The 111057-nt window shown below is 41.6% G+C and overlaps 7 protein-coding genes across 10 annotated transcripts; 2 read left to right on the forward strand and 5 right to left on the reverse strand.

Moving 5' to 3' along the window:
• Positions 1–8294: 8294 nt before the first annotated feature.
• On the reverse strand, positions 8295–15378 carry cpz (carboxypeptidase Z). Its single transcript, XM_034537569.1, has 13 exons — positions 15328–15378; positions 14716–14748; positions 14157–14208; positions 13670–14014; positions 13378–13568; positions 12588–12784; positions 11173–11334; positions 10908–11066; positions 10587–10722; positions 10339–10478; positions 9914–10013; positions 9354–9499; positions 8295–9125 (listed from the first exon to the last, which is right to left on the reverse strand). Exons 3-13 carry the CDS (start codon positions 14168–14170, stop codon positions 8922–8924), a joined length of 1794 nt encoding a protein of 597 aa, XP_034393460.1. The 5' UTR covers positions 14171–14208; positions 14716–14748; positions 15328–15378; the 3' UTR covers positions 8295–8921.
• Positions 15379–17429: 2051 nt separating this feature from the next.
• gpr78a (G protein-coupled receptor 78a) lies at positions 17430–19237 on the reverse strand. Its single transcript, XM_034541244.1, has 3 exons — positions 18564–19237; positions 18253–18366; positions 17430–17673 (listed from the first exon to the last, which is right to left on the reverse strand). Exons 1-3 carry the CDS (start codon positions 19235–19237, stop codon positions 17430–17432), a joined length of 1032 nt encoding a protein of 343 aa, XP_034397135.1.
• Positions 19238–27826: 8589 nt separating this feature from the next.
• htra3a (HtrA serine peptidase 3a) lies at positions 27827–29534 on the reverse strand. Its single transcript, XM_034536403.1, is given in 5 exon segments — positions 27827–28082; positions 28405–28510; positions 29114–29239; positions 29242–29269; positions 29271–29534. Coding segments are annotated over 5 exon segments (780 nt in total).
• Positions 29535–32436: 2902 nt separating this feature from the next.
• Positions 32437–43464, reverse strand: pi4k2b (phosphatidylinositol 4-kinase type 2 beta). Of its 4 annotated transcripts, XM_034531476.1 has the most exons (12): positions 42900–43464; positions 39152–39303; positions 38955–39029; positions 38561–38641; positions 38318–38437; positions 37388–37519; positions 36480–36633; positions 36120–36184; positions 35645–35747; positions 34562–34695; positions 34358–34417; positions 32437–33756 (listed from the first exon to the last, which is right to left on the reverse strand). In XM_034531476.1, the coding sequence occupies exons 1-12, from the start codon at positions 43252–43254 to the stop codon at positions 33583–33585; spliced, it is 1605 nt and encodes a 534-aa protein (XP_034387367.1). In that variant the 5' UTR covers positions 43255–43464; the 3' UTR covers positions 32437–33582. The 4 variants fall into 4 exon arrangements, with proteins under 4 accessions (XP_034387367.1, XP_034387376.1, XP_034387384.1 ...); XM_034531485.1 differs by lacking the exon at positions 38955–39029; XM_034531493.1 differs by lacking the exon at positions 38318–38437.
• A 1856-nt stretch (positions 43465–45320) lies between these two features.
• On the reverse strand, positions 45321–47733 carry zgc:195282 (uncharacterized protein LOC100192223 homolog). The gene is made up of 4 exons (XM_034531517.1): positions 47516–47733; positions 45933–46027; positions 45799–45853; positions 45321–45640 (listed from the first exon to the last, which is right to left on the reverse strand). The coding sequence occupies exons 1-4, from the start codon at positions 47556–47558 to the stop codon at positions 45630–45632; spliced, it is 204 nt and encodes a 67-aa protein (XP_034387408.1). The 5' UTR covers positions 47559–47733; the 3' UTR covers positions 45321–45629.
• Positions 47734–55934: 8201 nt separating this feature from the next.
• On the forward strand, positions 55935–77913 carry rnf38 (ring finger protein 38). Its single transcript, XM_034537706.1, has 13 exons — positions 55935–56052; positions 57012–57711; positions 67298–67359; positions 71921–72120; positions 72208–72598; positions 72905–73069; positions 73349–73519; positions 73776–73961; positions 74075–74178; positions 74310–74394; positions 74533–74654; positions 74783–74882; positions 75402–77913. Exons 2-13 carry the CDS (start codon positions 57087–57089, stop codon positions 75462–75464), a joined length of 2274 nt encoding a protein of 757 aa, XP_034393597.1. The 5' UTR covers positions 55935–56052; positions 57012–57086; the 3' UTR covers positions 75465–77913.
• Positions 77914–86225: 8312 nt separating this feature from the next.
• On the forward strand, positions 86226–102237 carry chrnb5a (cholinergic receptor, nicotinic, beta 5a). Its single transcript, XM_034533897.1, has 8 exons — positions 86226–87113; positions 91918–92063; positions 93481–93525; positions 93629–93738; positions 94308–94834; positions 99238–99728; positions 100909–101054; positions 101627–102237. Exons 1-8 carry the CDS (start codon positions 87068–87070, stop codon positions 101640–101642), a joined length of 1527 nt encoding a protein of 508 aa, XP_034389788.1. The 5' UTR covers positions 86226–87067; the 3' UTR covers positions 101643–102237.
• Positions 102238–111057: the final 8820 nt, after the last annotated feature.

The following is a 111057-nucleotide window of genomic DNA, read 5'->3' on the forward strand; positions in this document are numbered from 1 at the left end:
AATGTTTCTAAGCCCTTGGATGTTTCAATTCACGCTGTTATAACATTTCACTCTTAGACATAGTTTTGTCTTGCCATCCTATTTTGCATGTCATCTCAGGATATAGCAACCAAAACAGTCAAATGGGAAAAACATGGGGGAAAACTAAATGCCTGTTTATGCAATACTGGTAGTTTTAGCGAATGACAACTAATCAGTTCACAGATGAGTTTCCAGCTGCATACTAAACGGTTACTTAACAGTTTCAAACTTTGGGATAGTTTATGTTCACAGTACCGTTGACCGGCTAAATAGGAATATCTGCTCAATTCTTAAATTGAGCCCAGTCTAAAGTCTGCATTGCCCTCTCGAGTGTCCTCACACACACAGAGAAGCATACATACACCTCATTCAGTTACTCATGCACCCCTTAACCGACCGCCCACACACACACATACACACAGTGTACTGTTCCTCTGCCCTTACTGTGTACACGTCCAGGGGAAGGCCTGAGTCTGTAATTGCTGCCTCTGTGGCATGGACAGACAGGCGGACAGGGGATTGGAGATGACACGCACCCATTATTAGTGCAGCAAGTGCTGTTTTTGCAATTACAGAGGGTTTGGCTGAGCACACTGAATCAGACTTTGGGATTCTCTATTCAGGAGCCATTTAAACTCCAAATGGCTGAACAGCTTCTGTTGGCTCTGGCCTAAACAGAGCTGGGCTGGGCCCCGCCCTCAGCCTGAAAATCAGTTCTGATGGGGTTCCAAAAGATAAGTGAATCAGGTCTTCACTGTTTGAAATGTCGGGATCAAGAGTCCTACAATCCAAATGTTTTTTAATGTGTTTTTGCAGAGGCAGCACACAGGTGGCCAAGGCAGGCAGGTTAAACATGGCTGCCGGAGGAGGGCTGAACAGCCTGGAGGCCGAGCAGGAAGGAAAAAGAGAGCTAAACTGAACATCTTCACCATCTATCACAACTCTTAAAAGGTGCAACACAGAGAGCATCGTCAAAACAGACTGATTTAACAGGCAGGACATAAAGACCGTGCTGAAACAGGAGTCTATTACACCAGGAATATGACCCGGGACTATTGTGATATTAATATGTGCTCAGATAATTGATTGATATTTAATGTATAGCCATGCATTGTGAATTGTACAATCCTATATATCTGGCAACGGTAATAAGGGTAACAAAGCAGGTAGACCAATTGTGGTGTTTTTTTTAATAGGCAAGAAATGAACTTAATGCTGTTAGAAGAAGATTAGCGTTTGATTTTCAAGACGCATATAAGGCACTAGTTAAAAAATGTTGGGAAACACTATTTTTGCTTTCTTGTTAATAGTTAGATGAGAAGAGCAATACCAGTCTTGTCTCCTTTATCTATTATATGTAAAGCTACAGTCGGGAGATGGTTAGCTTAGCATAAAGACAGAAACCAGGAAGAAAAGAGCTAGCCTAGCTCCCAGATTCACTGCTAACCTTGTATTGATGACAAAACTGTCCACTTCCAGCCAAGAAATCAGTCTGCTTCCAGTTTTTATGTCAAGCTATGCCAACTGTCTCCTGGCCTAGTTTCACAATTATTTTCCTCAAGTATTCTCTTAAAAGAATACAAAAGTTTCCGCACTTATTTAGAATATCAGATTCAGATTATTTGATTTGATAACAACAGCGTGCAGACTGCCTGTCTGGTAATATGCACAAATATACTTCACCTTGAGGCTCTTTCTTATTTTTCTTTCAGAGCAATGGCCATGTTTTCTGAATGCAGTAAATGGGCTAAAAAAGTCAACAGAAGAACTTTTTGAAGGTGTGACAAAAAATATTCGAGCCGCAGTACAGTACAACATATACCTGTTGGTAGCTGAACCATCCTCACACATACTGTGCAGCTGTGTATTCTCAGGTAAAGGAGTTCCCAGGAAGTCTAGACATACATATTAGTTCTGCCCAGCAGGTCAGTAAGAGAGGGGGCTGACTCGGAGCCAGCCAGCCGCTCAGGCATGAGGAGGGTTTGAACGTCTATAGGCTCCGGTGCTGGGGCTGATGTTGTGGTTGTTGTGCTGGCAGCCAGTGGCTGCTGCGTACCTGCAATCTCCATGATGGTAATGCAACATGGCAGCCCCGAGGGCAGAGCCCATACAACTTTCTCAGCCCGCTCTGAGTAATTGGTGACCCCTGAACCTGCCCTTCGCATAAAGGGAGGGAGGGAGGAGAGGGGAAAGGGGAGGCATAGGGAGGAGGGGGAGATAGGACAAGGGATAGTCAACAGAGACACTGGAAAGGGGGAGATGGGGTCATAAAGAGGAAAGGAAGACAGAAGGCAGGGGAAGGAAGAATCAAGGAGACGCGAGCTGGGAGGAAAAGGTTAATCTCTTTTACTGTGGATAGTTGGAAAGTTCAACAGAGACAGAAAAAATCTGCAGCCCAGTTGTGTCCATCACACATTGGGGGCAAATGGAGAGACCCTTCACCTCCATTCTGCCCTCTAACTACATGTTCCATCAGCCCATCAAACTTTGTTTGAGAAATTGCACGTGGTACTCACTATCGTTTATTAGTACGATCAAAAGAAACATTTATTGTTTTCTCCGCCGGGACATTATGTAGTCGCGTGTATTATTGTGCCCGTGTGTGTGTGTGTGTGCATCTCTGTGTCTGTCCGTCTGTGCATGGCTCAGATACTGCTGAATCCAACAGCTTAATATGTTTTGCGCTCATTTATGACAGTGGGCTCAAGGAACACTTGTGGTTGCAGTGATTCACACTTTTTGAAAACACATTTCATTGACAGTTTTATACAGACATTGACTGCTCCCTCCTCTTAAATGGCCAGCAGGGATGCATGTGATCAACACCTGCTTCAGTTTGGACTTGTTTCCACATTGTTCCTCTCTTGATTTGCAGACATTTGAATATATGTGTGCGTGTTTAGCTCAGCAAAATGACAAACTGAACCGAGTGCAGACTACAACAGAGAACATCTTCTCATGTTGGTGGGATGAGAGTTTGTTAACTTAGTCATGTCGTGTGTTTAGGCTAACAGCTAAACAGGAACTGACCTGACAGTTTCTGTTCAGAGGAAGTGTTAAACAGACAACGTGAAGAGTTACACAGTGAACTTCAGATGTTAGTGCAGACAGCTGCATAGATTAAAATGAGGGCGGATATTTAGCCTGAGACGCGGTTGAGTGAAAAATGCGTCTGATATAATTGCAGTCTATATACGGGAGAAAACCTAAAGCTGGCGGAGATCTGGCTTCAGGAAGGACGTTAGCACTGTAGACAGGAATTATGAGTAGGTTTCGGCTACTAAAACACGCTGGTTAGGGTTAGGGAAAGATCGTGGTTTAGGGTAAAACCATAAAAGTAAACATTGTCCCCTAAGTCAGCATTGTATTTTTCAGTATTTAATCCAGATCATAAAGTTTAACCTTAACTAAGTGCTTTGAGTCACCGAATTCTGCAATTATGTCAGAGACTAAAGTTACCATAATTTCCAGTTTCCGACTTGCAAATAGTGTTTACATTGGCATCCATTTTATTATGTCTGGGCAATTCCCATTAAAAAAAGAAAAGGCTTAGATACTTTTTTCGCAGTCTTAGAGGTTGCCGCTTGGTCATTATTCATGAAGAGTATACCACTCTGATTTGATTGAGAGCAGTCTGGCAATATCCGGACACACCCACCACCGTCATCATACTTAAAATTGTCCAGTTCCTGAAAAAGTTAACTAATATGGCCTCTTCACATAAGCCAAAGTCTCCATTCAAGGTAACTGAACCTAAATGTATTGGATATTGTGTTGTATTGTCTTAGCACAGTATGTTTAACCCTCACGGAAACAGCTCTGATATTATACGACCATCCTGAGTGGTCCGGATGGCCAACTCTTGCAAGTCATGAACATGAGAATCTATCTGATATGATGTTAAAGAGGCATGTTCATTAAATAAATAATTATTTAGTTGTCACGAGTGGATACTTTCATATAGAGAAAACAATACATATATTATCATTATAATACTCATTATGTTGATAAAAAGATAACCAGGCAGCATTCAATTAATGGAAATGTGTTGTTATGTTGTGTATTAGTAGCATTATAATTAGATTTTAGGAGAGTTATATGGAACACAAGGTCTACTGTTACTGAGATGCTCTTTGATCTTTGAGCTTTTCACAAAGCTATCTATTCGTTACCCAAGGTGCTCCATGTTCTCTATATTTGTTTTTGCACAGTACATATTAGTCTGTTCCACTGCATTCATCGCTACGGCTCTGTCTGTGTTGGTTTATCTATGCAGTATGAATCCATTTGTCTCCACTGACGGAAAATAATTGCAAAGCAAACAAATCATCTCTGCCACATTGAGCAGGCCTCTACTCCTGGGGCATAGCAAGCTAGATAGCTACAGGAATGAAAGACAGAGCGACACACAGAGAGAAAAACAGAAGGATGGAGGAAGTTCAGAGCAAAGTGGTTTGACATTTGCATTTCATGTGCGCAGTGTTAAATGGATTATGTTAGAGAAACTGATGCAGTCAGATTGAAAGTGACTACACCGTGCACTGGGGAGGACAGAGAGACAAAGAGAGAGAGAAACACAAAGAGCAAGAGAGAGAGCAAGAGAGAGAGAGAGAGATTGAAAGAAAAAGGCAGAAACCTCAGTAGAAGTCTGCCACATGGAAACTCACTCCAGGAACATAAGGAGGAGACATCTGGGAACTCACTGCCTTGGAAAGAAGATAATTATAGCATGATTCAAAAATGGCCTTTTCAAAAAGAAAACCTACTAATGCATCATAACTGTTCATGTTGTTCTGACTATAATATTAGTAGCAGAGGAGATCATTGACAAGGCAAGAAGAACCCTTTTAAGATAGAGACGCTGCTAAAGTTTTATGAGACAATATAACAATTTAAATCTTATTTATTTTGAATGTCTTATTGAGATCAACCATTCAATCTTATTATTATATTATCATTAGTCAGATATTTTCATGACAAATTCTCAAAAAAGCAACAAAAACATGGTCACCTGGTTCAATTCTGTAACTCCAATTAGCTGAGCGGAAACCTAGCGGCTGGGTCGGCACCCACCTGGTACCTGAAGCTGCTACTTAAAACTGTAAGCCTTAATATAATTTATGTTTATGTTTTAAACTAATATGTGATATAAACATTCACACCTTGTACGGTAATCATGAAAGCAAAAATTAACTATAGGGACCAAAACAGTTTTTAGTACCAGGCTGTAAACATGCCTATTTTTGCTGTAAACTTTGAGGTCTATGGGGACGACTCGCTTTCGGAGCTAGACTCAAGTGGCCATTTAGGGAACTGTGGTTTTATGGCAGTCTTAGAGGTTGCCGCTTGGTTATTATTAGAAGTATACCACTCTGATTTGATTTAGAGCAGCCTGGCAATATCCGGACACACCCACCACCGTCATCATATTTTTATTAAAATGTTTCTCAATCCTTATTGTTGCATGGAAGTATGTGACATTATAGTTACCTACTTAGCCCTACCCACTTCAAACCAGTACAAAATAGCTCAGTTAAAAACTCAAACAGTAAAATCTCTCGAATGAAATAACCAAATCCGTTCTAACTTAGGCACAAAGGTGTGCCTTCATGGAGCATACCATCGCTTCTAGTAACAAGCTGATCGAGTTTCAGAGCCTTTGAGCTAGTCACTCTGTGTGCTCGATAAGTAGTTTTTCGAAAACAGAAAATGTGTTTGCTGATTATCACTCTGTTTTGTGTTGGTGTGATACCTTGTTCTGGAGTTTAACGGTGAACAGGACGTACATATCCGTAACCGCATGTATCCGGTCTTCAACTCTCTGTAACAAAGGGTAACAAGGTTCAAAGAAAATGTGAATATTTATCAAACGATTTATGAGGTTGTTCCACTTAAAACTTTTATTACTTCCAGCATGGCTTTCAAAATCCTTGAGGTTCACACCTTGGCTTTAATAATATGGGAACACATCTGCTGTTAATGTAGGCTTTCAAATATCCATTACTATGGCTTATGTATACACTAGTTAACCTTTCAATTTAGTGGGACTGTCTTTGACCGAAGACATTCTTAGTCGACTAATTAATTAGTTGATTTAATAGACCGATCTATAAAACGGAGTTTCTCAATGAAGAATCACACAAAAGCACCACTTTAAGTCATGTATGAAAAAGCATTAAAAAATGACTAAACAACTAAAGAAATCTTGTAACCTGAACAACATATACGGTTTACATCCAGCTTCTTTGTGACTTGTATTAACACAAATTAAATGTCTAACAGTTACTGGTGCAGCCCACATTATCTGTGTTGGATTCAATTTAATGGATGGTCTCAAAATGAGCATGTTTCTCCACCAACAGCAGACATGCATTAAGCTCATAATCATAACCTGCACTATATATATATATATATATATATATATATATATATCCATCCATCCATCCATCCATTTTCAATACCGCTTATCCTCATTAGGGTCGCGGGGGCGCTGGAGCCTATCCCAGCTGACATAGGGCGAAGGCAGGGGACACCCTGGACAGGCCGCCAGTCCATCGAGGGCACATATATATATATATATATATATATATATATATATATATATATATATATATATATATATATATGACCAGTCTAGAGAGTCAATAACTACTTTAGCTTCCTGGTTAACTGCATGCATTGCATAATATAGACTGTACTATGCAGGCCTCCATATATTGCAGCTAATTAAGGGATAGATTATGGATATGAATCCTCCTCTGGCTTAATACAGTTAGATGCATTAGTTCAAGCACAGATCAGTGTGCTTTAGAAACAGATAGCAGATGGACTGTGAGGTTAGGAGAGGTTGCACGCAACTCAGTCCCCAGCAGATATTATTGATAGACCGCTGTGGATACTGTGCTCCGGCTGTTACAATGTAGGTAAGCTGTAGGATGCAGGAGGTGATGCAGATGGATTAAGCTGGATAGACCTCATTAAACAGAATCGACAGTGGATTCATTGTATGCGTGTGTGTCAGTATCATTATGCTACTTGTAGTCATGGGACACATGACCACACAATGTCTCTTATTATGCTTATGTAGGTGTTTTACACGCAGGGCTTGAGGCTCAGGTCGTTCGAGCTGATTGGTCGGTGCAGGTAGGTACATGAAAGGATGTGAAAGTATAGACTGGACTGTCTGCATCCTTAATGCTCGTTTGGACTGCTCACGCTTCTTGTTGTTGTTTTTTTTTGGAGTGTAAATATCACGGTGGTTTATGTGTGGAGGGGGAAAGCCATGCAGCCCGACCTCCAGAATAAAGACCCATAGTCCTGCTGGTTTTCATGCTAGCCAGGTAAAATATGCAGGTTATTTTACACAGGTGAATACATCAACTAGTAGGCCTACGGGAGAGACATAACGTGTAATGCTGACGAACGTGCCTTTTTTTAATAAATGAAGTTAGCTCTTGAGTGGCATACCTTTGGTTTGACTGCTGAAGGAAAGACCTGTGATAGTTGTTATCTGGCAAATTAAAAACCGAACATGCAGCGTTTTCTCGCACGAAACCTGAATTCGGTAACTTGTCCTCCTGTTCCACGTTAGACAGGTCGACTATAGTCACATGACCTTCAGTTACACGTTTGGCCTGCAGAGTCTGTTAGCACAAAGCTAACTAGACACTGGCGTCAATCACAGCAACGTAAACGAACCTGGAGGCGCAAGGATACAGCCCGCAACTGGGCTCCATGGCCCTATATGTCATTCTATTAAAAAAATAAAGTGTACTTCCGCGAACGTAGGAGCGAAAACGAGGCGAGCAGTAGCAGCTTGACCCCCACAGATCATTTGTCTTTTCTGGTGACTTTTGAGAACTTACCTACACTTCGATCTTTCACCTGAGACTTAAATTCTGCACAGACTTCTCAGATTAACAAATCAAACCAATTCATCCTGATGGCGTGTGTAAAGAAAAAAGACTCAATGCGTGTGTGAAGTAATGCATAACTTCATAATGAATAAAGAGTAAAAACGTCCGTTACCATATACCATATATTAACTAACCTTAGCCTACTCATCATTGACTTGAAAAAAGTTGGCACAATCTGTCATTACATGTTCTCTGGTGCCCTCTGGTGATGAAATCCAACAACGGCCTCTTAAATAGGTTAGAGCTGAGAGGTGTAAAAACAAGCTTGTTTTGAACTTAATCATTTAATGTAATAATATTCCAAATAAAATGAAGAATATATGCCACAAATATGTATTGTGTATTTTTAATGCGTGTGAAGAACAAAGCAAGAAGTTATACTATTCACAATTGGCACAGTATTGCTGCTCATCCAAGTTTAAATGTAGTGCTCAATATTTGGTGCAGTTTAAGGTCCAGAAAATGTTGACTGTTACACTCATGCCCCATATAATGTATTAACTGTAGCTAAAACATAAATGTAATAATAATAAAAATGGCATGAAATGTGTATCCAACTCAAACTAAAAATGTTTTGCACAAGACACTTTTTGCAGCTGCCATCTCATATGATAGTATCACTATATTCAAACTAGTTCATAGACCCACACTTATTTTGGACTCTAAACATTTTAAAAAGTTGCATAATTGAGGCATCAATAAATCCTTTATTTCCCAGTGGTTACATATTTACTAAAACAAATTAAATGCAACTGCAAAGCCATATTGGCCAAATCTGTCTGACAGATCAGAGTGAAATCTATTGCTTAGTGTAAAGAAATGCATATTCACATCCAGAAAGCACTGAAACCTATTTAGGTAGGCCTACTACGGATTTTAGTGTGACTGCTCCAGCTTATGAAAGCACCAGTGGGATTGGATGTGGGACCGTCCATCGCCAGTCTCGCAGCGGTATGCTCAGATCTTTATTGTCCTGTAATGTGTTTAGACACTTCGCAGCAGCCAGTGTGGAGGTGAGATGCCAGACTGGGAGAAGTAGGTCCACCACCATGGTTTTTCCTGCCGCTCTAGCCCTCCCTCACTTACGTCTGGCTCGCTGTAGCGCTCAAACTGGTTGTATGGGTCGAATCGATCCCATGTGTCTACTGTGGGGAAGAGATGGTCGTCGATATCCGGCTCTATGGGAATCTGTATGCAGGGTAAGGAAAATGGTTAGGATGGAGAGCAGAGACAATGGATATTGTATTTTGAACGTATATGTGTTAGTTATATTACTGCAGATGGAAATGAGCTAGTAGCTAAATCTGGTACAATAAATCTCAACTAAAACAAAGCCATGCATGGGCAGAAAGAAATGTAAAAAAGGATATTTGAATGGAATTGTTTGAACAAGATAATGAAGACAAAAATTCCAACCTTCTCCAAGACAAAGTCGACACGTCCAGCCTTATCCATGTTGTGAGGCAGATACACCCTCTTACTGACCCTGGAGTAACCCTTAGCTGTGGCTGTCAGGATGTGAGTGCCGGGATTCAGCAGCCTCCAGTAGTCTCCATCTTCAGCTGGAGGGCAATACAGACAATATGTCGGAGAGGGGTCAAACGAAAGAAAGAAGAGCACAGCACAAAGTGTGAGAAACAAAAGGGCAGCTTGTGCACATAAACAAGTCTACGAGCAGGCTGCGTGAGGCTTAACTTGGCCACAGCGGTGCATTACGCTGTGTGCTTAGCATGCAAACAAAATGAGCTAATTAGCACTAAACACAGTGTACAGCTGTACAATATGTCATGGCGATCTATCCAACAGTTGTTAAGATAATAAAAAAATTAAAACAGTTAAATATCGAAGGTAAACTTTTCAAAATGTGCCTCACATCATCACCACCAACTTCCTGAAGGCTACAATAAACAGAAAAACAACAAATGATCATCAAAGTTATACCAACTGGGAAAGGTGTATTCATGTTGCATGTTTACCTGTGGTGACATCTTTTCTTATCCCCCTGACGGAGATAGTTGCACCTTTTATTCCATTTCCACCAACATCCTGAACGACTCCCTTTATCCCTCGATGGACCTGTAAGGGACAATGGAAAGCCATATTATTTTCCTTGTACGTTTGTCCTGTGTCAAGTGCTTATGTGGCCTTCATGCACTGCCTGTGTAGTTTTTTTCTGATTAAACGATATACTTATTATTGATAATGTCTTTGTCTTTTCTGGTCTTACCTGATTGCTACAAGTGTTCCAGCTAATTTTACTTGACGAGTGTGTTTCATTTCACATTTTGATTGTTAAATATTCATCCAACCAATACCAATTGAATTAAATAATGCATTGTAAGAAAGAAATATGCACATTTTAATAAATGTTGCTCATCAAGCCAGTTTAACAGACACTTACAGACTCTATAAAACTGAGCAGAGGTTCCTTGTTCCTCTTCCATTCTGGGTAAAGCTCGGCCTCCGATGGGAACTTGTCACAGCCGAGCTCCACGGTGATCTCCAGACAATTAGTGTGCAAATAGTTGAAGTCTGACATACCTGCAAGGGAGACGTGTGATAATGAGCACCCCAGAAGCAATGAGAAGGAGACGAAGAAAACAACAAATGTATATATGTTCTCTATTTAGTCTGAAAAGGGTATCTCACCACCAGCGAAACTGTACCACAATGCCCCATTGATGATGCCCCTAGTTCGGTAAAAGGAGGCTCCACACCTCTCTGTGTCATTGTTTGACATGGTGGCGTGGGCGTCTGCATAGGTACGAGCCAGCTGCTTGAGGATCTGAGCATAGTGTGTGTGTGTGTGTGTGTGTGTGTGTGTGTGTGTGTGTGTTTGTGTGTGTATGTGTGTGTGTGTGTGGGTGTGTGTGTGGGTGTGTGTGTGTAATGAGAGAATACATTTGACAATCGAGCTGCACAACACTTTTTAAGCAACCATCAAGTGAGACATCCATCCTCTCTCTCTACCTGTTCATCAGGTGTGGGGGAGAACATCCTCTCCTCCTGTGGGTGTCTAGAGAAGTCAAAGGGATAGGAGACCACCAGATCCCCTCCGTGAAGGCTGGCGGACTGAACGAAGGGCAGTGACCTGATCCACTTCATCACGGCATAGGTCTCTGGTGCCACCTACAGCCCAAAGATAGGACTGATTGGTTTTGGGACCCAGGCTGAAATACTGTATCTTCTGATGAAAGATCTCTATAATTGTGATTAATATAAACAATCCCCTTACCTTGCCAAACCAGTAGGCGTCAGGTATTGCCACGTGGTCAATGCGGTAGTGCCTGCTGCGGCGGTTCCGGTAGAAAATGGAAGTTAGGTCCGGAAAATTGCGGTTGAGGTCAATATTCTGAGCGTTGGTCCGTCCGTTGGTCCAACCGTTCAACAAGTGACCCTGAAACATTCAGGTTCAAACAGTATTACGAGGTGTCAGAGAGTGTAACACTATTTAGGGTGATGATGTGTAGACGTTATTGGGAGCAGTAATTGTATGAGGAAAATATTGAGAAAATGATATGAATACCAGTCAGAAGAACAGGAAGGAACCTGTTAGACTATCATCGTTAAATTTGTTGTTAACATGTAGACAAGACCATTTATCCGTCATGAGAAGAAGTAGCAAAGAAGCAAGAGGAAACCATTATTCATACATTTTAGAGATGAACAGAACATGCATTTAACTCATGCTGTATACAGAATATGAATACATTCAAAGTAGTTTGGCCGACGTAATCCATCCAAAATGTGATCATATTAATAAAAGGTACAATATGCTGCCCCGTGCATATTGTGAATCGTTAAGACCCATGCATATAAAAGGCCTATCTTGGAGTAAAGCTGTGCGTAGTATGCCTACCATGAAGGTATCCGGCTATGCAGTGCATCTTAGATTGCATATTGCATACGTGGACAATTGATGATGATTATCAATTGCAACACACATTTGAGTATACACAAGTTCAGTATACATATGCCGACTATATAAGCATGCAGACCTGGTTAGAGGCTCAGTGACACGGCCCGGCACATTAGTGTATAAATACACAACACTTTGAGCAAAAGGATCAGTCTGTATTGCCATGCAGAGTATTAAAATGCTCCAGAGATAACAATGTAGAAGTCCCACTTTCTCAGGCTTCTCAAACTGTCAGTTTTTTGGACAATAAAGAGGGACTTCTACAATAGCTAAAGTCAGTGTTGAATTCTCTGGTTAGTGGAAAACCGCATGATTGGTGGAAGTTGGGAGGCTTGAGTACTCTACATCCAATCTTAATACCAACATTAAGAAATTACCAATGCTGTAGCCTAACGAATCTTAACAATTCATCTTTATCAATCTTAGAGAGGAACAAAGTCTGTTATTTATCCTTCAGCATACCATGATAAAGCAACATGTCTTCTTTTTCAAGATATTTTTAAATTGACAGCCTCTATGTTCACAAAAAGAACAACAAACATTGTCATAGTGCTAACAACGTTGTGAAAACCCTCTGCAGAGTTCCTCATTCCTCCACTTCCACACCTCAATCCGAACAGACAGAACAGACAATGAGATAGAAAGCGGATAATGGCAGTTTGTCTTTAGTTTTTTCTGCTAACAATATTTACTTCCTGGTTGGCGAGCTCCGGGTCACTGTTATCCTCTACCTCTGAGGCAGCCAGCTCATAGCCATCTGGATTCATGGAGGCCAGAATATGAATCCGGGTGGTGTTGATGATGGTCTGAATTCGTTGGTTCCCCAGAATGTACTCTGAACACAAGTACTGGGCCATGTAGATCACCAGCTGGCGGCCCAGCACCTCGTTGCCATGCATGTTAGCTACCAACTTGATCTCTGGCTCCACTATGTTTTACAGACAAAGCACAGACAGAAACGTCACGGTTAAAGCAACAGTAATTCATGTGTCCACAGTGGGGCAGCAGAACAAGGTGTAAACACAATATTTACATATTATCCCGTTTGAAAGTGTTAGCAAACAGTTGCCCATTTGCACATTCAGCAGACACATAGCTACATTAGCATTAATTTGGAGTTGTGTTTGTGTCCATCTGATGAACATTCATCAGTACTCAGTGGCTCTGTTTTGGTCTCCATCAACTCCTGAGGGAAATACCAGCAGCTAAATGCTCCACTATGTTCACCAGTTAACCACTATCTTTGTCTGCTGTTTGGTGTTGGGGAGGTAGTGAAGCATTTATCAGAGCTTTGTAGATGAATTGCTGCAACAGGAAACAAAGTTGATGTGAGCCGTTAAGTATCAGGCTGTAAAACCAAAACATTGAGCTGAACAATGTTAAAACTGTTACAGAGTGACCAAAAATCAGGTAACGGCGGAGTCAGCAATTCTGGAGAATGTTTATAATTGAACTCTATGATTCACATATATTGTATGAACGTTATAACACAATTAATTTACACTGCTCATCCGTACTCACATAGCTCGTGCTGTCCTGGGTTGTTGCTGAACTCAATAACCAGTAGATCCCTGCCTTCTGTGCTGCGCCCAATGCTATAGACACGAGAGATTTGGGCGCACTTGGCTGCTGTTCTCTTCAGCAAGCTGTACATCTGGGTGTTGGAGGTGTATGTGAACTGAATGATGGTGCTGGGTTCTTCAGGTGAAAGGCTGGACATTTCTAGCTCCTGTCTGGCTGGAGGAGGGATACCAGGAGAAGGAGAGAAGGATGCTTTGTTTGTTTCACAGGATGGAATTGGTCCAAACAGTACACAACAACAGTGTGACTTTTACCTTTCAGCCCTGCCAGCGGGTCAAAGCAGCCCTCCTCATTACTGGCAAAGAAACGATCACAATCTAGGAAGTAGGGCCAGGCCATTTCGATGGCTTCAAAGGCATGGGCACAGTCCCTCCTCAGTGCATCGCATGTGCTGCGGCAGGGTTTGATCATCTTGTCATCCTGGCAGGGCGAGGCAAGAACCGAGCAGCCGAGGAGGCGAATCTCAGGGGAGCATTCCCCGTTGAGCAGGCCATGGATGACGCTCAGCAAGAGGTACTCTGCCCCTGACTCTGCGTCCAGGCGACTCCGGTGGCCAAGGATGTTGGGAAATATGGTTCTGCAGGTGTTACACGTGGTACCAACGATCAGCTTGGATAGACATCAAAAGAACGACAGCAATTGCTTAAAATGTATGTATTGTTGGTTTTTAGGTTTCACAAATTGGCTTCCCTACATTAGCACCAACCTCAACCACCCACCTAGAGTACTCCATGTCATTACAGTAGCCCAGGTTCAGCTCTGTACAGGAAGCTGTGGGACAGAGGAGGCAGAGAAAGCCGGTAACTACATTTGTGAAAATAATGTGTAAGTAAAGCAAAGCTTTTCTTTAATTGTTGTTGGCTTTAAATTAGACCAAATAATTTTAGGGCTTGTGCTGAAAGATCTGCGTCTCTCACATCTTTAAGAATAGTAAAGAAACACTATGATTTAAAACAGGCATTTTCAAAATGGTTTTGAAGCTCCATAAATCCCTCCCTACAGGTCGAGCTCTTGCAAGTTGCATCTCGCAGTGAAACTTGGTATTTCAAACACTTTGGTTTTCCAGCCCTGGAGGTAGTCATGGCCAGGAAATCCATCTAAGGCCACATGGCCCAATTTCTATGTGGATGAACCCTGATATTATATTGTACACACTTTATCACTTTCTGCACCTGCGAATCTGATCTTTACAATACAATCTGATCTTTACAATACAATCTGATCTTTCAAAATAGATTGTTTATCAGGCACTACATGTGAAATGAATCAGCCACCTACGTTTATCTCCAAACACGCTGTTGCTGCATCTTCCTGTGAGAGAACACACGCCAAACAACACACAAGAGGAAGCATGAAAGTATGAGTGGGTCACGAATAAAACGCTAGGAGGCGACATCTTCAAAAGCAAGACACGAGCCAAAGCAAGACTTCTGCGTATCACTGTTTATTACCAGGCTGATGGCTACAAAACAAACAAACAGGTGACATATGTGTCTACAGTATGAAGTCATGGACACATCTGCCTGGCAGCGGCACCATTAAGGCCTACACTACTGTGACTGTTTAAGGAACGAAGCTGCGAAAGACTGGAGAATACACTTTAAAAATGGATTACTTAGCAGCTACAGCATTTAATTGTTAATACATAAACCATGGTGTTGTGAAGTTAGGGGGTCGCATCTCATCTCTATCAGCTGTTTTCATTTATTGGTTAGGAGCATCGCAAGTCGTCTTAAATCGTCCATCAGAAGTTATGTGTCCCATGCTCACCGCGTATCGTGTAACGCGTATCACAATGGACTATATTGTTTTAAGCTAAAGTAACTTGTTTTAAACTGAAGTAACTTGTTTTAAGCTGAATTAACTTGTTTTAAGCTGAAGTAACCTTACCTAGAAATTCGTCTCCTGGTTGACAAGTCTGCTGCGGGGCGCTCCAACAACTCCTCGTCAAGGAGAGAAACAGCACCAAAAGTCCCAAATGCATGTTGGAGTGCAGCAACGCGGCGCAGTGTGATGTGGCAGAGTCTGTTTGAGGCCGCAACCTCTGCGTTCTCTGGGCCGGAGGATGATTACCACCACGAACAGCACGGAGACCTCCTTCCTTTGTCTCAGCCGAGGAGCATCCCCGACTCGAGAAACGTGCTGCGAGTCGGGATTATGGCTCACAGTGCGTTACGAGCGATCATATTACACCGCACAGAGAGAGAGAGAGAGAGAGAGAGAGAGAGAGAGAGAGAGAGAGAGAGAGAGAGAGAGAGAGAGAGTGTGTGCGTGTGTGCATGTGTGTGTGTGTGTGTGTGTGTGTGTGTGTGTGTTCGGGGCGGGGGGACGGGAGACATGAAAGAGAAACGTGTCTTGTGGGGGTGGGTGTGTGGAAAGTTCATGCCTGTTTGTTTGACATATAGAGCTGCCTATTCACCAATTCAATGCAATAATAGATCTCTGTTTCATTAGTCTGTGAAACCTCGTCAAACGTCATGTCCTCACTGCTTTATTCTTGTATTTTTTTAAATCTTTTATTATGATTATTAAAGGAATATTTATATTAAAGAAATATTTCAGTAGTTCGGTTCCCAACATAGGGGTTAGGGTCCACGGGGTCAATATGAGGAATCATCACTCTTAACACCACAGCCACAGTGAAAAAAAGCCCAGAAAAGGCTTTATTTCATCAGGCTGCTCAGGAAAGACGGTCTGAACCGTCGCCCTCTCACCCAGGCCTTGTGTTGTCACCCTGCTATCCTCAGTTGAAATGCTGTCCCTGAGCATGGTCTGGTATGGCACCACCACACAGGCAGAGAGCAAGGCTCTGCAAAGAGTCATAAAGACTACGGAGAAGATCATAGGGACACAACTTCCTTCCATGGACTGCGCTGTCGGAAAAGAGCAGAGGGAATCATCAGAGACTCACTCCACCCAGCTCACAATGCTCGTACAACCTGAGACACAGCAGAGCGGACAGCATCATCACCCAGAACACGCTTCTTCAACAGCTTCTTCCCTACGCTGACTCACACGCTGACTCACACGGACTGATGGCAACGCAAAACCATTGAAATATGTCTAAGAACCCAACACTACCTCACTACACTTATCATGTGCAATATGTGACACATATTATTACTTAAAACTATATCATTTAAAACTGTATCTGTACATATTAGCAGCTCTCTTGTCCTTGTACATAGTACCACCCTTCTGTATAGTGTTTTCTTTTATATTTTGTATTTTTCTTATTAGTGTTATTTCTGAACTGTTGACTCTGAGAGCCCTGCACAAGATTTCCAATGTGTCTGGACTGTTGGACACAAGTGCAAATAAAAACCTTGAATCCTTGAATCCACCAGATGATTAAAAGGATAACAAAGAGGCCAACACTTGTCCTTTGACTTTTGTTTATTTTGTTGCTTCTCGTGCATTTTCTCGTCAGACATCCTTGAAATGACTCAATCTCTCTTTGCTCACAGCTCATGTGATTAAGGGTCGCAAGCCAAAACAGTTGTGAAGAACTGCAACAACACAACTATAATTTGAATGACCTACAACATCTTAATGTATTTAGTGGATCTGTGTTTTTGCAGAGACATAACATCCTCACACCTTTTTTTACACTTTACATGTCACACAAGTCCCTTATTAACAACAACTTTAACATTAACTTCAACACAGTCACCAGAATGAATATGTCTTCAAGTTCTTTCACTGAAATAAGAAGACCACTTCCAACAAATGTAGGGTTTCTTCAACCATACATGTGCATTGATGACATTGATGAACATAGTGTTGTGGGCTTCATGTGGTGTGTTCTTGGCAATGCCTCAGCAGCAGGCGAACTAACAAGCCCTAGGAGCAGCAGTAGAGGCTGAGGAGGCCTTTGGCACACATCAGAGGCCAGTGTGCACTGACTCCCTTCCATCTGGAGGGATGCTGCTTTTCAGAGACCCTGAGGAGTGATGCAGATATTGAATCATTGAAATGTGTGCACATCAAGCTCAGGTGATTCTGGCAATGCAGTTATCATCCGTTGTTTCAAGTGTGCTGCTCGCGTTGTGGACAGCCAGTGTGTAGTGATTCTTTCTCAGAACCCGACTGATGATACTAACTAGCACCGTCCTGTACTGATGCCGCAGCAGACAGTAGACAAACGGGTCGCTGGAGGTTTTGGCATAGGATAGACATTTGGCGGTCATGCCCCAGTAGCGGGGGATGTGCACAGAGGGCAACAACTCCACTAACCTGCAGCAGGAATACAAGAAGAACAAGTAAGTTATGTTTCTGTCATGCACTATCAAGAAAAAGAGAAAAGATACAATACAATGAATATTAGATGAAATGTCATAATTATGTGATCATATTTATTATTATATCATTGCCTATTTTTCTCAAATGAAAAAAAAAAGCATTTGGGTTGAATCTGTGAGGTGTTGATTGAACTTCACTTGAGGCTGTAGTGAGGCACTCCTATTGTAAAATAACAACATATAATACATAAAAACTTATTCTCAACACAGATTCAACCAAATGAATGTTGGAAACTTCACTTAGGTCAAATGCCAGGGCCCCAGAATGTAAATACTGGTGTTCCAGGATATTGTGTGAGCTAGTCTCTGTGGATCAGATGTTTTACTGAAGTAAAACTGTAAGGACGATCAATATAAATTGTAGAACATTAGATATACAGGAAATATAGTTCAGAATATAGAATTTATTTCAGCCATTATCGTATAAGCATCTTAAGACAGATGAGTCATGTAGGAAATTAACCAACCAACATAAAACCTGTGACAAAAAAAAAGAGACAGAACAAGCCGTTACCTTGTTATAACATAGGGTGAAAAGCAGAGGATGAAGGTGCCAATGAAGATGCTAATTTTGTTTGTGGCGCGCTGCCTCCTCTTCTTCTGCTCAGCTAGACACCTCTCCTTCACACTGACAGACAGATATGGAGAGATTAATTCACATAACTAATAATGAAACACTAATTACAAAATGGGTTCTGTGCAGCATTATAAAACAAGTTACGTCCTCATTAAAACAAGTAAAACAGGTAGACACATCTCAGACTGTTGAGCTTTTAAAACAATAATACCTGAAGGGCTTACTCAAAATTGCATCTCCAGTTTTACCTGGGGGGGATATCAACCAGCAAGAGCAGAGCCTGCACTGTAATGACATCTATCCTCTTGCAGTGGGACTTGGCCACTCTCAAAACCTTCAGGTAGGCGAAACACAAGACGAGGAGGCAGAGTGCAAAGCTGCTGCAGTGGAACAGCACCGTGAAGGTCGCATAGGCGGCCAGCTGCGTCCTCTTCTCCCAGTCCAGGTGAATGGTGCACGAGGCGTAAGTGTGGCTGTAACCTCCCCAGTCCATGAGCAGCTGGGTCAGAGAGAAGGTCAGAGAGTGCATCCAGGAGCACGCCACGATTAGAAAAGCGTCCCTGTAGCGCATCTTGCTGGCGTAACTCAGGGGGAACACCACCGCGACCCACCTGTCCAGGCTCAGCGCGGCCATGCTCAACATCGCATTAGCGGTGAGAAAAGTCTCAGCAAAACTGGCGGCTTGGCAGAACAGGTCCCCGAAGGGCTTTGCGCTTTCGGCCACTCCAACAAAAGTGGCTGGCATGTTGATGAGGGTGAGAAGGATGTTGGAGAAGGAGAGGTTTAGGATGAAGATGCCCGGCACGTGCGATCTTAACTCTGCGCTCTGGGTGAAACATAGCAACACTGACAGGTTTGTCAACAGCGAGACAACAGCAGTCACCAAAATGGACATTTGCAGTAGGAACTCCGGTATGCTCATCTCTCGAGGCTCGGCGTTAGCAGCAGTCGTGGTGGTCAGGATTCCGTGGGGAGTCCGACATGCTCTCTGCTTGTGCCCCCCCACCAGCTGTGAGCTCGAGACACGAGGAGAGAGCTGTCCAGTGCTGAAATGTGCCCAAACAAGGCTTCCTGAAGTTGGTCAGTGGCACGAGCTACTTTTAAATACACTATATGTTGCTTTAAATATCGAATGATTAAATTAGTGTTGATGGTCTTTTAATTCCTCCAGTAATGACTCTCCCGTCATTTCGTGAAATTCTGTGGAAATTCTGACTTTAAGTTACCAAGTGCTCAGTGTTTGCTCTCGATCATGCGCACTACTCGCTGCCTCCTCTCTCGCTGACAATGCCGTGCGCTCTGCACGTGCAGTCGCTAGCTGGCTCATGTGATGCTTGAACAATATTCATGCAAGCAGGAGTTAATGTCAGAGATGGAGATGCCATGGACTGTGCAAAATCCACGTGACCCTCACAAAATAGATGACAATGTGATTTTGCACACAAGGCCCATATATCTATATCTATATCTATAGATAGAGAGAGAGAGAGAGAGAGAGAGAGAGGGAGAGAGAGAGAGAGAGAGAGAGTTAATCTTGACATCCTCTCCTTGACAGTAATTTTCCTTATATTCTAATATTCCTTTTCAACACCTTCCAGTGGATCAACATTAGCACATATACCCTGTTGAGTTGTGACCACGGTGACAGATTTAGACCACCCACCTCCAAAACATCAGGTAAAGCACACACATACACACAAACACACAGAGACTAACTAATCTCCATAGCAACACTAAATCCCTCGTGGTTTCATCACTCTCTGAACTTCATCTTCTTCAGCACTGATTCGTGATGAATAGGAAGAATCCATTCGCACGCTCATTTAAATATGGCTTGTGACCAATCTCAGAGATTGTGTTAGGCAGGATCTGCATTGCAAATGCAGTTTGAGTTGGGGAAAGTGCAGGAGAAGTATGAGAGGAAAGATGGAACTCCAGGCTGGACAAAACAAGGGCAATGTTTCTGCCAGCTGTGTTTGTAATTACCCCTACGGTATTGTGTAATTGAATGTAATTGAATGTAAGACAATTTAAAACACATTACCCTCAAACTAACGAAAAACAAGCAGCAATGAATGCAGGCCCATATCATTTTGCCAAAAACTAAATTAAACTCATTAAGCTGTCAGGCTATGTATACAGCAGCTGCTGAGTTATGGAGAGGTAGAGCGGTGGAGGATCTGGGATGCACTCAACTGTGTCATCACCAATGGTCCCTACTACCCGGTTAAGAGTGAGTGAGGAGTCTGCAGGCAGTCGATGTATAAAACAGGCTTTAAAAGTTTTGTTGAGAAAGTGTAAGTCACCACAAACACGAGAGGTCCTTGAGCAGGCATGCCATAACTGGCTAAATATTATGCAGTTTGCTGCAGCACAATGCCAGATTAACCGTGGTCAGACACATATGTGCACACTTACTCACTCACAGGACGAGTGTACATATGAGACTGATCCTCCTGGCGGAGATATACCAAAAGACACTCAGACAGTTCCTTACTATTAAACATAACATTATTAATTGTTCTTTTAATACATGTTTTTCATTTCATTATGTCACAGTCAATGCATAGATAACAAGGAAAATAGCCTAAGAATGTGTATTTTATTTATTTGTTTATTTTGTTTTTATTTAGGCATTGTAAATCTTCAATACTTTCACCTCTGCAAGCATGAGTGTGTGCAGCTGAATGTGTGGGCAGCTGTTTCCTGTACACATTATATACAGTGTTGTCTATGGGCATGAAGGTAGGCTGCGTAGCTTCTCTTTCCAGCAGCTCCCCAGATGTTGTTTATCCCTCCTTCTTAGAGGATCGCAGATACAGTATCAAATACACCCTTGTGTTGTCACCCTGCTATCCTCAGTTGAAATGCTGTCCCTGAGCATGTTTGTATTTTTCTTATTAGTGTTATTTCTGAACTGTTGACTCTGAGAGCCCTGCACAAGATTTCCAATGTGTCTGGACTGTTGGACACAAGTGCAAATAAAAACCTTGAATCCTTGAATCCACCAGATGATTAAAAGGATAACAAAGAGGCCAACACTTGTCCTTTGACTTTTGTTTATTTTGTTGCTTCTCGTGCATTTTCTCGTCAGACATCCTTGAAATGACTCAATCTCTCTTTGCTCACAGCTCATGTGATTAAGGGTCGCAAGCCAAAACAGTTGTGAAGAACTGCAACAACACAACTATAATTTGAATGACCTACAACATCTTAATGTATTTAGTGGATCTGTGTTTTTGCAGAGACATAACATCCTCACACCTTTTTTTTTATCTCCACAGCTCTTTTTCTGTGAAACACCTTTGTTAATAAGAAGGAGAAAGACAGAGAGAGAGAAAAAGTAGGACAAAAAAAGAGGAGAGGGAATGAGAAATCACCCTTCAGCCAGAAGGAACCTTCTGAGTGGTCACGTGTATCCTCTGGGTTCCCAGGCTGGAGCGGCTGTTACGCAAGCAACACACTGATGATGGCAGAAGCACTTAAGAAGTCCTGCTAGCAGGCGAGGGGTCCATCCGACTTCCCCCACTGCCCCTGGTTCTGTGACTTTGTGGATATGCCATTACATAACATCAAAATTCCCACGGTCACGGGCAACACAGTATAGAGCTTCCTCATCACCTTTTAACTTTGCTGTCCATACATCCTCTATCCTCACTGCTGCACACATAACCTCAGTCCTCCTGTGGTTTGGTTCCCTGTGGGTGAATTTTGTTTTGAAGGTGTCTATTGTAAACTGAAATTCACAACAGTTGCCACACCTGCAGGCGCAGCTCTTTACTCCTACTAATGTCTCCTAGTGACTGAGAGATGAGAAGCACTCCTTTTTGGCAGCGGTGACCCTGATCTGTCTCCTCTTTTCAATTATATTCAACACTCAAAAGACCTGAGAGCATGGCACCTTTTAGTGGTAGCACACCCCTGTACAGGGATGATGGTGATGATGGTGGTGATGAGAGAGGCGTAAGAGATGTGGGATGAGACGATAATATGAGGAAGATAATATGAGGAAGAAACAGAAAGGAAACAAATGTCATGGGTGAGTGTTTCTGGAGCGCGGGAGTGTGTGTGTGTGTGTGTAAAAATAGGTCTTGGCCCGTGAGCTACAGAGCAAACGCTCCGCAAAAACGCTGACTCACACGGACACTCACATGTCCGGACAAAAAACGACCCTCATTTTCAACCATGCGCCCTGTCCCTCTCTCTCGTGTGTTTGGCTCCGTTTGCACTTTCTGGCATATGCCAACGCGGGAAAGACACCACAGACAACAATAACTCCGGTATACTGCGAAATACAGAGTGGTTCTGGTTCTCCCGTGGACCAGCAATACCACCAAGATCTCCAGCAGCATGGTGTCGATGTTGGCTCCCAGGCAGCAGTGAAGCTGCATCTGAGTCTGTCACTGTCGAAGGCCCAGCTGGAGTCCTCATTGGTGGAGCTGCATGATTTCATCTGATTTTCCGTGTAATCGGACCGATGACGAGCATTAAGAATAACCTTTTAGAAATAGCCAATATTCTCGTCGATGGTCTTATGTCGGTCATACAGAGGCATCAGTATTACATTGATACTGTTTCATAGCATGTTAAAAGTTACTTTAAGTTTATGCCATTAGGAATGCATTTTAGACTGCCTTTATAACAACCAGAAGGAAGGAAGTTTGGTTTTATCCCAGAAGCTAATCAGACTTGTGAACAGTAACAGTACAAGAAGTGGTCAGTTTACCCTTTTTGATAAATGCACTTTTCAGAATTGTCAAACTCCAGCATTTTCCTCTTGTTCACTGTCCTTTGGGCTCATTTTTGGTTTTGTATTGTCTTTGCAATTCAGCGAATACCTTTTAGTTTCTAGCTGTAACAATTATGGCACTCAGTCAGGCTAATAAAGAACATGTGGTTTTTATCCCAGTTTTCCAAGATTACAGTATATGCTTTCCTTGGCTGGCTTGTTGTTTATTCTCACAAATTCTCACAGACTTACTCTGTTATACTGATGCTGTATCCCCAAAAGGCTTTCAGAAAACAGCATTTCTTTGCATGTATTTCATCACTGGCAAAATAAAATGTAACTAGTACAATGCTAGTTTCCATGTGAGTGCCAACTTTCCACACAGAATACTGGGCCTCTGGCTTTGGGCACAGCAAGCATTACTCTCATTAAGAGACTTAGTCGGCTTCAGTAGGAGGCAATTACGCTGTTTCTTCAAACACTAAATAAACTGCACAGACAGGAGGGGTCTGCTTACACACATCACAGTCACCCACACACACAATCCATGAGCTTAAACAACACATACACTTATGATCATATCACCTATGCGTGTGCACACTAACGCAAGGTCTCAGCAAGATGAGGACATGCAGCTGAATTATTTATTTCATAAATCCCAAGAAATGCATATGTAAGAAAGAAGAGGAGCTGAGAGAGAGAGAGAGAGAGAGAGAGAGAGAGAGAGAGAGAGAGAGAGAGAGAGAGAGAGAGTGAGAGTGAGGGGGAGAAGGAGGAGGAGGAGGAGAAAGCATGAGTCTGAAGTCTGCCAGAAAGAGAGAGTTGAGAGACAGAGGACGGGCTCACAGGATTTAGCTATCACTGGAGCCCTGACAAAAGAACGTCTGGGCTCACTTTACTGTGTGTGTGTGTGTGTGTGTGTGTGTGTGTGTGTGTGTGTGTGTGTGTCATTTCCTCCCCTGTGTACATGAGGCCATCAGTTCTGAGGAATGTGTGTAAAACCACAGCAAAGCATTGGGTTCTATTTCTGTTTTGAAAGAGATTTGCTAAAGAGTTTTGCTCAGAGCATGACATAAATATTTGAATCTCAAAGGAATACTTCAACATTTTGGGAAATATGCTTGTTCGCTTTCTTGTCATGCATGAAAATATACCACTCTTATGTCTCTTAGTATTGAGCCACAGCTAGCAGGCAGGTAGCCCAGCCTAACATGGACACAGGAGGAAACACTATAAAATACCTACTAACACTTCTCAAATCTCACTCTCTAACATGTTTACCTGTACGCAGAAATGTACATTTTCTTTATCTATTTACATACTTTTAACTGCAGAAAGTCACTGCTTCTGGCAGCTGGTCACAAATAAATAGTAACAGTGTGTAACTTATTATAAAAGAACAAATTGTAATGTTTACCTAATTACACAAATGAGATTCCCTTGGCCAGCTGTTTGCCAGTCCTTACACGAGGCAATGCGAACTGTCTTCCGGCTTTAGCTGCTTTGTTAGCAATCTTTTATTTTAATACTCAGCGAGAAAGAAAATATGTGTATTTTTTTATTATTCCCCAAAAAGGGAACAGTTACTTTAAACTTTCAAAACCTGATTTGTTTTTTACTCTTGAGCTGAACACTTCAGATGTGCTGCCTTACAAGAGGATTTATATTCACACCCAGAACAAAATGGGCACAGTGTCCTCTGCTGATTGTATGATGCACCTTTAGCACAGCGGAGACTTTTCTTCCTTTTGAGAAAGAAAAGCAGAAGAAGACGAGTGACAGAGGGAAAAAAAGACATGGCGCGGAATTAAGAAACTAAAAGTAAACAAAGAGAGGCTAAACTCTCAAGACTGTATCCATGGCGTCATCCTGGAGTCAACTTATTTTCAGCACACCTGATTCTAATAAGAGCTTCGAGATGCGAGGTCAGGTGACCCTGTGCATTTGGTTTGCCACTAGGTACTGCCAAACTATTTACATTGAAGGGATTAAAAAAAACGAAATCAATGAGAACATTATAACACTTTGCCCAGAAGTGGCTGTAACATTATGTGTGAGCCAAAGAAAGTGTTTTAAAAAGCTAACCCCTTTTTGTATAATCAACCCTTCCTCTCTTTGTGGACAGAAAGTTGGACCAAAAAGACAAACAAGAGAGGAGTCCTTTGTCTCACTTCAGTACAATAAGACGTTTTAAATGAATGTGGATAGAGGAAGTATCTCCAAAGAAAAACACATCCCACTTTGCCAGGAATGCCAGGATTTCCAGTCTTAATGAAATACTATGTGGCCTTTGTAAAATAAAGATATTCTGAGTAAGGACAAACACTGTCCTTGCAGGTATAGATTTTCATGAATGGATCATTTGTGGAGGTGGAAGCACAGTTTAAATACTCAACACAACAACACATGGATCTACTTTGTCCAATAATAACTGTCCAGTTATGGAGTCTGTGCGAGATGTTGCCTTTAGCTCTATTATACTGTGTGTTTACGTGGGTGGTGGGTTGAACTTTCCTTTTTTCTCTCCATATGTCTGCTCAAAAGTTCTCTTCTCCTCTCTTTTCCTGTTAAGAGGTACATTGCCCACAGTGGTTTTGGTCAGCGAAGAGCTGAGTCACAGTGAGAGTTAGACTACAAGACAGATGGAAGTAGTTAGGCCTCTACTACTGTAAGGGCACCGTGTAACAGGATTTTATTACATCGAGTCCAATCTGTCTGTAGCTCTGCTGCCATGACAGATGCCCCAGTCTGCCAATCTGTGCCTCCAAAGTTCCTCAACTCACGACTTCACTGTGAACGTCGTCTCTGGAGATTCAATGAAACTACTTACTGTAAATGTACTGTTCCCGATCTTACTCACAAAAATGTCATCAGATTCTGAGGTCATGACGCACAGTTTGACATATGCATTATGATGTATCTCTTTCTCTATCTGAATGATAAACAAGGCATCATGAGAACATGTGAATGAGCTGATGGTCCATTATTTTGTGTGGATGTCTTTCCAGGAGGGAGATAAACATTGACGCGCACAAAGAAATACTGAAGTCCATATAGCAGACCATAGATGCTCCTGTAAGTTGACACAAATGCAAACTCAAAACAGGCCAAGATATATAAAGGATTCCAATAGAGTACATCAGTGAAATAGTTTTGAACTTCTTTTAAATTGGGGCTTGCGGATTAAAAGACAGTTCAAAATGACAGCCTCAGTGGCCGAGATATCCAGATTCTTAGTCCCTATTACAGTCCAAAAATGCTGGATCCCAGTTTTTGTCAGACCCTTCCTGATTGGTAACTGCTAAAGTCTTTAAAGCTACAAACCTACCATTATATAATGCAGGCTCTCTGTTATTATGGGTTGTCTCCAAGCCCAAGCCGAGATAACCCTGATGACATCATCAGAACACAAATAGGTGGTACAAATGTCCCAAAGTCACCGGAAATTCATATACAAATCTCTAATGATATTACTGTAAATCAATTTTTACCTGAAAGTGTACAGCTGATTAACATTTTAGTTTGGTGAATATGGTCATCACTTCAGCACTGAATGTGTTAGTGGTAATAACAGTGCTTCATCCAGTGACCTCTACTTTAGCTTCATCATTACCCAGTTAGAAACTAGAGCTGTATGTGGACCGCTTCAGACACGAAACTTCACATATCCAGTAGGCTTTTAATCAGAGGATCAGTTGCCACGTCAGGAGCAAATTATTATACCCAACACGCCATCTAATGGCCTATTTAGGAATAATCATTTTTGCTTTATTTTAACCAGACTATAATCCATTTGGCCTCTAGATGGTAATACATTCATTGATCAACTGCTTCAACAGGGCCTTATGGGAAATATATGGTATATCGTGTCATACTTTTTTTGTATTTGATGCACGCATATTGTTAAATCAAGCATAAAACAGGCAGTGTGAGATGTTTTGGTGTGAGCTCAGTGATGCCATCTTAACTTCTTATGTGTCCATTGAAGGAAAAACAGCTGTGTCCCCTGTCTGCCTGACTGAAGTAGTCTGGCTCTCTGCTGTGACAATATGTCTTGACAAGTTCACTAAAAAACACCACATACCCTCTCAAACAACTGGGTCAGCGAGACACACACACACACACACACACACACACACACACACACACACACACACACACACACACACACACACACTCAGGGAAGACTCATAGGAGTACATGTTAAAGGAAGACTCCTGCTGGGTGTTATGGTAGTAGTTTGTCCATTGTCTCTTATTATTCTCTCGGCCCATTTCCCCCTCTTGCTCTTGCTCTCTTTTCTTATTTTTTTTTCATGGTGGGAGACATCTGTACTAAACAAAAGTAGCGTTGTGTCATGTCAAGCCCACGAAGAGCATTTGTATACTATACATCATTTCATTTTATCATATTTTGAAGCAAATGCTGCCAAGCTGGGTTTTCTCATTGGTTTCAGGCTGAATTTCATCTGCAGCCCCAGATGGAATTTCTGTCTTTAACTTCACGGTTCAGAAATCTTTATGCATGAGGATTTCCATCACCAAAAGGAGAGGATACAAGTGAGTTTTCCAGTAACAGCCACACGTTTCTCAACGTGTATAATAATAATAATACATTTTATTTGTATTGCACTTTATATTTTAACAATCTCAAAGTGCTACAGAGCAGAAAAAATAAAACAAGAACATTTTTAAGATAAATTTAAAATAAATTTAAAAGCAGAGCCTATAAAGGATATTTTAGCAGTAAGCTTTCTTAAAAAGGTGAGTTTTCAGGTCACGTTTAAAAGCCTCTGCAGTCTGTGGGGCCCTCAGATGGTCGGGGAGGGTGTTCCACAGCCTCGGAGCTGCAGAGGAAAAGGCCTGATCGCCCATAGTGTGGAGCTTGGTTCTGGGGACTTGGAGGGTGTTTTTTACCCTCACAATAATTATGTTGACGCATATGCAAACGACCAAAATATATAAGCACAATCACCCCCGAGTTGGTCACAATGACACCAGAGCCACTGGAGAGACGCATGCGACCAAACAGGGGATGTCTGGAGACAGAGAGAGGAAGGACACAGGGAATGAGAAAGAAAGGACAAAAATATTAAAATTTTATTTTGGATCCAGGTTGTATTCGCATTTCAAAGTTGTCCCACAAGTGTGGTCCAGATAATGACACATGGATATTTACAATGTAAAGGTTAAAGGGATGAACCTTATTATCCCTTTATGTTTGTTTAAAACACTCTGCTAAGTGTGTCTTTTACATAACACTCTCTTGGATCTTTAACAGCTCTCTACAAACATACACACACACACACACACACACACGCATGCACGCACACAGACAAACACACACACACACACACACACCTTATGAACAGTTCAATGTGGACAACAACAGGAGCTATCTTCTGCACCACGTCAGCGATGAAGTTGAAATTGTATCGCGGGCTGCTGGGATGGACCAGTGGACGACCTGTCCTGACATGAGGAAAGAACCTTTATTGCATTTTACAAGCAGTATTAGGAGAAATACTCATATTCAGGAGGATTCTCCACATCGTTAAAGTTTTCCAGTGAAGTGCAAAATACAATGTTGATTATTTCGAAAGTATGTAACATTTCCAGATTAGGGCTGCAACTAAGGATTATTTTCATTATTGATTAATCCGTTTTTTTATTTTATTTGTATCCATAAATTATAAAACACCAGAAAATAGTGAAAATGGTTCAGCATCTGTTCTTCAAATTGTTTAGTTTACAATAATATAAAAACGTAAATCCTAGAGCAAATCCTGATATTGAATAAGTGGAAATAGTTTAATATTTGGCATAATATTTGGTTTTTGGTTGACTTCGTTCAAGAAAAATAAATAAAAAGTCATCATCATCATTAATTTTGCATTTCTAGTGATTTGACTGTAAAGGATTTAAGCTTGTTGATATGCAACATATGCAGACTTGCAGTATAATAGGCACATAAAACCCCATTGAACCAGCGACACATTTTATGGATTTGTTTTATAATGTTCCCATGCTCTCCAGAATGGAGCCCTCTGACCACCCAAAGCTGCCCTACCTGCGCTTGAAGGTGCACACGGTGCTTTGTGCACTTGGCTGACTGCACCCCCCACCCCCACCCCTTCACGGGTGGCTGCTCTCATCTTACACACATGACCATACGTTTTGCCGTCGCTTCCGCACCGCCATGCTCCATCTTACACCGGCAGACCCCCCTTGGTGCGTCGCCGCCTCCCCGCAGCGAGCAGCTTGCACTCCAAGCCATCCCCGCAGGGCAGGTCGGTTTTGCGGCCGCAGGGGTCCCCCTCGCGCGGAGAACACGCCAGGCAGCAGTTACATCTATCCGGGACGTGCCCGCCGGGACAGCTGGGGCTCGGACAGGAGCTCACGTCGCAGCGGGAGGCGCACTCTTCAGAGCGCGCAGCGCGGGTGAAGCGGTGCGTAAAGAGAAGCGCCGCTGCGAGTACAAGTAACTGCATTGTGATTCATTTTGACAGCGCCACGGAGCTCGGATTGATTTGGATTGATTCCTCATATCTTCATATTAAATGTCTCTATATCCAACTGTTTTCTCTGTGTTCAGACCTGAATATAAATAATGCACACTCCACTGGTCACTTTACTCCACCCAGTGCCGTAACGGAAACACATGAGGCCCCCTGCAGAATAACCCTGAGAGGGCCCCCCCTTCCCCCCCATATGTAAGGGATAATGTATTGTCCGGCGGTCATTATCCAAAGATAAACGAACAGGACCCAAGCTTTTCTTTTGAGGGAAATTTATTCAATCAGAAAAAACAGCTCAAACAGAGAACAAATGTATTCCAACAGAAACAAAACATATGCTAGGGCCTATCAAACAGCTCAAATAGAACATGTGTTACAACAACATAACAAATATGCCTACATATAGTCGATACACCGGTAGGCTACTTTCTACAGGTTTGCATTTGAATACACATGTACTCGTCTTTTAGCAAATCTGTGTGCAAAGTCTTTAACCACGCTCTTTACATCTAAACTGCGCCCACGTTTATTCTCTATGCTAAGGATGGCCAGACCTGACAGCCTCTCTTGTGACATGGAGCTTCTGAGATATGTTTTGATCAGTTTTAGCTTAGAAAATGACCTTTCTTACTTAACGGTTACTTTTATTATTTTGTACAGAGCCGTTGTCTTCTCAAAAGGGTTGCAGTGTTGGACAACGTGAAATGAATTAACGTGTCCGATAATGGGCGCAGGGGGTATAGTGAGAGCATAGGTTTAATAAGGTTAATGTATTTTCAAGCACAACACATAGACAGAGCAGTACAGCTGTCAAAGTATAACGTTAGCTACGTGGTAATGTTAGCTATAGCAAACAGTACAATACCTGTCTCTTCTGGCAGATGAGTGCATCCTTCACCAGCTGGTCGAAAAAGACTTGTAATTTTGGGAAGTTTGGCATTTAATTCAGAAATTTTCTGTTTTGAATGCCGCTTTTGGGCACCACTTTTAAATGTGCGTTTCATTTTTCCTCAAGAGAAATTTCCTCGTAGTTCTCCCAGAATACACCGCGGCCCAACAATAACACCAGTCCGCGTAGCAGGAGGCCCTAGTGGTTGCCTGTTACGATTGCCTTTACAACTATTATTTAAAACTTATAAAGCCAGTTTAAAATACTTTTTTTATTGTGTAGCTTTATATGAGAGAGACAACTTTGAGGGATATCTTAATTTTATTACGTAATGTAATATTATTTATTTATTACATTATTCGGCCCAGATTCGGCAGCCGATAAACCGGTTGCCATGTCTCAGACAGAATCTTCCCATGTCCGTAACAGCTACACCTGGGCCAGACATGGCAACGGTGAAATGTGCCAAAGGTGGCTCACATTTGGCCGCATCGAGCCGGAACACAGCCGAGTCAGCCGACACTTAGCCGCAATATGGCCGAGTGCGCTGGCTAGTGTTGGATTTAAAAAAAAAATTGCAATGCGAGGCCCCCCCGCAGTGCGGGGGCTGCGGGGGTGATCTCTACGGGCCTGACTTCACCCATCTATGATGCTGTTGGTTAAAGTCTGGGTCTGTGCCGCTCGCGTTGTCAGCTCTCTGTCGTCATCAGTCATATTGTGACAACCTCGTAACTGTAAACTCGTACTTCTGTGTTCAGCAGTCGGGGAGCCACTCAGGGAAACTGATGCGCAACATCTAGTGGGGACAACACATATTACACACAATATTTCTGTCGTCAGCGACTCTCAAAATGTAAAAATATGCGACTTCAAAAAACAAGTAAATGCCGTTGACACTTGAATAGAACGGAGTCTTGTGAAGGTTTTTATTAACACCTGTTTTTCCTACTATAACAAGTCAACAATGTGTGCTGTGACAAAGGTGTATTGTGTTATAAAGCAACAACCTCTAAAACTGCAATCATAATTCAAAATGTTGACTAGTTTTATTCAAAATATAACAAATATGTACATATTGTGTTGATGTAGGATTAGTCATTGTTTTAGAAGACCTGTCAGTAAATTTGAGTCATATCAGACTCTCAATGTCAAGAGATGTGCATTTATTGTAAATTCAGCAAAAGGAATGTTTCCCACATGGTGGCAGTGTTAAGCCACTCCCCCTCCCACTTGCTGATACAGATGCTAATCGTATATATGCAACAGATGCTTTCATATTTTATTTCCTCTCCAGATGCGTGCTGCCGCATCTGTCCAGACGGATGAGCGTGTGGTGACACGTCTCTGTCCCTTCACTGCCACCAGTGTCATATTACAAGGGGCATCGTGCGGAGGCCGTGTGTGAGGGTGCGTGTTGGTGCACGTGTTTCATTTGCACATGCATGTAGAGATGTTTTAATCAGGCAAGTTAAATGATGCACGTGTTTGTGTCCACGTGATAACATGTGCTCATCAAAGCCTCCTTTGAAATCCTTTGTATCGGTCGACGCTGCAGCGTACCCCGTTGCATGAAAGACACAGCGATGTTGTCTGTTGAAGGGTTCAGTGTCACTGCTTTCTGCAACGTCATTGGTTACCAAGCTGTTTTCATAACCAGTGATTAACCATTCAAATAGAATAGTTATTTCCCCTGAATGCTGAAAAGCTACACAAGTATTCAATTAGTTGTTTGTAAAGAAAATCTGCAAATTAGATTTGTAAAGAATACATGATAACTTGATGCATAAAAAATATGAACGTAAAACAAGTCAATTCTGACAACTGTTATTTGCAGCCTTGTGTGTACAGTAAGTTAGTCTACAACTTCAAAAGTTATTAATAGCTCCCTTTGGCTGCCGGTATCACTGATCCCGTCAGTAGTCTACTGGTCTTTACAGAGAAACGGTCTTATTTTTTGTCAAAATTGTTTGAAGACTACGAACGAGATTCAAATTTCCCAAATTTTATTTTTCATCTGTTAAATATACAACTTTTCTCATACAATCATTGAGTTGGAATAGAAATTTCAAGATGCATACATAAGAAAACACCAGGGCATCGAGCATGTGTGAAATTTACTTTTTCTCTTCATATGTGTAATAAAAGGGCACAGATGAGGTGCTGACCCCCATGCCACAAGGTTCAAGAGAAAGCTGCTTGCAATTAAATACACGTCAAACAACCAATACATTCAGTGTTACAGCATTCACTCATATTGAAATGTTTCAGAGCAGCAATCTGTATAGAAGACGTCAACAGATTACATTCAAACAATGTTTATTACTAGTCCTCCTTCCCCAAATGTCATATTCAAGTTTAATATTAATTTTCTTGAGGATGTTAAATACTCCTTCCGCAAACAGATTTTGGCAGTATAGTGAGGGTTGAAGACACTGGGCTTGTGTTCGTTCAACAGATGTGGTTTTAAAAGCCAACAATGGGTAAAAAGAAGTTTGACCCAGCTCTGGAGAACTATAGTCAAACACTTCCAGCAGTGCAAGTGCACATCTATATTTGAATTAAGTATTCCTACAAGGCAAAACAAATAGTTTGAGACTTAGTCCCAGGCAAGGAACACTGTCCCATTTCAAAATAAATAAATAAATCACTTTCTGGAGAGATCTGTGAAACCAGTCCTTTAGATTCCCAAACATACTGGACTACAGATCTGCTCTTTGCAAGTACTTCTTCTTTGGCCATTAGCACCACTATGAGACCTTGCAAGGTACTTCAGTAGGTACTTTGGGTGGGTACAAGTAATCATTTTGGCCTTCTAATAATAGGCAAAGCCCACTTCTGTGGAAAAGCAGATTATCCTATTAAGTCACCATGGTGACTACAAACGGACCCACGGTCTCTTGGAGACACTGGTATGCCAATCTCACAAGCTCCCATGCTTATCTGCGCTCTCTTCACAACATGTGGAATGGAGCGAAGACAAGTTTCTTCCTCATACTTTCTTTCTTACTTCTGCCGTGTCCAAATTTCTTCTCTAGGCAAAGAAATATGAGCAGTCTCCGGTGCGATAACTACGTCTTCTTCCAAAAAGTTGCAGAAGTCTCTCCTCAACTGCCCCCCCTCACCCGTCTCTGACTACCAAGAGGTAAAAAAGGGGCGCTTGCAGTGGAAGGTTTGTGTGAAGGCGTTACCAAGTGTGACCACACGTCCATGACCGCCAGAGCGGCTGCGCTCCACTACCACCCGGGGCATCTGCACCAGCTGGATGGGGCTCTTCCCGTCCTTCAGCGCCTGGGTCAGATTTAACACCTGGTGACAAAAACAGGGTTCACGATGTATGTATGTATTTTCATTCAGAGTACTGGTGCCTTGGTTGCATTTAAGAGTAGCATAATCCACCTCCATCTAATCTGTTGAACGAGTACTTCCAACAATGAAATCACCAAAATAGTGTCGAACAGATTAATTGTTTCAGCTCTAACGGGAGTAGTAGACCACATCATGCAGCCCAAATAGAACCATATAGAGTACAGAGTATGTACAGTTAATTATAAGAATTATAATTTTTTTTTAAAAACATGTTTTGTGGAACAGTTGTCTGCCGTTGCCTCCCTTTGACCAATGTAATCATTATGCTATGACTCACTCAGTGGTCATTAATCCAAACAGGTAAAATAAAAGCTGGGTTAGAGGTGAGGAACAGAATAGACACACAGGAAAGCAGAGGCAGGGCAGTAGACAGGGGTGGAAGGTGAGAAATTAGTGATGAAGTCATAACACAAACAAGCAAAGTAACAGAATGTAGGGCACAGGAGAGAGAAAAGACAGTAGGCAGGATATGAAAGGAGAGAACAGAAGACACAAAGGCAGAAAGGCTGATCGGAAATTAACACTCAAAAAGAAAACTCACCTGTCCTCTCATTACAGACATTTGTCTCTCAAACATGGTTTTATCAAAGCCTTTATCCGTCTGAAGAGGGAAACAATAACTCCTGTTAGCAGGTGTCCTTTGTCACAACAATAAAATGGGCCTGTGTTGTTTTGCTGACAGGCAGCTGTTTATTTACATAACTACTAAATATTCTTAAAGTGAAGGTTATCAGAGGGCTTGCACCTTGAACATCTCATAGAGGTCCTCACAGAGGTCCTGGACAAAGTTCATGTCGGATAGGCGGGACAGCACCAGGTCTCTGGTCTCCAGGGAGAAGGCCACCTTAGCCTGAGGGAGCCATGCCCAGTGGAACGGGTCTGATGGAAAGAGGCAACAGTCAACGCCCTCCTCTTTCACGTTTGTCCACACCGTCTTGCTATATGATGTTGGGTCTTTAATGGGGTTTTTCATTCATTGTAAACTGTGTTTTTTTTTGTTTTTTTTTGCGAGAACACCCTCAAAAAGGGATCCAGAGAGACTGCTAAACAAAAAATGTAATAAGTTAACTATTAATGTACCGATAATAAAATATTAATATTAAAATTAATTGAATGAATTGCTTTCTTGTCGAGAGCTCAGATGGAAAGATTGATGCCACTCATGTCAGTAAAGGTAGAAATGGAGTGACATCCAGCAGCTGGTTATCTTAGCACAAATACTGGCAATACTGGCTTTGTCCAATATTGACAAACTAAATACACCTACTAGCACATCTAAGCTCAATAATTAACATGTCATATCTTGTTTGTTCAATCCGTACAACAAAAACAAAATGCTTTTCTTTTCTTTTTCTACCTTTGGAAAAAGCCGGGCCAGGTGTTCCCAGTCATAATGCTAAACTAATTGCCTCCTGGCTCTATCTTACCATCTAAGTCTCAACACGAAAGCTAAATAAAAAAAGAATGCCCCGAATTTCAATCTATTCTTTTAATAATAACTGTCTGATTGAGAACAGCTCAAATCTAAAAGACACACTGTTTTGTTATGTTTCACCTCATTAATAAATGATTACTATTAATGCTGACACCATTTCTATAAATGGTATTGCCGTCATTGTAATTTAAATAAATGATTGTGGTCATGCTATGCTCTGGTAGCTTGTGATGCATTTGTCATTTTATAGCCTAAATGACAAACACGTAATTAATTCAGGAGGAAATTCAATAAACACTGTTTCCGCTATTATCAGTAGAGACAAGGTGTAAACAAAGTAGTAAAGACAGAACATGAATGAAGAGAGGCGAGTGAGGAAAGAGACCAACATACAGGCTCTCCATTCGTCCGGGTGTTTAAAGGGGAAGGCCAGGCCGTTGTCGATCGCTGCAATCTTGACGCAGGAGGCGGAGCTTTTCTCTGTCCACTCTGCATCCTACAGTGAGGAATAGAGCATCACATAAGTCATAACCAGCAGCTGACCGGAATAGTCATTGATCACTGCCCAAAACCTGAACAATTGGTAAGATAGATGACAACCGTGAGCTCATTTATCAGTGAGTGACAACTAATGATTGATGATGGGGAGTCAGACAGTGTTCACTGGGGCACTGGTTTGTTCCAGACCTGCAATATTCATTTATTATCCGTCTATGTGGGCCCCTGTGTGTGAATGAGTGACAGTGTTGTGCGTTTAAGCGTTTGTGTGTTTAACATTATCGGTGTTCCATGATTCCAGCAGTTTAAATGCATCACGTGGGGTGATCATTTCTAAACACACCCTCAGTAATTGTTGATTTAACTTCACCTTTTGTCGGTCTCCTTCACCTCCTGGCTTCTCATACTTGATCAACCAGTTGTCATTACCTCGATCTGAGGAGGAAGACAAAGAGAGGAACATATGTAGGTGAGGGAAGACCACAATCAGTCAGCTATTCAAATTATAGGCCATGATGACACATTCTAATTCAATGTAACACACTTACAAAAGGCCCAACAATGTCAACAAGCGACTATGTGCAATGATAACACTCACCTTAGTAAAATATTATCAATGTCATTTTTATCAGTCAGTCAATACAAGCAAGATGTACGTCACAAAGTTGAATGATAGCTGGGTTTAGGTTTAGTAAACACTGTTTAAATGTCAACACAGACACACCCTCACCTGTGTTTCTGATAACGTAGTCCAGCACTACCAGCCGCTCAAACTGGGACTGTAGCTGCTTCCTGATGTTCTCTGGCAGAGGTTCCGCCTCAAATCGCCGCAGCCAGAAGTCCGCTTCACGGTAACCCTCCACAAACAGCTGAAATGAGCCCAGCTGGAAGCCAACACAGGCCACATCACATATCGTTTCCAGCTCGTCTCTATGGTAATGACGTGGAGTGAAATTGTGACAGCAACAGCCAACTTCCTTCCTCATACGTCTTCCTGTATGCATTTTCACACACCTTTCCACAACAGCTACAAAGCTACAGATCATCAAAGGGCTGTCTCAGCTGATAAACAGGAAGCTGCACAATACGTTGTTGTACAAGTTTTTTGATGAAATTTGGTGCTGGATGCGATTACAGCAGCACACAACACCAGAGATAAGAATACACAATCACAGTTTGAAAGACCCTGAAAGAAAGAACACGTTCTAAAGAAGAGATGACATTTATGCTTCCTCTGACCTATTTATTTGAATAAACCTGTCTTTTCAGGGAACAGAGTGCGACATGATTCCTTTTACTGCCCTCAGCCAGGGCTGCATCAGCAGCTATTCTGAGCCCTCGGCTCACTGAGACCTCAACCCTTTCGTCTACAAATGATCAACAGCAAACCATGTATATGTAAAACAAAACGTATGACATGAAACAAAAATATGCTAGTACTGTAATTATTATTAGTATGTCTTAGTATTTGTTCTAATTAATCCTAAAAAGGCCTTACAAAATAACATAAAGAATGAAAAGTAAAGCCGAAGAGGTACAACACACAGGAATGAACAAGAGAAGAGTTTCCAGCCGATGTTTCTCATTGATTTCTCTTATAAAACAGCTCAAGTGTTGTGACATTCGACCATGAATTACCTTCGGTGGCAGGCCCACTCTGTGGAAGTGTCGTCCCACCTTGGGCACTTTCTCTAAGGCGTACTTCTTTCCCTTGGATTTGGCTCTGTCGATGGCGCTGTAGTGGAATGTGTCACTGGCCAGATACACCACCTGATAAAAACAGATTACCACTGGTTTATAGTTTCTCTGCCCGCTAGAAAAGATATCACATTCAGCTCAGAATTTAGTCTGATTGCAGTTTTATTTTATTTGTCTAGCATGGTATAGCATTCTGTTTATACATCGTATAAACAGAAACAATACAAGCAATAACAATATAAGCAAGGCAGAGTAGTATCACAGGTTAAAAGCAGGTTTAAATGGGTAAGTTTTAAGTGGAGTTTTAAAGTCAAGGAGAACGTCTGAGGTTCCGGCAGAGAGAGCTTCAGAGAGAGGGTCACCAATAGGTTGGCGTCGGCAGATGTGAGGTTGAGGGTGGGAAAGTTATGAAGGGGTTTAGGGTTTTGAAGGGCTTTGTATGTATGAGGAGAATCTTGATCTGGATTATTTGCTGTATGGGGAGCCAGTTGAGGTTTTGAAGGACCTCTGGTCTCTGGTGTGGGAGTGGGAGAGCAGATGGGCAGCTGAGTTCTGGATATATTGTAGTTTGTTAATGATTTTGATGGATGTGCTGGACAGGATGCTGTTGCAGTAGTCCAGTTGAAAGGTGATGAAGGCGTGGATGAGTGTTTCAGCGGCTGAGGAGGAAAAGGATGGGCGTAGACGGGCAATGTTTTTAAGATGAAAGAAGACTCTTTTTTTTTGTCACGTGATTGACATGCCGATTGAAGGAGAGGGTTTGATTGAAAATGATACTACGGTTACGGATATGTGTGAAAGCAGGAACAGTGGAGCCATCGATGCAGATGTGTTGAAATGCAATAACATGCATGCAGTCAGAGCTCCCACCTTTGTTTTCGGCACCACTCCCAGGCCGAGTTTGGTATCCACCAGTGAGGCAGCAGCCTCTGAGAGGTAACCCTGGTTAGGCAACAAGCAGCCGCGGCCGAAACAACACGGACAGCACAGCTAGTTAGAGAGGGAAAGACAGAGAGGGCAACCAGGAAACTTTTTAGAAAGAAAACAAAAAGCTAGTGTAGGTTTCTGCTTGTTCTCCTTCAGATTGTTTAAACACAGACACATGTTGTGTACCTTGTGAAAATATTTGGTCCATTTGGGATTCAGGTGACCGTAAGGTTCCTCTGACTTTGGTTTGAAAACACCAATGACTTTCTGTTGAAGGAAAAGAGAATGATAAAGAGTGTTATTTCAGAGATGCATTTAGACATATAATTTGGCACAGTTAATTTGATGGGACCTTTAAATAACAAGATTAAAGAACAACAGGCACGGCATTCAAAGTTATAGCAACAACTGTAAAGTGACAGAGATGCTGCTAACAAGTGAATGATCGATATCTTTTCCCTGCAGTGTACATTAAACATGCCAACTGTGCATGACAGCTATCTGTTATTGATGCAAGCTTTGCTGCTTGCATTAATTAAAGTCTTCACTATTGGTTCCTCCTGTTAACCTTCAAACTCACCTTCTCTGCACTCTTTTTAGCAGCTCGACTGGTTGAGAGCAATGTAGACCCACCTTGTAGGCAGCTTACAGTAAGCTAAAAGTCAAAAGTGAGTACATTTCATCACCAGCTAGAATGTATACACAGCTGGATAAATCTGAATGGGGAGAGTGAATATATAACGCCATTCATGTGTGATTCCTCTATTCCCTCCTTACCCCTTTTGGGTCTTTGACAAAGTAGCTCCCACTAGAACCCTGGGAGATCCTTTCTGGAAAGACGCCGTTCTCAATAGCTTGTTCCGCCCTTTGGATAATATCTGCAAACTCAGGATCATCAGGGAAATGGTTGAAGTCTCCACTGCCGGCACCTAGAACAGGAAACAAAATGCAGATTGATATTCATGTTTACATTGTGGGAAATCAGATTTGTTCAAAAGAAAATTTGAAAAAGTAAAAGACACATGTCATCTTGCCACTTCTAAAATATGGTGTTACAGTTATGCCATGCAGTTAAATACAATATTCAAGTGTTGTGGGTATACCAAAATGGAGCCTTTTGGCTTGAAAATATATGTTGACATGTGCGTGAATGATATTGAAAAACTTTTATAATACCTATTTGCATTTTCCAAGTATAAATCAGATTTGAACATAGATTGTAAAACAAAAAAGCCCCAAAAATGTTTATTTGTAATTGTCATCCAAATACTATATGTCTATGATTGTAAGCCTTTCTCCAGGTCAGTCTTTTCCATCTACCATTTCTCCTTAAATGACTCATTCCACTGTGTCTTATCATGCACAGAGTTTGTATGTGAGAGGCAAAGAGAGCATCCATCCATTCTCTAAACCCTTTAAGCTGCTCAGGGTCATGGGAGGCTGGAACTGTTCCCAGCACTCACTGGGGGAGAGGCGGGCTACAACCTGGACAGGTGGCTAGTCTATCACATTCAGCTGAAAGGCTCCATTTGCTCAGTTTAAGTCACACTACAGTCAGTGGGATGCAGTGAGGGATGAAGGGTCAGACACAGGGAGGAGGATGGACAAAAGGATAGTAGGAGAGTTAATTTGCCGTTTTGTCACAGCGAGAGGAGGAGAAACCCAAGATAGCTTTGTAGCTAATTTACTTGAAGGGGGACTGAGAGCGAAGCAAATTAAAAAGAGGGAATGGGACAATAGAAGGAATATATACAATAATTACACCCAGGACTTGGATCATTTAAATAATAGATACAGTATATGTCAGGATTCTATGTAAGCCATGTGGCCCACCTACCCTTAACCCAGCACATTGAATGTTCCTATCATAGTCATAGTCTTTAAATTACCATTGGGACTATAAAGGACTTCCATCAACAGTGTTTGTTCCTATGATGGGTGATTTGTGCCTTTGTGTAAAAACCACCCACCTCAGTATTTTCACTGAATTTCTTTCTAAAAGCCACATACTGATGCATTTTTATGTTTTAAGGTCTGTGCATCATGAGGTGCAAGAGTAGTGCTAGAGAGCAACCACAATGTGTGTGTGTGTCTATCTATGTGACATAGATAACACCTATCTATATATATATATATATACACACACACACACACACACACACACACACACACACAATGTGGTGAAGAAATATTACAAAAGGCACGATACCATCTTCAATTATTAATATTAGAAAGACATGTTACAAATAATGCTCTGGTTTTGTTTGAGTGTTATAGAGTCTTTGCCTGATAACCATATGAGACGGGTCAGTTCCCTGAGTCAGGGCCCAATGACGTCCACAGCAACCCCCCTGAAGCTGAAAGGTGTAGTTTGTGTATTAGCAAGTTATAATGACTAGTTTGCCATCCTGCCACAAGAAGTGTGGACATGAAGGTACATTGCTGGTAGTCTGCAGGGAAGCTGATCGATATTCAAAAACAGCTCTGTCTTTACATAAAGATTAATATAATATGGAATCAACACAGACCTAAAGAGATTGTGATAAAGTACTGCGGGGTTCCTCTATATTTACAATGCAATTTCTCTGTATGTAAAACAGAGCTGACACAATATAATATCTTCATCATTTAATTTCCAACAATAGATACGGTGTGTTTATTCAGCTGTCTTGGTGCTGCATGCTTGCTCTGGATTGTACTGTTGATGAAAGTTTGTGATTATATCATTGTGCAGTTTGACTGCAGGAGGCAGGACACTCTCGCCTCCCATTTTTACACCCGACTGAAAGCTGGAGTGAAAGTAAACACAGATGTTTACTTCTTCTCTTCCAAATTCCCTCTTCTTCATCATCCTCATTGTACTGAACTACGGACTGCATGCTTGCACAAACGCTTTGTGTATATTTAATGTCTGTCTCTCTGTGCCCTCGGTCAGTTAATGGGCCCAGCGGAGCTTTTTCACTCAGAGCTCTAGAGACCTGCTGACCTGCAGTGCACAGTGGGTGACGTTGCAACACTGCACTGTCAAAAATGAAAAACAAAACCAAAGTCTTGATTCATTTGTGTTTTACTTGTTACACATTGAAAACGGTGTCCTGTGCCTACAGTTACATGATTCAATGTATGCAAATGTAGCAAGATTAAATGTATTATGCATTATTTAAAATAAGATAATGGGAGATTTCTCCCTGCACATTGCAATAAGTACTCATTGACAGTGGACTCTGATGAAAGAAGGCAGTATGAACAGAAGAAAACAAGTTAATTATTATTAAAATTATCATTATTATATGCATGTACATTTTAGCCAGAAGGAGTCACATGGTTTAGGGCCATGTTCTATGGTAGAATTTAACAACCAGAATTTGCATTGGAGATTGGTGTGACATTTTAAGTAATACAAAGCGTCAATGTTCAGGTCTAGAATTACAATATTTTGTTCTGTGGAGTCACACATAGTCCTGAGAGATATTGTATTACTACTCTAAAAGGCCAGAGGAAATGGGACACTAACACGTGTGATTTCAGGCTCTACGTGTCTTTATACCTGTTGCCTAGATTTCTGGCCTGGATAGAACATGGTCAAACAATAGATCCCAGCAGACCGCGAGAGCACGATGAGTGAATATAAAAGGAAACACAAAAAAGGTGGGTGGTATGAAGGCGAATGGTGTTAAATCCAATGAGTGGTTTGGTCAGAATATATGCCGTTTCCATGGTGAATAGATCCCCTTTTCTTTGTTTTTCCACGATACCATCTTTTCCTTTTTATAGTCCAAACCAAATGTTATGCTGCACATATGTAAGGCTGACAATAGATCAGCAAACAAAACACATCTGTACTCTTTTTAAAGTCTATATCCATACTGACGAAGACATCCGTGTCAAAAACGTGCTTGATCTGGATTGGTATTAACACAGGAACACTACACAAATTAGACAATTATGAAAGTGTGATTACATTGAGGACACTAAACTATCCCTTCTGACTGTACTCGTGGCTGAACTCCCATGTTGTGTTTGGGGCACCAGGTCAAAGTGCCAGCTCATATCATCCACAGAGAAGATAACGTGTTATTAAATCAGCTCACTGGGAACACACTCAGACGAGGTACATAATCTAACAACATGCAAACACAAACCTAATGCATTACATGTAACGTGAATGTGTATGGGTAGTTTTCATAGTACCGCTTGGTACTTTCCCAGAGCAGAGCAACAAGTTACTGCTTTACATCCCATCCATATCCAACGCTTTAAGTCCCCTAAACAGACCCAATGCCCTCCAAGGGATATTGGGGAGCCACAGTAAACTGTCTAACACTCCTCGGTGTCCTCCACGTTACATTCACTGGTATCGAGACATCTAGCAATAATTAGTCATTTTGCACTGGCTGAACCATACGCGACCCAAAACACATGTTCCTCGAGACATGTCCTATTGAGCCGGGGTTCTCCGACCGAACTTTGCTGCACATGTGTGTACTTTAGTTAGATCTCGATGGAATTGATCAAAAACAATTACCTGGGGAGGCCAAGGTGTCTTTATCCGACGATGAGCTGCGTCTGTTCCGCCTGCTGCGCTTCTCTCCCACACCCCGCGGAGACGACGAGCTTCCTGCCAAGCACGGTAACAACAGCGCCTCTTCGCCAGACCCGTCCGTCTCCAGTTCGGTTAAGACGCTTTCACATGAGTCCGAAATACGAACGGCACCTCCAAGGTTCGTCACAGGTCCCAAACCTATCCCATTCCTATCAAATAATACCTTCGGAGGGTCTGAGGAGTGAAAGTCACACTCCGAAGCTGGCACCGCTGTTGCTCCGGTGTCCAGCACGGGCTCGCTGCTCTCTGTCTCTGTTGGGTCGCATTCTGACATCATTATGGCTCAGTTTTACATACAATTCAATGTTAATTGAATTACACCAACTTTGCCTCAAGCTGTCAGTCGTCCATTTTTAAGAGACTCCCTTTTTTCCACGAGTATCTGGTCCTCCGAAAATGATTCGGAAGCGGCTTCCTTCACGGATATGTCCACATAATCCGTCAAGATAGTCCGCTCTGCTCTGCTTCCTAGTTGATCACTGCGCATGCGCACAACGAACACCTCTGGAAAACGTTGCCTTCACGTGCTCCTTGTGAAATCCGAACTCACGGATTGTTATGACATAAGCAATTTCTCGGTCAAAGATTGAACAAGATGTATTATGGAAATCACACATGTCAACTTCACATATAATAACTTCAATGTAGGGCGTGAACCAAATGTTTTACAATCCATAACCATGTTTAGGTTGTATTTCCCTAAGTCTTAGCTTATTATAATTATTTTAGGTAACGGGCAAACGCTTTGTTGGTAATAATCAAAATGCGACGCTCTTTTACAGAAACTTAACTTGTATTTTTAATATGTTGTACTCATCACCATACTTCAAAATGTTCAAAGCACTTGGCAAACGAGTATACTGATGCCATTCATGTCACTGGTTGCCTTCTTTTGAAATGTGATAACTTTTATGGCCACTAGATGTCGATAGTGATACACAGATGAAGACAAAGTATTGAGTCCCATGCAAAGTGACTTTTCCTGAGAAACATTCTTTCTTTTTTTCTTGAATGTAAAATGGTCCTATTCAATTTGTTGGTCCTCACCATGTGTCAACATTGTCTGGCCAGCATAGGAGCGATTCCTGACCTACCCACAGGCTGCCTTCGAACTTAAGGTGGAACCACACATGGGCATTTTAGTGATGCAGCCACCACATTCAAAGATATAGATACGTTTTATAAGATTCTGCACCTCTTTGGGGACATGTTGGATTAATGCAGGTTTAAGAATCTTGGTATGCTAGACCTAATACATTGATGTACTATTCCCGTATTTTACTTTCCCCGATCTCTCCTTGTTTTCTCTATAATTCAATGGTCTCTCTCCCTCTTTTTCTGTCAGCCCTCACAGTGGCCCTCAATCACCCAGCGCTCTCCACAGCAACTCACTCTCCCTTCACCCTCAGCCCCTCTCAACCTATAACTCGGCACCTCCACCCACCCCTCTCCCTAATAAGAAAATATAGCTGAAGCACATGCAAATGAGCAGTCAGCCAGCTGGTATCACAGCAGTCATGTGATCTATCAAGGTAGGGGGTTAAGAGGTGAAGGAGATATGGAGGGAGAAGGGGGGGGGGGGGGGGGGTGCAAGGACAGAAGAAAGGGGAGGATGAAGGAGGTTCTAGGGGGATGAGAGGGAGATGGACAGGTTCAAAGACATGCTGGAGAGACTCTTTGCAGATGTTAAAATAATCCCATCAGCCCTCTCTTCCTTTGTCTATCAGCTTTCTCCGTATTGTTTCCACTCTGCCTCTTTTATCCTTTATATCCCTTTTTTCTGTATCCCATCTTTCAAGGACAAATACCTGAAATGTCACTCTTGTGACACATAACACCTTGCAGGGAAGCACGTCAGCACACCTCTTTCTCGATGTGTGTGTATACTGTATGTTTGTGTCAATGTACTTCACCCACCACTGGGTGACAAGCCCCTGCAGCAGTCAAGACACACTGCTTCAGGGGCAGCAGTGTGCATGAATGCATGTGTGTGTGTGTGTGTGTATGTATGTGTGTGTGTGTGAGATCTGTCTTTGCCTCACTGTAGCACCCACTCCAGCAGATTCTGTTGGCATGAGATCTGGTTTACCCTGCCAACAGCAACCACCCTCATCCATTCCTCCTTCCTTCCTTCTGCTTTCCCCTGGTTGCTTGATGAGGGAGAGAGGGGGAACCCTATAGCTAAAGTCATTGTGTTGTATGTGCATATGTGTTGTCTGGGATTAGAGTATTTGTTAGTTTGTGAGCGAAAACATCCACCCTGCGTGCTCAGATGTGAGCATGTGGGCTCTTGATTACAAAGTCCACCACAGACACTTAGACATTCACTAGGGTTTGACGTTGTCATGTTTACAAATGTATTTATTAATACAGACTTACAATTTACAATCCAAATTAATTTACATTATAAAAGTGAACAATCACCTACACGTGGCATCAAGTGGTCATCACACATTTATAAATACTTCATTTTGTGGATGTGTAAATGATAGACAAGTAAGGTTGATTGACTGATAGATATCTGTCTATCATTCATATTTATCTATTTATTTTGTCATGATAAACAGGCCATGCATGTCTTTTGTAGGCCTATGTCAGCGTTTCTCCATGTTGGTTCAGTCTGGTGTCTATGAAGGAGTGCACTCTGCCATGTCACCTGTTACCTGTCAAGAAAGATTCACACAGAGAAAAGACATTCAGAAACTGTGTGTGTGTGTGTGTGTGTGTGTGTGTGTGTGTGTGTGTGTGTGTGTGTGTGTTTGTGTGTGTGTGTGTGTGTGTGTGTGTGTGTGTGTGTGGTTTCATAGTGGGAAGGCAGTACCTCTTGGACCAAACATCCTCAGGTAGCAGTGGGAACAATACGGCTTTTCATCATACTGAAAGGACAAATCATTCTCATTCATGTAATCCTTTTTTTAACTTTTACATATTGCCTCATTCATTGTCCACACATACCTCAGCATGTTGTCCGGGTGTGAGCTGTCTGTTGCACTTTTGACACTTCAGACAAAGAGGGTGGTAGTCCCTCCCTAAGGACCTCTTCTTCTCACCTACAACATACAAAATAATGAGATGCATGGCGGCATCTCTTTTTATATATATTTCACTAAAAAGCCAGAAGAATTTATCATTTGCACGCAATCCCTCTGCATTCACTGACATTTGGGACAATCACTTCAATCAGAAAGAAAATTATATTTTTCATTTACAAAAACGGTGAGATGTAAATGTCTGTTTCTGAATACAGACACACTGACCAGAAAGTGTGTTGACCGAGGAGTTAGGTAGACCAGGTAACAGCAGAGGGTTTTAACTTCACCGGCTCATAAATAGAAATAGTAAAAATAGCTTGTAAAATAAAAACAATAAAAGACTTGGTTTAAGTGCTGCTGTGCATTTAATAATAGTCAAATCTGAGTGTGGGTGAGGACTCGACTAAAAGAGACAGGAGGTAAGGAGGAAACCCAGAAAGCAGTGTGCAAGCTCATTTGGCTAGACCCACATCCTGTTGTGATCATGGAAACATGTGCCTGCATTTGTGTGTGCATGCTTGAAGGAGGTGAAAGCCAATGAGGAGGCCTTCTTGTTGTCCTCCAAAGAGAGAATAGAGCCATATATATCAACAAAACATGTGCAGCACATATCAAAATGAATATCAAAGCCTCTTTTTCAAGGCAGATATATTAACGTGCCTCAGAAGGAATAACACAGGTGTAATGAATGATGCTAACGATGTCTCAGTTACAAGAACGGTGAGTCGGTATGCACTTAGTATTGTTACAACTAAATGAAATTCAGCCATTGTTCAAATTGTTTCTTGCACCTGTGTTTGGCGGGTTATAATGTATAATGTGTACAAATCTCTTCATGGTCTAGCACCAAAGTACATGTGTGACATGTTAGAGCCGTATGAACCATCTCGGGCTCTGAGAAGCTCAGGGAGTGGTCTCCTGCTGGTCCAGAGTCAGGACTAAACACGGGGAGGCTGCGTTTCACTTTTATGCTGCTAAAATCTGGAACAGTCTTCCAGAAGATGTGAGACAGGCCTCAACTCTGACAATGTTTAAATCCAGGCTGAAAACATTTTTGACAACTCTTCGCTTTTAATATAATTAATTAATGATTATTTTTATGTTTTTATGGAATGATTTTATTTGTCTTTTTGTAATTTTATGTAGCTGTAAAGCACTTTGAATTGCCTTTGTACGAATTGTGCTCTATAAATAAACTTGCCTTGCCTTGCCTTACTGTAAGAAAGGTTTATAATGAATACTATACATTTTCACCTGGTCACTACTTTTCTTTTATCCCATAGACTTTTTTACCTTTTTGTGACTTTTATGACACTTTTTTAAATGAATACTACTGGAATTTTCTTATTAATACTGTTCCTATACAGGTGAAACAAGTAAAAGAAAAGATTGTGGGAGAAAGAGAGAGAGAAATACAGAGAGAGAGAGAGAGAGAGAGAGATCTAAACAATCAAAAAGATAAAGGAAGGCGATGTATAGAGTAAAGATTTACGGGGTCACACTCACCAAAGTAGACAGGCTTCCCACAGATTGGACAGTACCCTACCATGATGGTATATAATTATTGAACATACACGTGCACTTTAGCTTGCACTGTGAGAAAATATATCCTACAATAGCATATACTGTATGAACATAAGTGTGTGAGCTGAAAATTGACAGGAAAAGCGTTAAACGGCAGCGATGTCGGCGTTTTGTGAAGTCAAAACCAGGATGTGGTGAGTGAGTCGTCACAGGAAGAGAGAAAGATGTGATTTGAAAAGCTAACATCAGTAGAAGAAAGACATGCCGCAACTCTAATGACACCTTCTCTTTATGGTAACAGATATAAAGCCAATAGAATAGGCATCATTTTATGGGCAGTTGTATATATGTTTATACAAGTGCTTTGGGTATACACACAGCCATGAAAGTGTAAAGAGGAACAGAAACGGAACGAAGAATGAGGGGTGAGGAGAGAAGGGACAAAAACAGCTGTCAGCAGTTCAAGTTCCAAGCTATCTTCTCTCCTTTCCTCCTGTTTTCACCCTCTTTTCTAGATTAAAAAAGGAGTTGAGCCTCTGAATTGAAACGAGAAACCTGACACTCGTGCCTTTCTTTCCTTCTTTCTGTCGATCTTCTCTCTCTCTTCTTTCTTTCTCTCTTTTTCCCTGTCACATACTAACACACATGCTCACTGACTCACAGACACACACATACACACCATACACCCATTTCTACTCCCACATACACACACACACACACACACAAACCAAAATGCTTCACTTCTCTTCAATGACATCACACAAAGAGGCTGCAGCCAAAGAGCAGAGTGAGAGGCAGGATGAGGTTGGGTTGGTTTAGGGACAGACAGAGGGGGAGGTGTGTGTGTGGGGCAGTTATTCCCTCGGGATAGGTGGAAGTAGACCCGGGGAAGCAGAGGGGCGAGGAGAGATGAGCGAGACATGGATGGAGACAGTAGCCAGCCTCAGCTCAGCAGTGACAAAGAAGATGAACTCTGATGAACTTCACAGAGCAGAACGGGGCCACTGGAGTCCCTGTGGAAGTCTGTGTGGTTCGATCCCTATCACTGTCAATAGGACTTGTTTCTTGCTTATGAATGACCGAAAGAGACAAACGACTGCAAAAAACAGTGGTGGATGAAGTTTTACTTCAGTAAAGGTCAAGGTAAAATTACTCCATTACAAGTACAACTCCGGCACACAATATTTCATTAAGTATTTGCAGCTAAGCATAAAAAAGTTATGAAAAATTACCTTTGTCAGCATTGTATTTTTGTATGATTATTACGGCTGCATTATGCTGCATTTTATGTTCTCGCTGTTAGTTGAAATGTTAAAGCGGAACTCCAGCAATTTTACACATTGACGTGTGTGTACAGGGGTTGGGGAGCACTGGACATGTGAAAACATGTTGTTGTGTCTCCAGAGGGAGCTGAGTGAAGTCTGATAAGTGTCCTTAAGTGATGTCACTTGAGTCCGCATTCGGTTGGGTCATATTTTTAAGTTAAATTTTGTTTAAAATATCTGTGGGTGTGAAGTTAGCTCAACTGTGCATTTTGAGACTGACAATGTTATCGGAGTGAGATGCTAAATCGATGGAGTAACTTTTCAACTTTATTTAATTATTATATTATTATATATTATTATCATTATTATATATCATAATAATTGGAATCAACTTGTAAATAGGGAGGGACACACATTTTTCACTAGTAAAAAAGCTGGTCACTAAATTCATCAGAAAAGTGATGTTGAATTTGAAAGAGTGATTAAAACAATTTTGGGAAGTGATTATAGTTAATAACTGATGCTGAAAACTTACTAAAAACAATTAAATATTGTTCAAAATTAAATACTTCTATACATTATTACCTTTGCCAATGTGGTTATGTTTCTATTTGTTGGTTTGTTGTTTGTCTGTTTGTCAGCAGGACTATGGAATAACTACTGGTCTAATATTAATAAAACTTGATGGAAGTGTGTCGCATGGGCTAAGGAAGAACACATACAATTTTGGAGCATATCCAAATCACAAGGTGGATACATGAATTATGTTTCACTTAAGATAAAATTGAGAGATAGGGCATTTGCCTGGTCGGAGGTCTGCGATCTCAGAGTGCAAATGTGTATGAAACCAATATATGTTTAAACATGTTTAAAACATAAAGCAGCGCAAATCAGACCACAAATAATTACCACTTGAAAGTATCCAAAAGTTGTTTAAACTGATTTAAGGTCAATGTGATTTGACGTATTCAGGTTTACAATGACTAACAATTTCATACATTGCTTCCTCTTATTGTATAAACTGATAATCATATAGGCTTACAGATAAATATAGTGCAGTAAAAAAGTCAAATATTTCCCTCTGAAATGAAGTAGAGTAGAAGTGTAAAATAGCCTATAATGAAAGTTAAGTACAGTTCTCAAGTAAATTGACTTAATTACTTTACAAACATCTGTAGGCCTATATATACACATGTGCACACATGTATTTACAACATTCGTTGTTTTAAGGTACATTTTCACAGCGCTCACACATAAAAAATACATCTATCATTTATGTTCCAGGTGAACTAAAGAAGGCTATGTAATATATGAAGTATTTCATCATTTGCATATTTTCCAGCATCCCTCTCCTGTGTGTCATGCTTTGCAAAGGGATGGAATACCAAGTAGCTGTCTCATTTGACCAGCCTTCCCTACAGGATAACCTATCATGTCTCTCCATCAGCATTCATTGTGTGTGGACAGCGCTAGGAGAGTTACATCCTGAATTGGAGGCCAATATGCATGCACATTGTACAATGTTTTTTATGCAAATCATGATGTCATTACTTTAATAGAGAACAGATAGTTAATATGAACAAAGCAAAAAGCAGAGATTTGAGTCATTGGAACGAGAAGGAATAGCTAGAAGGAGAAGCAGAGAGGACTTCCACAGGTTGTAATGTAGAGAGAAAAGGGAGGAATTATAAAGAAAGAGAGAGCAGAGCATTAAGAAACAGAGCCGATGTCATTGTGAAATGTAGAGAGAAAGGAAAGAAGAAGAGAAAAGAGAGGGGGCGTTAAAACCACATTTCCCAGTGGATCTTTTGGTGAGGCTGCGTTGAGAAAACTGCCAAAACTCTTAACATACACATTCTCGCACTGGCACGCACATACACATGGTTCACTTCTGCCAAGTCATATGAGATACACACACTGGATGGAGAGATGTGGGAATGTTTGTGTGTGAACCGGATTCATAGTAACATTCAGTGAGTGGTGGAAACAGACAGAGCTCCGAGGAGAGAGAAACACTGGCTCCTCTCCTCCGTCTCCTCTAGTGGGTTGGATCTAGCTGAGGCCAAACCCTCCGAAGCCGGCTTTGAGAATTGTGTCTGTGGGGGACACAGGAAGAGGCTAAGAAAGAAAACGGCTGGAAGGATTCCTTCTACCCACACATAAGTGCACTCTTGATGATCACATGTGCGTACATATGAGAGCACACACACACACACACACACAGCAAAAAGGAGCCTTCCTTTTCCCCCACTCGCTCTCACACACCCACTCGTCATCACGTTTCACTTCTTGGCTTCCTTCTTTCTCCCCAAGCCCAGAATATGACATGGCTTTGGGGTTACATCTCAGCTGCATACACACAATCAGCTTTGCAATACAATACACATGGCAAACTAAATGAAGCAGCGTTTCAAACATTTGACAGATGAAGATAGCCAAAGGAAGATTTACTTTGGGGTACCTGTTTGCTTTCCTCTGATATTGGCAATTGTTGACGTGAAAATATCAGTTTTCAGAATAATTTTTCCTTGCTTCTTTAAAATCATCAGGCCGTCAACAGCAGAAAGGGAAACAGCTTTAGCTTTTCAAACCACGCCAAAACAGTCTCTCCCCCTTTATTGTTTAAACGTCATTCTGGTGCTAATCGCCACTCAGATATTTTGGTGTACCATGGTGTTAGCCATTTCTCGGGTGTGTTTTCCCCAAATATCCCCCTCTGTGACAGCTTTTTTGGAGTCACATGATCTAAAGGCTATAATCCTCTACTTAGGGTATCAGTGGATGGAAAAGTCAGAAAAACAAGTCCTTGTTTTTCATTATTAATCTGGCAAAGCCTATAAGTCCCCTCTTGCCTCAAGTGATATGATTGTGGCATTGCGACTATTACTTCATGATTAGTAGCTCTGAGTAGCTGGGTCAGTCAGATTGCATTATGGGGATATTTTGTTGTTTTGTATGGTCTCTGAGGAAACCCACGGAGGAATGATCTTTGTTTATTTGTGTGTGCCAGTAACAGAAATTACACAGGTGTTGATGCCACTCCGACTTTCAATTCTCTATCGGGCTGATTGATACGCATATCTTCCAAAATGGCGAACACAGCACTTGAAATATCAAACACAAACAGGGAACTTATGCTAACACATGCCATGAACACCAAGAACTAAACTTATAGCATCCATTTGTGGTTGCGATGCCATTAACATGAACAGCTGCCTAACAAAAGAGAGTAAAGGCCAAGTTGAGACTTTTAGCCCATCTAGTGGCAAGCTGGTCGGCAAATTGGATGGTTCCCACTGAAAAAATTTAAATTTCATGAAATTCATTAATTAATTTAACATTCATGGTCTCCAGAGGATGAATCCTACGTATGTTGGTCATCTCCTGACTTCTCCAGGGCCACCACAGTTTTGAGTAAAAGGCCTCAACAACCATTGGATGAATTGTCATCAAAGCTGGTACTGTTCATCTAACACAAACCAACAGGTTACATTTCCACTTATTCACTGAAATATCTCAACATCTATCAGATATAAAAGGTTTTAGTTGAGACTTTCATGTCCCTCTCACAATGATTTACAATAGCCTATCTGGAGATTTCAGGAATTTTCCTCTAGGTCCATATTCAGGTCATGTTTTCTAATGTGTGGAATACTTTGGTTTATAATCAAATACCTGACATTTCTATCAATCTCAGCTGTACTTTTATTTCAATGTTAGCTAAAATACAAACATGGTAAACCCGGCAACAGTGATAACTGTAACCCTGTTAGCTTTATAATAGGATTGTAAGATAATATTATCATTGAGCTCAAAGCATCGCAGTGCATAAGTAAAGCAAGGCAATTATTTGTATAGCACATTTCAACAACAAGGCAATTCAAAGTGTTTCACATAAAACCATTAAAAGCATCAAAACATAATGCAAAAGAAAACAAAAAGTACAAAAAGTACAGACTCACAGAGTTGCTAGTGTGGCTGTTGACTGATAATGATCTCTAAATGTAACATTTTTAGTAACAGTAGTGACCACATACTGTGTCTGGCTGATGGGCAAGTCATTACAAACTCAGTGCATGCAGCAAAACACTGATCAAACCCACAGAACATTGTATTAAATTCTAATGGCGACTGCAAAGGCACTGAATATGACAGACTGAATTTGGTGAACATGTGTATAATGATGGACAATAAACCAGCCATAAACCATTTCTTTTTTGGGTGTAAATATTTCACTCAGTGTAAAAATCATAAAGTTTCAATGAAGAGTTGGAACAAGCTGATAAAGAATAATAGTGTACGAAACAGAAGTTTGTGTGGAATGCGAAGTCACTTAAGAAGAAACAAAAAATGTGTTTTAAGAGGCTCATCAGATACATTTTCAAACTTCAAGAGTCAACCTGAGTCATTCAGCGGGGTCCTTTATGCATCGCGCTCAGTTCTCGTGGCGGGTCCCACCTATTGTTTAGTTTGCTTGGGGAAACAGAGAGGCAGGCAGAAGGAAAAAACCTAATGTGTTGCTTCTTGCCTGTGCATTCTTGGCATAGCTCTTTGCCCTTTTCATTTTTTTACTGTGATTTCTTTTCGTCCTTGCTTTAATAGTGAAGCCAAGGGTCCACAGCCAGCCAAGTCCCACCGCTCCAGTCTGGCTAAGCCACAGAAAGCTTGGCCTCTTCTTCTCTCTGCTCTCTCTCTCTCTCTAAGTCTCCATTTATGACTACAGTACGTGTCCCACTGTCTTTCTCTTTGGATGTTTCTCTATGTTGCTGCGCCTCTCCTGTTTGTCTTTTTCCTTTCTGTATTATTTTTCTGCCTGGTTGCATTGGTCAATCTTCCTCTTTGTCTCAATTTCTCTTCTACACACACACACACACACACACAGACACACACACACGCACACACACCACCCTCTCTATTTCCTTGCCTGTCAGTCTGTCAGCCAGCGGACTGGTTTAGCAGGCCAGGTTCAGCTGGGCTCCACAAACACATGGCTCTCAATCTGCCTTCTTGTGTGTGCTGGAATGGTATTCATTTTTTTATGCCGTTCATGCTTTCTCTTAATATTCTTTGAATGGTATGGACATGTTTAAAGACAGCGATGCCAATTTGCTCCTCTCTGTCTCTCAAGTGAAATTTAATTATAGATCAAGAACCCCTTATGTGCACTATAACAACCAGATTTCTCCAACTGAAACAAAGCCTGCTCCCTCTTCTACAACACCCATTTCTATCTGATCAGCACCATTCATTCCGCCACTTTGACAGGAATCTAATTAGACCAGAATATCAACATTAAAACACATATATGCCCCCTCCCTTCTCTCTCTCTCTTTGTTTCTCTGCTCTTCCCTACAGCTGGTGAGAGTATGGTTTGTAGCCGCCCCTCCCCCAGCGTTTGAACAAGCCAATAAGAGAGCACGTCAGCAAAATAACCCTCCCTCCACAAACACACACCATCCCTCGTTTCCCCGTACCACCCCATCCATTCCCTACCCCATCCCCCAGAGCCCTCTACACCCCATCCCCCTTTCCTACCACCCCTAACCCACTTACTCATCCTCCCTCCACCCTCCCGCACGCCCACGAGACTTCCCACACCCTCCCTACTTTCTCACCCGTGTTCATCCTCCCTATAACTGCTCCCTAGTCCTTCATCAGTTTCCCACTCAACCTTTCTCCTTAACACCCTTTCTTCAGACTCCCTCTCCTTCATTACACCCTCTCGCCATTTTCCTTATCCCCATCTCTGTTGCTCCCCTTCCTTCCCCCACCGCCCCCTCGCCTCCCTCTTCTGGGGCCTTATCTGAAGAATATCGGTAGCACACTGGGTGAAAAATTGATCCTCCCCGCCTGTCTGTGGACGCTGCCACAGCGCATTAGCCTGTGTGTGATGTGTGTGTGTGTGTGTGTGTGTGTGTGTGTGCGTGTGTGTGTAGGCTTGCCGCTTGCGGGAGGGGTGTGGGTGGGGGGGGGGTGTGGGGGGAGGGATATTTGCATATCATCAAAGTAGGGAAAGGGAGTGTAATGAGGAGAGAATGTGTGTGTTGCTTGCGTGTCTGTGAGTGCGTGTGTATGTGTGTATTAGGACGAGTGTTGATGGGTTGGGTTTGGGTTTGAGTGTGTGTGTGAAATGAGAGAACAAGACCAAGGGAATATAGTATGGCAGGTGAGATGGACTGGGATGAGTTTAGATGTGTGTGTGTGTGTGTGTGTGTGTGTGTGTGTGTGTGTGTGTGTGTGTGTGAGAACGGGAGAGATGACATACAGACTGAGATCATGCATCCTTCACATGCTATCCATCACACCCCTCACGCACGTAGACGATGCATAGAAAATCTGGAGTCATCATTTACACTAGTTTATGTCAGAGATATTAAATATGATGCCCATATCCTGATTTTGACACAACATAACATACAAGTATTCTCTCTCGCCTCACTCATTGCTATGAAACTATGAGAAATTGCCACGTTTTACCATAAGAGCATACGGAGCTCAACTGACGAGTGAAGGATGAGGACACATGCACAAACTTGTTCTATCCGTGAACAATGTGACTCGCAAGGCAAGCAGAGGGTCACACAAGCAGGCTCGCTCGTCTCGTTTAGCCTAGATGGTGAATATTTAATTAGGCCAATTTATTTTAGACGTGGGGTGAATAAACCTATTTTCTGTTCGTCACTGTTTATTTCCTTTCTCTCTATCTGCGTTGTGGTTTTTTAGCTACTGTAAAATGGTACGCAAATGTTCGCTAACACAGCAAATACTTATTTTTAATGCGAACTTTCAGCTCCAGAAGAAACAGCTGCAATGGGTAGCCTTGGTATTTGTAAATAAATAATTTAAAGCCCCTTTTAGCCTGCCTCTCTGCTATCCGCAGCTTCTGATTTACCAGGAGCTATAGTCGATTACCGATCCTCGACGAATTCATATCGCCGAGGAAACTCGTGGTTCTGAAATAAAGTGAACGCAAAATAACCGTAAAAACACTTTCAAATATAGTTCCGTGTTATTTTCATCCCGGCGAATGTGTGGGAGAGCTGTATGCTAAAATCAACTACAAACACTTTGTTTAAATCTGGTATCGATTGGGCACGCCTGGTGAAATCCGACTTGAGCGTTGACGGTCTGTCACATTTCACGCTGACACCAAGCGAACACGCACACATTGGCATACAGCAAACACTCACAGGCTGGGCTCACCATATTATCGACAGATTCGAGTCAGGAGTAGTCGAGGAGAGCACATTGCAGGTAAGGTATTGTACAAATAACTACTCATTCTGGGAAATTAGACCGTCTTTCAATGGCAGACTCAGAGGCGGGGTCATTCCTTAAGATCGTGTTAAATTTAGCCGTGGTTCTTTCTTTGTAATTTTAGGTTGACCACTTTTTTTGCGCTTTGCTGTTCGCCCCTTTCCAGCTGGGAAAGCGTCACCGGGTCACCCTAACTCAATGAAATCTATCACGAATAAGTTTCTTTGAAGCCTTTTTTTGTTTGGTTACTATTAATCAAGCAATTTAAAGGGATTCGAGGCGTGGGTGGCTAGCGACGTTTTTTTTTTTCTTCCTATGTGTTGGTCGGAGGAGGAGGAGGGGTTGATTGAGCTTGCCAAGCTAACGCTGGTAAACGACATTACGCATACTGGCTAAACAAGTTTAAATGGCTCTTAAAGTTGACAAAGTTGCGTTAAACTTAGTTCGGGGATTACATAAGCTATGAGAAAGCCACCGGGTGTGCTAAGCCTGTTGTTGTACGGTTAGAATAATCGTAATGTGCGCACCAGCGTTAGCATTTCCCCTCCGCGTTAGCCTCCCGAGCTAGCGAGCCGGGACTCACTGCTCGGTTGTTGTGAGCTAAACGTGAACCACGGGGGTCGGACGTTACTACCCAGTGGAAGAGGCTCCGTATCGGTTTACACCTCAGTTGCCGACACCCGGTCGCAGTGGTGATTAGTTGAGACGCGACAATGTGGACGTTGTTTGGAACAGACGACGTTGTTTGACGTTACGTTAGTTGCTGAACCCGTTTCTCGCTGGGTTTAGTAACGTTACTTAGACAAACTTGAGGGAAGTGTGAGAGCGTTGCTTCAAAGTTGGAACACAAATGTTTGTTTTATCGTCGGATAAGTAGCGGCTCTTTATCCATAAGTGTTTGTGCGAACACAGCAACAAAGAGCTCAGTTTAACCCCAACTTTGTCTTCATAAACAGCGACTAAAAGCTCCTTCTTGTGAGAGAAAACGAGAGGAAAACTCAGGAGAAAAAGAGGAAATCCCCCGAAAGGAAATGCCAATCGCAGCCACTGGACAGCCAACGACTCAGGAGCCTAGAGTTTGCCCCCGGCTGCCCTCCACCCCGGAGCCTGTCCCTAAAGGGGCTGATTTATTCGACGAGGCGGGGGCGGCGGAGTCGGCGGAGCGAACAGAGTACGGGGGCGCGGAGGGGGGCAGAGGACTGGGCTATAGTTACAGCCAGAGCGGCGCGAGGGGCTTTGCACAGCCCGGATCCACCAACGGCTCTCCGCCGCAGTCGCCAGTCGCGTCCTCCTCTTTTCTCTTCCATCCACTTCACCCCCACCAAATGGCCATGGAGCCCCCAAGGACTCGCTCGCGTTCTCGGTCTGGATATTACCAGCAGTACGGTGGTGGGAATGGCAATGGAATTACCGGCAGTGGAGTCATGGGATCTAACCACCATCTCCACCACCACCACCACCAGCAGCAGCAGCAGCAGCACCACCAGCACCACCAGCAGCAGCAACTACATCCACAGCAACACGGTGCCGGTTGCGCACCACTTGGACCTCACGTCAACGTCCCGGAGAACCAGCCGCGAGCCCCGGGAAGTAACGCCTCCCCCGGCATTCACAGGCTGTCTTCGGTTCCTGGAGCGCACCGCATCCCGGCGGAAGGTAACGTTAAATGTCCCCACTTGTCATTGTAACTGACTACGTATGTGGCAGTGTAGCCTCGACCGATGGAGGTAAATTAATCAGACGTTTTACTCGACTTTTGCCTCTACATACCATGTTGAAGAGATAGATGTCGCGGTGTGAAATGCCCTGGGGGATGTTTTCAGAGGCAAGTTGAGAGCAGCGGTCTGTCCTGGGGTTGCCATGACAGGAGCGTCTGCATGTGTGAACACATTTGTTGTATTCTAAGACGGGGTGTTGTATGTGCTTGCAACAGAGCTGCAGTATGGATGTGGTGCACTGCTCGCACATACAGTAGGTAAAGGAAGAGCAGCAGTCGAGTCTGTGGTGTGGACTCAAGCTTATTGAACTGCTGTGAGTAGTTAGTTACCCAGACCGTTTTTCTTAAGACAATGTGACATGTCCTTTGAGTAAACTACACAAATATTGATGTAACTAGGAAACAGGCCTTACAGTGTGAACAGGCTAGTCTTTCTCTCAACTAGGCACATGTACATAATGATGGCAAGATAACCAAGGAGATCTTCGCTGCAACCTGTAATTGAGAAAACAGGCACACCTCATATATTTCTGTAGGGACATTTCTGTATAGCTGTTTGCATCCACATACTAAAATCATAATACTGTAAATCTTCACGGTCACCACTTTGGACAAGAGAAAAACAAAAACGACAAAATATAACTTGTGTTCTATGAAAAAGGATGGTCATGGCCCCTATAGAAAGCAGGGTTTGTACGGTCCTGAAAAACCTGGAAAAGTCACGACATGTTAAAATGGCAATTTCCAGGCTTCGATAAGTTTTGGAAAAGGGTTGGTAAATCTACATTGGTTAAACAATACCTACATGTTTGAGCAGATCAGTTATGTTACATTATTCTCTTCGTGGGGTAATGTTTTATTTTTGTGTTGTATCTATAAACAGACTTTAGAGAATGTATGATCATGGAAATTTGCCTCAATGACATGGGGAAGTCTTAAATGTATTATAAGAAAAATGTATTTGTAAAGATACAAACCGTTGCCTTACAGCTGGATGGGCATATTCTGTTTCAGATTGGGGGTTCTCTACCAGTCTATCTGGGTAAACCACGCTCTGATATCTGTGCTTTATTGCAATGTAAAATGTACAGAGTGTGAATTGTGGTGTTGGATGGAGAATACATTTGAGGCCACTCGCAGAGTGCAGTGAACCAAACAAGATAGAAACATCACAGCTAGAGTTTCACATGCAGCAAGGCTATGGGAAAGCTTTTATTAACAGGCTTCTCAGGTTAGAAAAATGAATTGTTGGTAGTTTTCTTCTGTGGTGCTTTGGGGAATATTTCTTTATTGGTTATGAAAAGCATAAAGACATTTTTTTGTTATTTCTTTGCATGTTATGTACAAATCATAACACATATTTGTTTTTTGTTGATTAACCTTTTATTGACATAGACAAGGTTTATTGCCCAAAGAAACAGTATTTTAAACAAACATTTGGGGGGTATATTTAGGGGGTTCCCAGAAAACATGAAGGTATGTACCAACAGTATTCTGTTTTACATTTAGTACAGTTTGGATTATTTGTGAGCTTAATTTTGATGAGCAGACAACCTACATGATAACTTCAACATACACCCAGTTATTTTGCTCAGTAAGCAACTTGTTTTGTAACTTAGTCACTACAGGTTTTGGTTTTGGGCACATAATTCAACGACACATTGAAATAAATGTAATTTAATGTACACAACAATATTTTACCAGTCCAAAATCCAGATTTACAGTGCTCATGTTTTTGTCTGTACTGTCACAAAAAGTGCCTCATCCATGTACACCAGAGACTGAGCAACTGTGTATTGGGACACCTTTGTATGGGTGAAAACTTTGAGGGAAATCATGAAGCTCTCTGTTTATATAATTGTGCAAGAAAGGGAGATCAGGAAGGTAAAAAGCAAATAAATAAACGGCCAATGGCAGTGAAGTAGTCTTCTGCGGAATTTATCAGTCTGCTGTGACCTACGACCCATACTCTGTCATAATAGCGTGGCAATGACATGTAGGATAGTGCCAATCAATGGGTAGAATGACTATAGTATTTCGATCTAGAGGGGTAGGCACTGGCTAGAGATTCCAGACACTCACTCATTATCTGGATTCATTTCAATTAGGTGTGTGTGTGTGTGTGTGTGTGTGTGTGTGTGTGTGTGTGTGTGTGTGTGTGTGTGTGTGTGTGTGTGTGTGTGTGTGTGTGTGTGTGTGTGTGTGTGTGTGTGTGTGTGTGTGTGTGTGTGTGTGTGTGTGTGTGTGTGTGTGTGTGTGTGTGTGTGTGTGTGTGTGTGTGTGTGTGTGTGTGTGTGTGTGTGTGTGTGTGTGTGTGTGTGTGTGTGTGTGTGTGTGTGTGTGTGTGTGTGTGTGTGTGTGTGTGTGTGTGTGTGTGTGTGTGTGTGTGTGTGTGTGTGTGTGTGTGTGTGTGTGTGTGTGTGTGTGTGTGTGTGTGTGTGTGTGTGTGTGTGTGTGTGTGTGTGTGTGTGTGTGTGTGTGTGTGTGTGTGTGTGTGTGTGTGTGTGTGTGTGTGTGTGTGTGTGTTCTGATTGGCTACAGCTAGGCCTATGTTGAAAAAACGCATTTGCGGATCTAGCCACGGCAGGGGAGTCTCATAAATCCACACACACGTGAAGAATCCACAAACAAATGCAGTGCGATTGACAAATAAATAAACAGACACGTCGTTCTGCATGCATTTGTGAGTCTAATTTATTTGTAAATCCTTCTGTGCGCATTTGTAAATCTTGTGTTTGTATGTCTCTCTGTGTGCATTTGCAATTATTGAGACTGATCTGACCCCATAGACCTTTCCCCAACACTACACACCTTTTTTATTAGACACACTTTCCATTTCCAGAATGGGCCCTGCTTGTTGGGAGAGATGCTTAGTCCATTCTTCTTCTGCTAGTCACCTGCGTTCGGCATGAACGCTAATGATATCCTTTACTCTTCAAACCCCCCTCTTCTCTCTGTAGTAGTCCATTCTAAAATTTCTGGCTTCTTTGTGCCCTGTTCTTTCATGCCTGTTATATACAGATTGTAGTGCTCACATTTTTGCCTATTATCTTTTTCACATTCTATCTCATTTAGTATTTACACGACTTTGCTTACCATTTTTAGGAAGTTAACATGTCTAATGAGGTAAAGAGAGAGTCCACCTGTTCAAAATTTACACTCAAGCACAGAGAATGTAGAAGCACTTAAGCTTAAGTTCCCACCAAATGCTTAAAACTGCTGCCAAATTGGTCGATGTGGATAAATCATCCACTGTAACAGTTGCTATCCTATCCTTACCCACCTCTGTCACAACCTGTCGTCTCTTAGCCACATTCATTTCTCCCTCCCCTTTGGATCAGTCAACCCTTTATGTACCCCTCCGGTCCATTTTCTCTGGCCTCCTCCCTCCCATTCGTCTAATGGAGGGATCGTTTTAATGGATTGTCCAAAGCAGCAGAGGGGCAGACACTAGTGCCACTCTACCCCTCCACTCCATTGTTGTGCCAGCAACAGAGGTGGAAACATGCACTCTGTTTCTGGGTTTTTTTTATTTTATTTTTTTTACTTTCCTTTGTCTTGTCTCCCAGGCAACCCCCTCCAGTTTGAAGAGAAACTCTTTCACTTGGATCAACCAAGTAGCAGGGGTTCCCTGCTACTCTGTCACTCCAAATAAACAACAAAGCAGTCACGTTGGTAAGCAAGAGAAGATCCTGGGGGTAGAGGACGGTGACCTCAAATTAGCTTTAAACCCAATGGATGGGCTCTGATCTGGCTTGACAAAAAAGATGTACTTCTAAAGGGAGTGGGAGAGGGATGGTCAATATAGGGAGAATACAAGAGGGGGGTCAGTCAGTGCAAAACTGAACTGGAAAAGAGAGCGTCTGGGAGCAGAAGGAGGCACGGCAGAGGGTGGCATCGGTGTTTGGACCACAGGCAGTACGTTTCTGAGTGTAGGGAAATGATCTGTCAGAAATGCATGCATTAATTTATTTTGAGGATTGTTTACTCCTGCTTCATGCATGTTAGGCTCCTATCCCTGTTGATGTAACTGGGTATATCCCAATGGATGTGGCCCAATTGTGACATGGGTGCAAATTGTTTCCAATGTCTGGAGTTCTGAAGATTTTGCAGCTATTTCACAGCTCTCGAACTGGACTTTATATTATCGGTGGCAGGACTGCCCTGAACTCCTTTCATCAAGTTTAGAATTGAACTTAAAGACTGTTCAGTTTTCACCAGGCAGCCACAGATGCTAACAATTATACAATTTCTTAAGCTTAGTTTATACTCACTGTAGTAAATTATATAATCACCAAAGATGCTTGGTTGTGCACCTCTGAGTTTTTGTAACTTGGCGCACGATCACATGACTGTAACTAATAGTTCACAGAAAATAAAGCTCTATTTACATGTCTAGTGATTATACAAAGAAGGCAAATTCCATTTGAAATGCTTTGGTAACAGATGGTCTTAAAAACCGTCATTAAAGTATATAGTTTTCCAGCCAACTCTAAACTCTAAAAATCTTTAATTGTTTACAGGGTATTCAATCTTTGTTTCTTTATAATGCATGTAATATATAACTTTTTACAGGGCATGTACAAATGCATTAATGTAGTACATGAATTTGAGATATGAGTTAACGGATAATTACAATCCCTCCTTGTAATTGTGGAGGTTGACGTAATGCTTTTTGCTGGTTACACCTACAGTCTCGAGGCATATCTATGTACACCCGTTGTCTTTTTGAGTCCTCAGTTAATTTTGTTTGTACGCCCTTTGGCTTTTCGGGGAATAATGCAGCGCGTGGAACGTAAACGCCTCCGTTTACGCTCGAAACTCGTCTGTGGAAGCTCGCGCTACGTAAACAAAGCTTTACTCGCTCACACTTGCATTTTGAACTCCAGTTGCTTTTGTTGCAATATCTGTCTCGACAGTTTGTTTCTTTTCATTTTTGTATTTTTTCTGAATTTCAACATAAACTGTGTGTGCGTCCTTCCCTGTTTCCACCTTATTATTATTATTATTATTATTATTATTATTATTATTATTATAATAATAATAGTGTACACTTTTATTAATCCCCCAGTGGGGACCCATGCAACTATGGGGAGAGAACCGGGTACCTTGTGGTTGCGGGACAACGACTCTCCCCCATGAGCTACAGCCAACCCTCTTGTTGTTTTCTTTCGGCCTATGTTTTAACCGTTATGCAAAGTAAGCTGGCAATGCACATGTTTGTGGACTGAATACCCCACGGCAGGTCTGTGGATGTTGATTGAGGTTAAGTTGACTTTGTAGACAAATAGCAAGAAAACTTGCTTTTAAATGTTGCAGTTTTTAGAACATGCTGACAATATGTCTTTTGTTGTTTTTAAATTCCCAGGTTTTGCCGTGTGTGTGTAGTTGCTCCTTGGGTGGGCCTGGAACAGAATCGTAAGAAACGTATGCATACTTACAGAATAAGCAAAACATATATTTGAATGAAAAATTATTTTTGTTTTGCAGTAGTGACTAAGAAAGAATATTTGGCTATGTATGTATGTATGCGGTTATGTGTAAACGAGTTAAAACCACAAATTATATAAATTGATGGCTACCCAGAAAGGGTCTCTGGGTAACTATAGCTCACATAGTCTCTTGTAAACTCTCTACTTTCCTTCAGAATAACAAATGCACATGATGTGTTTTTGCAGTGCTATGTGAATCAAGCCAGTTGGTTGTTCATGGAAGGATATTTTTATACATGCATACACACACAGTATTGCATTTATTTTCTTCGTTCTAAAGCAGTTTTAAGACTTGAGCAGGATTGAGGAGCAACCTCGCGGACTACAGCAGTAACAGATCATAGGGAGATAATGAGAAAGATAATGAGGAGGAAGGAACAATAAATAGATGGGGGAGGACAATGAAGTGGGAGAGAGGTAAAATCAGTACCATTTCTAAATGCACGCACACACATTCAAGCTTGCCATCAGGTCTGTGTGAAGCAGTGTTAGGCAGGTAATGGGTGGGCAGACGTTGCATGCACGCCTATTTTAAACCCGTATGCCAGCTTGTTACTCAACTTCGCTTTACACTAGGGTGTGAAGTGTGCTGTGACATGTGTTCAGAAGGAGCATTGTGTGTGCGCATGTTACACATATATGCCTGGCTGAAATTGTATTTCTGTATGTAAATTGGTACAAGTTCTGCAGCAGTCGACAATGTTGCCGTCCATTTTCCAATTTGTTACTGTTCAGCTGGTGTTTTTTGTTGTTGTAGTAAGCCTGTCACTTATCTATCAGCTTATCTATCCTACCACTTATTCTTTTCACCCACTTTCCCCAGTGTTTTTCTCTTTTGACATGAGAAGGGAAGTTTAATAGAGAACGTCTGCCACAGAGAGGGTGAGGGAGATCATGGGGCGAGATGGTGCGATATGGAAATGTGGACGCTGCGAGATAAAGAAGTGGGAATATATGGGAGTGAGACAAGCTGGCAGATAGGGAAATAGATCGGTGGCAGGGAGGAATGGTGATGGAGAGTGTGAGGAGGAGGAGGAGGATGTGTAAGAGTGTCTGTGCTGAGTGCAGATGGGAGAGTGAGGGATGAGGAAGGGAGGGAGAGGTGGAGGAAATGGATAGAAATAGCTGATGCACTCTGAGGCTTACAGAAAATCAATAGCAGTCAAGAGGGGAAGCCACAACCCCCACCCTGCTCCCTCTCTCTCTCTGACTGCTGTCTCCACCTCCAGTCGTCTTCCTTACATTGTCTTTCCCTCCACTCTTTATCTTTTCCCATCTCTGTTTCCTCCTTTCATGTACATTTACATCGTTGTCCTCTTCTTCTGTAACGCCACTTTGCTTTATTCTTGTTCGCCACATATTCTTCCCTGGTTGTTTCGCTCCTCCACCCCACTACCCTCCCCCTTCATCCTCACCTCCCATCGGTGTTGCGCTGGCCTTGTCTTTCACCCTCCTTACAAAGCATCCTCTTTTTATCTACAGGCTTTAGATGGGACATGGGTATCATGGAACTGTACCTCCATTATCATCTTAACTTTTCAAGACATCTGAAGTCAATTGTAGTTTTCTGCAGTCATTGAGAGGGTGTGAAAATAGGATTTTTTTTTTGTGGTCTGTAAACATACAGTAGTTAATTCACTTAAACTAATTGATTGACTACTTCATATTTACTTCAGCATTCACTTTTTATACATTTGTATCGTGCTCCACTTTTATACCACATGTAACTTTGTCACATCAGTACAGGATTACTCTTTTTTTCAGTCAAGATGGTGGTGTGCTAATTATGTGAGACTTGTTAAGTAGTGCTCTTTTGTTTTTACTAGTTAAGTCAAAACATGTTATTTTGTCTGGTTAATACAGCAAAAAGAATGTCCTGCTCACAATCGCACCCCTTTCTATGATGGACATTGTCTCATTCCAATTTTACAATTTACTGGGTAAACCTTTGAGCTCAAAGCAGTCTGCTTAAAGCATGTGCACACCTCCAAGGCTAGTTTTCTTCTCCACTATGGAGCCCAATGTAGTGGCTAGTAACAATACATGTGACTACTCTTACAATAGTTACTGTAAATGAAAAGCTTGTTGTGAGGGTTATAATGGTTTACGGTTACACATGTCTATTTTGGATTGGCCTTTTCTTTACTTTAAGTGCAGGTCTTCCTTTATTAAATCACATAGTTTCAAATTGACAGTTATTAGTGTTTTTATTGAACTCTCTTTTCCATCCATCCTCGTTCTTTGACTCTTTTTACCATGTCCCCACCAACATTTGTAACATTGACAGGGAATTGACATTGATTATGTGTGTTCATACTTCTCAAGTATCTACCTTGACGAGACTGTGTGTAATAAAAAAATGTAAAGTTTATACTATTCATGAAATAGCCCCTTTTAGCATTTTCTAAAATGTCCTAGATGCAGGAGAAGAAATGATTGTTTCCACACACATTGCAATTTATAACGCTATCCTATTGTTCAGGTTTCCTTGAGGCCCTTTTTGTAGAAACTAAACTGTGCGTACTGTGCTGTGTGCAGTCTGTTAGTCCAACAGTCAACATTATGTCATCGACGCATCTTAAACCTGTTCTGTAGCCTCTGTGTTGTGCTCTATAGAGTGACTCCGACTGAATGACTCGTCTCTGACTCAATTTACCGGTCTCTGACAATTTGCAAGTGAGACCATTTTCAGGGAGGGAGCTAGATTTTTGCCTATTGTGAATGAGTGTCGTACAGAAAAGTGCTAAACAGCCGGTGAGTGCCATGAATGCTTCACCAGCACTTCGTCCCAAATCAACTTGGTGAAAATAGCCCTTTTTAGATGGTTTTCACCACTCTAATGTAAGCTTTATTTAACTCGGCCTTTTCAATCCATTCATTTTCTAAGGATTGGAGAGGAAATGCTTTTTTTTATTTATTAAGAATTGAGGTATTCAGTTGTGAAAACCTCACTGTCTTTCTCTTCTTTCTCTTTCTCCCCCCTCTCTCTTTTTTGTTGTCAATCACAGCTTTTCTTCAAAGAAAGAGGCTGTGAGCAGGAACGATTCTACAAACGACAGCCGAGGGGTTAAAAAAAAAAAGCTCTTTTGGAAAAGCCTTATTGCATCTATTCCCTTCTAGTTTAGCTCTCTTCATATCTATCGTAAAGGTAGACTTGTCTGGAGTGCCCTTGGAAGTGCTTACCCTTGGTATACCACTGCCACCATCTGTGGTGAGGACGTCCCCAGCTAAACACATGCCCATGACAAAGGGAAAAACAAAACCCAGAATGAATAGAAAAGACAATAAAAAGATGAAAGGATTGTGGCAAAACAAAGGAGTAAAGGTCTTAGCCATGATGCAAGCGGTGGTATCATCAGCTTCACTAATCCAGGATTACTGTGTGTGTGTGTGTGTGTGTGTGTGTGTGTGTGTGTGTGTGTGTGTGTGTGTCATGTGTTTTGTCACTTTTGTGCTGTACACATGGTCAGTACCCCTTCTCACAAACATGTTGTCATTGTTTTTTTTGCTGCTGTGTATTAAATACTACTTTCATACAAACAATAACAACAAAAGGATTAACGGTACTGTGTAGATTAATAGGAGTCTCCCCACAGTCTATCAATTTCAACAAAAGGTATTATCAAAATTTGGATATCATATTGTAAAATAACACACACACCTAAACTCATTGTAGTCCAATACTTTGAGTGTAAATATGCAGATACACATCGTCGTTTGGTTTAAATGGAATTGCATAAACAATTTATCATTAATTTGATTTAATTGTTGACTGTGTGAACATCACACTTTCAGCAATTATTGGGGTTAGGGTTAAAATAATAGTTTTTGTGGAAATGGTTATTAAACATTTCTTTTAATATCTTGATGTATTTGACAAACACATTTAGATGGGTTGCTTATTAAATGTTGAACAGCTAGGATCCCTGAGCAAGTAAAACATATGAATGTGCAGTGTACGAAATAAACCGACTTAATGCATATGCTGTCTCACTGTATGACCTTGTATTCTTCTTTTATCTTCTCTGTGTAGGCGCTTCTGGTGGATCCTACCTCTGCCACCCCGATCATGCATATGGAGAGGAGAGTGATAAGGTAACCTACATGATGCAACATAATAAATATATTGATGTATTTCAGAAGTACACTATTGTGCAGCCTGATTGAGATCATGTGATCCAATATTAGATTATACTTTCTCTCAGCTGGGAGCTGAGTGAAGGACTGAAACACACACACACACACACATACACACACCCCCAGGCTGGGAAGGGTGTGTGTGTGTGTGTGTGTGTGTGTGTGTGTGTGTGTGTGTGAACACAATGTATATGCAGAGTGCAATGTGTGAGTCGTGTGCTCCCACAGTAAATTCATAGTCTAAAAGGGTTGGAGGCTGAGTTGTAGCCAGAAAACCTCACTGGAATTATTTTGGTTTTGGTGCTGCCGTGGTCAAGGACTAACTCTAGTAACCTATGCCTTTGACTCATTGTGGTATGGAAAGTCCACGGTTAAAAAAAAATTACGATTTTAATAACATTTTGTCTAGTACCAAGTACATGAGTGCACTACAGATGCATTAAACACTGCTGCTAAACTCAGCTTTCCAATACATTATAAAGGCTAACAATCTGATCCACAAATTAGATTCACCAAATTAGGTTCACGCCTTTTTTAAATATATATATATATTTTTAGGCAACTTTAGCGCTATAAAGTAAAAGAGAAATGTATTTTAATGAAACCAATTATGTCTCATCTATTTAAAAAAAAAACAAAAAAAAAAAACAACAGCACATGAAATAGCATTTGGGCTGAATATGGGATCATTTAGTTGAATTTAGCTGAAGCTTAAGCTCAGAGAAACACTTGATGCTTATCAGTGTGTTGCACTTTCTGGCCAGTAGTACCTCCTTGAGAAACTCAAACGGTGTGGAAAACTCAACTCTGCTTTACAAATGCTAAAGTATATTTATACAGTATTCATTTGAACCATTATACAAGTTTAGAGAGCTTGCTGCAGGGTGGCGAAATGTAAAGTGTGCTTGTTTGTTGTCGAAGCACATTCCTTACGGGCAATTGTGCTCACAATGCGCCACACATTTTCTTTTTGTTTCTCTTTCTTTTAATTTGATTAAAAAGACATTGTAGGAGCTGACCATGCTTAACTATTTAGCTGATGACCTGTTCCATCAGCTGATAACTGAATGATACTGCCGTGTGTCCTTCATACATTGTCTACACAAAACATGTTTTTTTATTTCCACTGAGGGCATTTATTCTTTTTCAGAAACTATAAACTTTAATTCATATGGGAAGAAAATGTACATATTAAATCTTTCAACTAATCATCTCAGTCAATATTGCCATGTCAATGATGGCAGTATTATAGAAACACATTCATGTAGTTCATATAAGCCTAATTTAAAGTGTACATGTGTACTTCAGTAAATGATAGTCATCGTCACAAGCGAAGGCCTGTTTTTGAAAAGCAGCAGACGAAGCAAAAAACAGTGAAGGAGAAGAGGGGAGGCAGGATGCTGCGGAAGGTGTTGCAGAAAGCTTGGAGGGAAAGGAGGAAGGGAGGGAGGGGAGGCCGAAAACAGGGAGGGGGTATTGCTAATGATTTCAGCTCCAGCTGTGGGACTTGGTTGGAGTGAGGGAAGGAGGAGAAGGACTGAGGGAGGGGGAGGAAGGGAGGAACAGTGGCAGAGGAAACAAAATGGGCTTTGAAATCTTGTTGATGGAAAGAAAATAAGTGGGGGAGGGAGAAGTGTTTGAGTGTCAGTGGAAGCATGTCTGCAAATATGAATGAATATGTAAAGGCAAATGACCATATTTGCTCAGTGTGCACATTCAGGCACAGTTTCTAGGGCATGAAAGCTGGAAAAAGGAAACTTGGGCTCAGTTGTATGTCTTAGGTGAGTATTTGCATTCACTCTGTGGGCCTCTCTTTATTTTGGTTCCCAGCATTGACAGCAAAGCTACAACAGCTGCTGGCCTCAGTTACTGGGTGTGTGTCCCTGAGTAGATACATGCACAACCTATATGTGTGTGTGTGTGTGTGTGCGCCACACTGTGAGCGCAGCCAAATGTGCTGTAGTATCAGCCATAGAGCAGTTCACAATGTTTTTTGGCTGTGCTGGGAATCACTGTGTGTCTGTTTGTGTGTTGAGAGTCAGCATGTTTTTTTCTTTTCCATTATTCTGGCTTTACTGCAAACATGTTTGGACCAGAAGTGTGTGTGTGTGTGTGTGTGTGTGTGTGTATATATAAGTTCACAAGAAAACACTTTTAGAATTTAAGGCCACGTTAAGGCATATTGCTTGAGCGCACATCCACTCCTTTGTCTGACACCGCTCTCCTCCCACTAACGCGGGTAGACAGGCCCATCAAACTTTCATACTAATGGGCAATAGTCTGCATGTGTTAAGACCGAGTGTGTATTCTGTCTAAGAACTTCTTGTTGTGTCCCGTCAGATTTTAGGCCGGGTCTCAGGACAGGACCAGAAAGGACAGACAGAGGAAAAGGAGGGAGGGAGGGAGCAAGAGGAAGGGGGGGTACAGCTTATCTGATGGAAGGAAAGGGGGGGATGGGAGGAGGTTGTTGAGGAGGGTGGGGTGTGTGGGTGTGAGGACGGAATATGTCAGACTTGGGATGGAGGAAACTGGCTTAGACATGAAAATGGGCACAGTAGATGTCCCTAGAGTGTTGGTGTTGGGGCTAGGCTGGTGCAGAGGTTGTGGGGTGTCGGAAAGAAGGAGGGTGGTGTTTAGAGGAGCGGTTTGGGAGTGGGGGTGGATCACTGGTGCCCTCAAGCATGTATAGAAATGGGCATAGATATACTGTGCCTTCCATGTCACTTTTGATCCAATAACAAGCTAACATAGCTTTCCTTAATAATGCATTTGATTACTTTGTTTCATTTACCAAAAGGAATATATATAGGGCCATGTGCATTTCATCTAATGTGCAGAGGTCTTCTGAAATATAAGACAACCTAATTGTGTTGGAACATTACAAAGTACCTTTTGTGTCTGATGTTAATTATGTAGCCTTTGAGAGATCTTCATTTATAGGGAAAATCCTACCCCATACATATTGGCTGACATTTTTTAAATTTGAATTCAGGGAGGACTCATCCGACACTGCCTGGGTCATTCCAACCCCTATGCCACCGCACAATTAAAAAGCTGGCTGTCAAAGAACGAATACCATTACTTCCAGAGAGAACAGTATCCAGGGAAATTTATTTCAAACTATGGGAAGGCCGGGTAAGGATGCATTAAGATGTACGCTTTGAAAGGGCTGGGACAGACTTGACTGATGCACCAGTCATGTTAGACACAAACTCTCAGCCATGGTAATTTACACGGCATGTAAAAATACAAGCAGACACAGACGGACAAACTGAAATTCATGGTGCGTAACCCATACGACCCAAATATGTTTTGTCATTAAGGGTCTGGTGTGCCCTGAGGCTCCACCAAGCTGCTCATCGCTTTCATCTGTCTTATGCACTCATTCTATCTCCACTTCTATTTCCATTATCCATCCTTCTTTCCCTCTCCTATCACACAGTCCTCTCTGCTCAAGACAAAATGAAGTCATTGTTACCGTTTCTTTCCCATAAGCTGGTCAAGCTCAGGTCACATCCAGTGCTTGTGAGTGATAGAGCCGTTAGTGTACAGTGTGTTTCGGCCCTACAGTCAAAATATTGTTCACACATGTGTTCAGCTTTGTTAGAACTGCAACCTCTTGCTCTAAAGAGCTTCAAAAGGTATTGTTCTTCATAGGTTGTAGAACTCAAACAGTGGCAGCTGCCCATGTGTGAATTTGCACTTGTCTGCAGGCGTTTCCATAACTGTTTCTGCAGCCTGCTCTCCAGCTGTTTCCTGTTAGCTATCACACTGCTCTCAAGGTTGCTGAGCTGTGTATGTGTATCTCTGGATGTGTGTTTTAAAAGTCACAGCCGCTGAGTCATTTTTATCACACTTTAACAATGTGTCTCTCCCACAAAGAGCGGAGCTGGAAGCAGGGATCAAGTGGAGGGGGGGGGGAGTAATGGTGTGTGTGTCTTCAAGAACCTGTGTGTTCCTCAGTGCATAGCTAAGGTCTGTGTTAGGGAGAGTGACTAAGAACGGCCACATGAGCGTGTGTGTTCTTGCCTGTGTGAGAGTCACTGTTTGACTGTAAGTGAAGTGACTCACAGAAAAGTTGATCGGATTGAAACAGATTTTATGATAACTCCTTAGTCTAAATCTCTGACAACATGTTCAGATATGCATGTCGCGGCCTTTCTGTGTATCACCGACTTCTATTTGTTGAGCTCTCAGTTGAGGGTGTGTATGTATGACTCGTACATGGGCTTGTGAGAATTTCCTTTCATTTGCATTTCTTCACTCCAAGAGGAAGTGACTTTGTACCCTCAGGGCCTCAGAGCGCTGGTGGTGTAATATGCAATATGGATATAGGCGCACACACTCTGGATGATACAGGAAATGCCATGAGTCACAAAGGAACTTAGTGTCCATGCAGTAGTATGGATTGGAGGACTGTTAAGCATCGTGAAATTGATTTGAGTGCTATGGGTCACTAACCACAACACTCTCTTCTTTTCCTTTTTTTCCCTCCATGTTCCACCCCTCCCCTCTGCAGAGTGAGGAAAGCCCCAGTCCAAAGCGCCAGAGGCTGTCCAGTCAGTCTGTCTTGGAACAGCTGACCTCATCAGCCCCCCCACCATCCACCCTGTCTCCCCCCATCCGCCCCTGGGAGTCAGGACCCCCAAGTCGAAGACCCCCACACCCCCACACGCACTATCAGGAGAGATGCCTCACTCCTGCTCGGCACAGACGCAGGTAAGTTGATTTCTTAATGTCTGCAACTGAGTTTAGTTAAACGAGACACCTAAATGTAAAACTGTCCCTCTTTCCCTATACCTCTAGCCCGCCAGCAAGGCGCCAGCGTGGCCGTCTCGCCAGACCCACCCGTCACATGCCTCCCCATCACCACCCCTCCACCCAAGGCCCTGCACCTCGAATGTCGCCATCGGAGCACCAGGATGAAAACTACCACCACAACCCCCATCCCTCAACACACCAGACGTACCCAACACACACACCTAGCGTCTATGGTCCGCCCCTTACAGCTGGAGGTGTCGGGACAGGTTTGGAGGAGCCCCGAGCGTTCCATCCTCCCACCTTGTCGCCACGACTACTGCACCCAGCTGCCCACCATCATCACCTTCACCATCATCATCCGCAGCAGCATCATCCGCAACAGCATCATGCAACGCAACAGCAGCAAGGAGCCATGGTCATGGACTTGCATGAACAGGTTAGCCTAAAACATACTTTAAATGTACGTGTTGGATCACTTGGAAACTGTGTGTGTGACTACAAATTAAAGTTAACTAGATTATGGGTCAATACATTTGGTCAACACATTTCCTTTCGGTTTCGTTGTCCGTTTTTTCACACTTTTTGTAGCTCTGCTGGTGGCTAAATTCCTAAAACTCTGGCCTAGTGTGGACGCTTGCTGTAAATGTAGCAAAAGATATGCGTTTTTAAGTGGAAACGTAGTAGTGTGGACATGGCCTGAGTGAGTGGCTGCGTATTAACTGTAGTGTGTTTTTCTCCCCAGCTGCAGCAGGGCAGTGTACCAGTATCCTACACAGTGTCCCCAGTTCCTCCTCACAGTCTGGCAGCACCTATGTGTAGTGGCCAGCACCTTCCCCCTACCTGTTCCTCACAACAACAAGTCCCCGCCTGCAGTGTGGTCTTCAGCACCGGACAACACTACCACCCGGTGAGAAGAACACAGCAGTGTGCATTTTGTAGGCGTGTGTGGGTTTGATTGTTCATAAGAAAGTACACTTTGTGCTGTGCAACCTCTCCCTTATGAATCAACTAAAGACAATGCAAAGCGCACAAAAAGGGAAAAAAAATATGGGAAAGACCTGCAGAGCATTTTTGTTTTGTTCTTTCAGGCCCTGGCTGCCACCTTGTGGCAAGACTTGGCACATTACAATCACAATGGGGAAGAACAAGCATTTATAACGTCTCTTCTTATTCACCCCTTCTCTAGATGCTACAGGCTTGTTCAATGCAACATTTGCCAGTGCCCTATGCCTTTCCCTCGCTGCTGTCCAGTGACCCTCAGTTCCTGCTTCCCCATCCACCCCACCTCTCTCACCACCCGGCCCACCTCCCCACACCCGGACAGTTCCTGCCTTTCCAGACGCAACAGCCACGATCGGTACGTGAATGATTTATGATTCATGGTTTATCTGGTATTTATTTATATGAACTCATCATTCTGTGCTAAAAATAGCAACAGAATGACTTTGGTATGCATAATGTTTGAAGTTGTAGTTTAATATTAGTCAATTTATATAGACTTAAAAAACAGTACCAGCTAATGAACAACCCCCAGTAAACATCTTTGGCCAAGTTATTGTCCCATCATAACACTCCATTTATCATGATCGATAATATAGCGTGTTTCTTTACAGCCTTTACAGAGGATCGAAAATGAGGTTGATATTCTGGGAGAGCAGCTTTCAGTAGGTGGAGGCTTCAGCTACGCCCACCATCACCACCACCACCATCACCACCAGCCTCCCTCCACCCTGCCACCCTCCACACCACTCCAGTTCCTCTCGCACCATGATCCCCTGTCGCATGAGCTCTTTACAGTGGTGAGTACATTCATGACCATGGACACATTTGTTTGGATTATAGTCTATCATATTACCAGCATTTATGCTTCGAGAAATTAATTATTTTCTTTTCTTTGTCCCATCTTTCACAGCCCTATCCCCACTTTATGCCTCGCCGATTCACAAGCCGGCGTTACCGCTCTCAGCAGGCTGTACCCCCATCACCCTACCACCCCAGCTTCCTGCCTTACTTCCTGTAAGTGTTTCTAACGTTCTCAAGTTTATGTTGGAACTACACAGGGATATTTGCAGTAGATTTGAGTGTTTGAGACGCGTAACAAATGCAGTCTACTAAATCTAGTGTACCGTGTCTTCCATCACATACAGGTCTATGCTTCCCGTGCCTCCAAATGTGGCTCCCACTATAAATCTAGAGCTGGATGTGGACGACGGAGAGGTTGAGAACTACGAGGTAGGACAAACTGCTCATGTATGCACATTTGTTCTTAGTCCTTAAACCTGGAAGGGAGATATCAGTTGTCTAACTGCTTTTAATATTTTTTCTATTGCAAACTTCTAAACTTTGCATTTGTGTGTGTGAAACCTTCAGGCCCTGCTGAACCTTGCAGAACGTCTTGGGGAGGCCAAGCCTCGTGGTCTAACTAAGGCCGATATTGAACAGCTCCCATCATACAGATTCAACTCCAACAACCATCAATCTGAACAAACACTGTCAGTACCTTTCTGCCTTCAAAAATCTATGTGTTGTGAGAAATTCTTCTTGTGATTGGTATAGGTTTGAGGTGGTATGATTTTGTTCAACATGTTTTAAATAGTAACAACCTTGCTTTGTCTTACAGGTGTGTGGTATGTATGTGTGACTTTGAGTCTCGCCAGCTCCTCAGGGTCTTGCCCTGTAATCACGAGTTTCACGCCAAGTGTGTAGACAAGTGGCTTAAGGTGAGTAAAAACACTCCGCTAATTAGATAACTTGAATGTATTAACTGTTTTCCACTGCACCTTCTTTTTTTAAAGCCTGGTTAAACCAGAAAGTGGCACAATGACATTCAACCATGTTTTCTTGCAACATTTTTTTATTCTGCAAGCTGGAAAGCAGTGACTTCTCACAAGACTATTGGCAAACTACCGTAGATGAGCAAACCGCTAACATGCTAGCCAGCCAGAACACGCTGCCTCTAGTCTATTACAATAACTCTCTGCGCTTGCTTTCATTATCCTAGTCCCGGGGCGTTTATTAACCCTGGTATTAGGTTTTCAGAATTGTACATCTCTTCATTTAGTAATTGAAGGGAGAAAAGAGCACTTTGAACTAACAAGCTAGCTATCTGACAGTAAAGAGACGCTTAGCTAACAGAACAATAAGTTGACAGTTCAATCAAAAGATGGAAATTGTACCATCAACTCCTGTCCTCATACCTTCTGTGGAGCAATTCTCACTCCTATTTTTATCCCTTCCAGGCTAACCGAACTTGTCCTATCTGTCGAGCCGACGCCTCTGAGGTCCAGCGGGATTCAGAGTGACCAACTCCCAAAACTCTCAAATCCCTGACTCTCTTTTGAATGCACCAACCAATCTGAACTTTTCTCCTGTTATCATACCTTTCTCTCACACGTTCTGCCACATAACTGGGACCAGTGCTCCTGCTTCCTTCACTCTTTGTCCCCCTGGACACTGAACAGTAATTCTCACCTGGGATCAGCAACTTTCTACTAACTCTCGCTCACTTTATCGCTGAACTTCCTCTGCCTTCTGTTTTGGACTTTTACACCCCTCCTACTCCGCCTTCTGCTCATGGTTACTCCTTTACTATGAATGGCCTTTGAAACGCATACACACAGTAACATGTACAGGTGGACATTTATATATGTGTATTTTGTTTTTACGAATGAGCCCTGGACAGAAAAAAAGACTTCTTTTGAAAAAAACATTGTTATAGTTGAATTGGCAGTCCAAAGATTATGGTAATTTAATTGTTATTTTTCTGGTTATAATTAAGCATTCACATCTTGGCTAATTTCTACTAGACTCCTTATAATTGCATTTGAAGAGTATAAGTATATTTGATTTCTTGTATGTGGTCCTGCATTCCTCGGCGTGAGAGCAGTCTGTGTGGGGCGAAACAAAAATACTGTGTCAAAGCTAGAACAGCGAAAAATAGACTATTTTCTCTATACGTGGGTTTGTGTGTGTGTGTGTGTGTGGGGGTGTGTGTGTTACTTCTCCTGTGGTATTTATACAGTTCATGTGGTACAGTGCATTGACTTACTTGATCCTGTTTCTTTCCACTCTATTTTAGAAAGATTAGACACTCTGGAGGTTAACATTTATAGCCAAGATTTGTTCAAAAATCTGAGTCTAAAATCAAGGTGTAGGACCAGGAAAATCTCCATTGAAGTTTAAAAGTGCTTTCTTATCATGTTTCTTTTTTTTCTTCTTTTTTCTAAGCCACACATCATTAACACGCTCTACAACTTTGACTCCATCACTCCATGTCTGCCCATTTTTCTTGTCTTAAATGAGTTAAAGCTAGCGGCTTTTGAAAGCCATTTTTTTGTGATACAGTATGTTCTTACCTAAAGGAAACGAATCAGGATTATTTATCTTTTTTCTCAACATATCCACTAGGCTCTCCCCAAGGCGAATTATGTGAATTCAGTTGGATTTTACAGAGCTGATACGGTGAATGCAGAACATTCATTCAAAATGTCACCAAAACATTCATACATGCTCAGTTTACTAGCTTTCTCATGGGAATGAGGCATCGACAGGGAAGAAGTTTGAAGAGACTTTAAAGGTCACAGTTAATCTACTGCTTCACCAGACGGTGGATGTGACACTTCAGCACTTTAATACATAGATATAAGACCTACGGGCTCTTTTTTTTATTCTGAACAAACCACTGATTAGTTTTCCCACAGCCCATTCGTGTTCAAATATTGAATGCATTAAAAACATACGTGTACTCCGCATTGACTTCCAGTACCTACAGTATCCCAATATGTAAATTCCTTTATTCTCCCCCCCCCCCAACATCAGTTTCTTAATGATACTTTAATCTCTATCAGGCCACTGTCAGAATGTGATAATGTAACTCAAGAGATGTTCACCTCACGCACCTACACACACCTACACCTACGCCTTCGAATGGAATTCTAGCTATTGATCACACGTGGTGTTTTGTTTCAAGATGGCAGCCTAACATAGGCCTGGTAGAGATGCTTAGACACAAGTTTGTTTTGGAAAGTTCAGCCAGGCACCTGCACAGTCTTGCATCTGAGAAGCATTTACAAAACTGAATTTTCTGCAGCTCCAACTTGTCTTGCCACATCAAACGAATACGTTGGTTCAAACCGGAGTTTTGTTTCCCAGAAAAAGCAAAAGAACCGTGAATCAGTGGAGAACCAGGGAGAGCATAGTTTTATGAAACTCTCCTTCAGTGTTGTATCCATGGGAATTGAGGGGAATTATATTTTCAGTCATCTTTTTTTTTCTTTCTTTGGGGTAAAAGGTCATATTTGTGTCCATATGCGTCCATTTTGTGTCTTGGGATTGTTTTATGTTGGACAGTTCTTTTTGTTGTTGCTCGGTACAATGGCAATTACCTCAGTCCCACTATTTATGTCTTTTCAGAAAATGGCGGCATCAGTATGATTAATGCGTATCAATTTATTTTGCTAATCTTGTCCATGCAAGCTGTTGGGTTGTTTGAATATTTTTCCTTTTAAACTATGAAACTATAATTAAAATGGTGTCATAGTAGTTTCATTATGTATTATATCTGTAACCAAAATCATTTGAAGGCCTGTTATGACAATAATGACATTTTTAACAAACATTTGTACATTTTGTATGAGAGTAATTACTAGTAATACTTTATTAAGTAGTGCAATGATTTTTTTAATCCCTTACCCCTTCTTTTGGATTTCAAAAGCTGGTTCAATAATAAATGTATAACATCCTCTTCTAAAACGTTGGGTTTTCCAGTTATTATTTCCTCACCTCATGCTCGTCTTTACAAATGTAATTCTTGTAAAACAACAACTTTCCCACTGAGTCTGTAGGACAGTAATGAGATCCATGGTGCGGATATGTAATCTACACCATGGATCTACGAGGCTTTGAGTTGCACCAACTCGCAGGACTTCTGACCTATGGCAATACAACACTTGTCTTTATTTGACAATGCAGCACATTATAAATACAAATGTTTAATTTGAATAAAACACAATTGATTGTCATGGTTAATACTGAGGAGGCCAAGGGGCAACTGAGTCTACAAGAGTACAGAAACACTGGGGAAGGCTGCTCTCAAACCAGTCGGGCCATAAGTATTTGGACGATGACACACTTTTTCAAATGTTACGTATTTACATGACCACAATGGATTTGAGAAGCTCTTGTTGGGTCATCATGTAGACTTTAACAAAGACACACCTCTCTCCTCCAGAGTATTATTTAACCTCAGTATTGACGTTATGAAGTGTTTTTCACAAAGGAAATAATTCTGCTACGTCTACTTTACATGTCTGCCGGGCCTTTTGGTGTTGCTGAGCTTGCCAGTACATTCCTTTTATGTTTATGAATCCTAATGTTTCTGCTATCTGCCTGATAGGTTTGTGTTCTTCGTCAGCCTTTTAATGGCCTCATTCACTTGCATTGAGGCCTCTTTGGTCCTCATGCTGAGAGTTCACTGGACCAGCTACCAAAAGCAAACTCAACATTTTGAATAATCTCCAGACTTTTGTATCTGCTTAATTTGTCATAAAAGTACGAGGAAACAGACTTCAACCGCATATTGAGTGCATCATTTCAAATCTGTATAAATTCATGTTAAGAGGAAAATAAGACAAATGCAGCCCTGACTGTATGAACTTGTGGACAGGGATTCATTTAATATTGAGAAACTAGTATAGTCAGTCACTATGGTATATGAAATATTTTCTTTTTAACTTTGTGGACAATAAAAGATTAGTCTCATGCTGACATATGAACAGCACCCTTGTGCTTACTGTTAAAAGCCAATTAGCCAAGTGTTCCTGCAAGCTAGGTTAGCGAATTGTCACAACTTCACAGCATGTTGCAGATGTATCCTGATCAGGACGATGTTCAAGTGGGAGTGCTCTCTCGTCCTCGGAAGGAACATTTTGCTGCCTGGACCGAATGAGCCAACTTACTAGATCTATCTCCGTATTGACCCAACGTACTAATACTATGTCACTGTTAAGAGGCTGACGTAGGAAACATTAGTTAAGTTAATATGTAGTTCAAATCAATTAAAATGTTGCATTACATGTTACTGGTGAGCTAATATATTGTACTTATAAGTTAAAGCTAGTGTATTCATACATTAGTTTGCCTTCATAGATCTTATGAGTCTAACTAACCTTACCGGTAATTAATGTCACAGGCCTGACTTAAAAAAGGACAAAAACCTGTACTGCGATCGCAAACACTTCTTGGCTGACACCACCTGACATTTTAAGGTATGGTCAAGGAAACGTCCCACGGTTTATAGAAATGCATATCTGAGGTAATGTTGCAAATAAATGAAAAATCTTGTTGGAGGGTGCATCTTTCTCTTTCTGCAGTTTGAATCAGGTGGCCTGGGACCTAAAGTTAGATACTGTGTCTAATTAGTTACACCAGAGTAAACGGCACCATCTAGTGGGCAGTTTACATCCTTGCACTTGCTCTAACAGGGACCATAATAAATAACCCCTCCAAAAGTGATTTTCAACCGTGATGGATGGTCATGTGTATCCCTTAGTCAACCATGATTAGTTCCCACAGACATGACGTGTACACGAAGGATTCAGACATGTTACATCACAGTAATGTGTCTAACTTGTGCTATAGCATGTAGTGCTGGGCACATACATGTTCATGAGCACACGTGTGCCCATGTGTTGAATAGGAACCTTTGTAGAAATATATGCACAGATTGAATATAGTGGAGAACAGCATTAAATACAGAAGGAATGTGCTAGTGAATCATGTGTGAATTTGAGAAGTTTTTCCTTGTTTATTCCACATTTCTTTCTTTTGTTGTGACATTACTATGTGACATTAATATCTGGATCTGAAATGTAGTTAATTGAATTGTAAGAAAAGAATCCTAGGATGAAGAGTACATACATTGAATACAATATAAGCTATATCAAATATATTTGCAATATCTGCAACCATGATAACAAAAACATTGGTTTATTATAGTTTTACTGTATTTATTTTGGCAATTTGTTTAGTTTTGTCATAGTTAGTTTGGTAAAATGAACTTGTTTTGCTTATGTTACATTTCTGTCGTCAGCAATTTTGAACATCTTTTTCTATGTTGACGTTTTAGTATTTCTGTGTCACTGTCTCCCAGCTTTTGCTTTGGGCAGGATTCTGAAGACCTGCGTTGCAATGACAAACCTCGACAAAGTGTACATCAGCTTCCCTGGAGAAATACTTATTAAATACTTAGACAACCTATGTTGCAATTAATTACCATTCCTCTCATTATGTCGAGTGTGATAACAGGTAAGCCACTGGTGTATTTCACACTCCGTCAACTGTTACATTATTAGGTTATACATGTTACACACACACACATTCAAAAGTAATAAGCATATTTAAAATAACAATTGACACTACTTTGTCACAATTTGACAGTAATATATACGTTTTAAGAAATATAATCCTTGAGGTTAAAGATAACACGCTGAAGCTTAGGTTGCCCTAACTTTCCATGACATTAATGTACCTTTCAGAAATCATTTTACTGATGCTCTAACTTCAGCTTTAAGACCTCAGCTCATGTTTTTTTATAGGACTTTCTTGTGTGAGTGTTGGCACCTCCAGAAAGATCACCATGCGTTCTACAGTAAACATTGTTTCAACCATTTCTCTGTCTGTTGCTGGAGGTAAGAGAAGTACAACACATACAGTGTATTACAGTCCTGCAGTCAATCCCACCTTCATGTAGGTTATTATGTTCAGGTGTTGATTCAATTAACTATTGCATTGCTGGGTGGACAAAATAATAGGAATGCATTCTAAACGTGATGAAAGTACGGTGTATTGCAGGAATGCGATATTAAACTGCATTTGTTTAGTGTACCTAATAACTTTCAACTGATTGTAGTTCATTTTCCACTGTTTTTATATATAGTTAGTCATACAAACATAATTACTTAACAGGTATGACCCAAAGTCTGAATCATATGGTTTAAATTTTCTACATCAAAACTGTACTACACCCAAACAAAAACACATTGTCTCCCGGATTAGGAACACAGACTAAAAGTAGCAAATTCATATTCACTTTATTAAACAACCTACTGGTCAGTTTATAAGGATTTAAGTTACTGATTTATGTGTATTATACAGGATTAATTATTTTTTTACTGGTTTACTGGTTTACACTGGTTTAACTATCACAATTCCAGTGACCCTTTTCACAAAATTCCTATATTAATATAAATGTGATCATGTCCTGCAGTGCTTTTCCCTGGCACATGGGGAGGGCTCACTGTCCTTTGCAAGTCCCACAGCCATCTCATTTATCCTCCATTGTGTCCCCATCCTCAAGGCCCAAGTGAAGGAAAAGGACACAGTGATGATTTTAGAATTGGCCTTCGTCTCTTGGTGCTTGAGTTAGATTGAGTGTCACTTGGTCTTAAGAAGCAGATTGCTTCACCACACACTTTACACTTGAACTGTTCTTGCCCTCTGATGCAATGTAGACAGCCGTGTGGAGGGGCCCGTGAGCTCATAATCACTCCTTGCTCAACTTCCACATGACTAGAGAACCAACCAGGAAAAGTGGGCAACTGCCCCTGAGGAATTGGTTCCACTAAATTGTTGTTCAAACCAAACTTGCCTTGTGTCACTAAATTAAAACAGGATGTATCACACATACTCATAGTTACACCAAGTAACTGCCAGGTGTAACTGTTGTGTACCTAACTAAACCAACTAACGAAGCTATGGTCATTTTATGGTCATTTTTTCGTTTTTTTTATCCTCTAAATAATAGTGTTTGAAATTAAATGGTGTGTTTCTCCTCTGTTCCCACACTTACATGAGGATTATGTGTGCATAAAGCACAGTGAGAGGGATGGTGGGTAAGGGGCCCTGCTGCTAATGGGCCCCCAGCAGGTTTACCTGACCATTAACTTATATTATATCATTGTAACATATGTCGGGATGAAATTATATGCTGAAGCCCAAACACATTCATACAAAGTATCATTTTTCATCATTGTTCCTTTGTTGGTTATTTCGAAACCATGATCTGGCTGCAGACTATAAGGCTATACCCGGGTCATTTGGACCCATTTATTTGGTTACCATTGCCATCTAGTGGTGATATATGCATGAACACATGATATCTGTCCTTATCTTTTTTTTAGGATTAAGTAAGCTTTAAAAATGTCTAATTTTTATAAAAGCTATATTTGAAACACACAACAGGAATGTCTTTTTACCCGCATCTATGAGAAAATATTGGTGAAATCCTACCTGTGCATAGAAGCACAAATGAATGTATTCTTGAATCTATATGTATCGACCTTATAGCAATAGAGCTGTTGTGATGTTTTTATACAGAGTCATTAACTGATGTTTGACTAAACCGATTTAAAAAGAAATGCCTGACTGAGTGTTTTGAATCAGATCCAGACAGCTTTCATGATGTATCAGTAGGTGTTGTTTGCTAATCCTCCTAATCTGTATGAAACGTTTCCGAAACATCCGGAAATGGAATCAGTTTCACTGAAATATGCATTCATTTTCAGGACTGCCTTTCAGAGACACCCCCTCCATTACTAACTCAAGTGAACTTGTTTCATACATCTGTGACTGTATATTTATGATTGACATTACATTGGCTTTTGTTAGCACAGACATTTAGGTAACTTCTGTACAGTCACACTTTATTTTGTCTTTGATAAGTTGTTATAATTTCTTGAGTTGCCAGTGCTCAGGGTTTAGTTGCTGGTTGCTGCTGCTGAGGGACATATTTGCAGGCTGGCACAAAGGATACACACACTAAAGCAGAGCCTTTAAATAATTAAATATTACATAAAATGTCCGCCACATCATGGTGGGGTTTGAGGGTTATTATTATGTTTGCAGTTTTTGTTTAATTTCAACACGTGGTTAATTGCTGAACTATTTGTTCATAAACTAATTGCCTGTTGTTTTGTAGTTTAGTTAAAAAAAAAGATCTGATCAGCCTTTATGTTCCCTTTCTGTCAGTTTGTTGGGATGGATTTAGTCTTCGTTCTGTCTTTTTAGTCTGTTCAGTTATGCTAATTAGTTAAGTACTGTTGTTGGCCTCTTTTACGTGTCTAGAACTTCATTGCTTTATAAATTGTTTGTTAAATTTGTTGTTAAATAAAACCCTATTTTTTAAAATGTGACTCTTCATGCCATCCAGCTCAGCTCATCACAGTGCAATACTGACCACTATAAAACAGAGAAGCACGTTATCCATCTTTAAAACCTTTAAAATATGTTGAGTGAACTGGAAACCTGTGAAGAATAAAATCCAAAGGACCTATATAACATACTATATAGTTAATAACTAACTATTAGATAAAGCAAATTATTTTCCAGCCATGAAACAAGAAGCACTTACTTGTATGTGGAGGGGAGCAGTGGATTTCTGCAGGCTTCTTCCAGAGGGTCCATTTTCTTCTCACTATGTTTTATTTTACTCATCGTTACAACATCCCACACCATTACTGTGCTATTGACACTCAAATCTACTTCTCTTTCCCAGCCTCAAGCCCTCATACAGAGGCCTCGGCCTACATAGCTTTTAAACCTCTAGCTCGGATTCAATCTCAAGAAGATGGAGTGACTGTTTTCTATGGAGCTGTGGGCCCTGCACACAACCTCTAGATTAGTACTCATGAACCCATGGAGACTATTTTTCAGGATCATGGTGTTATTTCAGAAAACCATCATCCCGAGCCTGGTTGTTGCTTCTGGTCTGCCCCCGAAAAAAATAAACTGAAAGTATGGCGTTAAAGATATGGATGTTTATCAGGCAGTGTGAAAAGATGCTTTTGAGTTGCATTGTATGAAATGTAGGATGGACGTTTTTGGAGCATTTTTACCCAGATTCGAAAAGCCAGGATATCAAGCTATCTGCAGCTTCAGTTTTATTAATTCAAAACGGTCTCTGGCCCTGTCCTACAATTGCTTTAGTGCACTTCTAGGGGTAGACTGACACTGATATTGATTACATTGACTCATGTTCTGTTTAATATACTAACTATAGCTATGTTTTATTTTTTTAAACTCTATATCTCTGTATTAGAAAGATTTTTTAAGATGTTTTTGGAGAGTTGCATTCTGTGGATAACATTAGCGCTCTCACCAAAGTGTGACTGTGTGTGAGTGAGTTCATGAAATGGAAGGGGGGTTGTTTGTTGCAAGCTCAGCAATCTTTCCAACATGCACACTCAGCAGCCCTTATCTGGATAAATAAAGATTACAAACCAACAAGCATAGAGCTCTCACAGTAACGCCTTGATATATTGATCTCACCAAGCACAGTGTGTCCTGACTATAAATATATAAATATGTCAGGTATCATCTGGGCTCTGTTATTTAGCAGCCTGAAGCTGCCGATGTAAGAGATAAAGGTAGTGATGGAACAGCAGAGTTAAAGAAGGAGGGTGTTGGGAATTGACGTAAGCTGGGTTTCCCTCGTGCCAGTTAACTTGACTCCAGCAGACACACATTTCTAATATAGCGGGTTGAAACCTTGTAAAGGAGTAATGTGTTAGTGAAATATGGCCTGGTCTGTGAGGGATTCAGTATAAATATCCCTTCAGTCTTTGCTTTTGACATAATTTATTTCTGTTTTAGGTGATTTTGGTGAATACATGGCATTAGGGGGTTGCGTGTGTGCGTGTGTGAAAGGGAGTGAAAAAGTGTCTTCTGATTTAGATCAAATTATCAAAATGTTTTTTTGGACAAAATAAGATCCATAAGGTTATTTATTCACATATCCTGCTTGTGCATTGTAGGTTTTAAACAAACCTCTCAACCCCCCTGGCCAAGAAGAATCCATGCGACTGTCATGCTACTGAATCTGCATTGGGTTATTCATGAGCAACAAATAAAGTATCTAAAAAGTGGTGCTGCCTTTTCATGTCTTCTCCTCTTTATTGCTTTCAAACCCAATCCTTTCTCTCTTTTCACTGGAAGATCTACAGCAGAGTGGCCTGCGACATGACTCTCCTCTTAGTAAGATAGCAAATCATATTCATGTGCACCTGGTCATATGCAACATTACTGCGGCTCTGATGGTAGACAATAAAGACAGGAGACATGAACTCTCTACAGAGGAGTGTCTTTTAGCAGAACTCATTCAATAAAAATATCCCTCAATAAAAAAAAGTGAGTAAATGGTTATTCTTCAGAATAATTAGCGATACACAAAGCCTGCTGGTGGATAATTAATACATATAAATGTGATTACTGCAATTCCCACTATACATATTCTTTTGTGTAATTTCTAAAGCTAATAAATATGTTTTGCTTATTCAATTCAATTCAGTTTATTTTGTATAGCCCAAAATCACAAATTACAAATTTGCCTCAGAGGGCTTTACAATCTGTACACATACGACATCCCTGTCCCAGGACCTCACATCGGATCATGTGACTTAACTTTGTTGTAATGTCTTGCTCAGTGAAACTTTGGCATGTTAATGTTTCGGGGAATCAGCCAGTTTGGAGTGATGCATATATATATATATATGTGACAATTAAAATAAGGTTTAATGTAACGTTTAATGTATTTGTATCCCGATTAACTATGTATGTATGTATGTATGTATGTATGTATATACCGTATATATATATATATATATATATATATATATATGTATGTATATATGTATGTATGTGTATATATACAGAATATATATAAATATATAACTACAGTGTATACTGTATGCATATATACATTATATATATATGTATGTGTGTATGTATATATACAGTATATATACACATACATAAATACATATATACAGTGTATGTATGTATGTATGTATGTATGTATGTAATGTATGTGTATATATTTATACATCTATATAAGCTATTAAATCAGCTTAAAATAGATTGCTTCTTGTCATGGCTCATATTTAAATTTAAAAGTACAAACCGAGTCTATCAGATGACATTTGCTGTGGTCTCTTGTGAGTTCTCTTCTCTGTATTGTTCATGATAAGCAAAGGCAGAGCACCTCTGGCAGAACAGAGGCCATCTCCAGCAGACTGGCCGCAGCATCAGTTCGAGCCATGACGTGACTCTTTTCCACTGCGGTCCGCAACTCAGGGAGCACACGCACTCAACACCCCCCACGCCCCGCTGCTCCTCCTGGCTTCACTTCGGACAACATGGACTTTCATAGCTATTCGCCTCTGCATCGACATTAACCGCAAGTACTTACTCTGAGGTATCATATGAGCAACGCGCGTCTTGTCAGTGCCCACCGCACTTTTTGCAACTGCGCCAATTTCTTTACGCACGAGAACTTGTCCGCGCTTAATCAGAGGAGAGCGAACCTAACGCAGGTGAGCGCCGGTGGTTTGATCCTCAGAAGAAGAAGTTAAAATATTGTTTTGTGGGGAGATGAAAACAACACCCGTACACTTATTTGGACTTCTGGATTTGGATGGAGAGCGGTTTAAATGTAATCGTGGCTGGTTTGTGGCTGAGGCGGCAGTGCACCATGGGCAGCCCAGCTCCTCTAGTAGTCGGCTATACAATTAGAGACCAACATGTAATCTTTGGAAAATAAACATTTTCAACAAATTACTTGTTAAGTATATTAGAGACGTTTCTTGGTTTCGGTCATTTTTGCGCTTCTGAATATTCTGGCGACAGACGACGAACCAAAGCAGGTGTGTGTGTGTGCGTGTCGTGTGTGCGTGTGCGTGTGTGTTTGTGTGTGTGTGTCCACCAGCGCAGAGAAGTGAAGAAACAAGAACCGTATCACGACGGAATATAAACACTGTTATTTAGAATTGAAAGCTATTCGCAGTCAAGGCTCTTGTTTTTTTGGAGGACAATATAACAAAGTAGCAAGTTTGTCAAAGGAAGCAGAAAGGAGATGACTGCCAACACTGTTCTCCTGCTCTTCATTCTCTCTCACACAGGTATGTTCTTCTATATTCTTTACATTTACCGAAGTTTGGATGTGTATCTAGGTTAGGTGACGTAGTAAAACGGTTGTTTTGACAAACGACCCGAGACCTACACCTTGTGTGCTTTAGCCGGCATCTGCACATTGACTAAAACAACACGACGCTGTCCATGGTGCTTATGGACACACAACTTCGCCATCATGAAAACGTCTCTCAAAAAGATGAATATACAAAGGAAAAGTCTTTATTTCTCTCTCTCTCTCTCTCTCTCACACACACACACACACACTCATACACACACACGCACACACGCACACACACGCACACGCACACACACGCACAGAGGAGGTTGAGATGAGCTCTAAGTGGACTGCAGAATAGATAATTTACCCAACGGTAAATTAATGTAATGTCCTGTAGATAATCATGCACAGGTTTGCCACATTAAAGGTGGCACTAATATGATATTAACTTATAATAAATAAATGAGCTATATTATTCAAAATACTTCTTTGCTCTCAGCGGTTCATTAAATTTTACTGTGAGAAATATTTAAGCAGACAGACAAACTGCTGCTTTTTTTGCATATGTCCAAATATGTCATTGCATCTTTACAACACTAACTGGTGTAGACTGTGTTACAAGAGTGCACATTCAATATGACAGTTTATTTTCAATGTATGTATTGATTCAATGGAATCGTATTGTGAAGAAATCATACATCAAGATACACAATTGTTTTCTAAATTGATAAGCGCATTACTCACATTTCTCAAGATATCTGAATTCTGCTCATTGGAATACACTCATGTTGTTAAATCTAGCTATTGTCTTAATTTGATTACCCTGTTTTTGTGCACTCATGTAAACACAGGAAATATATATTTCTTCCTCTTTAATGTCTCTGGAAACATCATTAAATGAGAAAATACTCAGTTGTTTTCTTTTGTCATGTATTTAGTTTGAATTTATTGAATTACAAGTAAACATGCTTTATCGTGATATATTGTATTGATATGAAGTTACCTGCATCAGGATTAAAGGTTGCACAACCCTACCTGAAATAAACAGGTGGGAGTTCAATGTAGCTTATACATTTTTCAAATATTCTTTAAAAAGCAGAACGATACAAGAGGTCAAATCTGTAGTGATCATAATGCAGTGTTAGCCTTATGTACTTACGTTTTAGCTATAGAGAGAGAAAGAAAGAGACATCTTGTCATGTCATTGTCTATCAGTGGAGCTAGGTTCACTCGTATACATTATTTACTTTAACATGGCAAAAAAACAGCGCAATTGTTGTCTTTTATTTTTTACTTTGAATTATTAATTTGACCATTTTTCTCTTGCTATGATTGTTACATGTTATTCAAACTCTTTGCCACAAGCCAATAATATCATTGTGGTAGAAAACCACTCAATCACTTTCTTCTATTGAAATAGCATTGTGCTTAGGCCACTCAATTTCTTAATAGCCACATTCAAAATACATTGAGTGCAAAACCCATCATGTGTAGTTCATGTTTATGTACATGTTCAGTTATTGTTGCCTCGAGTAAATTACTTTACACAACCTGCTTTTCCTATCTGTTACTTCAGATTTAAATTGTTGTATCTATTGATAGTCCGACTCCTTTATGACTAAAGAAAGACACTAACTGGAAGGACCCCTGCATATTCTTTAAAGTCCCCTGTATATTCTTTAAGGACCCCTGTACATTCCCAAAAGGAGAGGATGCTGTATGTCTTTGACAACACATTTGAATTTCTTTTATAGAAAAGCAGAAACAGGTTTTAAAAACTGTGTGTAGTGATCATACTTTTAGAACACACAGATGGGCTCTTTGAATAATTTACAGAAGGCTATTTTATACCTACTGCCAAGAAAGCTCCCGTCTTTTAGGCAGAACATTTGGATGTCTCCACCACTGTCCTAAAAGAACGGTTTCCTTTTATTAACCTGACCTCGATTCAGTTTTTCTTCTACAGAGTGTTGACGGTTGCATACTTTCACCATACAATTGTATCCGCTTGTAGGCTTTGCTTCAGCTTTAGTTTGTAGGCTGGACTTATCTTTCAATAGGACAACATTATGGAGACAGGAAAGAAATCTGAGGCACCAATAGTCATGTCTGCTCTACAATAACAAGTGGACTCTGACCAAGATTAGGTATGACATGCAGCATCGTCAAGCATTACTCTCTAACATCCATTAAGGCAAAGATACCCTGCAAACTTGGTTTGAATTATTTAAATTATGTAATACACCAAGAAGGCACACAGTACTTTGCTGTGTCTGCCAGCAAGTTGGTGTGGGTGTGTGGGTGTTTGAAGACTCCATCAGGCCTGATGTCTGGCACCGTTCCTTAGTCACAGCATCTGTGTTTCAACTGAAGCTGTCGCAAAACATATGGTTAAAAAACACACCAGTCCCAGTAGGCTTTAATAAACAACAATGTTACACAATAAAGTCTGTTTACAGACCTTGGTCAGTTGTTTAAGGCCTTTTGTGGCTGAAGGAGCTTTATGAAGTCTGATAAATCGCCCCAGGTGATGTCACTTGAGTCAGGGTTGAGCATTGAGTCTGAAGACTGCGAGTTTGAAAATAAAAAAGAATCTGGACTTTATAAATAATAAGCGATCCCACCACTCCTCATCTCTGCTCGAGGCTAGCAGCTCGAGGCTACGTTAACCACTACCAGCAGAACACACTCAAATCTCTTACCGAACAGAACTACACGCAGTAAAGTTACATAGTGAGGAATGTGGGCGCCAGATTTTGACAAGTAAGAAGAACGCATGAGACATTGTCTCATGCGTTCTTCTTACTGTCTTTTTTTTTGTGCTCAATGAGCGCAATGCTAAAAGGTTCGAGTACTCTTTCCAAAGGTTTATCCAATTACCTTTAGCTGGAACTATTCATCCAGGCGTACAAGCATGTGGTTCAATGAATCTCAATAAAGTGAGTCTGCTGGGATCAACTCCCCGGCAACCAGATGAATAATTATGTTCCTATACAACAAAACCACTTTGTTCCTGTTTTGAGGGAGCGTATTTTGGCTTATGTTTGCTTTTGACGTAGAAAAAAATGGAAATGAGTCTGTGGAAGTTTGAAGTCGGGTTGTGGATTGGTCAAAAACACACAGGACTTCCCCCCAGGTGGTTGCTGTTTGTGTCATGTGTGAACCACGTACCAATGTTGCCTAAATGTAACTAAGTTGTTTGGTTGCCAAAACATACTTGTTTTTGCGGGGGTTTTCCTTTCAGTTTTGTAGTAATTTTAGGCCAAACCATGGTGTTTTTTTCTCTAAATTTGACAGCGTTTCTTATTTTGTTCTGTTTCAGTTCACAAAGTTGACCATGTGTTTCAAACTGTTTCCAAGTGCGCCCGTAATCCTGGAGAAAACTTACATTTTTGCTGCCCCTGTGGACAAAGGCGATAGTATTTCCATGAGCACCACGGCCTCATGTTGTATAGATCTTTATCTGGATAGCACGTGCATTTGGGAAAGGAGGCACTCTATTTGTCATTGTTTGTTCTTTGATCAATTATTTTCCCCTTCCTCTTTGCTCATCCTGCACCAATTATCAGCCCTAACCACAACATATAATGTAAAAAATAAAATCTACTAAGTACATAGAAATAAATCACACAATGAGCATTTGCTTTATTTTTTATTACTAAGACTGTTTAACAAAGTTGTTACCCCCTTATTCCCTTTCCTAATACTTACATATTTTCCAGATACAGATAGCCTACCCGGTATGTATTTTCCTGTATAAGCAAAAGAAAATCCAAAACTAATTGGCAGGCTGTTATTAAAACATGTTCATACTCTAAATGCATTGATGCCACTTAAGATATCATCTACATGTGATTAAGGGCTCCAACTATTAGGTTAACCTACAGTTTAACGAACGAATCTCTCGCACAAATAGACAATTATAGACAAAAATAATAATTTATCCTTTGAAGATGAAATAAATTGAAGACTGAAGTTTTATTCAGTTCTAATAAATTCCTTTACCTCTCTCGCCTTTAAATAGCTGAACACATTGACAGTGACTTGAAGGAACAGGCTGCAGTAGTAAACAGAGAACAGTGTTGCTCATCCAGCCTTTTCTTACAGAAAGACACAATTCATGTGGCACAGAGGGGGTGAAGCACTCCAGAAAATAAACGCTCTCTGCACTGTTGTCAGTTTGTTTGACAATGTAGACATAATGGTTGTGGAAGCCAGGAGAGCGGGTCAAAAGCATTTTGCTTCTGACTTATTCATACGATCACTTTTACGTAACCAATAATTTAGGGCTGAGGAAACACAAAGCTTCAGGGATCCTCTCAGTGATGGATGCATGACTGGAATTTTGTTTATTATTTTTGCTCTAAAACCCTGCAGTAAAGCGTGAGACTGCAAGACGCAACCCCCCCCCCCCCCACACACACACACACACACACACACACACACTCACATGTTACAGAGAATACGTGATTCAGCCCTTTGGTTAATTTCCTTCATTTACACCCAACTTGTTTATTGTTCATCATTCACGGTGTCACTGGACTCAAAACATACCGAGATGAATATCACGCTCGGAGCTGCAACATGCACGCAAATATAATGTGGGGACATTTTTCTATTCAATGACTCAATTAAAGCAAGACACACTACCCCTAGACAAGTACGTTGTTTGTTTCTAGAAGAGCCTTCAAGGTACATGCAAGTGTACCAGTATTGTTAAGATTTTAATATAGGTTTATAGCTCTTTCAAAATGAAATGTCCTCCCGCTCTCTGTTTTCTGAATGGTCTGCAGGCAGCAGAGCAGAGAATGCAGAGGAACGGCTGGTGAACTACCTGTTGGGTCCAGAGCGCTACAACAAACTGATCAGACCTGCTGTCAATAAGAGCCAACAGGTCACCATCTCCATACAGGTGTCTCTGTCGCAGCTCATCAGTGTAGTAAGTATGTTTCCTTTATATAAAAACACATATTTGGGGCTATGAGGTTATGCCAGACGCTACATACATTATCAATTTGAGTACAGCGACGTCCTGTTTGTGACAAAATGTTTAAAGGAATATAACCAAAGCCCTCTTTGATATATTATCTTATGAATCTGACCGAAGCACTTTGATTCATATCTTTTATAGCAATGCTTGAGAATCACAAACCCGGCAACATCTTTGGGTGTTGCGCCATAATGGCGGTGCAGCCACTATTTCACCTATTCCCTGTGGTGGTGAATCAGTGTCTGCTAGAAGTATTAACTAGTGACTCGCAGCCGAATGCGTCTGTGGTTACTCGTGGTCATGTATGGAGATAGATCATAAACACAGATAAGTATGTTTTTTAAGTAAAGGCTTTGTTGAGGACACAGCTGTGTTCACAACGACACACACAATGACACATTCCGCTAAGAGATTACATCGCGGTCATTAGGTTGCTCTACTTAGAGCAACTAATGTTGTATTTCACAATAACGCCACAGTTGGTTAACATATTCTGTGGGACCACACCAGCTCCCAGGCAGTGTCTTAGTCCACTTTATATAATATAACATAATAGATGCATGCTATTTTTTCAGGTTTATAATTCTGTTCTCATTCCTTTAAGGATCCTTGTTACTGAATAATAATAATAATAATAATAATAATAATAATAATAATAATAATAATGATCATTTATTACTGTCTCTGTACCGGTGTACTTAACTTGTTTTTATCAAGTCATACTGGTTTATCTATACAGTAAAGACCCATGCAGGGCCTGACACAGGTGTTTTCACTGTAACCTAATTAGATGAACCTGACACTTAAAATGTGACCATTGTAAGAGAGACTCGGTTGATTTTGTACTTCCTTTAACTGGTTATGAAACAGTCTCAATGTAATACTTGTGCCTCTATATGATCTACATACATAAGTAAAAGAGATCTCTCCTGTTAGCACAAGACAACTTATAATGCAGTCACCATCTTTCATTTCAATTATGCAATACTTCAGTCTCCTGTCATGAACAGATCCCACTTGGATGCCTTGTGTTGCATTCAATCATATTTAGCATCTGAAATGAATGTAAATACTATAATGTATAATATATATAGATATATATTTATATATATTATATGTTTAGCTCTGTATGACATCCACCTTTGTGACATTTTGTGAATGTTTTGAAAGGGATATTATGCCACAAAATGTTTATGTTATTGCATCCTCTCCATATAGGGGCTTTGATATTTAGGTTTGACCTTTAGTGTGTTGTGCTTAATCTACTGCCAGAAGACAGCAAACTAATAATTCAACCATTTCAATAAAAAGGGATTTAATGGAAATTATGCTTATTAAATGACAAGCGACTATTGTTTTCTTGTAGAATGAGAGAGAACAGATAATGACGACCAACTTGTGGCTGTTTCAGGTACAATTACATCTTTCTAACTATCCAATGCACACACAATGTTCAATATACAGTTTGTGGGTGTGTTTGACAGTAAGAAAGTTTATAAACACTCTATTTGCAGGAGTGGAATGACTACAGGCTCAGATGGGACCCAGAGAAGTATGAAGGCATCAAGAAACTACGAATACCATCCAAACACATCTGGCTTCCTGATATAGTGCTATACAACAAGTATGTGCATGTCCTCCCACCAAAGACAATTTGTCCATATTTGATTGTGGTGATCTGGATCTGTTATGGTGTGCTAAAGTCAGTGTAATAAAAGAATGCAACTACATTGATGTGTTTATGTGTGTGGTGGCCTTAAATGGATTACTTTATGGCATTATTGGAGTTAGTGTATATCATTCTACAGTAGTTAGAGGCTCTCCAACGTTCAACGTTCTAACATCAGGGCTTTACGAGCAAAACAACTCATGTGAATAAAAGCCTGTTTCTCAAAGGGGATTTTGTAATTAAAATGTTGCTATCTTTCTCTACTAAGCCACTTTTTTGGAAAGGTGAAGGGGATTAGTAAGAGCTTAATTAATGTCTACTTTTAATATGACTTCATAAGACATTCATGGGGAATAGTTTGGGTTTGTCTGATTATTATCATTGCGATGAAGGGAACAACGGTTTACAGTGCTGCCTTAAGAGTTAGCTGACTTCAAATATGACTTATATATGTGTTGATTGTAATTGCAGACTTTGAATCCATCCTCTTTCTGATCTTCCCTCTCACCCACAACCTCTCACAGTGCTGATGGCGTGTATGAGGTTTCCTTCTATTGCAATGCGGTGGTCTCCAACACAGGAGACATCTTCTGGCTTCCCCCGGCCATCTACAAGTCGGCCTGCGCCATCGAGGTGCAGAACTTCCCCTTCGACCAGCAGAACTGCACTCTCAAGTTCCGCTCCTGGACCTACGACCACACAGAAGTTGATCTGATCCTCACAAGCGACTTCGCCAGCCGCGATGACTTTACGCCGAGCGGGGAATGGGATATCGTCTCGCTTCCGGCGCGCAAAAATGAGGACCCCAATGACATCACCTACCTGGATATCACCTATGATTTTGTGATCAAGAGGAAGCCGCTGTTTTACACCATTAACCTGATCATCCCCTGTGTGCTGATCACGTCGCTGGCTATCCTGGTGTTCTACCTGCCATCAGATTGCGGGGAGAAGATGACGCTGTGCATCTCTGTGCTGCTGGCTCTCACTGTGTTCCTGCTGCTGATATCAAAGATAGTGCCACCTACTTCTCTCGCAGTGCCACTCATAGGTCAGTCAGATTTATTTGCATCTTTGTTTAGCTGTATGCAGCTAGCGGTATGAACCATTACTTCCATATGATTGCATTATTGGTAATTAAATAAGCTGAAAAATCATCTAAAATATTTCAACAACACACAAGTAACTTTTTGAGGTCTAGTTCAAAGACACGTTTTTTATGCCAAATATAATAAACATATCCTTCATTCAGATTTTGCCTAAATAACCAAGCTTGTTAATACTTTTTTATTAATAAAAGTACGACAAGTAGGTAGGATTTTTCAGTTTCCATGAAAGACTATATTCACATTCAGGGTAATAAACGTATTTACTTTCTTGGAGAGAATTAGATGAAAAGATAAACAGTGCTAGACTGTTCCTCTACCTGCACCTCTAAAGCTCAGTAATAAAGGCATAATAATAATTCATTTAATCTGTATAACAGTCAAAGTGTAAAGTTGTGATGTTTACAGGAGCTTATGTATTGGAGAATTTCTCGCTTGGGTGCAGGAACTTCCTGATTTTTAAGTATGTTTAACCATAAATCCTAATTTATTTATTGGCTCTCATTTTATTTTGCTATTGATATTATTTGCTGTTGAAACTCACATCAAAAACCTCAAGGGGCAACATCGTTTCCTTTTCCGGCTTTAATTGCAAAACATGATACAAGTCCTCTCTATTATTAACAGCAACTTCACAACAAACACAATAAGCCTTTGGAATTGCTCACCAAATGAAAACTCTATTTCTATTACAATTTGAACCTCAGAGTAGCAAATTGGTGAGTGACATTATTCTGTTGTTGTACTGATGGAAGTATTGATGTGGAAATGTTCAGCCTGTAAAAGGTGAGCCATACAGAACCTTTATTTTAGCTTATTTGTTCATGTTGGCTCCTCCTATGAATCGCCACCTTAACGTGGTGGAGGAGTTTGAGTGGCTCAGTGATCCTGGGAGCTATGTTGTCCGGGGCATCAGCCCCTGGTAGGGTCTCCCAAGGCAAACAGGTTTCAGGGGAGAGCCCAGACTAAGAGCGGTTCAATAAACCCTGATGATAAGCAGCCCACGGACTGAAGCTACCTTGCCCGGACAAGGGAAACCGGGGCACCCTCCCGGAGCCAGACCCAGGAGGGGAGCTCGTCGGCGAGCATCTGGTGGCCGGGCTTTCGCCCATGGGGCCCGGTCGGGCTCAGCCCGATAAAACATCAAGGAGCAGCAGTCACCCTGTGGACCCACCACCCGCAGGGAGAATTATCGGGGTCGGGTGCTATGTAGACCGGGCGGCGGGCCAGGCGGGAGACCTGGGCAGACCGATCGCTGGCGGCATAGACTAGCTCTAGGGACGTGGAATGTCACCTCACTAGCGGGGAAAGAGCCGGAGCTGGTGCAGGAGGTGGAGCGGTACCAGCTAGATATAGTTGGGCTCACCTCCACGCACAGCATGGGCTCTGGAACCAAGCTCCTGGAGAAGGGTTAGACTTTGTCCTTTTCTGGAGTTGCCCAGGGTGAGAGGCGCCGGGCGGGAGTGGGGATACTCACGAGCCCCCGGCTGAGCGCCGCTGTGTTGGAGTTTTCCCCGGGGAACGAGAGGGTCGCCTCCCTGCGCCTACGGGTTGCGGGGAGTAAGGCTCTGACTGTTGTTTGTGCTTATGCACCGAACAGCATTTCGGAGTATCCGGCCTTCTTGGAGTCGGTGGGAGGGGTCCTGGAAAGGGCGCCGCCTGCCTACTCCATAGTTCTCCTGGGAGACTTCAACGCTCACGTGGGCAATGACAGAGAAACCTGGCGGGGCGTGATTGGGAGGAACGGCTTGCCCGATCTGAACCCGAATGGTGTTTTGTTGTTGGACTTCTGTGATAGCCACAGTTTGTCCATAACGAACACCATGTTCGAACATAAGGTGGCTCATAAGTGTACCTGGTACCAGAACACCTTAGGCCGGAGATCAATGATCGACTTTGTAATCGTATCATCTGATCTGCGGCCGTATGTCTTGGACACTCGGGTGAAGAGAGGAGCAGAGCTGTCAACTGATCACCACCTGGTGGTGAGTTGGATCAGATGGCGGGGGACTCGGCTAGAAAGACCTGGCAAGCCCAAACGTGTAGTGAGGGTGAACTGGGAATGTCTGGCAGAGGATCCTGTCCGGGAGGTCTTCAACTCCCACCTCCGGAAGAACTTCTCACAAATCCCGAGGGAGGCTGGGGACATGGAATCCGAGTGGACCTTGTTCAAAGCCTCTATTGTGGACGCGGCTGCTCGGGGCTGTGGCCGGAAGGTCATCGGTGCCTGTCGTGGCGGCAACCCGAGAACCCGGTGGTGGACACCGGAGGTGAGGGAAGCCGTCAAACTGAAGAAGGAGGCCTTTCGGGCCTGGCTGGCCCAGGGGTCTCCTGAAGCAGCTGACGGGTACCGGCGGGCCAGAAGGGCTGCAGCGACGATGGTCGCGGAGGCTAAAACTCGGGCATGGGAGGAGTTCGGGGAGGCCATGGAGAAGGACTTTCGGTTGGCCTCAAGGAAGTTCTGGCAAACCATCCGACGGCTCAGGAAGGGAAAGCAGGGTATACCCCAGGCTGTTCTCAGCAGGGGGGGGGAACTGCTGACCCGGACTGGGGACATCGTCGGGCGGTGGAAAGAGCACTTTGAGGAACTCCTAAACCCGGCCAACATGTCCCCCGGAGAGGGGGCAGCGCCGGAAGACTTTGGGGTGGATTCACCCATATCCCTGGCAGAGGTCGCTAAGGTAGTCAAAAAGCTCCTTGGTGGCAAGGCGCCAGGAGTGGATGAGATCCGCCCTGAGATGCTGAAAGCGCTCGACATTGTTGGGCTGTCTTGGTTGACACGCCTTTTCAGTGTCGCATGGGGGTCGGGAACAGCGCCCATGGACTGGCAGACCGGGGTGGTGGTTCCCATCTTCAAGAAGGGGGACCGGAGAGTGTGCTCGAACTATCGTGGTATCACACTGCTCAGCCTCCCGGGAAAAGCTTATGCCAGGGTGCTGGAGAGGAGGCTCCGACCGCTTGTCGAACCTCAGATTCAAGACGAACAGTGCGGATTCCGTCCCGGTCGTGGAACAGTGGACCAGCTCTTTACCCTCGCAAGATTACTGGAGGGCTCCTGGGAGTTTGCCCAACCAGTTTACATGTGCTTTGTAGACCTGGAGAAGGCTTTCGACCGGGTCCCTCGGGGGTTTTTGTGGGGGGTGCTGCGGGAGTATGGGGTGCCGGACCCGTTGGCACGGGCCATCCGGTCTCTGTACGCCTGCAGTAGGAGCTGTGTTCTCCATCTGTGTTCATCTCCTCGGTAGTAAGTCAGACACGTTCCCGGTGGGTGTTGGCCTCCGCCAGGGCTGCCCTTTATCACCGGTCCTGTTCGTGACCTTCATAGACAGGATATCTAGGCGCAGCCAGGGGGCGGAGAGGATCCGGTTCGGGAGTCTCGGGATCGCCTCTCTGCTGTTTGCGGATGATGTGGTCCTGTTTGCCTCCTCGGACCGTGACCTCCAGCATTCACTGGGGCGTTTTGCAGCCGAGTGCGAAGCGGCAGGGATGAGAGTTAGCACCTCCAAATCTGAGGCCATGGTGCTCTGCCGGAAACCGGCAGATTGCTCCCTCCAGGTGAGGGCAAACTGCCTACCCCAAGCGAAGGAGTTCAAGTATCTCGGGGTCTTGTTCACGAGTGAGGGTAAGGTGGAGCGGGAGATCGACAGGCGGATCGGTGCCGCTGCAGCAGTAAAACAGGCGCTGTACCGGTCCGTCTTGGTGAAGAGGGAGCTGAGCCGGAAGTCAAAGCTCTCCATTTACTGGTCGGTCTACATTCCAACCCTCACCTATGGTCACGAACTCTGGGTCGTGACCGAAAGAACGAGATCTCGGATACAAGCGGCCGAAATGAGCTTCCTCCGTAGGGTGGCCGGGCTCAGCCTTAGAGATAGGGTAAGGAGCTCGGACATCAGGGGGGAGCTTGGAGTCGAGTCGCTGCTCCTTCGTGTCGTAAGGAGTCAGCTGAGGTGGTTCGGGCATCTAGTCAGGATGCCTCCTGGACGCCTCCCATTAGAGGTTTTCCGGGCACGTCCAACTGGTAGGAGGCCCCGGGGAAGACCGAGGACACGCTGGAGGGATTATATCTCCCGGCTGGCCTTGGAACGCCTCGGGATCCCCCAGAATGAGCTGGAAAGTGTTGCGGGTGAGAGGGAGGCCTGGGTCGGCCTGCTGAACCTGCTGCCACCGCGACCCGAACCCGGATAAGCGGGTGATAATGGATGGATGGATGGATGTTCATGTTGGACATTATGCCCGCAATTATTTGAGACTCAGTGGTTATTCAATCACAGAGTAACAAGCAGTGTGATTTAAGGCCGCACCGATATTTACGTGTTCATTGTGACCTATTTTTGTTTCTCTCTCAAAGGTAAATACTTGATGTTCACCATGGTGTTGGTCACTTTTTGTATTGTGACCAGCGTCTGTGTCCTCAATGTGCATCACCGCTCCCCGTCCACCCACCACATGCCCGACTGGGTCAAACGCTTCTTCTTAGTCCGCCTCCCCACCTTCCTCTTCATGAGGCGTCCAGGATCTTCCAACATCCGTGATAAACTCCGCAGGAAGTATGCAAACCCGAGTGCCATCGGGAAAAACAATTCCCAGAGCAGCACAGACAAGAGGCAGTATTCAAACATCAGACTCGGTGGGATCCAAACAGATGCCGACTCTTTCTACGTGAATGAGGACTTGGCAAACAAGTTTTGCTGGAAGGGGGACGACATCCCAGATGGGGGTTGTGGGTTTTCAGACTTCCGGAGGCCTTCGGCGGTTCAGTGGGATGCAGATGTGGAGGAGGCGGTGGACGGAGTAAGATACATCGCCGAACATATGAAGACGGAAGATGACGATGAAGGGGTGAGGAGACAAAGCCGTGGTTATCAGTGATGATGAGCAGGAAGAGAAGGATCAAAGGATGAAAGAAAGGGAGGACAGAATACATTATTGGAAACAAATTAAGGAAGAAAATACCTATAAAAGCAGATTATGGAGATAGGGATGACAAAGAATAAGGGCGGAATAAAGAGATTTGTACAAGAAATGAAGAAGTTATCAGGGCCAGATAAGACACATACCATGTCATGTCTTAAATCATTCAGTATTTGCTTTTGTCCTTCTGGGACATTATTCCAACCTGTCAACCATCAATTTATTTTCAGAAGATATCAGATAACGTCAGAAAACCCTGCACACACTCTAATAAATAGACCAACTGAAGGACTAACTGTAACCCCACACGTGTGGCTTCTTATCAATAATGTTAAGTTTAAAGAGTTAGCTCCTTGAGTTTGTTAGAAACGCTGTCACTGGCTGACTTTATTGTCTCCAGCTAGCTTGTATTCAAATGAGAACCCAATATAAGTGCTTAAATATGTACCCATGCAGAAGACATGGGGCTACAGTAACGTTATTCATTTTGCATTTAGTAGTGATGTTCATGTGTAGCGACAGCAAACAGACAGACAGATGGAGATTCGTTGGTTTATAATTAGATAATAAGGAACATTGTAAGATCAAAGACCTTTTCCGACTGCTCAGCATGTTTGCTCGTATTTTTCACCTTCAACAATAGAAGAAACAATGAGGGACGAGGACTACCCAATGTGTTTATAAAAAACATTATGCAATCTCAGGTAATGTTGGCTGAAACTGCTGCAGTTTTGGACCTAGATTCTAAAATGACTTTTCACAACAGTCCATGTTGTCATAAATGGGTCTTTTCAAACATTTTACATAACCCATAACCTCATAGACTATATAATAATTAAATAAATAAGGATGTTGATCTACTACTGTGGGTCGTAATCTAATTGCTAAGCTATTATTGGGCAGTCACTGTTTGGCGGAGGGGTCTAGCAAACATGCTGCCGTAAAATAGTTAGATGGTGAGCATACACACTTTTAAAGCCCCCTCACAAGTTCATGTTGTTCTGGAGTAAAAACATGGTGTTTCCCTAAATCTCTGTTCCTACAAACCTCCTTTATAGTCATGATTTGATCCGTGTTAACAATCTGTAACTTGTTGGTTTGGTTCCAGATCATAGAAGACTGGAAGTACGTAGCCATGGTGATAGACCGTCTGTTCCTGTGGATCTTCATCCTGGTGTGTCTGGTGGGAACTCTGGGGCTCTTCATGCAGCCGCTGTTCCAAAGCTATAACACACCCACAGCTGATGACCCAGAGTGAGTCACATACATTAAAGTACATCACAACATTTCTCTTACCTTGGGGGAAAACAAGTCATTTAAATGTCTAAAATATGAAAGAAACCAACTTTCTTCTGTGTACCCAATCAATGGCAATGTCCATTTGTACTGTATCCCCACAAATAATGTTTTCCAAGCAGTAAGAGAAAGTGTCATCTTTCTAGATGAGATAATGGTGTGATTTCAACCTGCACTATGGTTGTCTGATTTTTGATGCACATTAATGGGCACTCGGTTGAGATGCAATATGGTAGAATCAAGTATCTTGTTATTTATAAATAATGAGTTATAAGTAAAATAGTTGAGTATTGCTTTGATATTTTTCAGTTATTTATGAACCAGAATCAATAAGCCAACATCAATATGCCAAATCAGAAGAGATAATGTCTAAATGTTAGCCAAACCTGTAATCATGCAAAAAAAAAAGATGATCTTAATTTCAAAAATATCCTGGGTGCTGTCAAATACATAAATCACAGCATTCATGGAGAAGGTGTTCATTGCATGTCTTCTAATCTATTTCTATTTTCTGTTCTCTCTTTTCATAGGTATGGAGATTTCTAAGATTTGTGTGACATGAGATAGAAAACTGCCAAATAATTGTCTCCCATAGAAACTATAATTGAGAAGGTGCACCAGATCTGGCTCTGATCTGATACATACCCAGCCTAATTAATGCAGCCAGCTATAATGACTGTGTTTGTAACAGTGGACCTAAAAAAAAAAACTCCTCTGCACCACTGTTGATGTGAAAAATAAGACATTATACTAAGTATTGGCACACTACAATTGACCACATCTTACCCTGTTTTAAACCAAGCTTTATTGTAACAACGCAAGAACAATTTGTCCTATCCAACTTTTCCCTTCATGAACTCATTATTCCATCATCTCTCGCTCTGTCTATCTTCATGTTCTGCTTCAGAGCATTGTGCCTCATCTCCACAATCCACGTCCCGAGCAATGTTGTAATCGTTACCGCTATGGCTTATTTTGAAGAATGTGTATTCTCCTCTTTCTGTCACTTGTTTGGTTATTTTTTTATTTTCTCTCCTTTGTGCGCCATATCACTTCACACTTTTAGCAGCACCAGGTTACATACAGTATTAAGAATAAATGTGACACTGACTGTATTGAATAAAAAGCTGTTCCCTCAGTCACATGTTCCCCAGTTTCTTCCTCAAATCTTCCCCTCTACTTAAAGGACTATACCAATAATGTCAACCCAGTAAATCCTGTGTGCTTAAAACAAACATTTCCCAATTGATACAAGTGTATTTTTTTAATGCATATTTATACTTTCCATCAGCTCATTGGTTTGTAGACACCTACAACTTAACATAGCTAATGCATCACAGTGAAACATGCAACAGCACTGATTTTCATTGAAGGCATGTCATTTTAGACTTTATATTGTGTTAAAATCCCCAGACAGGAGTTATGTGGCTTGAACATGAAAAGAAACACTGGTGTGGTCCTGAAGTTGGTCTAAATTGAGGTGATAGTCATGAATACTAATTGCTGCACTATATTAAAGTAATGTTTATAAACCACAGCTATTGCTCTGATTGGACTGGTATCCTTGACTAATTCAAGTTCCACACATGTTATTACCATAAACACAACAACTGCAGTTTATGTTGACCAAACCCCACATGCACCGCCCTGCTGCATCAAATGTATATCAATCTAAAAGTATGCTAAAATCTACACTGCCAATCTGTTTCAGAATATGACTGGGCTGTTTTGGAAAATGAAACTATATATTCTTTCACAACTTCAGTATGAACACATGTACAAAGAAAAACTCAAAATAAATATACTTTAAGTCAACACCTCTATCTACACGTCTTACATACTCTTTTGCACACTCTTTTTGACATTCTTTTTTCCACAGGCTCACAAAAGAACCTACAATCACAAGATGTGAAATAATTTACAAGCTCAGAATCTCTTTGACTCTATCCTCATGCTGTACCCGAAGACACTGTTATATACACATACAGTACAAAAAGAGGAGGTGAGAAACTAGAGGAAGTCAAAATAATATTATTGCTTCTGTGGATAGGATAACTGACATAGTTAAAAGACTCAGCTGAGTCCTGACAGTAAGCGATAAAAGGAGGTGTTCAGCACTCAGAAGGGGGGCAGACGGGGTTGGCAGAAATTGGTCCAAGTATTTTTATACTTCTCAAAAGTATAGTAAGTATAAGTATAGCAAGTATAATGACACTAAAATGTCATCTGTGACATATTTTATCTGGATGACCTTAAACCCTTTTTGAACTTTTCCAAAACTCATTTGATCACACGTTGATCAAACGACATCGGAAGACAAGCAGTTGTGTGTGTTTCACGTGTGTGTGTGAGGTCTTGTAACTGTACGTGTAAGTGTTGCTCTGAAACACATATTCAATCAACATACATTTGTTCCCTGTAAAATGTTATTAATGTTCATCTGCTTTTTTGGTGAGATAAAATGAACCCCAGTGACAATTTATGGAGACATTTTATTTTGCGAGAGTGCACGCGCACACAGCCTTTGCTTTGGTCAGTAGCTCTATCTGAAGTGGAAAAACAGGTGAACCCACATTCAGGGTCATCCTGGTTATTATTGTGTGTCTATTTGTGTGTACGAGAAAGCCTCATTCCTCCGTCTGGAAATGTGCTTGACAGCACTAATGAGCGTTTGTTCCATTGTAGGCGTGTGTGTGTGTGTGTGTGTGTGTGTGTGTGTCTGTGTTTTTGCGAGTGCATGTGCCCAACTTTGTGTACCCCATCTGCCAACCAAAAGGTAATATCAGGTGAAAATAACAACACCTTCCAACTGTCAGCAGCCTCTGAAGACTGATCACACTGTTACTTTTTATGTACCTCTGAATGAACACGCACACATTTAATACACTATGATACGATTTAACTGGCCCAAATCCTGTATCTCAGCAAAAGTGAAAAGCTGATTCCCCGAAGTCAGCACATCAGCAAAAATACTATGAGCCTCTGCTGCTGTGGACAGCTATCGACAAGACGTATATTTACTGTGCCCCCTCTGGTTTATGTGTCTGTGTGTGTGTGTGTGTGTGTGTGCGTGTGTATTTGTGTGTGAGAGAGATATTTAACAGGTGCTCCACCCTATCAATATGAGGTTGACTGGAGCATAAAGGTGACATATGTGATGTTGATGTGTCTGGCGAAAAGACAGAAGAGAACAGAGCAGGCCAGCTGTCATACATATAGATTGTGTAATTTCATATTGGCTTATATATATCCATCCCTCCATCCATAATTCAGTCAGCTTTAACATCCGGGTTTCAATTGAGAGTGCAAACCAAAATCTAATAAAGTAATGAATAAAGAGTTATACTAGTTATCTACATGTTAAGGGTATTACAATTACTAAAAGACCCAGTTTACTAAAGGTACACCATTGGCATAATTAGCTAAAGGTTTTGATTAAACAGTTGAAAGAGTTAGCTAAAGGTAAGAAATTGACAATTTAATTATCTAAAATTAATTGATCATTTAATTTATAATTGATCATTTTCTGCCAGGAAGTACAAATGCATATTTGACCAACCTAAGCAAACAAAGTGAGTGCTTAAATGTTGCCATACTAACTACAACAATTCTCTTCCACTGTGAACATGATTTCTGAATTGTGTCACAGCTCTTCACGGAGCAGCACTTTTCCAGGACACTGCATTTTAACGGATCTCTTTCCATCTCCCATTTTGTGCTACCTTCTGCAGCAACCCCATTACCCCTCACCCATCTGATCTCTGCTGGAGCGTTAATTTAAAATGGTCACACTGAGCCTTCTGTCCATTTGTTAAGGTGAAGTAGTTGTGATGACTGAAGTGCACTTTTTCAATAGCCATAGCTCCCAGTGAATATCCAGCATGCTGTCATGCATTAGCACAAAGAGTCCAATAATGAGCTCTCTGGAAAATAAAGCAGTGGTTTAAGCCAAATGTATCTTGAAGGGGTCATGAATATAGACATCGGCAGCTTAATATATAAACAGCTTGGTGAAAGAATTGACATAGACTCCAACGTCATAGCTTTTCCAAAACATATTCACATCACAAGATTTTATCAAGAAGATTTTAAACATTGTTGCATTGGCCTGAATAGTGTAAGGAAATGCTTTTCACCACTCTTACCAAGCGATACATGAGAATGTCGATCACAAACCACTCATGTCTCTATGTTGAACATGAAGTTACAGCTCGAAGATAGTTAGCCTAACTTAGCATAAAACTGTAAATAAAGCTGGGCCAACAGCTAGCCCAGCTCTCTCCGAAGACACACAGCTCTCGTCAAACACTAAGGTGTTGTTTTTACATTTAGTTTTGTGTACAGATTGGACAAAGAACATTATCTTTAAGGCTAGTGGTCGAGATATTTACCTTTGAACAGAGCTTGCTATTTACCCTAAGCTAGGCTAAGCTAACCATCTCCTAACTGACTAACATGAGAAGGGTATCTATCTTCTCAGCTAACTGTACATATAAGAGTGAAAACAATTTATTTCTAAAATGTCGAACTGTTCCTTTAGTATTTCTTATTATTCTTCCTTGAACATAAATCTTCAACAAAGCTTTTATTCTTTCATAGCTGTTCTTTAAATATCCATTTATAGAAACGAAACATCCAATTTATGTTATTGTCAAATAATATTTCTTTTTTCATGTTATCATTCAGACCACCACTTAATGGAATCTCCAGCCACACAACAACCATCCGATTCATATGTGTATGCCCTGTGATGTTTAGCAGGGTTAACAGAGGTCTGCATCTTGGTGCGTAGCTAAAGTTTCCTAAGGTTGCTCTCCTAAATAAGCATGGTTTGTCGAGCACCCCTGCAGTCATCCAGAGGGCTCGTTCTGCTCCGTCTCCCCGCACTGGTGCCTGAGGGCAGAAACACTGCTGCTCCTTCACACACACTCCACCAAACCTGGACACGTGCCAGGCTCCATCTCCGTGGCCCATTCCTTCTTTCTCTTCCCTTTGTTAACCTCCATTCCCGTCCTCCTCCTCCTCATCTTCCTCCTCCTCTCTTTTTCTGCTCTTCCACTCCCTTACTCCCCCCGCCCCTTTTCAGTCTGATTTAAATTGCGTGTGGAGAAATGTGAACTAAAAATACCCCAGTGATAAACCCAATTATCTGTCCTTTTTCACGCTACACGCCCAAATAGCTTAGAACATGGGACAGGCTGTGTGCCAAATACCAGCCTTCAGTGTGGATTTCTATGGGTTTGTAATTTAAGTAGTACAGTAATTAACGACTGATGTCTCCAGTGTGGAGCTACAAATCAACTGAATGCAGCATTCACGCTTACTGTAAGAAATTTAAATAGATTTTTTTTTTAATTACTATTTTGGACTAAAGAAGTATTTTGTCTTCTTCAGTGAAAACTATCGGAGAGAGAGAAACAGCCGAGATAAAGTTGTGCCAGTGCAGCAGTAGGCTGCTCCCTGATGACTCTGCAGTATTACTACTTTCTGTGTGTGTTTGTGGCTCCTCTAGATATCGCATGCTAAGCATGATGGCTTAAGTCAGCTTGTCCCACAGGATAACCCACTTTCAGCAGCACACACTATTTGATCGCTGTGTGCGTCAGCTTGCATGTGTGTACACATGTGTGTGTGCTGTCTGAAGATGACCGGAAAGGACACCAGCAAAGAAAAACGACCGACTTTTCCGTCCTATGAACAACTCTGAATATTTAACAGACTTATACTTTCAGATATTTTGCAGTCTGCACAGCACCGATGCACTGTACGTAGCAGCTGCGTTTAAAGTTTGCCTTTTCAGTTAATTTCAGATATCCACCTGCAACCATGTAAAAACCTCTGCAACGTTAACAGTACATTTGGTGTCTAATTATACTCCCCTTCCTCTTCTGCCACCACAGTGATAAATAAATATAAGATACCCAGTTTTGCAGACGGTAATGAGTACGATGCTCTTAGACAGCACTTATGATACTTATGATGTACTAACAGAGGTTTGAGCTTGTTTAAGTATTCCTCTTGCCTGTGGCTCGAGTGTCAAATATTCCTTCCCTTGCTATCACTAGCTGTAACAGTCAAAGTGTTGCCCGACTGGTGAGTTGTCACATTTATTTCAGGATTTATACCCATCAGTTTACAATCCCTGACTTGCAATCTCCTCACACTGAGACCTTTGGAGCTCAGTGATTTGCATGATTGTGAGTGTGTGCAATTTTATTTATTGCAGTTATAGTCGGCATACATTTTGGACTAAATTCGCCAGACCATATGACATTTACTGTCTGAGAGGAAATTTGTTTTGTAAGACTAGCATGTGTATGTTTCTGTGAGTATGTTCACTTTTGGCTTCAGTGTAAAAAATGGTACCTGCTGCTGATGTAAATCCTCTCTATGTGGGTGTACTGCACACCTAGTGTGTGTTTAAAGATACACGCCAGTACACTGACACTGTAGATCTACGTGGGCAGACTCAATAACATTATTGCTTTCCTTAATCAGAAAAATGAACACATGTGCTTGTGTAGGTGTTTGTATTTGCTCTTGCACATGCATTTATCTGTACACATGTGCATTAAGCTGATAATCTTTCGTTCTAGAACAAGAATGCCCTTGTTCCCTGTTGGCAGACCTCTTGTGATTTTATGTTGACGCAAACCAGATGTGTTGATATGATTTATTCAAAGTCTTTACTGAGGTTATGTGTCTTGGTCTGAATATACACTTCCGAAGTGTTGTTTGCTTTTATTATTTATTTATTTTTAATTGCTTGAGAATTTAATTGATTGAAAAGATTCAGGTAAATACTTAAGATGTAATGGTTGCAATTAAGCCCCAATTGAAGCAATAAAAAGCCATTCATTTCATTACAGCCAAGGTTGGTAATCTTGAGTGCGCTAGATACATTTTTTTTTATCCAACCGAGAAACCCAGCCCAGTGTTTCCAGCTCTCTTCCAGTGAAATTAGCAAGTCCCTCTAGGCCTCCCTCCAAAGCTTACTAAGAGTTTATTCCCCCTATACACAAACATGTACAACACAAGGAGCCGTTGACAGTCCCACTCCTACAGTTAATGGCCATCCTGCTTGACCGCTTCAGCTACAGCCACCCAGTTGCATTGTGATTGATTGAAACACATAATTTAGGCACCATTTTATTTGTACAATAATTGCTAAAAAGGATATTGGGAAAAGTAACTTGTTTTCAAATATCAAATATCTTTGGTATTTATTTTCCACAACTCTGCAGAGAAGTTCTAACTCACATTAATTCACCTACAGCTTTCTCATCTAGATTACACAAAGTTTCCTCCTTATTCTCTGATTCCATTGGTGCACTTCGCCTTACAGTTTTAAAATTAATACATGTTTAACACATTTCTACATTATTATTCGACGACCAGAAAGAGGTCAGCAGATTGCAGAAGAAATGACTACATATGGACTGCAAGCACGGGCATATTAGCATCAAGTTTCTTTTTATGACATCACAATTCTGTGATGCATGCAACAATCCTGACCTACTTTTTTTTAGAAAAGCTAAGAAAATGTTTTGGGGGTCACAGCTGTTGACACTAAATAAAGTATATTATTTGACAAGTCAAAACTGTATTACATTTTCTGCTACAACCTCAATTGATGAACTGAGGAAGTGTTCTGTATGTATTGTATTATCATGATATATTGCACTTATGTAATGCATCGCATTAGAGTGCAACTATTTGACTATTCTTTGGTGAGACGGACTGGTGCTGTGACTTCCTGAATGCAGCTGCACTGAACCTTCCTGAAAATCATGCCTTCTGCTCTGTCCATATCACAACTATGACCTCTTTATTACACTACCACCACTCTTATTTCTTTTCTCACCATGTAAGGAAGACCTGATATCCACCTTCCTGCCTCCTGGAAGCTTCCAGAAGCCTCTGATCACCTCCGCTCCATCACGCAGAGTTGAAAATAAAAGCACTTCTCTCAGGGTCAGGGATGTGGTGCAGATATGTGGATGTAAATAATTCAGGATGGTCTAAAAGTTCTAGCGAGGGAGATAGATATTTTTCTATGTTGTGTTTCACTTAAGGCAAAAAGATGGCAGCTGTGTACATTGTATCAATAAGAGCAGATGCAGTGGGGGAAAGCATGCTGGAGGTATGTGAGGTGAAAAGAGAAGGGCATCAGAAAGCATGGAAATGTATTCAGCAAGTAAGTCAAATTGATTCTAAAAGAGGACTAAGAGGTATTAAAAGGTATTAAAAGGAAGACCCAGATTGATAACGATTGGTGTATTGGTGGGAGGACAACTGGCAGGAGAGGGAGTGCAAATGGAGAGATGACGCTGTGGAGAGGAAAGAGGATGTCACTAATGGCTTTTGGGCTCGGTGCATCCAGCTTTTATGAAACACATGAATTAAACATAGCCCAGGGCAGAGCAGCAGCACAGGCCATGGCATGTCACACTAAACAATCCTGGCAGAGACATTGATTCTCACCTAGTTCCTCCTCTAAACCGCTTCACTAATAAGGCTGGCAAAGACATGCGTGTCGGGACGCCACACTGTGAGCTCAGCACTTGTCAAATGGTGACACCAGCAACAGCAAAAACACATTATCCCCACCATGCTTATTCTGTTTATCTTCATCTATACTTTTTATTCAGAGCTTAAGATTAGACTCTGTAAACTCTTTACAATTGCTAAATAAGAAAGAGAAGGAGAAATGTTTTGATGGTTTTACTAGTGTTGAAGTGAGGCACTACTGTTTGTTTTGACAACACTCAGATGGTGTTGTGAAGGTAGATGGTCAGGTATTGCCTGAGGGTGAAGGAGAGGTCTTAACATAAAGTTTGTGTGAGTAAACACATATACCTCATACTGTATACTAACAGGATATTTACATGCATGCTGAGTCTGGTAGAGTTTCACCGGAGGCAACCGCCCTCTTTCACGTAAATATCATAATTGGGATGTGTTAATCGTTTCATCAGTCTCATATTGCATTGTTTTCATTAACCTTTGTAATTTCTTTATATATAATAATGCATTAAACTAAATTGAATATTATTATTGGTGTGTTGGATGGATGGCATGTGGCTTAGTGATTGTTTGGTGTTCCTGGATTGTCTTTATACTATACATGAGTGTGTGTGTCTGTGTGTGCCTGTGGTGTGCTTCCATGTATAAGCAAGTGCAGACAGGACACATATACACACACCACACACACACACACACACACACACACACACACACACACACACACACACACACACGTCTAAACATTGAGTGTGTCTCGTTCACTACTCACTCACTGAAGGTGTTTATGTCGGCTAGGTTCAGCTCAACTCAGCTAAGCATTACTACCTTAATTACTTTGCTTGATGACGTCAAACCAGGCGTGGAAAATCGCAGGCTAAAATTAAACATAATCAGCGCGATCCGGAGGCACCTGGGGAGAAAACAAAACGAGCAGCCTTCTCAATGAGACAGACACGATGTTTCAGAGCAGCTCAACTTTCCTCCTCAGCACAGCACAGTGCTGCAGTTTAGTGGCGAAGAAAAGAAACAGCACGCCAAACTCTATCTGTAATCTTGTATTTCACAACGCAAACAATCTGAATGCAATGATTGTACTTTAACTCATTGGGACACTCTGACACATGTTTAAAACAAGATGTTTCAACATCTACGCGTGGCATGCAACAAAACACGGTGTACAATGCTAATACAATATGAAATATCCCTCTAAATAAAGTAAGTGCACGTCAGTAGGTAGCTGACTTCAGCACCGCGGACAGCTCTATTTGAAACTCCTTGGCGCTGTCCGCGGTTCACACGTCATTCAGTCCTGTATTTACCATCACACGAAAACTTTCTGCCACGTCGATATCAGCTGGAGATCGGAGTATAAACACCGAGCAACTGCCGACGACTAAAACGTTTTTAAATCAGACGACATTATTCTGTATTATTA

Source organism: Cyclopterus lumpus, chromosome 1 (assembly GCF_009769545.1).
Source record: "Cyclopterus lumpus isolate fCycLum1 chromosome 1, fCycLum1.pri, whole genome shotgun sequence".
In the NCBI taxonomy this organism is placed as follows: Eukaryota; Metazoa; Chordata; class Actinopteri; order Perciformes; family Cyclopteridae; genus Cyclopterus; species Cyclopterus lumpus.

Excerpts from the sequence above, each read along its gene's own strand:
- cpz (XM_034537569.1), bottom strand. Across the intron at positions 11,067-11,172 it reads ACGCCTACTGGTTTGGCAAG|GTGGCACCAGAGACCTATGC; the intron begins GTAAGGGGATTG and ends TTTGGGCTGTAG. Across the intron at positions 9,126-9,353 it reads TCGACTTTGTCTTGGAGAAG|ATTCCCATAGAGCCGGATAT; the intron begins GTTGGAATTTTT and ends CCCTGCATACAG.
- gpr78a (XM_034541244.1), bottom strand. The coding sequence starts at position 19,237 with ATGAGCATACCGGAGTTCCTACTGCAAATGTCCATTTTGGTGACTGCT. Across the intron at positions 18,367-18,563 it reads CTGGTTGATATCCCCCCCAG|TGTGAAGGAGAGGTGTCTAG; the intron begins GTAAAACTGGAG and ends TCTGTCTGTCAG. Across the intron at positions 17,674-18,252 it reads TCACCCTATGTTATAACAAG|GTTAGTGGAGTTGTTGCCCT; the intron begins GTAACGGCTTGT and ends TTCCTGCTGCAG.
- pi4k2b (XM_034531476.1), bottom strand. The coding sequence starts at position 43,254 with ATGATGTCAGAATGCGACCCAACAGAGACAGAGAGCAGCGAGCCCGTG. Across the intron at positions 39,304-42,899 it reads AGACACCTTGGCCTCCCCAG|GTGCCGGCAGTGGAGACTTC; the intron begins GTAATTGTTTTT and ends TTCCTGTTCTAG. Across the intron at positions 34,696-35,644 it reads CCCGGACGAATGGAGAGCCT|ACCCGTTCCACTGGGCATGG; the intron begins GTATGTTGGTCT and ends TCTTTCCATCAG.
- zgc:195282 (XM_034531517.1), bottom strand. The coding sequence starts at position 47,558 with ATGGTAGGGTACTGTCCAATCTGTGGGAAGCCTGTCTACTTTG. Across the intron at positions 46,028-47,515 it reads TGGGAAGCCTGTCTACTTTG|GTGAGAAGAAGAGGTCCTTA; the intron begins GTGAGTGTGACC and ends TGTATGTTGTAG. Across the intron at positions 45,854-45,932 it reads CACCCGGACAACATGCTGAG|TATGATGAAAAGCCGTATTG; the intron begins GTATGTGTGGAC and ends TTGTCCTTTCAG.
- rnf38 (XM_034537706.1), top strand. The coding sequence starts at position 57,087 with ATGCCAATCGCAGCCACTGGACAGCCAACGACTCAGGAGCCTAGAGTT. Across the intron at positions 72,599-72,904 it reads TCATGGACTTGCATGAACAG|CTGCAGCAGGGCAGTGTACC; the intron begins GTTAGCCTAAAA and ends TTTTCTCCCCAG. Across the intron at positions 74,395-74,532 it reads GAGAGGTTGAGAACTACGAG|GCCCTGCTGAACCTTGCAGA; the intron begins GTAGGACAAACT and ends TGAAACCTTCAG.
- chrnb5a (XM_034533897.1), top strand. The coding sequence starts at position 87,068 with ATGACTGCCAACACTGTTCTCCTGCTCTTCATTCTCTCTCACACAG. Across the intron at positions 92,064-93,480 it reads TGTCGCAGCTCATCAGTGTA|AATGAGAGAGAACAGATAAT; the intron begins GTAAGTATGTTT and ends GTTTTCTTGTAG. Across the intron at positions 94,835-99,237 it reads TCTCGCAGTGCCACTCATAG|GTAAATACTTGATGTTCACC; the intron begins GTCAGTCAGATT and ends TCTCTCTCAAAG.